The sequence below is a fragment of the Balaenoptera ricei genome, chromosome 17 (assembly GCF_028023285.1).
Source record: "Balaenoptera ricei isolate mBalRic1 chromosome 17, mBalRic1.hap2, whole genome shotgun sequence".
In the NCBI taxonomy this organism is placed as follows: Eukaryota; Metazoa; Chordata; class Mammalia; order Artiodactyla; family Balaenopteridae; genus Balaenoptera; species Balaenoptera ricei.
In genome coordinates, this window is record NC_082655.1 from 80,514,058 (window position 1) to 80,658,236 (window position 144,179).

The 144,179-nt window shown below is 44.8% G+C and overlaps 1 protein-coding gene and 1 long non-coding RNA gene across 2 annotated transcripts; one reads left to right on the forward strand and one right to left on the reverse strand.

The window, feature by feature from the left end:
- Positions 1-8,059: 8,059 nt before the first annotated feature.
- On the forward strand, positions 8,060-71,993 carry ST18 (ST18 C2H2C-type zinc finger transcription factor). Its single transcript, XM_059901733.1, has 20 exons — positions 8,060-8,327; positions 10,527-10,529; positions 14,747-15,125; positions 15,210-15,541; positions 21,782-21,916; positions 23,486-23,576; positions 24,582-24,686; positions 26,902-27,095; positions 29,255-29,466; positions 41,285-41,530; positions 48,189-48,304; positions 53,440-53,502; positions 54,248-54,316; positions 58,002-58,064; positions 58,166-58,246; positions 59,157-59,378; positions 64,685-64,773; positions 66,787-66,890; positions 69,325-69,468; positions 71,853-71,993. The coding sequence occupies exons 1-20, from the start codon at positions 8,060-8,062 to the stop codon at positions 71,991-71,993; spliced, it is 3,057 nt and encodes a 1,018-aa protein (XP_059757716.1).
- Positions 71,994-139,453: 67,460 nt separating this feature from the next.
- Positions 139,454-140,844, reverse strand: LOC132351549 (uncharacterized). The gene is made up of 2 exons (XR_009498369.1): positions 140,716-140,844; positions 139,454-140,470 (listed from the first exon to the last, which is right to left on the reverse strand). It is a non-coding gene; the product is annotated as an uncharacterized LOC132351549 (long non-coding RNA).
- Positions 140,845-144,179: the final 3,335 nt, after the last annotated feature.

Consider the following 144,179-nt stretch of genomic DNA (forward strand, 5'->3'; position numbering starts at 1 on the left):
GTCCCCTGGTGGAAGCACTCCCTCAGGGGACCAAGATCTTTAGACCCACGGGGGGTAGATTTGGGGTGTGAGATGTACAGATCCTTCAAGCTGGTCATTGGGAGTCATGGTAAACCAAACCATCCCTAATTCCTGTTAGTTCTTGGGCCCATGTATTCAGACTATGGAGGGCGTGGCATTACATAATGATCATCAAGCGTGCATATTGGCCCCAAAGAAGGCACGCCCTCTTGGCAGGGTATCTCCTTCAAGCCAGCATCTCAGCTATGCCTTCGAGCGGTTGTTCTATCACTCCATCAGGACTGCAGTTTCCAGGATGTGCAATATGTGATACCCACGGTGTATCCAATTATTCTCTTCCCATGGTCGTCTTCCTAACTGGGTCTCTTGGTCCGTGAGACGTATGAGAATTCTCGTTGATAGAACATTCAGATAGCAGTACTGTCTGAGGCTCTGAAGATGGGCCAGGCAAATCCATACCCAGAATATGTGTTAATTCCAGTCAAGTTGAATTGCTGCCCCTTCCACAGTGAAAAGTCCAGCGGCTGGTTGGCCTTCTCAAGAGATGGTGTCGTGTTGGGAGGTTGGCATTTATCTCTTCTGCTGACAGATTGGACAATGGGCTGCGAGAGCAGCTAAATCCGTCTTAGTGGGAGCCCTGCTGTGGGGCCTGTCCTGTCCCTCCATCCCTGCCATGATGTCTCCTCCACTATCAACTCCAGTGTAGGAAAGCCGAAGGCAGAGGCTAGCTGACTTCTCCTGACTAGGCCACTCTGTCTGGTTGGTGGTTGAATGCTTTTTCCTGGGTATGTGCTCTCTGGTGGGTGTCATCATGCAAGGAAAGACCTTCTCATCTCATACTAACTCTCACAGGTCCACCGGCAGGCGTCTTCCTTAGATCCCCTCGACCCTGATCTTCTAGGTAAACCATTCATGTCCTTGTCCCTGCTTGACCTTATGACTTAGTAGGTCTAATAGAAAGCAGTTCCTGATGGTCAGCTCTGGCCTCCCGGTCAGGGATTCTATCTCTAGAAAGTAGTAGTGTAGTTCTTTGCTGCAAATGGCGTGGCCTTGCTTCAGAAACCTGTGTCTCTGTGTTGCGATCCTTCCATGAGATCTTGCCGCAAACTCTGTGAGCATCTTTGCCTTTGACCACAGATGCCTACAGACATACCATAGGCTCTGCCAGCTTTTATGTCCCACCAGCGAGGCTGTCCTCAGTGCAGCCGGGACCCGCTCTGCAGCCCTGTCAAAGCTGGCCACCTTCCTTGTCACCCAAGCACGAATCAGCGCGGTAGTCCCGAGGGTGCAATATGCGGTCCCCAGAACCTAATCAGGCAATCTGGCATTGTGCCTCCTTCTCAGTGGTGGGAAGAGTAGATGCAAAACTTTGTCCTTTATTATCACTGGGGACACCTGAAATGCCCCAGGCCACTGAGCCCTCGAAGTGTCACTGATATGATGTGCCCCTGAATCTTTGTCTGTTTATCTTCTACCCTCTGGGGCACAGATGTCTTCCCAGAGCTTCTAAAATACTTGCCACTTCCTGCTTATCTGTTCTCATCAACACGATGTCATCAACCTCATCTACCCACGTGGTGATTTGTGGGACGCACGGATCATCCAGGCCCCTTCAGACTGTATTACGGCGGAGGGCAGCCGAATTGGCACACACCTCAGCAGGACTGTGGATCTGCCCTCTTTTCTATGTTACTGGAATGCTAACACTCCTGGTTTCGCTCTCTGATGGAGATGGAAAAGGATGTAATTGCCGTGTCAGTGACTGCAAAGCACGTAGTTGAGTCTCTGTTAATCTGCAAAGCAAAGATCCCATGTTTCGGTCTAGCAACTGCAGTTAGAACTATTATTTGTCTGGGTTTGTGGCTGCCCGCTGTTAACCCCAGCATCAGTCTTACTAGGGTCTGCACTGGTGAATTTCAGGGAGAAATTGTAGGGACCACCAGCCATGCATCCTCTAAGTTTTAAGGGAGGCACTAATCATTGTCCTTTCTTCTAGAATAAGATGTTTGGGTTTGCTGTTTTGATGATGGGAAGGAGAAGTTTTAGAGGATTCCACTTATAATTCCACTTTGTCAACAAGCGAGTTATGTTTTTGCATTTACCTGGAGAAGAAAGAGCCTGAGCGCCTCTTCATTTGGGTATCAGTTCTTTTGCGATGTGCCTGCCATGTCTTTGCCCACTTTTTAAATTGATTCTCATTTTCTTATTTATTTGGAAGAATTCTTTCTCTTATTGGCCTTTTAATAACTGTTTTGAAGACTGTAACACACCTATAGAAGCAAGTACTTATCATAAGAGTAGAGCTCAGTGAATCTTTACGACCTGAACAAGCTCATGTAAACAGATCAAGAAACAGAATATTGATAGAAAGCTCTCCTTACTGGCTGGTATCTTTTGACGAATAAAGGTTCTTAAGATTAAGGTGTTCTAATTTATCAGTCTTTTCCTTTAAATTAGTGCTTTTTGTAAACTGCTTAAGAAGTCTTTGCCAAGGTCATGAAGGTATCTTCTCACATTTTTTTCTAGAAGTTTTATTGTTTTCCAGTGCATGGTTTAAATCCATAATCCTTTGGGAATTGTTTGCTGTATATACCATCAAGTAGAATCAAGCCTTTTTTTTTTTTCAGATAAATATCCAATTGACCCAATGCCAGTCACTGAAGAAAGAACCCTTTCCCCAATGACACCTTTGCCATAAATTGACCATATATGTGTGAGTCTATTTCTGGACCCAGTAGATGGAACATCTACTCTGTTCCTTTGCTCTATTTTTGTATGTTTGCACCAGAAACACCTATCTCAAGTACTAAGCGTGGCTTATGATAAACTTTTACATCCAAGATGCTTTTTGCTATTCTTGGTCCTTTACATTCCCATTCAAACTTTAGAGTTAACTTGTTCATTGCTAAAAAAAAAAAAAAAAAAAAAAAAAATTCTTCATGGGATTTTGTTTGGGATTGCATTAAATCTAGTAGATAAATTTGGGGAGAATTGAAATCTTGCAGTACTGAGTCTTTTATTCCATGAACATTTTTTATTTCTTCATTTATTAAGATCGTCTTTAATTTTCTCAAAATGTTATTTGTTTTGTATAAGTTTTACATGTCTTGCGTTAGACTTATTCCTCAGTATTTGGTATTTCTATGCATCATAAATGGTTTTATTTTAAAATTTTTTCTAATGTTTTTATCACTGGTTTATAGAAGTTCAAATCATTTTTAATAGTGACTTCACTTAAGTTACTTCCTTATTTTAATATTTTATCTGTAGATTCTTTGGGGTTTTTCTCAAATACAGTCATGTCTCTGAAAATAATAATGGTATAATTTTTTTTCTTTTTCAATCATCATACCTTTGTTTTTTCCTGCCAGTCTTTTTAATTCAAATTCATACTTCCTGGTCCCTTCCCATGAGTCTGTGGTATTTTGCCTAATTAGAAGAAATCAGTAGGAATACCCACTATGAATTTTCCATGGAAATGTTGGAGCATGTAAATAGTTTCCTTAGACTCAGGGATTTATAACTTCCATTTGTTTTTCTGTTTTATTCTTTTGGGGGGATCTACCCAAAATGTATCTATTGCTGAACCTACATTTTTTAAATTAATTTTTATCGGAGTATAGTTGATTTACAATGTTGTGTTAGTTTCTGCTGTACAGCAAAGTGATTCAGTTATATGTGTGCATATATCCACTCTTTTTTAGATTCTATTCCCATATATGAACCTACATTTTTAATTGTGTTACACATCTTTTGGTAACTTGCATTGAGGATTTATTACTGTGGAAAGTGGAAAATAAGCTGGAAAATTGTTCTAGAGTCCAGTGTTCATTATACAGATTTGGGGGGATTCACAGTTCCCCACTTTATTGTACTCTCTCCCGAAACCTGAAAGGTCAGTGAATTTGACTTCTAAACAGACCTCCAGCAATGAGACTATCATTAGTGTTATTGACTGTTGTTTTCCTCTATCACCTTTTGAATAAAATTTCAGCCATATGTTGTCATCAAAGGGAGTACCGTTTCCAATTAGAATTCGAGTTTCTAAATGGAAGCATTTTTCAAATAGGTAACCAAAAATTTCAGGTAAAACTACAGATCCTTTAAAGATGTTTTAATAAAATCAAAACTGCAGATATGAAATATGGCGCTGAAAGGTATTTGGCTCATTGGTAACGTCCCCTGGAGGACTCTGAATGTTTAAAGCAACAGTTTGATTGAATAGAACAATAAATGCAGGGCTGAGTGTGCTTTTTCCCTTTCTTTCTCATCTACTAGAAAAATATAGATAATAGAGCTCATTTATTTCCTTAACATTTCAGAGCTCCACAGACGGGAAAACACAACCCAGTGGACATTATTTCTGGCAACCTTGAGAAGATATGTTAGCATTTTGTGGCATTTCTTTCAGTGACATGTAAAGCCTGGCTTTCCCTCATTGCAGTGTCACAGTGAAGTGTCACAATAAAGCCAAAATAGTGTGCCCTCAGGGAAAACGCGGGAAAGGGACCATTTTCCATGCACACACAAAGGGTGATATTTATTATAAAGCCTTCCATTTTAGCTCCAAGTGCTGCCTGGGCCATAGCTACTTTGCAGTGGAGAAATGCACAGAAAGGGAGATTTCAAGCAAATGTTATGTATAAATCTAATGTAATTTATGTGAATACAAATACCATGTTTAAAAGTAGAATGCTTTTATGGACACACAAGCTTGGAGAGTCTGTGCAGGTGGTGCTCAGCCTGGTTTTGATGGAGTCCAAGGTGCAGAGAGTCAGAACCAGGAGTCCGAACAGCCCTGTCTTGACCTATTTTTGTCACTCGCAGCACAGATGTCACCTTCTTTACCTACGACACGTGATAACATGGGAATTATTATCCCCCTTTGTTGGCTAAGGAATTTAGTGTTCCAAAAGGTTCAATTATTCATTACAGATGACACAGCCAATATTATTCAGGGAATTTCATACACAGTGTCAAATACAATAACTTATTTGAAGCTAAATTTGTTTTTTTGTTTTTTTCCATTTTTTTAATTTAATTTTTTTTTATACAGCAGATTCTTATTAGTCATCTATTTTATACATATTAGTGTATACATGTACTTTCGATAAAACCTCAACATCCTTTTCGTCCTTCCACAAGTTATTATTTGGACCCAGATACTGAACTTGATTTTTCCTATCATTAATGTCTTCTCGTCACGTTCGTTCTACTGCCCCCGACTGTGGACATGTCGGGGGGCAGGGCGGTGTCTTAGCCACGTTTTGCAGCATTTTTCTTTGCTGCAGCTCGGCCTCATCTCCCGATCTAATGAGTGTCCCGAATCATTGGGAACAGCCCTGTGGTAGGCAGGTTCCTCCGGCTGGAGCGGTGGCTGGTTTATTCGGGTCCTACTCCACCCGGTTGTCAAAGGCAGATGGAAACTACCCAGGTTCCTTGTTCTGATTCGGCAACACGTAGGAGAGCATGAGCTTTGGGGACCAGCAGACCAGAGTCAAATATCAGCCCCACCAATTACGGGTCACGTGATTTGGGGAATGTTCCTTGTCTTTCTATGTAAACTTGGATAATAATATTAGCAAGACGAAATCTGTAAGGATCTTACCGGAAGTACACGTTCAGCCTCATCCATCACCCCAGCCACCAAAGAAAGGAATGGCGTTTGTCTGACCGACCAAGCCCACCAGCCCGGGACTCTTTGATCAGTGTTTCCTGGCGCTGACAAAGCTTTGTTTGAATAGACTTTCTCAGCCTTCTTCCCAGTGCCCATGCTAGGCTAACATGAGCGTTTAGAATCCACCTTCTTCCCCCGCTTTAATAGCTGCGTGTCATTTGCCAGGAGCCTCTCCTTTTCCCTAAATCTTCCTGCTTCGGGATGATGGTTAGCGGCCTCGCTTGTGGTATCCCCTGAGCATCCTGGATGGAGACTCACTGGATTTAGAAGACTTTGGTTTACGGGCCTTGAACTCTCTGCACATTCCTGGGAACTTTGCCCTCCTGCCCCACCCCCTTCAGAGGTCTTTCCCCCGGACAGAGCAGGCTCCTGCACGGGGTGGGGGGGGGGGGGGTGTCTGCTGCTCTGCACGTTGCTGCCCTGACACGGGACGCGCGTGCTGTAGACCGTTCTCTTTGACAGGCCGGGCCCGGGCCGTGCAGGCCTGCCCTTTCCAGTGTCCTCACAGAGGCACGCGCGCTCCTGCTCACCCGCTGAGATGCTCTGCCGCTCCATCGCCTGTGCATGGTCACTTTATTTATTTTTTTTAAAGATATTTTGGATGTGGACCATTTTTTAAAGTCTTCATGGAATTTGTGACAATATTGCTTCTGTTTTATGTTTTGGTTTTTTGGCCGCGAGGCATGTGGGAGCTTAGCTCCCCGACCAGGCATCGAACCCGCACCCCCTGCGTTGGAAGGAGAAGTCTTAACCACTCGCCAGGGAAGTCTCCATGGTCCCTTTAAATTTGGGCTCATCAGAGAAATTTTGCCAAAGCACGTTAGTTTATTTAGGAAACTCACTGTTCTCTTCCTTACCGGGATAATCTTCAGTTCTCAGTGTTTAATCTTTTGTGAGAGATTTCTAACCCTCTCGGATTATCTCTCCTTCCGGAATCTCTTTCTTCCCCAGAAGGAAGAGCACTTTTTTTTCTTCTGAAGTTTTAAAATCTACTCTTCTTATTATTATTTTTTTTTAATGCTATTCTTCTCTGCTTACATTCTTTTTATGTATGTATGTATGTATGTATGGCTTTGTTGGGTCTTCGTTTCTGTGCGAGGACTTTCTCTAGTTGTGGCAAGCGGGGGCCACTCTTCATCGCGGTGCGCGGGCCTCTCACTATCGTGGCCTCTCGTTGCCGAGCACAGGCCCCAGACGCGCAGGCTCAGTAATTGTGGCTCACGGTCCGAGTTGCTCCGCGGCATGTGGGATCCTCCCAGACCAGGGCTCGAACCCGCGTCCCCTGCATTGGCAGGCAGATTCCCAACCACTGCGCCACCAGGGAAGCCCCAAAAATCTACTCTTCTAAATTCAAGAATTCATGTGTGATGCTAATCAAATAATTTTCACGAATGGGCCACCATTGGTGTTTCTCTGCCTTGATGCTTCAAAACAATTTAAGGCCTTGTCTTAGTAATAATGCTGAATATTCAGTCTTCTTTTAGCGATGGAGTAATATCTCATTACTCTGAGTCCAGATTCTCTGCTCCGGATCTTTTTATCTTAAGTTTGCATTTTTCTTCAAAGAGCGTTTAATAAATACATGTCAGAGACTCACTGTTGGCTAAACCCTCTGGTCTTCCTGGGTCTTGCCAAGAGAATTGTTTGTCTTAACTTCAGCACATAGAGTGAGCTGCGTTAATGCCAAGTGAGCTATATGTAGGAAATCTCTTTTGAAAGGGCCATCCTCAGGAGGACTTCCAAATAAAACTGTACGAGAACAGGAGGAAGGATAAACTGTGGTCCGTGTTTGTGAAACCCAATCTTATTTCTCCTCCTTTTATTTGTTTGTTCTGTGTGCCAAATGGGTAAGAACCAAACGGCAGAGTGCCGTAAGCATCTTTCCACTTCTTTCTGGGACTGGAAATGGGCTGATCAGATGTTCACAGCTTGTCCCCCGCTTAATGCCCTGTCTTTCAAGTCAAAGCCCGGGATATGGCATCTCAAGGTTGACATGCAACTGTGGCAGAGATAAGCAGTTTCAGTAGCAAACAACTATCTGAAAAACCTTGTGATTTATCCATACTGGACACGTTTTCTTGTAGCTGGTGGTATATTTTTCACATTAGCTCTTTCTTGGGATTAACAAACCAGTGCAAATCTTGTTTCATCCCTCCCTGGGTATTTAGTGTAGTGCCAGGCAAAGCACAGATTAACGTATGCTTACTCAGGATTAAGGATTTTTTTTTTTTTTTAGCTCTTCTGATCGGCGGTAAAATAGAATCTACACAGTTCAGTGAATTCAGCGGATGGGCTGTTTGCATTAATGCCGACAACTAACCCCAAACCTTGGGTCCCAGGTTTCTTTGGTCGTGCTTGGTGATGGTCGAAGGGCAGACAGCTGTGAACTCTTTCACCATGTTCTTAATCTGTCTCCGTTACTGCAGCGCTGCTCACGACTGCTCCACGGCCAAGAAGAGGAGAGCCGGGGAGCAGGCTTTGGGGGTGCCGGTCAACAAGAGAAAGTCCCTGCTCATGAAGCCCCGACACTACAGCCCCAGCCAGGACTGCGAGGAGGGACGGGCTGAGCGGACGGCGGACGCCTTGGGGCAGGACGGCCCCCCGGAGACCCACCGTCACCCCGGCGCAGGTAGCGAGGAGGAGTGGCCCCAGCTTGACTTCCTCCCCGCACACAGAGCCAGGCCCACCTTAGGGGAACATGCCGTTTGTATGGTGGGAAAAGCAAATCACAGCGTGAGAGCAAAACCAGACATTGGTTTCCCTCAGCATCCGCTAGTGAGGACAGGTTTTCCTTCCAAAACTCTGGGGAGTCTAAGCCCAAGCCACAGGGCACAGAACATCCTTGCCCCCAGGCACGGGTTTGGACTGGGCCTCTTTCCGAAGAAAATAAAAGCGACTAAGCCCCAAAGTTGAAGAGGACCTTGACTCCCTAATGGGGTGGATGTCTAGTCCCTGAAAGATAAAACCCCTGCAAAATAAGCTTTAAGATATTCCTGATATGACGTATGAGACGCAGTCTCTTTTTTGAAATTTTATTTTGTTAATTTTTTACGGAAGTACGGTTGATTTACAATATTATATTTGTTTCAGGTGTAGAGCATAGTGATTCAGTATTTTTACAGATTATACACCATTAAAAGTTATGACACGATAATGGGTATAGTTCCCTGTGCTGTACGGTATATCCTTGTTGCTTATCTGTTTTACACATAATAGTTTGTGCCTCTTAATCCCCTGCCCCTAATTTTTTTTTGAAATTTTAGGATGTGCTTCTCCGCAGTTCGCGGTCACCCCCACTAGACCCTGGCTGTCCCAGTGCCTCCAGGACCTGGGCCATCACAGACCACTTTGTGCATGAGGCTAAAATCGAAGGACATGCAAAATGTCTCAAAAGTTTATTTTAGAAAATACATGGAAATCTAAAGCTTGACCTTTTAGGAAATGAAACTAGATGTGTGTATGTTCTATTACATACACATTTTTTTCTGAATGTGAGTTTTTAAGGAATCAAAATATACAAAATAAGTTGTTACTTGAAAAGAAGTATAAATTATACAAACCAAAGGCAACGAGCTTCTTAGATCATAAATATCTATTGCATATAGAATGGTAGTAATTGCAGTAGGTGTTAATAGAAAAGATATAAAAGCATATTGACTGAGTGAGCACAGATCTCAGATCACAATCATCAGCTCTCCAGTAATCTCGGCTTACAAGTAATTGGAGATTCTGTAGTTAAAACAGTTGTATTCTGATTTGCTAGTGTTTGGCTGAATTTTCTGGCTTTTGTGTATTTAACATATGGCTTAAAGCCTCATGGCTCATCTGTAAATTATAATCATCCTTGACTTTTTTTGTTTGTTTCCTTGAGCTGGTCAGTTTTTTGTTGTTGTTGTTGATTCACGAAAATTGTAGGTTGAATCTAGTACTAGGGAAAGTCCTTGAGTCAGTATGGTTAGGTATATATAATTCATCTCGCTGACATTAATTCACCAAGTATTTAAGAAAATGGGTATCTTTTACACCAACACATTTTGCAGGCACCCTGAGGACCAGGACTGTACCTGCCCACCAGCTTCCCACCTTCTTTTGTAGCTGAATGATCATTGTAGATGCTTGATAGTAACCAGGAAAATATACTGTCAAATATTCTCAGTTAAATATTCACTTATAAGCACTGATGGACTTCTATCTGCAGCTTCACAAATGTTCACTCTTTAGTATTAGAGCCACTGCTAATCATAATGAATATGCTAAAATTACAGCCGTAATGGCCATTATTTTTGAATTCTTAATATATTCCAAGCATATAAATCATATCACTTAATCCACCCAACATTGATGTGAGTGTGTATTATTATGGCCACAATTTTACAAATGAGACCATTGAGGACAAAGGGATTTAATGCTAAAGGTAACGCAGCTTGTAGGTGTTGGAAAGAAGATAATTAGGAAACAATTGAAGGACAAGCAAAATAACTATTTCCCAGCTAACCGTGCTCCATAATCCAATCCTTCCCATGCTCTGACCACCTTTGGAAGGCAAGTTGGGCAAAGTCCCTACGACGTCAAATCACGAAGTCACATTTCCAGAAATGACAGGTCACAGATGCTTCTCTCCCTGGTCGAGAGAGGAAAAGTCTAAGCTGCCTTCAGCCCTCTGAGCAAGTGGCCCCCAGCCCCCGGAAGGCAAGAGAGCTGAGTTTGCGCCCAAGCCCAGCATAAGGGCTTTCAACTACCATCTCGGTCACTCCAGGTGCCCCAAGGTCTTCACCTGACCAGGTGTGTGCCCAATTTTGTCTTCAGCAGGCGGTTCAAGTAATGAGAGAGGGTTAGGCTCACGAAGGCTGAGGTCACGAGCTTGAATCCCTTTAATGGCAAAATTGTGCCCCATGCCCTCCCCTGGCTGTCTTTCAAAGAGCTGCAGGTGGGCGTTAAGGATGATAGAAGAAATTTTGGACAAAACCATGCAGATGCACATTTTTCACTGCGGCAAACAGAAGATGACCTTGCAGGGCCCTCTCAGGAGGCAGGACAGACTCGTGTGTTCCCAGTGCAGACGAGGGAAAGAAGCGGGGTGAGCCGGTGTGTGAGGTCCTCCCGGGTTGTGAGCACGTGATCGTGATTCCAGGAAACCCATCACACCTGTGGAGGCTCTGGGAGCTGGGATGATACTTTGAATATCTTATCTCTCAACAAACAGCAAATAAGGGATAAGCCACTCCCATTTTAAAACTTTGAAAGACGAATTCATTTTTTAGGGCTTTTATTCCCAGCAAAATTGACATACTCAGGAGGCCTGGAAAACTAATTTACCTGTAAAAGTCACTTAGATAGTTACAGAAACAGAACTAAAATCTGAAATCCAGTTGTACTAAAGGAATCAAACTCAAAACATGTGATTTTCAGAGGATTTCTTTTGTTTAAGTTGTTTTGATGCAGAACAGTTGATACCTATGGAGAATCCGCTAGCAGGTAACTTCAGGATTGCCAGACCCCTCAGAGGAGAGACTTTGGTTTAAAGCAAATCAACGCATGTGAGCTTTTACATATCAGGCCGAAAGAAAGTTTATTTATTTATTTTTTTGCTCTGTAAGGAAAGTGTTGTCCTGCTCCAGCCCCAGAAGTGCACCTGAGGAATTTTCTACCCTATGTTGTTGTGAGATGCACTTTGTTAGTGTTTGTTTGTTGTTGTGTTTGCCTTTACGTGTTTTTCTTTATACTTTAAGGATTGTTGTTTTTCGTTACAAGTTACCTGACAAGTGTATTCTGGTATTTTCCTATAAATTCACTCTTGAAAGTATCCAAATGTGGGAAAATAGTAGGCACCTGGCCGTGGGTCTGGATCTCAGTCCCCCACTGGCTGGTGGTGTGAACTTGAGCAAGCCCTTGGCTCTTTAGGACCCTGGTTTCCCGCCTGTAACCGGGAGTCGAAAGTACTTTTCTTGTAGTTGTTGTGAAGATTAAATGAAATGAGTAACTGAACACCATGCCAGGAACATACCAGTTCATTGTCTTAGCATGTCACAGGGTCATCCGGTCATTGGGACATCAGATCATCCTCGTTTTAAAGATGAGGACCCAGGACTCGGGAGACATCGGCCTGCCCGAGGCCATACAGGCAGGTGGTGCTGGGCCAACCACACGACCCCAGTCTCTGGACCTCAGACCCGGGAGGTCTCCCTCCACGCCGTGCACGGACCCTCCCATCCCCAAGGCAGTTGGTGAGCATAGCAAGTGTGACGTGGATGATGGTGAACTTGGCTGAGTCCTCTTTACACTTGGGCTGTGACCTTCCACAGCGGGCGTGGTCACCCTTACTCTGAATGAAAAACGGGCCGCACCTTATCTGGGTGGACGCTCCCATGTCTCCTCTGCCATTGCTGACTCTACCGTAGTAACAGGGAAGAGAGAAGGAGCCATCCTTCACCGCATACCTGTTGGGTGGCACCTGCTTTCCTGTGAGGGTGAGGCTCAGAAAGGGTGAGGAACCCATCGGAGTTGGCACAGAGACACACGCCAGGCCCGGAATCAAACGAGGTCCCTAACGCAGGGCTCTTTGGGTTATGTCAGTGGCAAAAGCACAAAAGAGACCACCGGGCCACCCCAGAAAACAAAAACACACAAGCACAGAAAAAGTAGGCAGCCTGTTACAAAGCTGGGGGGAAGGGGCACCCCGTCGCAGATCTGTCTGCTCAAAAGCAAGCTCAACTTCTCTCTTTGTGACGATGACAGTGATGGCAGAGGGGGGTGGGCGCGTGGGAAGTTGGTCTGCAGGTTTGCAGAGCACCCCTGGAAACCCCGCGGGCGACACATGAAGGCACCTCTACCAGCAGGGCTCCTCTCTTTCTGAAGAATAATTAATAAATATTTTCTTTTAGCATATAACCAACAGTTGAACCAAACAATTATGTAAACTGGAAATGACCCAAAACGCTCGCCTTGGCAGCGGCTCGGTGACACGCATCGTCGGGCACACGTGCATTGCTGTCACCCCCGCCTCTCTGGTGATCTGCACTTAATAGGAATATTTTAAACTATGTAGCTAAGCAACAGAGGTAATTGTTGCTTTCTAGAGCTTTTGTTAGCACTCTCACACAGCCCAAATATGCATAATTAGGTATAATGTCTATAAATCATTATTGTACACATGTGGGTAGTTAAGTGGAGTTGAGAGAATAGTTCAATGAATTGAGCATATTCACTGAAAATGCTTTTTATTTGTTTTCTGTAGTTCATAATATTCTAAAATTATCATAACCCTTTACACTTTCTCTTAACAGCCAACTGTGATATTGAGAAAAACTTCATTTGCATTTTAGACTATGTTTAATATATTATTTAAACCTGGAGTTCCTCTGATATGAATTCAGGAGAGGATACACCATCCTCTCAAATATTATGTGCTGGTTTCGCCAGCCTCTTTTCTAGGAAGTAAAATGTTAAATTTTTCAGTTTATGTTGAATAGATCCCAACAAAAGACTGCACTCTATAATCAGCATTATTTAAAGGGGCTAGTGTTGTGACTGAATTCTTCCCTTCATCCAAAAATGCTTTTAGTTACTATGGCAATATTTACTTGATCCTGGCAGTCCAGTGTTGATTTAGGGAGATAATTACCAGAAAGGAAGATGATGGAGATGCATTTTTGAGTGTCCTTGTCAGACATAATGTTTATAAAAAATTAAACGAGACCCAAAAAAGGCACATTGTCTTCTGCACAGACACCCTCTCCCACAGCCCTTCCACAGGATGGCTGTGCGTTTCTTTCCTCCCAAGATGTTTATTAACGCAGAATGCACTTCACCTGGTGTCTTTAACAGTCTTTAAGGGGGCTTATTATTTTGTGTTCCCATCCGCCACCCTGCCTTTAGAAACACAGAAATAGTCCTGCTTCTTCTTCTTCTTTTTTTTTTTTTTTTTTTTGTCTTAGTGACTGCCAGGGACCACTGCCTGATTATCTGGTGCATTTCACAGCCTGGCGATCGCTGGGCACCGAGCTCCCTGGACCCCGCCATGTGCGCGGCCAGGGCTGGGGCACTGGCGAATCTGCACCTCAGGTGGTGTGTTTGCACCGGGACAGGCTTGGGGAAGATGACTGTACATATAAATATATACACACACACAATCTGTCACCCCGACTGGGCCACTGCCAAGAGGGAAGGGGGTGACATGGACAGCTGCTCTGGGCCGGTGGACACCCCATGGACAGACTGGCGCTTGGGGGGTGGGCGCTCTCCTCAGTCCCAGGCCTTCTTGACCATCAGGACTGAGAACAGCTGGTTAGCATTCAGCATCCTCCAACCGTCCCCACTCCTGACTCATCTCCTTTTTACACAAGTGCATGCAGGTACCAGGCCAGAAACTGAGCTACTGTTGAAGATATTATTCCATCGTGTTCATTCTCCCATTTACTTGTGTTTCCCTCGGCATGGCGTCTTCGTGTGACAATTACAACAGTGATCAGGGAGTCTTGAGAACCTCAGGCTTCTTTAGTTACCATCTTGTGTAGATGTGTTGTGTATTTTAGCTAACATTCCATAAAATCTGAAAGTATGTTTGGGACTCTACGGAGGCAGAGAAAATCAACCAAATAAGCTTTGAAAATATATTGCCACGCTAGCAGAGAAATTCGATGAATACTTCCTTTTTATAATGTATAGTAGGACATATGTTTAATTTTCTTCCGGTTGACTGAGATTTGCAAACATAAGAGGTACAGTAACACGAATTTCACATTCAGGACTCTGTGATGGTTGAGTATTTATTTCAGTAACTAGACGAGCTTAGCTCTGACATGCTGAAAATTAGAATAGCTCGTCTCTTTGAAGGCAATTCTCAGAATATTAAGGTCTGAGTTTTGTTTTGTTTTGTCAAGAGGGTATATATTTTTCTACCCAATGTTTATATAATTGATGGAGCCCACATATTCACATATTGCATGTATTATATATGTATATGTCTATCTATTTATCTATCACTGTAATTTCCTTAAAATACTTTTTGTTCTTGTTTTTCAAATACTGGCTTTCTTTTTTCCCTACAAGAAATCATGATAAAACCCATGGAAGAGAAGCTTCATTCAACTGCACAAGAAAATTCCGATGGGAAGGAAGACAGATACGGCCTTTATCAAGAGCTCGTGGTCAAATCGCTAATGCATTTGGGGAAATTTGAAAAAAATGCATCTGTTCAGACCATAAGTGAGAACTTAAATGACAGTGGCATCCAGTCTCTAAAAGCAGAGGGGGATGAAGTGGATGAGTGCTTTATGGTTCATTCCGATGATGGAAAAGACAAAATCGATGATTCGCAGCTGCGGTTCTGCTCCTCCGACGACAATGAAAGTAACTCTGAAAGTGCAGAGAATGGTTGGGACAGCGACTCCAACTTCTCAGAAGAAACCAAACCTCAGAGCGTCCCAAAGTATGTTCTAGTGGATGATAGGAAAGACCTATTGGAAGTTCCTGAAATAAAAATTGAAGGTGACAAGTTTATCTCTTGCGAAAGCACATGTGATTCGGAAACAGAAAGGAGAGACCCACAGAACGCTGCCGTGGGCCCGTCAGATGGCCCAGCCCAGCCCTCGTTCCCCGGGAGTAAGGAGGAGGACCGCAGCCACGGGTGTCCGGCCGCGGGGGTGGAGGAAGCCGCTGCCCCGGAGAAAGCCAAGGGGAACTTGAGTTTGCTGGAGCAGGCGATCGTCCTGCAGGCTGAGCGAGGCTGTGTTTTCCACAGCACCTACAAGGAGCTAGACAGGTTTCTGCTGGAGCATCTCTCGGGGGAGAGGAGGCAAACCAAAGTCACTGACGTGGGCGGAAGACAAGTCTTTACCAATAAACGTAAGACACCGTTTTGCTTCTGTTTTATTTAAAATTGCTTTAGAGTTGGGTGGGGGGAAATGAGTAAGATTTGATTTCTTCTCCCAGATAGCTTTTTGACAGCACAATTTAAAAACCTAATTTATATTTGAAAATTAACAAATTTTTTTTCCTACTCTCTAGATTGTTCTCAGATTAAAGCTTGGTCGGTTTGTAGGGTTTTAACTCACACAAAAAAAGACCATTGCCTGTGTTTCTTTCTTTTTTTTTTTTTTTAATTTATTTATTTATTTATTTTTGGCTGTGCTGGGTCTTGGTAGCTGCGTGTGGGCTTTTTTCCAGTTGCAGCATTGCGGTGAGTGGGCTTCTCATTGTGGTGGCTTCTCTTGTTGCGGAGCACGGGCTTTAGGCACGCGGGCTTCAGTCGTTGTGGCTCGCGGGCTCTAGAGCACAGGCTCAGTAGTTGTGGCGCATGGGCTTAGCTGCTCCGCAGCATGTGGGATCTTCCTGGACCAGGGCTCGAGCCCGTGTCCCCTGTGTTGGCAGGCAGGTTCTTAACCACTGCGCCACCAGGGAAGCCCAACCTGTGTTTCTTTTAATATGACTGCTTTTAAAAAATATATCGTACTTGTTAAAAAGTACTATATTGGGTATGTTAGAAGTACATTTGTATTTACTGGATTTTAAATCATTTTATGAATCAAATCAATTCCAGAAATTTAATTTTTCTTTCCCACCCTCTTTCTGGGATCATCTGACTGCTTTTGAGCTTCAAAATAGTGTCAAGCTACTTGTAAGCCAGGCAGGATGCTCTGATCCCTTAGGACAAGACTGGATGTTAATGCCTTTATAAGCCTGTGCTTTTACAAGCTCTCTAACTGAGGGTCCACAAACATCTGGACCAAACTTGGATGAGACAGTCAATGTGCTCGGAGGAGACCTGAAAACTGATCCTCAGACTTTGGGTAAACTGTGTTCCGTGTGCCCATAAAGATGCCCCCCACCACTGGGTCTTGCACCAGGTGGGCCTGGTGATGAGGCTTCCAGTTACGTAGAGTTTCCCAAGGGGTGGTCTTTGGCTTGTTAAGATGAGTATTTCCAGGATCCCATCAGACTTACTGCTTCAGAACTTGCTTTTTTTTTTAATTTTTTTAATTTAATTTTTATTTTATATTAGAGTAGATTGATTTACAATGTAGTGTTAGTTTCAGGCATACAGCAAAGTGGTTCAGGTATACATATACCTATATCCATTCTTTTCCAAATTCTTTTCCCATATAGGTTATTACAGAATATTGAGTAGAGTTCCCTGTGCTATACAGCAGGACCTTGTTGCTTATCTATTTCATATATGGTAGTGTGTACATGTTAATCCTGAACTCCTAATTTATCCCTCCCCCCCTTCCCCCTTTGGTAACTGTAAGTTTGTTTTTGAAGTCTGCAAGTCTGTTTCTGTTTTGTAAATAAGTTCATTTGTATCATTTTTTTAGATCCCACATATAAGTGATATTATATGATATTTGTCTTTCTCTGACTTACTTCACTTGGTATAATAATCTCCAGGTCCATCCATGTTGCTACAAATGGCATTATTTCGTCCTTTTTTATGGCTGAGTAATATTCCATTGTATATAATAGTACCACATCTTCTTTATCCATTCCTCTGTCAATGGACATTTAAGTTGTTTCCATGTCTTGGCTATTGTGAATAGTGCTGAAATGAACATTGGGGTGCATGTATCTTTTCAAATTATGGTTTTCTCTGGATATATGCCCAGGAGTGGGATTGCTGGATCATATGATAGCCCTATTTTTAGTTTTTTAAGGAACTTCCATACTGTTCTCCATAGTGACTGCACCTGTTTACATTACCACCCACAGTGTAGGAGGGTTCCCTTTTCTCCACACCTTCTCCAGTGTTTATTGTTTGTAGATTTTTTGATGGTGGCCATTCTGACTGGTGTGAGGTGATACCTCATTATAGTTTTGATTTGCATTTCTCTAATAATTAGCAATGTTGAGCATCTTTTCACGTGCATAACTTGCTTGTTTTTAAAAGCAAGTTCCTGAGGTGATTCTTGGGCGCCCTAAAATCTGAGAACCACAGAATTCGGGGAGGAGGATCTTAGAGATAATCAAGGTCATGGACCTAAAGCGCTGACAAGAATAATGCGCTAGTGTGGTTAGATGTCCTGATTGCTGAGATTTATCCAGAAATCAATTGTGTATTTTAAGTCCATTTTAATACTCCCCTACAGTCTTGTCAAATACTGTCTTGCAGCTCAGAGTTGAGAAAAAAAGAATAAAATAATGTCATTTAGTGAAGAGTAAGATAATAGTTCTGTGCAAACATACTGTAAGGGCTGGGATGGAGACAGCATATTAAGGACTAGTATGTGGTCTGGGGCAGCAGGATGTGTTAGCAGCTCTGAGCGCTCCACTCACACCCAACTTGTGGAACTTTCCTGTGTGGGTTTTTTTTTTTTTTTAATACATATTCATTTATAGCATCTTTTTAATTATTATTTATTTATTTATTTATGGCTGTGTTGGGTCTTTGTTTCTGTGCGAGGGCTTTCTCTAGTTGTGACAAGCAGGGGCCACTCTTCATCGCGGTGCGCGGGCCTCTCACCATCGCGGCCTCTCTTGTTGCGGAGCACAGGCTCCAGACGCGCAGGCTCAGTAATTGTGGCTCACGGGCCTCGTTGCTCCGCGGCATGTGGGATCTTCCCAGACCAGGGCTCAAACCCGTGTTCCCTGCATTGGCAGGCAGACTCTCAACCACTGAGTCACCAGGGAAGCCCTTTTTTTTTTTTTTTTAATGAACTACAAAATCAGAAAAAAAAAGATGAAATTTACTTCAAATTCCAAAACCCCATCATTTCCAATATACTATATTTCATCCATTCTAAGATGCACAGTTTTCCCATCTTATCATCTCTGTGAAATTAGAAACATGTCCCGTTATTCAGTTTTCAATCGTTTTTCCTTCCTTACTAGCACACAAAATGATGTTTCATCTCGCAACTGATAGTATCTTCAGCCAATGAAATCCAGTCTTTGGAGACACTAATTATTTGTGCCATAGCTTAAAACACTTGACGATACTTTGGTCACTTTTATAGAACTTTGAAAATGGTTTTTTGTTTACAAAAATTAACAAGGCAATAGAGTGTGCACGGTGGAGACTTAGAGAATCGCTAACGGGACTGGATGAGTCCACAGTGTAGCCTGTGTGTAGGGCGAGGTCCTGCCTTGGGGTGTAAAGTCCACGCAGGAACTGTAGGAAGTTTAGGAACTTTAGACCAGGAAGAAACAGGCAAAACAGTGCAGCCGACTGCAGGGGCCTCCAGGCTTCATGCAGAGGATGTCCAGGTTCACGCTCCTGCGCCCGTCCCTGGTGTGGGAGCGTAAGAGGAGCTTTTTTCTCTTGTGAGTATTCCATGCTCCTAAGTAAGCACTAATCCCCGTGCACCTTGGGCGTGTGACTTTGCTCTCAGGGAGAGAACACTAGGATTTCAAAATACCGTTTCACCCAAGCCTTCCGATGAGTCGGCAATTCTAACAGTACCAAGTTTTGCTATCCTGTTGCCACCCAGCAATAGGGAGACTTTGGGTCCCCCTAGTCTAACTAGAGTCGCCATATAATTTATCCTACAGCCTACGACACTTTCGGGGTGAAGGGGAGCCGTGGGAACAATCCCACGAGTCCATCAGGTATGAATAGGACAGTCCCAGGCAAACCAGGACGTCAGGTCACCAGAGTATAAGGTCATTTTCATGAAGCAGCATCCAGCAAAGAAAATTGAAGAGGAAGAGCCAGGCCCGAGAGCTCCCCCAGAGCCGCAGCTCCAGCTCGTGTCAGGCACAGGCGCCGGCCCCGGAGAGCATCGTGGGGCATCTTTGCTCCTCGCATTGGAGGGGCTGGCAGGCACAGCGCAGGACGGGCAGTCAGCAGCCCACACCTGGTCAGGTGCCAGCCTGCCTTATCTCCCACACCCTCCCTGGCTTCCCGCAGACAGTGTGGCCAAACCGCTCACTGTGGTTTAGAAATGCGGCCCCACCTGGACCAGATCCAAGGGAGGAAGCCCATCAAAATTCACACCCCCTCTCCTGCTTCCCGATTCTTTCCAAGTCGCTCTCCCAGGGTGTCAGCACCCAGCCCCTCCCAATTCCATGTTAATCAAACATCGGGGATTTTTTTGTTCCCAATTGAATAGAAATTTATTTTTTCATACATCATAAGAAGTAGTTCTGGTCAAAATTCTATTCAACTGATCTGTATTTCTCGCTATATCCTTCTTTTTTTAAATTAATTTGTGTTGGAGTATGGCTGCTTTACAATGTTGTGTTAGTTTCTGCCGTTCCGCAAAGTGAAGCACTGGGGACTTTGAGTAGCATTCTACACACATTAGGTGCCCAAACGGACTTGAAATTCGGCACCCTTTTTGGACTAAGTAAAAAATGCCCCCGCAAAATCATACAGCATGTCAGAGCCCTTCGTATGCACCTTTGTCTCTTACAGCAGAGAGTGTGGTCTCCACCTCGTGGCGTTAAATCCTGTCTCAGGACACACGCAGGCCAGCTGCTCGGGTCCTTCCCTTCCCACCCAAGACGCGCATCCCCTCCCTGCTGCCCCCGCCCGCCCTGGCTGCGCGCTAGCGTGGAGGGTCCTTGGCTCCTCCGCCTTGGCTGGAACCACGTCCCCAGATAATTGCCTTGCGTACCACCTGCGGTACCCACCTGCCCAGTCCGGCGGCCGGGGTGGCGTGGCGACTCGGGGGCACGTGTGCCCCCCGCAGTCTTCCGCCCTGGGGACGCCTGTCGCATCCGGCAGCGCTGCCCCGCTCTCGGTGCCACGTTTTGAGCCGGAGCACACGGGCCCTCGTCGTCCTCGCAGCCGGGACCCTGCCCCGGCCGTACCCATCGCCGGTAGCTTTCTTGCGGCAGGATGGCACAGACTGTTCATTTTCGCTCTCAGCGCCGTGTGTTGGTGACGGCTGATACTTCGCGTCGGGGGAAGCCTGCCGCCTGCCGGCCTCCACCCCTCGCTGGGCCTCTCTCTGAGGCCGCCTTGCCCGCTCTGGTCCCGGTTCCTCTAGACGCCCCGAATGTGAGGGGCAGGCTGGCCCCAACGCCTGACGTTGTCGCTCCGCGCACGAGTTGGGGGGGCAGTTTCGGCTCTAAGAATGCGTTTCTGTTTTGAGCTTATCTACCCTCTCAGTCACGAATATGAGAATATTCATGTTCGTCCTCGCTTATTTTATGTATTTATAGATCCCTCTATCTAAGCCAGCGGTGCGTGTGCCGGAAAACCGAGACCCCGAGCTGTGTTCAGCCGCCCCGTCTCGGCGCCCCGGCAGCATGGGTTGCAAGGTGCCCCTTTCCTCTGCGGCGGCAGCTGCCCCGCCAGCCCGTGTTCCTGGCAGCGCCCGGCAGGCCCCTCACGGCGGTCCCCCCCCCCCCCCCCGTGTGCTGCCATCCTCTGTAAGTCTCCTGCAAGAACGCCTTCTTGCCAGGCCTCTTCCTGCTGCCTCTGTCTTCCACTTGTGCACTAGGAGTGAAACCAACAGCTTCTCCTCTGCAGCTACTGCGCGTTGAGCCAGAGCTTCAAACCGCGGGGCTCTGGGCATCTTGGGCGCTCACAGCGCTGCCCGCTGGCCGGGCGTGGCGCGAGATGGCCTTCCGGACGCCTGTGCTCGCTCTTACTGGGGCAGCCTCCCCACGTGGCTAGGAACAGCTGCTCAAACCCGGAGCTCCGGGGCCCCTGGGCCTGCCGCCAGGACCCACTGGACCGCCCAGACGGGCCCTCCTCAGATGCGGCGGCTTCTTCACTGCGTGATTTTTGAATCTTGCTTTTTCCAGATTCCTTCAATAGGAGATAGTTTGGGTTTAAATAAATGCTTTCCTTTTTCCTTTTCTTTTTTTTTTTCCTTTTCCAGAACCTATTCCTCCTCTGGTGTAGGGCTGACGTTTCATAATGAGGCTCCAACTATGATCTGTGACATGACAACTTAAAACCGTCGCTGTGTTTCAACACTCCCTTGCCCTGTGTCAGCCTCTGCTTAAGAAACCAAGAAAATTGAACACATTCTTTCTGCTTCCGCAGGTCTTAGCTGAGGGTCTTCTTCAAGGCGATGTGAGAAGAACGCTTACGATCAGAAGCTTGCGCTGAGCGAGAAGGTTGTCTGCAAGGCCGCTCGGCTGAAGGGGAGGGAAGGGGAATAACCAGATGTCTCTCTCGATTTACTTCCTCTGTAGATTCACCGAGGCCTGAAAAGAGGGAGACCAAGTGCCCCATCCCCGGGTGCGACGGCACGGGGCACGTGACAGGACTGTACCCTCACCACCGCAGCCTTTCGGGGTGCCCTCACAAAGTGCGGGTTCCCCTGGAAAGTGAGTACCGCCCGGCCCTGAAAGAAGTCCACCGAGTTGCCCACTTCCTCCTCCAGTTTGGAGTCAGATACGGAAATACCAAGTTTTCTCCCTCCACGTCAAGACAATTTCCATCTAGCTGGGTGTTTAAAACAGAGCGTAGTAATAGGAAACTTGGGGTACAGTGAGGCCAGTAGATCAGGAGATGCTGACACTGAAAACCTAATTCGCTACCCACAGTTCCCAAGAGGAGGGGGCACCTCAGGCCAGGCAGGGCCCCCGGGGGGGCACCAGGGCCAGCGGCGGGGAGGGGTGAATTGGGAGCAAGAGGCCTTTTGAGCTTTCGTGGGAGGGAGCGGAGTGAGCTGGCCTCAGACTGGCCAGCTGGAGTTCTTCCAGTGGGCTCTGGGCCTCGGGCGCTGGCTCTGGTTGTCTGGGACCCGGCCCTGGGGGTTAGGGCAGGTGTAGAGTGTCCTGAAGTGTGAGAGTCAGACAGAGGAGAAGGTCAGGTGTGGGCTCCAATTGGTTGGTTTGCATTTGAAAAGTATTTATTCTCTCGAAGAATTAGGGAGCCCTGGGAGGGGCCATCTCTCCAGGGTCAGCAAGACCCTGATGTCAAAGCATCAGGATCTGCAGAAAATACGGGGCCTGGTTAATGCCCTGTGTCACCACGGTCCTTTCTCACCTGCATCCTCAGTGCATCCCCTAAACTCAGGACGTGCACCACCAGTGTCCCCCACCTCCCGTCTGCAGGCAGGGACACCTGGTGTCTGAGATGTCACCCCGGACGTCCTGCAGCTGCTGAGGGCCCCGAGTGAGAGCAGACCTCGTTGGTCTCTCCACTCACAGCCCCACCGTGAGCGCAGAAACTGGAGGGAAAGGAGAGGCCAGGGCTGCTCCTAAGTTTTGAAATAGCTACACGTTCCGTCCTCCACTTTTGAGCCTGCTTATTGCAACTCCTCTTGGGCCACACAACCCACAGTGATGGGAGCGTCTCAGTGTCACCCTTCTCAAAGGCACGGTCCTGCAAAGCACTGAATCTAGTCAGTTCCGCCCGGTCCTGCCCACACGGGTCACCTGAGTGTCCACTCAGCCGTGCGCTTTCACCAGTCAGCCGTGCGCTTTCACCAGCCACCCGTGGCAGTGGGGTGGGGATTGGGCGGCGACCCACAAAGAGCCAAAATAACAGCTCTTAGGAAATAAAGGAGACTATGTTCACACAGTGGGGGAAAGACAGAGAGAACTGTTTGGCAAATAATGCCCTCCGTCCACTCCCCCAAGGAAAAGCACATCAATATGAAAGGAAGGTTATGAGCTTCTCAGTTTCAGTTACATATCAGCAGAGAACGGCTCATTTAAGTCTAGTCTTAACCATACGTGAAGTTTAGAGAAACTGATTTAAACAGGCTTGCTGAATTTAATGTTTGAAGTTGTCAAGGACTCGTTTACTTCAACCCGAAGATCTATAGGGAGGGAGCGTGGTGGATGATGTAACTGAATTCCTTTGAATGCAAAGTTGAGACAGTCTGTTGGTGTGTGATGTATTGATGATAAATTGCTCTTTTCTTTTATGTGCTATTTTGTGCTTAGTTCTTGCCATGCATGAAAATGTGCTCAAGTGCCCCACCCCGGGATGCACAGGACGAGGGCATGTGAACAGCAACCGCAACACGCACAGGAGGTAATTGGGATGAGACTCGAGAGGAACTTTCCACCAAGAAAACAAGGAACTTGCCGTGTGTTATCAAAATTGCTGGATCAGCATCAAATATGTTAGCACTTGACATAGGTGACAAGTATTCTCAAGGCGTGCAGAGTGAAAAATAAAAAATACCTCATTATTTACTCCCCTATAAATTTTCATTGAGCAGCCAAGTATGCCAACAAAAAATGTCATATTTGAAGACCGGGGGTAGATACTTACATAGCAATACACAGAGAGCCTGGTCTCTGCTGTGAACCTTCCCTGCCCCAGAGCTGTTTGACCTTGGAAAGAGTGGCTTAGGGGTTATCTTGAATCCCATCCAATACACATTAAAACAGTACCCAAGAGCTTCAGATTACTGAAGGTAAACATCATTTCATTTCATTGAGATTTATTTCACTGAGATCGCAACTAACTTAAAACCACATACGTGCATTTATATACAAATATATTGCATATATACAAATATTTTTGGTGAAAATGCTTATCGTTTAATGTGTTTCATGTATAGATTATGTGGTCATGAGATACTAGTTGACTCATAAGCATATTGCCAGAAAACTTACATTCTGTGCTCTCCATTTAAACTGAGATGTAAAATTAAGTCCCTAACCTTTTGCAAAAGACCCTAAGCTATCATAGAATTATCGTGCTAACATCTATAGTTGGACAATTGCAGTTGGATGAGCGCATTCTACTTAAAATATCATGAAGTCTCAATAATTTAGTTATTCCTCCCTTACATAATATTTTGATTTTAAAAATGAGTTTGTTTTTTTATCACCTCTGAGATGAGGTTTGGGGACAAACGTTGACACAGTAGTTTGCAAAACCTTTGGGATCTTTTAGGATGAGAACGGTGCTAAGTGAACTATTCATACAACTTAACATTTGGTGCTTGCCAAGGATACTGTGAGGTAGGTGCCAGAGCAAATTACATTATCTTTTTAACTCAGATCCACCTACTTTTTTTTTTAACAGTCTTTCTGGTTGTCCAATTGCTGCAGCTGAAAAATTGGCAATGTCCCAGGACAAAAGTCAGCTTGATTCTGCCAAAACCGGGCAGTGTCCTGACCAGGGTCACAGGTATGATGCTCCCCTGGGGTTCCCGTTACTCCCTGCGTGCCGAGCGCCTACACAGAGGGTCCCTCTCCTCCCAGGTGCCAGCTCACCGTGGGCCACCTTCGTTCCAATGCCCAGCCACCAGTGTCCACTTCAGAGGCTGGGCCAGCTAATCATGCTGTCGCTGAAATGAACTGCTAGACCCTCCAGAAGTTTAACTTGAAATTAGTCTGCATGCAGTGGTCACATAATACGGATGAATCTAAAAAATGTAAAGTCTACGATAACATAGATTAATCAAACTCTGTGTCGCTAAGCACAAGCCCTCCCACTAGTCAGGTAGGGGCCGCCTTATAGTTGATGTAACCTTTCCACCTCATAAGCCCTCATCACCCAAAATATGTGATGCTGTATGGTCGTCCCACCAGATATGCACACAGTTTCTTTAAAACAAAAATTCATTCCAAATTGATAACTATGGATAAAACACCTCCTGTTGGTCCTAGGTCCTTCACAGTCTCTAGTAGTTTGGAGGACCTTACTTACACCTAAATAATAAACTATGGATGAGGACACAGTGTGAGGTGATACACTTATTAATTCAAAAATCATATACATAAGAAAAGTGATTTTGGGATTACAACAGATGACCAGATCTTCATTGTTGTTACTGAGACACTAGAATGAAAAACAGTTATTAGGAACATTTTCAAGATATGGTGTCCCTTAATATTTGCTTCTGTAGATTTAATTAAAAGACTCAAATTGTCATGACTTTGCCGAGGGTCAAAATCACATGAGTGAGGAACATGAATCAAGTGAAGATCATGAATTACTGAATAACGGGTTAAAAATCTTATAACAAGATTCTTGGTTAGTATTACAGTACTGTATTCTCTAGTTTCTCCCTAAGTAGGTTATTTATCAAACATAGAAATAGCATTAAGTTTCATTTTGCTCATTTCTTAAAAGAGAAGTAGTATTTTAGACTAGAACACTGTTGCAATATTAGGGGTATAAACCAAGTTATATATACAATAACAAATTCAACTAATCACTCAAATATTTTGATGTAGCAGCTAAAAAGTTTTTTACCTAATCCAAGAAACATCATCAAAACTTTGACATTCTGATGAGTAAGGTATGTTCTGGTGAAAAACAAAAGAAAAATATTTATTTTTGATATTGCTAAATTCTGAAAGTATATTTATTTGTGTTCTTTTAGCATTAGACCACAGCACGACAGCATTTGTGTTTTCCGTGGCCGGCATTGTTGCTATAGAAATATGATACCCTTGTTTAATCCACACAGTAATTCTAAAGGAATGTTTAAGTCACATTTAGCTTGGGTTAAGATAATTCTATTGAAAAATGTGATAGCTGTTATAATACAGTAATTTTTATTCATATTGAAACAATGGCAATTTAATAGATAAAATTTTGAAATACTATTTAAAATATTACTTAAAGCAGCAAAAACATTCAGTCTGAAGGTGGCGAAAAAGACGAGAAGCCTAAGAAGAAATTCGCAGTTCAGGAATCCGGTTTCTGGTGCCGACACTGCCCCTGTTAGGCGCCAGGGCCCTGCCAGCTGTGCTGAACAGAATATAATGACGTTTCCTCACTAGTTCCAGTCGTGACTTTTCACTGCTACTCTGATGAACGGTCCTGAGCAGCGGGGTGTGCACACCTTATCAGTGCCCTAGTGATGGTTCCATGGCGCTTTTCTCTAAGTAGCTCAGGGTGTGCACACCTTATCAGTGCCCTAGTGATGGTTCCATGGCGCTTTTCTCTAAGTAGCTCAGGGTGTGCACACCTTATCAGTGCCCTAGTGATGGTTCCATGGCGCTTTTCTCTAAGTAGCTCAGGGTGTGCACACCTTATCAGTGCCCTAGTGATGGTTCCATGGCGCTTTTCTCTAAGTAGCTCAGAGTGCTAGCAGACGTCAAATACCTGCTCCTTAAGCATCCCCATAAATGAATGGAGGATGGCACTTTCTCTCTTACTGATGGGAAACTCGGACACACAATGTGCAGCCTCCCCGAGGCCACCCAGGGCCCGAAGTGCTTCCTTGTCCCTCACCCCACCCCATCCTGTGTGACCACAGCTCTTTTCCCTAGTGCGTGGCTCAGTGGGAAACTCCAGGTGTGACACACCTGACCTGCTTTAACTTCTGATGCTGGGATGCTCACCAACAGTGTCGTCCTATTTCTTTTGAGCTCTGCCCCTCTCTCTTCAGGACAAGCTTGGTGAAGCAAATCGAATTCAATTTCCGATCACAAGCCATCATCTCTCCCAGAGCTACGGTGTCAAAAGAGCAAGAGAAATTTGGAAAAGTACCTTTCGATTATGCCAGTTTCGATGCCCAGGTTTTTGGTAAACATCCCCTCGTACAAACAGGTCAAGGCCGAAAAACACCACCATTTCCTGAATGTAAGCTTCAAATTCTAATACTTATTCCCAAAAAAATGCATCTTGTGTATGTGCATGTTGGGTGAGGGGCATGTATTTAAATATGTAATATACTATTTACTACTGGGTGGAGAGAAAATATATTGTACAGTGAAATAAAATAAGGGTAACAATAATAAGTTAATCAGTACTACTGATCTTGCATGAAGTTACACTGAGTATGGTAAATAGTGGATTAATTATTCTACAAATATGGTGCCATTTTTTAATCTAAATACAGTAATTCTAAAGAAATATTTAATTCTCATTTAGCCAGGATTGGAATTAGTACATTGAAAACTGCAATAGCTATTATAATACAGTAATTTTGATTCATATTAAAATTATGAAAATTTAATAGGTAAAAATATGGAAATACTACTTACATCAGCAAAAGTGTTCAAATTGAAGGTGGGAGAAAAAGTGAAAAGTCTAAGAAGAAACTCACAATTCAGAAATCAAGGTTTTACTAGGAAAAAAAAAAAACACATGTGGCTTTGGAGATGTTCATCCACAAATTTAAGAATTAGTGCAGAAACATTTAAAACGTGTCCATTCTCTAATGCTAACACAAAGACACTATAACACATAAAACTTGGTGTTTTTACTAACAGTTTCTTCAAGTTGTTTAGAGTCCTTGAATATTCTAATGAAAAGGTGAGAAAGTAAATGTTGGGAATAAACCCAGGAATGATTTCTGCCAAGCAAAATAATCCCCCAGTTGGAGTCCTCCATAGACCGTGAATTTTTTTACAACGTTGTGCAAATCCCTGGAATCCCTTTGATCTCACACGTAGTTAACCCAGATGTAGGGCTCTTAGGAGCACAGGATGCTTCTCCCTTCTGTGTTGTGGTCACCTTTCGTAAAGAACGTGAATGTCGTATAAAACCTAACAGTGGATAAACAGACTTGAAAGGAGTTTGTCCACCAACAAGAAGCACATTAAACTCCAGAAGATAGTTTACCTGTTCTTACTAAAAATAGGGTACAGCCAACATAAGTAACCACTGACAACCTGTTAGACTCAGGAAAGAAGGATATACACACACAATGTTTTGTATCTATCTGTATAAATATAGATACAGATATAGTTCTAGGGTATATACACAAAATATACACACATACATATATGTTGAATTCAGGTGAAACTAATTAATAAGAGTGTTCTATATACTCATGTAATATGGATTTTGGTTTAAAAATGTAGCACATTCAGTGACATTTTCATATTTTTATAACTACAGGAATACCATTTGGTAATGTTTTAAATTATTTCGTGAAAAATAATGATCAGATATTTAAAGTAAACACTACTTACGGTGAAACAGCTATAACTGCCTTTATATTAGCCCACGTTAAATGCTGGGTGTGTTTCCTGGTCCCTGAGTGATGTTTACCAATACCCAGAGTGGAGAGAAACACATTAAATCTCTCAGTAACACCTTGGTACCCACAACGGAACATAAAGCAGCGCTCATTCTCGGTAGCACTGAGAATGGTACCTTTCCGTTGCAGTGCCTTTCCGTCCCCCTTGAAGCTCTTTGCATCCCTCACTCACTGCCCCGCACCGAGCATGAAGATGCCAGCTCAGGAAAGCCTCCGCCACCAACTCCGTTCCCCCGAGTTGGAGGAAGAAAAACTCATGCTGTTTTAAGCACGAAACAAACCTGCACATCCAATAGCAAAACAGTGCAATCCCATGGCTAAGTAAAAACTGTCATTATGAAAACAAATACGCAAGGTCCGTTTTTCTCCCCTGGGATTACTGGGCCGCACGCATACGCCGTTTGTGGACGTACCGGCCTTAAGCCTGTCTCGTCCCTGATGGGTTTTGAAGCTACCCACGCTGCCAGCGCACCTGCCCGCTAACGTGAGTTCTGGAGTTTCTGTCATAAGACGTGGAAATGCAAAAAAGTATTAAGAGAATAGGCATTCTTTCCCCGCAGTCACATCATTTGATCTGTGAACTAATGTGAAAACCATTCTGAATAACCTTCATTTAACGTACCCGGGGAGAATGGAGCGTGTTTTAATTTATTCTTCACGTATTTTCATGCAAGGAAGTTCTATCTTTAAAACAAATCTATCTAATGACTAAATCCATGTACGTGCAATTGCTAATCAAATCTCTCTTCAACAGCGAAGCATTTTTCCAATCCAGGGAAATTTCCTAACCGGCTGCTGAGTGCGGGCATCTGCACACCGAGCCCTGGCCGTGCCAGCTCTCACAGCCACGGTCAGCGCGGCGAAGACACCCACGTAGCGGCAGCTGCTGCCATCCTGAACCTCTCCACCCACTGCAGGGAAGCCGCAGACATCCTCTCCAACAAACCGCAGAGTCTGCCTGCCAAGGTAGGCCGGCCAAGAGCCCGGAGCGGGGGCAGCGACTCACAGTGAAAATCCACTGCCTGCGTGATCCCGGCCACACTCGCCCCCCTGCCCCTGCAGCACGGCCCCCCTTGTCTCGGGAAGAGAACCTGGGCAGGGATGAGTGTGGTGGGAGGAAGGACCTTGGAGGGAGACAGTGGCGCTTTTGCAGGTTGTGCACCAGAGCTGGGGCAGGGGCGCGGTATGGAGCTGGTTGGGGGCAGCTCGATAGATTCCAAACCTCTTTTTGTGTTGGGGACTCTGGCACACGAGGAAGGAGATTGCCACTAGAATCACGCTGAACAACGGAAGCTTTTCACTGCCTTCGAATCAAAGATGGTAGGACGTGTTCCATTACACAGCCCCCTGTAAAACACTGGCAAAATTCATGAAATTTCACTATTGTACATGTGACTGTCGTATAGCGTAAGATGGTCTGAGTTGCTGTAGTTTTCACGAAGGACACATCCTAAAACCTGGATCCGTTAAATCGACAAGACAGGACCCCGGGGGCGTCTTGAGAACTCAGGGCCCAAATTCAAGTCCAAAATCAAATTCTGTGAGGTTTATGGAGACCCCAGCTTTCTGGAGCTCGCGAAATTAATCACATTTCTCTAATAACCTCTCCTCGCCGACTAACGCGGAGAAGTAGACATCTGTGTTTATGATGCCTTGAGGAAAACAAAAAGCAAAGGTCCTTCATGTCTTGCCTTTTGAGGAGGGGGTTGTGATACTCCAAAGTAACAGTGACCCTCAGAGGGAGCGTGAGCTTCCTGCAGTCAGCAGGGACCTGTAACTCCTGCCCACGCGAAGGGCTGGTAAAAGAAGCTATTTTCCTACCTAGACAGCTGAAGCCAGCTGGAGGAGAGCGCCCAGGCTTATCTGGAGAAGAGATGTTACCCTTGCTTTCAGTGGAAGATCGCCCAGGTTAAACTCTAACCCGAAACTCGGCGAGCACAGGCTCTAGCTCTCTTTTGCCTTTAAGCTCAGCCCGTGCCCGGCGTGGTCAGCTGCCACCTGTGCCGTGTGCCAGGCCTTCAGGAGAGCAGGGCGCACGGTGCATCGAGCCTTTGACAGAAGAATCAGAATTAGCTTCTGGACAAATCTCAGCCAAGTAAACCCCAGGAAGAGTTGGTGGCCAAAAACCACTCAAAAACAATTTTTAAACAAATGAGGTTCTTAAACAAAGAAAAACACACTGCCTCAAAAATATAAAGAAAATGCCAAGCTCTCCAAAATCACAGGCAGAAATTATGTACATAAATGAATGATGTAGGGTCCTTTAAAATGTAACTCTGGTTATTTTTTTAAATTCATTTTTAAAAACCTGAATACATTTCTTCTTTTTAAAGGGATATTCTAATATACAGCTTGTTGGAGAAATACTAAACTATCTTCCTTCTTGGTGCTTTATTCTTTGTCTAGGCTGTCCTACAAGAATAAAAGTGCCGATATTATAATGGTTAAAGCTGCTTAAATGACTTGAGTAAATGGTTGTAGAGTGAAGGCTTTCCATCTGCCCAGGTAGATACGTTTTGTTCCTCAGAATTCTGCCTTTAACCTTTATATTCTCCATGTTCTATTAATTGCTGGAGCCAAACAATGAATCAAACAAGGATGACTAAAATTTGAAGGTATTTTCCCTTATCGATACGTGTTCTTCTCTTTTTAAAACACATTTCTGGTCGGAAAAGTGACTGTTAAATCGGCACATTTCGAAAATTCAAACAGCGGACTCGCTGTGTGTATTTGATGCTCCTGCTGGGAGCGTTGCGTGTGCCGGAGTTGCTCTGTGGAGCTGATACGCCTGCCCCGGGCGACAGGCACCCCCTGCGCGTCTCAGCCTCCAAACTGCCAACCAAGCCCTACCTGCAAAGCCAAACCACTGATGATAAGGGTGGAAGAGACAGAACGTGCACCAGTCGGCTTTTAGGAAGAGTTTGTGATGCTGGCAGTTTTAGGAACCTTTTCCCCACGAAAATTGTCTTGTTTGACATCGTGGTTGTTAAAATAGGATGACTGTGGCACCCTACACTGTCACCTGGTACAGAATCCTTCTTCCAGGCCTGCGTTTGCACACAACTGTAACAGTTTGCAGAATTCTATCCTGGTTGGATCCTATTTTCTGAATATAAAAGAGAACCTCATAAATTCCTGAAACCACAAAAGGTAATTATTGTAACAAAAAAAAAAAAAAAAAAGAGAGAAAAAGCCAAAGTAATTAACCCTGAAAAATGGGCTCTGATCAAACAGTGCCCAGTGACAGCCATTTCTTTTTTTTTTTTAAATAGATCTTTACTGGAGTATAACTGCTTCACAATACGGTGTTAGTTTCTGTTGCACAACAAAGCGAATCAGCCATATGCATACACATGTCCACATATCCCCTCCCTCTCGAGCTTCCCTCCCACCCTCCCTGTCCCACCCCTCTAGGTCATTGCAAAGCGCCGAGCTGATCTCCCTGTGCTATGCGGCTGCTTCCCACTAGCTATCTATTTTACATTTGGTAGTGTATATAAGTCCATGTCACTCTCTCACTTCATCCCAGCTTCCCCCTCCCACCCCGTGTCCTCAAGTCCATTCTCTATGTCTGCATCTTTATTCCTGTCCTGCAACTAAGTTCATCAGAACCTTTTTTTTTTTTAGATTCCATATGTATGTGTTAGCATACGGTATTTGTTTTTCTCTTTCTGACTTACTTCACTCTGTATGACAGACTCTAGGTCCATCCACCTCACTACAAATAACTCAATTTCGTTTCTTTTTATGGCCGAGTAATATTCCATTGTATATATGTGCCACATCTTCTTTATTTATTCATCTGTCGATGGACACTTAGGTTGCTTCCATGTCCTGGCTATTGTAAATAGTGCTTCAGTGAACATTCTGGTACATGTCTCTTTCTGAATTATGGTTTTCTCAGGGTATATGCCCAGTAGTGGGATTGCTGGGTCGTATGGTAGTTCTATTTTTAGTTTTTTAAGGAACCTCCATACTGTTTTCCATAGTGGCTGTATCAATTTACATTCCCACCAACGGTGCAGGAGGGTTCCCTTTTCACCACACCCTTTCCAGCATTTACTGTTTCTAGCTTTTTTGAAAATGGCCATTCTGACTGGCGTGAGGTGATACCTCATTGTAGTTTTGATTTGCATTTCTCTAATAATTAGTGATGTTGAGCATCTTTTCTGTGCCTCTTGGCCATCTGTATGTCTTCCTTGGTGAAATGTCTGTTAAGATCTTCCACCCATTTCTTAACTGGATTGTTTGTTTTTTTGATATTGAGCTCCATGAGTGGTTTGTATATTTTGGAGATTAATCCTTTGTCTGTTGTTTCATTTGCAAATATTTTCTCCCATTCTGAGGGTTGTGTTTTTGTCTTGTTTATGGTTTCCTTTGCTGTGCAAAAGCTTTTAAGTTTAATTAAGTCCCATTTGTTTATTTTTGTTTTTATTTCTTTTACTCTAGGAGGTGGGTCAAAAAAGATCTTGCTGTGGTTTATTTCAAAGAGTGTTTTTCCTATGTTTTCCTCTAAAAGTTTTATAGTGTCTGGTCTTACATTTGAGTCTTTAATCCATTTTAGTTTATTTTTGTGTATGGTGTTAGGGAGTGTTTTAATTTCATTCTTTTACATGTAGCTGTCCAGTTTTCCCAGCACCACTTATTGAAGAGGCTGTCTTTTCTCCATTGTATATTCTTGCCTCCTTTATCAAAAATAAGTTAACCATGTGTGTGTAGGTTTATCTCTGGGCTTTCTATCTTGTTCTATTGATCTATATTTCTGTTTTTGTGCCAGTACCATACTGTCCTGATTACTGTAGCTTTGTGGTATAGTTTGGAGTTGGGGAGCCTGATTCCTCCAACTCCGTTTTTCTTTCTCAAGATTGCTTTGGCTATTCTGGGTCTTTTGTGTTTCCATACGAATTGTAAGATCTTTTGTTCTAATTCTGTGAAGAATGCCATTGGTAGTTTGATAAGGATTGCATTGAATCTGTAGATTGCTTTGGGTAGTAGAGTCATTTTCACAATATTGATTCTTCCAATCCAAGAACATGGTATATTTCTCCATTTGTTTATGTCATCTTTGATCTCTTTCATCAGTGTTTTATGGTATTCTGAGTACAAGTCTTTCACTTCCTTAGGCAGGTTTATTCCTAGGTATATTATTCTCTTTGTTGCGGTGGTAAATGGGAGTGTTTCCTTAATTTCTCTTTCTGATTTTTCATTGTTGGTGTATAGGAATGCGAGAGATTTCTGTGCATTAATTTTGTATCCTGCAACCTTACCAAATTCGTTTATTAGTTCTAGTAGTTTTCTGGTGGCATCTTCAGGATTTTCTGTGTATAGTATCATGTCATCAGCAAACAGTGACAGTTTTACTTATTTTCCAATCTGTTTTCCTTTTATTTCTTTTTCTTCTCTGATTGCCATGGCTAGGACTTCCAAAACTATGTTGAATAAGAGTGGCGAGAGTGGACATCCTTGTCTTGTTCCTGATCCTAGTGGAAATACTTTCAGTTTTTCACCATTGAGTATGATGCTTGCTGTGTGTTTGTTATATATGGCCTTTATTATGTTGAGGTAGGTTCCCTCTATGCCCATTTTCTGGTGAGTTTTTATCATAAATGGGTGTTGAATTTTGTCAGAAGCTTTTTCTGCATCTATTGAGATGATCATATGGTTTTTATTCCTTAATTTGTTAATGTGGTGTATCACATTGAATGATTTGCATATATTGAAGAATCTTTGCATCCCTTGGATAAATCCCACTTGATCATGGTGTATGATCCTTTTAATGTGCTGTAGGATTCTGTTTGCTAGTATTTTGTTCAGGATTTTTGCATCTCTGTTCAGCAGTGATATTGGTCTATAATTTTCTTTTTTTGTGATATCTTTTTCTGGTTTTGGTATCAGGGTGATGGTGGCTTTGTAGAATGAATTTGGGAGCGTTTCTCACTCTGCAATCTTTTGCAAGAGTTTGAGAAGGATCAGTGTTAGCTCTTCTCTAAATGTTTGATAGAATTCGCCTGTGAAGCCATGTGACAGCCATTTCTATTGTCTGTGTGGCCCTCTGCTCTGTGCCCTTTGCTTAATGTAGGATTAAGTGTAAACAGTCTTCCCCTCCACATTGAATACTAGCCTGATTCTCTCTCCACCAGGATTTGGTGTTGCCTCCATGGCAGGCTGTTAGTACGTTTGTTTTTTCTAGTCAAAATCCATAGATGTCTTGAGTTCCTAGCTTAGAAAGAAGGGTACACAGCTTTTCCCTACTCTTGACTTCTATAGCAGAGCATAGAAGCATCTTTGATGTCCCAGAGATGTTCTGGCAGGTGGACTCAGCTGTCCCACCTGAAAGGTCTGTAGGTGCTGGGCTGCCCAAGTCATAGGTTAGAGTGCCTCAGAGACCCTGCCTTCAAGGAGCTTACAGTAAGAGAGGGACAAAAGAAGCGGTCATTCCAGGTGGAGAACTGGGTCTTCAGAGGTGATGTTCCTGAGGTTCAGGGGAGGCATGGGTGGCTTGTAGGGAATTTGATCAGAATTTGGACAAGGGATTTATTTTCCTTCTGCCTCCATGTCCTTCCCTTTACCCGATGAGCTTCTCTGAAGTTGCTTAAAGAGCCCAAGAGGAGAACAAATTACAGATCGTGTGCAGGAGCATGACCTTGTCAAAATCAAGCCAAAGGACACTAACCTTGAGATTGCCTTCATCCACTGGTCGGAACTAATACAGATTGTTTTTCATGCTGTGTGCAGACTCACAGCTGACTCCAGGTTTATTGGGAGACCTGAATCCGTGATTTTCAAAATCCCTACTCTTCTGGAAGATAAGGGGGTGGAGGCAGACTTCAAAGATGCAAGAGAACATCTTCTAAAGACAGTGAAGGACGATAGGCACGTTCCGAAGTGTTCTCCTCCTTCCAAAGTTTCTCAGCCTGAGCATCTGCCCACCCAACACTAAAATGCCTCCTTCATGGCTCCTCCCCAGCACTGAGCTGAGATGCCAGGGCTAACACTGCCCAACGCTGCCCAAGCTTGAGTCCAGCACATCCTGAAAGTAGATCTTAGAAGGAATTGTTTATTTGTTAAAATCCAGTCCAGCACGTACCCAGCAGGTCTACGCCACCTAAATCACTTGTGCATGTTTTAAGTATCTCTTTGAGGAATCGAGTCAGGAGGAAAAGTTAGTATAACAATCCTTAATGGAGATTGTCATGGTTACGGGTACTTTTGTCTGAAGGATGAACCCCATCTTGATGCTAGCACGGTCCTTGGTGCTGAGATTTGTATAATGTCCTTTACCTCCATTTGGAATTAATGTGAGTTTGCAGAGCTCACATGGACCACAGCTTCAAACACTCCCCCTTTAGTCTGGAGACGGGTGCTCCCGAGATGAGGGCAGGGCTGAGTAGAAGCGGGCGGCAGGAGGAGCGAGCGGCGGGGGTTTGCCACGTTCCCTAAGACCCGAGCTCCATCCTCCTTCCTCCCCATCTTTCTCCTCCTCTTCCTCCCCTCAGCAGAGGTAGGAATAGGCACACAGTCTATCTTTATCCCGATCGCTGCCGCTTGCCAAGCGCTCTGTTGTTTGTTTTGGTGTTTTCCCCACCTGTTTAGACAAAGTGGCATATGCACAGTGTGCCTTGAAAGAAAACAAAAAATTGACACTTGCTTGAAATGTTTAAAGTTCAAAGTCTGTTTTGTGCTTGAACAAGGCCTAGACACAGCAGGATATCACATCGCCATTCCTGCTGCCTGCTCTCTGAAATAGCCTGGCGGCTCTGGGCGCGGTTAGAATCCAAAAGCAGCCTTTTGCAGTAACTTTAACATGAAGTCAGAGGATGATATAGAATGTGAGTGAAATGTCCTGCGGGACCTGAGTTGGGATCTCAAGGAACCAGCTGACATATATGGGGAAACTGCCTCTTTGCCTCAGTGTAGAACAGCATAGGGAGGTATCTTCGGGTCCAAGAACCTAATCAAATTATTCTTATTATCAGTTGTTGTTTGTTGAACACCTACTATGTGCCAGGCACTGTAAATAAGCACTCTGCCCATAATAATCCTTCCAGAAACTCTGTAAAGCAGATACCATTATCCCATTTTGCAGGTGAAGAAAAGTAGTGTGGAGATGATACTAAATAATTGCTTCCGAGTGGCACAGCTACAGCCATTGGAGCAAAAATTTGAATCCACACGCGTCTAACTTCTGACCTTCCTAAAGAGTTTATCATTCCCTGGTGTACAGACTGCTGACCCACCAAGAGTTTTCACTGTGATTCCAAGTGCCAGACAAAGATTTGGGGGAAATGGTTACGAATTTAACTTTAATTTTATACTTATATCAACCACTTGCTTCTCCTCTGAATTCTGTCATTTATATTGAGTACATTTCACAAGTCTATACTCTTAATAGTTTTAATATTCGATTGCTGTTTAGTAAGAATAAGATGTTTTCAGTTCATTGATTTAGTTTACTTTATTTTATATTTTTGTGGCATGCGGGATCTTAGTTCCCGGACCAGGGATCGAACCCGCACCCCCTGCAGTGGAAGCGCAGAGTCTTAACCACTGGACCGCCAGGGAAGTCTCTCATTTGTTTATTGTTAATACCCTGCCTACTAATTTTTTTTTTTGAGGATAAGCAAGAGGATTTTTTTAATATTAATTTAATTTTTAATTTAATTTTTATTTTATATTAGAGTATAGTTGATTTACAATGTTGTGTTAGTTTACAGGGTACAGCAAAGTGATTCAGTTGTACATACACATATATCCATTCTTTTTCAGATTCTTTTCCCATATAGGTTATTACAGGTTATTGAGTAGAGCGCCCTGCGCTATAAATAGCACAGGATAAATAAGGAGTTTGGGATTAACATATACACACTACTATATATAAAACAGATAATCAACAAGGACCTTCTGTATAGCACAGAGAACTCTACTCAATACCCGGCCTACTTTGAAAACATATTTCAGAGGACTTTCGATACCGACAAGCTACCCCCCCAAGCGAACTCTGTGAAGCACGACCAGAAGAGCGCGAGCGGCGAGTTGGAAGCAGAAACCAGGCTGCGGGCCACCTGTCTTCGCACGTCCTCTTAGCCCAGCCGCAAAGGCAAGGTGGCGCTGACCTCTCTCGTATTAACAGAAAACCTGCCAAATAAGGAAAACAAGGCTATCTTGTCCTATCAATGTCTTGAAAGTTAATGCTTTTCATAATCAGAACTTTTAAGGTAAAACTACAATTTTGCTTTTTTTTACTTCATCACCATCTTTGAATGTAAGATCATTTTTAATTGTTGAAACAATATAATATCATCATTTGCCCGGAAAATATTGGAGGAAAACAGCCATCGGCCTATCCTCTAACTACAAATACAAGAATTTTTGTGTTTTCCCGTTTGCTCTTCTTCGGAAAATGAATTTCTCCCCATTTTCCCTAGCTGTACACATAGCCAGCATGCCAGGCTGTCTCCTGCTTTCAGTGACATAAGTCTTTTCCCTGTTGCAACAAACTTCTCATAATTATCATTTTACTGAGCACATAACATGCCATTTTTTAAAATTTATTTATTTTTATTTTTATTTATCTTTGGCTGCGTTGGGTCTTTGTTGCTGCGCACGGGCTTTCTCTAGTTGTGGCGAGCGGGGGCTACTCTCCGTTGCGGTGCGTGGGCTTCTCATTGCGGTGGCTTCTCTTGTTGTGGAGCACGGGCTCTAGGCGCACGGGCTTCAGTAGTTGTGGCTCGTGGGCTCAGTAGTTGTGGCTCACGGGCTCTAGAGCACAGGCTCAATAGTTGTGGCGCACAGGCTTAGTTGCTCCGCGGCATGTGGGCTCTTCCCGGACCAGGGCTCGTTCCCGTGTCCCCTGCATTGGCAGGCGGATTCTTAACCACTGCGCCACCAGGGAAGCCCTTTTTTTTAATTTATTTATTTTTATTTTTATTTTGTTTTATTTTTGTAACGTGCCATGTAATAGATGCAGCGCAGTATCGTTTCTCTGTTGGCAGACATCTGAGTCACTTCTTATTTTATAGCACAGATAAGACTTATAATGAAAAATTATCTCAACTTTCAGTTGAATAATAATTTATAATTGTATAATTTATATATAACTTATATAACTTAAAATAATAATTTATAGTCTATTTCACTAAAAATGTCCTATATGCACAAAATAAGCTCCTTGAAGTCAAGGACACTGTACGTTTCAGTTTTCTTTTCCCCGTAAATATAGTGGCTTGAAAATATTATGTGCTTTCTCAGTCATTTCATGAATAAAGACATCTGTATTATTACAGGTAGCATCTGTAACTCAAAAGTAGCTGAAATAGATGGTCACTGATGTCGCTCCTAAGTTGGAAAGTGTATGAGTAGTGTTAGACCAGCCTCAAAAAGCTTAAAATTCGAATAATGAAAACAAGGGTCTAAAACAGCCCTTTAAGAAATGAGCGTATTAGGCGTCGGGCTGGGGGTCCGTGTCGGGGTGGAGCTGTTCCCTCCCCCTCCTGCCGCCTCTCCCACCCCGTCCTCAATGTCCTGCCATTTGGAGTTTCAAGCACAGAGAGAAGTGATGTCTGTTGATACTGCTCTGAATAAAATCCATGCAGTAAACGTGTGATCCACCCATCCACGGGCAGAAAGGGGCCCTTCCCTGGGTGCTGTGCGTAATTGTTGAACGCATCTGTGAGCTCACTTAAAGCCCATCTGTACCCGCACGGCCTCCTGCTCCCCCCAGCCCGGTCAGGTGCTCAGAGCGGCCGGCTGGGGCACGGGGTGCAGAAAAGCACCTCTTTTAAACAGTAGGAGTGATTTTTTTTTTTTTCAATCAGCCCATGATTACTCAAGATGTAGGACCATCACAACTCTGAGAATCTCCGATTTTTTAATTTACTCATTGGAAGTTTTTTTTTTTCCTGTAAAAACTGAAATATATATTAGTGTTGTCTTGGAATAGTTGGTATTTTTTCAGCAAGCTCGAATCTGCACTATTTATGGGTTTTGCGCTATAAAACACTGCAGCCCGGTCACGTGACTCCTTTTTCCTAAGCCATCTGTCACAGAGGTCTGGAATTTTATGTGAATGTTGGTTGTGCAGTCTTAACCCAAGTTTTTTATTTTTTTTATGAAAAATGTCAGCAACTACAATATTTAGCATTTTACTTTACATTGGCCATTAAACTTGATAGCTATAGCTCTGTTTCATTGCTATAGTTACGTATCAGGTTTGAAGCCAAAAATTGCTTTGATGTACTCCTGGCAGAATACATTGTATCATGGAGAGAGCACGTAGCACTGATATGGTTAATATCTTGGATTTTTGTAACTAAGGTTTATTAATGCTGGTATAAAAACGTATTTGATATTATACAGATGGCATAAGATGTAGTGGTTACTAAGTTATTATCCCGGATAAGCTGTACTGTGAAATTCAGGGCTTAAAACTATCACAGGAGATTAAACTATTTACTGAAAAGGACAGAAAGATATGACCAAACATCTTAGTACAAATATATTAGAAGTGTATTTACCTCCCACAAATATAATAGAGCATTTCTATCTCATAGGCTGAGAGATTGAGAATAGGAACTTTGCAGGTCAAACAAGCAAACAGAAGAGATGCTTTTATTTTTTAACTCAGGCGGCCACTACGGTGGATCACATCTCAGGGGGAACCGCTGGGGATGGGGTATGGGTGCAGTGTAAATGGGGAGTTAAAATAAACCCCTGGGAAGTAACCGTCAGGGATCTTAGGAGCATATTCAGAGAAGATTTCTGCTTTGCCGGCCAAAAGGAAAAGAGAAGAGACATTGTCCAGAAACTAATTGTGAATTGATGGATGACAGTGACAAAACCGCTCAGGTATTCATTTGACCCACTTGCGAGGGTGACGAGCTCATTCACCCCGGCTTCTGGGAGTTACTGGCTGGCAGTGTTCACGATTCAGGGCCATGCACGCCATCCTCGGGCACGTGAATTGTGGAAGGTCCAGGGCACATGGGGACTTTGCTGGCACTTGAACCTTAAAAAGAAAACGAAGCTTAGCCAAAGGTCTCCTGAAGAGAAACGCCGTGAGGTAGAATTAAAGTCTCATACTGAGTATCTGGAAAAGAATCACCTTTATTCTGGAGTTTCCACTGTAGAACTTAACCCCCGCCGTCCGCCCCGTCCTGTCATGTGACAGCTGGTACCTCCACTCCAGGCCCCCAGGGGAACTTTGCTTTACACTGCCCGCCTCTCCCAACCCGCCCGCCACGAGTTAACCAAGCTTTTCTGGCGCAAGGCACCCAGGGTAAAATGTCACTTTCATACTAATCTAATATAGTTCTCATATTTCCCAGTAAAAAGTCTCTTCCAGCTGGTTATTTGTGCATGTTTTTCACGTTAGATTAATATTGTGATGGGGGAAGAATATTGTGCCTCTTTATAAACTCAAGTGTTAATGCTTCAAAGGATGAATTGGGAGTGATAATTCTGCAAACTAGAAAGGAAGGTTTAAAGCTAAACTTGGGGAAAAAAAAAAAAGAGAAAACAGGTTTAGCCAGTACATTTAGTATTTGGACGATCTTATTTATATTAGGCTTACTTTGTTTAAACCCAGAAACACAAAGCTCACTAATGGGGCTGCTCTGAAAAGTCTGCCTAAGAATTGAACATTAACCAAAGCAAATCAGAAAGCTAGATTTAAAATCAGATATACTTACATAAAAGCTTGCATTTAAAATGATCCCTTAAAAGCCCACATGGCTAGGCTACCACTGCAAACTGCTTAAATGTTTTTCTGTTTCCTATTGTATACCAGGGAGCCGAGATAGAAGTGGATGAAAATGGCACATTGGACTTAAGCATGAAAAAAAACCGAATCCTGGACAAAGCTGCACCCCTAACTTCCACTAACCCTTCTGTTCCAACTGCTTCCTCTTCCCCATTCAAAACCAGCAGCCTGTTGGTCAATGCCGCCTTCTACCAGGCCCTCTGTGATCACGAGGGCTGGGACACGCCTATCAACTATAGCAAAGCTCATGGGAAGACAGAGGAGGAGAAAGAGGTATTGTTTCAATGTCGGCCGATAAGCTTGAGACGGAGCGTGATCGGAGCGTGATCGGAGGGTGTGGTCAGCTTTTTCCTCCCGGATTAATTCTCACACTCCTGTGTAGATAATACGTAATTCTGTACCTTGTTTTTGATTTTGGTAAAACGATGGTTTTAAATTTCAGCAGGAATTTATAAATGAATCCAACGTTTCCCATCCCTTGCCTAAAACAATATGTCATTAGAGTGCGTTGTACCCCCATTACGGCTGAGTAGTGTGCGCTGTGTGAGAGGTGATGTCATCTCTCCCTCGGACACGGCAGCCTGTGAGGAGCAGGGTGCCACTCGACACCAAGCCGCCAGCCTCCGTGTGCTCTGCACCGGATGCCGGAACACGAGAACGAATCGGGGGCAAGGACGCATCTCGTCAGATCCCCTTCCGTGGTTTCGTGGAGGGATGGTGTTGGCATCCCTGTGTGCAGAGGCGTGGTCTGGGGACTGGTCGTGGACGTGGGATGTCTCAGCCATGGCGACTCCAGAGTTGTGGGCTGGGTTATCCTTGGAGGTGGCTTCACCCCTGGAAGCCAGACATTGTGGCCGTGCAGGAATTCATCAGCCCACATCTCACAGTTGGAGCCCCCTGGCTGGGTCTGATTAGCCTTGACTCAGTGTCATTCAGAAGAGCTCATGGCCACACCCTCCACGTTTAGACTCAGTGACGTTGCAGATGTGACCCCAGCTTTACTGTAGGTGATTCTGTTTGTCAGGGAAGTGGTTGGCACTTGCCAGCTGACGTGTTTAAGGAACTGAAATAGACATTTGAAAGTGTGCATCACCACCTTTTTCAGTTGCATGAAGCTCAGAGACTTTGGTGGAGGACTAATTTGATTTAGCATGTGCTTTATTTTTTATTGAAGTATAGTTGATTTACAATATCATGTAAGTTTCAGGTACAGCACAGCGATTCAGTTATACATGTGTGTGTGTGTGTGTGTGTATATGGATTCTTTTTCAGATTCTTTTCCCTTATAGGTTATTGTATAATACTGAGTATAGTTCCTTGTGTGATTTTAACATCTCAGGGCATGAGTCAACGTCAATGGCAGTGATGACAAGATTGGGTTGTTTCCTGTTCCCCTTCTTTCCTTCCCTCCCGCCCATCCTCCCTCCGCACACTTCCACTGTGATCCCCACGTCCAGGCAGTAAGATCGGTCCTGAGGATGCAGCGCCACCTGGCACATGCTTCCTCCACACGTGTGCTCAGTCTGGTAGGAGGACCAACCTGTAACCAAGCTCACAGAGCAGCGAGTAGCTAAGCAGGCAGGCAGAGTAGACGGGAGGGCCGGAGGAGCCCCCAGGACCCAAGGCAGGCTCTGCGTCACCACTGGCCACACCATCATGGGGAGGGTGGGGGGACTGACCACAGCAGCAGCTTCAGGTTGGAGTCTGCCATACAGGGTATAGTCATTGTCATTCTGCTTGGCTTTTAAAAATTCACCCAAGAACCTCCCTGGTGGCGCAGTGGTTAAGGATCCATCTGCCAATGCAGGGGACACGGGTTGGAGCCCTGGTCCAGAAGATCCCACATGCCGCGGAGCAACTAAGCCCGTGCGCCACAACTACTGAGCCTGCGCTCTAGAGCCCACGAGCCACAACTACTGAGCCCACATGCCACAACTACTGAAGCCCGCGCGCCTAGAGCCCATGCTCCGCAACAAGAGAAGCCACAGCAATGAGAAGCCCGTGCGCCACAACGAAGAGTAGCCCCCGCTCGCCGCAACTAGAGAAAGCCCGCGTGCAGCAACGAAGACCCAGTGCAGCCAAAAATAAATAAATTTATTAAAAAAATTCACCCAAGTATTTAGGGATGGTCTTAGTTAATCTATCATAACACTGTTCTAGAAGAACCGTTTCTTAAATCATATACATTTGACCCTAATAAATATAAATTTGACCCTGCAGCATGTAAGAAGCTGCTTCGCCGCAGGTGGTGACTGTGAACCGGTGAGTGTGCATCTCTGCCCTCCTCCACATCCCCGGCTGCTGCAGCTGCGCAAAGTCACAGAAGTTACACCTACACCTGTACGTCATCATACAATCCAGAAATCTGCCGGTATTCGCCTTAGCGATCGCTCGGCACGCAGGTCTGAGATGGAAGTCAGGAGGCGGGGGAGTGGGCTGAGAGCAAGTTTGTTGATTCGGTCCAGTCCGTGCACATCAGCTCCTGAGACGGGGGACGCCCCCCGGTCCACGAGACCCCCCGATTGCCAACCGGGCCTATTCCACTCCCCACAGGGGAACCTAATCCCAGTTACAAGGCCTGGAGGTGGAGGTCCAGTCAAAGGCACGTGGCACGGAGGACGGTCCCTTCCGGATAAGCATAACGGCGTCCCTGTTCTTGGGTGATCCTGCTGGAAGGAAAGCCCCCCATGTTGGGGAGTCTCGGTGCCGTGTGCAGGGGGCTTAGACTTTCTGTCCTCACCCCTGCGAGCCCGCTGTACACAGGCCGAGGTCACCGATGACGAGCAATCTCCTTTCTGTTCACACAGAGTCAGGCGTCCGGTCCAGTTCCGACCAGTAACGGAGCATAGTGGGTTCTTGTTCCCCTTCAGGGTGCTTGTGTCATTTGACTTCGGTTATAAGTTTGTGCAGCGATGTCTACAGGGTACCCCTCGTATTCTGGGACACTCCTGCCACTTGGGGGTCTAGTGAGCACCTCAGGGACCTCCTTGTATGTACTTCTGATCCCTCAGATTGCCAGAAAATTCAGTCTCATGACAAATATTCTCTCTTTATCAAAACGTGTGGATTCATCTGGGCGGCTTTATGGATTCAGCTGGAGTACGCTCCTGTCTAAGGCTTACGGACCTGTGACAGTGCTCAACGTGCCAGCAAAATCATGGGGAAGATGATCTGTTTAGATTAGATTTCTGCTCCTTCCAGAATGGCTTACCTCCTTCGGGTCTGATAGTGTAGACTCAGTGCTACAAATGGCAACCTAAGTACTCTGACGTCTGGAATTGACAAGCTAAGTGGAAATTCAATGTTACTGAGAGCAACAAAGAGGACTTTGGAGACATCTACTGAGTTCTTGGAGTCCAAGTGCTTGCACTAGGTTTGAGTTGACAAAATATGGTTTAAGCCTAATGCCTATTGTCACGGTCTGAACGTGGGTGGTTCATTGCTGGGGCGCTGTCCCCGCAGGGACACACATAAAGGTGCTTCTGAACCCCTGTAACTCCTGGGGCAGTTTCTCACCCTTGTTCTTTGTGCCTTCGTCCGTGCCAAGGTAATTTACCAATAGAGAGTATTTTTCACATTTTGTTCTGAATCCCTAAATGAAAAATGTGATACTCGATAGTTATTATTTTGAAAAAGTAGATTGTATTCAATGTCCTCGTTGGGAAGGTAGCAGAGGGAGGCCACGTTGAGTAAGAATAAAGATTAAAGATCTTTATAAACAGCGTCTCATTATCCTAACAATTCTGAAAAGCAGGATTATTATCAAAGTTTCTAGAGGAGAAAATTGAGGCTTGCCGGGGTAAAGTTGTTGTTCTTTGGTCATATAGAAAATAAGTAATGGGCCTGGGCTTCCCTAAGATGAAGAAAAGGGAGAGGGAGAAAAGGAAAAGAAAAAAGTACACATGAAAATGGAGACAGCTAGGAAATATTGAGAAAAAGCAGGAAGGAAAGAAAAAAAACAATGAAGCAGTGGTACTTGGCCAGGTGTGTGCTGGAGACCACAGTGGTTTTGGTGCTTCTCAGGATGCCAGGACCAGAGCCCCTGAGCCCGGTTACAGGACGTGACCCCACGTGACCACACAAACCAGGGACGGATGGTCCTGGCTGTCGTTCCCGTGAGCTGCAGAGACGCTGCTCGGGGCCCCGGCGGTGCTCTGTGAACGTGGGCTGTTCCCACCTCCTCAGCCCCGCACGTCCCACACGAGACTCACACCCGTACCCACGACCAGAAACAGGGCGATTATTTCCAATTCATTGTTATCTAGTTCATATGCACAACAGTTGCTTAATTTTGGTGGTAATTTTCAGAAAATATTGTCTGTCTCTCTCAGTGAAATAGCCTGTCCAGATGCCCTCTAAATAAAAAATCCTGAATCTGGGAAAAACTTCAAACTATCTCGAAAGGAAAATGCTGAGAAATAACTAGGGCTGTCAGTTTCATTCAACTGTCAGTTCTCCAAAGATTTCAGGGCTTCAAATGTTAAAAGTGCCAGATGCTATTATCTGTTATTCATGTTCCCATTATGTTCTGATCTTTACTGAAATCTATATAAACTTCTATCTGTACATTAAAGGAATTTCATTGCACCCATATACTCTCTAAACACACACATGTATGTATGCCACATTTTCTCTTTATGTCTCCCCAATATAAATTTATTATTTTCAAAATGATACTTTAAATGTTGAAAAAATTCTGACAAATGATGTTGACATATTTTTATGGTGTGCTATTTAGGAGTTTATCCAATATAAAATGCTTCTGTAACAAAATTAAGCATTCTTATAGTGATGGTCACCTGTATTTTAATACCTATGCTCTCTGCAAGCTTCTAGAGGTAGAATGCTGAGAAAAAAAAAGGGAAAAAGACAATTATTTCATAATGCAATCTCATACCCAAGAGTCCATAGTTTTTAAAAGAAGTTACAAAATATTTAAAAGGTCATATCCAATAAAATTATCCTATTGAATCATCACCACATACTACTGTGCTAAGTTAAATACCATATATGCTGCAAGCATGAATTTTGAATGCATTTGAGTCAAATAAGTTAAACTTTCATAGTTGACCATTTCTTTCAAAATCCCTTATTCCCTTGTCTTCCATAATGTGCAGATTCAACAAACAACAGCTAATGACCTTTATGTGTTCATCTGTAAATGTACACGCCTCCTTAGAGATACTTTGCTCTTGTTCATCACAAAGAAAATAATAAAATAGCTCTTTTTCACTTTATGCCATTTTTGTGAAAAATTCAGCATCTGAACAGAAAAACAAAAGCTGTTCCACACTGAGACAAAATTGGATTTATCACTTGTATCTACTTTCAAAAGGCCAAGACGTTTGTAAATTATAGTGGAAAACACCACCCGGGCTGAATCCAGGTAGCTCCAAATGAAATGGAAGGTAGTGCTAATGCTTTGCTTTAGGCATTTACACTGTGAAACGTGAAAAGGATAAGCCTAATTCACTTCTTTTCTATAGATTCCACGGAAGCAGCATTAAAATAGCCCTTCTCTTCTACCTTAGTAGACAACTATCATCAAACACCTATTTCTCTTTATTTTTCAGTGGTGTATTATTATCTGCTACTATTTTCAAACATTAATCAATAATATAAAATAGAATACTCAGTATTAAAAATAAGAAGAAGAAATTAGACCAAACCAGGTTTTATTAATTTGGTCTGAAGATAATGTTACTTGAGGTAGTGTAAACGTATTTACCACTGTGTGGTCCTATGTAAAATAATTGATTGAACTGTTATCCAAGTAATTAATGAAAGAAATTGCATTTGCCTTTATGACTGAGATGAAGGCTTAGAATTTTTCTTTGGTTGGGAAAATCCAGGGATTTTGTTTTTCCATTGATTTTGGGTGTAGACTCAGGATTATTAAAATTGTATTTGCCCTTGCAATTTCATATTCATTTGATTTAAATGAGATTTACCTTGAATAACTCAAAATTGTTTTCTCACCTTAAATGGATCAATACTTTTGAGATTTAGGAGACAGTTTTTTTATATTAGTTTATCTGATTTTAATGTTAAATCCAGAATGTATTATATTTACTGGATATAAACTTAATGATACAAGTAAGCTAATTATGTGACTGAATAAAACCATCATTAGTTTTCTGTAAGATACTATATCAGATGGTAAATAAATGATTTGAAGGGATCAATGAGATTTCCTTATGAAATCAGGATCAGTACTAAGCTTAAAATAAGGCCATGAAAATTAGTGATAATCCAACGAGAAATTCCATCCAATGAGTAAAACCATTATAAAATACCACAACTTAGCAAAAGAGGTAATTTAAGAAAAACAGGAAGTGATGTGAGACTAAAAGCAATTATCCAGAAAAATCAAACTAAATGTTGCCTAGATATTGTGGACTCAGTGATTACATATTTAAACAAACAATTTAAATCTTAATTATTTGCTTATCAGAAAGGACATTCTACTAACCTAAATTTACTTCTTCCTTCTCTGTTTAAAAATTTGTGTGATTCATTTTTTGCAGTGTTTCTTTTGTTTTACCAATGACTGCTGTGTTCATAAAGAACTCTTCCTATGTTCTCTAGGAAATGTTTGCTACACTGTAAAACTTGAAATATATTAAAATATTAACTTATTTACATAGCTCAAGAAATACCTCTGTAGTTATGTTTGCCAAAATGCAAACTTTCTAAAGGTGTGCCCATGAGTTATAATTTCTCATTCTTCACCAAGCATAAATGTCCATAGCAGGTCCAGATCTACCCTTATACTCATTATCTTATTTATTTTGTGTACAAATCCGATGAGGGATGTCATCTAAGTCTTTAAGCCAAAACTCAAATTTGACCCCAATGACTTCAAATACAGTTGTCTTTCCAGAGTTTCCTAATGCCTTGTGTGCTTCTGTATTTTTTTTTTTTTTTTCAGAAAGACCCAGTGAGCTCTCTAGAAAATTTAGAGGAAAAGAAGTTCCCTGGAGAGGCCTCCATACCAAGCCCTAAACCCAAGCTCCACGCAAGAGATCTCAAGAAAGAACTAATCACGTAAGTCATCTGGAATGGTTTACTCTGTGGTTCTAGAACGGAGACGCCAATTTAAAACCTTGAGTAGTAAATAACGCCTTGGCTTATGGAGCTGACTTTGCAAATGTTTTAGGGCAGTTTCAACCAGTTGGTAGTTAAATGTTCTGTATATACCTAGACCTATGCTCAGAACTAAGAGGATTATGAAAAAAAATGTACCTGACATGATCTCAGGCTAAGAGAATTAAAAGTCTAATCGACTGAAAAACAAAACATGTACAACAATTAGAAATGTTTATGTTCTGATCAGAAGATCTTAATCTAACACCCACTGACCTCAGAGGAGCCAAGTCAGGGCTTCAGGGAGTCTACAGACTCACAAAACTTACTGCAGAGTGTTATTTGGGAAGGGGGTTCATGGTTTTCGTCACATTCTCAAGGGGTTCTGTGACTCAGAAGTTGAAAGGACAGGGCAGGAAGTACTAGTCAAGCTGCGGTGGGTTCTGAGACAGGCCCGGTCGTCCGGAGCAGGAGGCCCCAAGCTGAGCCCCAGGACCAGGTGACCTGGAGAGAGAGAGAGAGAGAGCAGGACGAGGGCCCTGAGAAGATGGCCAGGTTTCGTGTGAACAAGCCACAGGGTGTTTGAGCAGAAAAGTGCACTAGGGCTGGGGTATCCTAGGAAGAGCAGTGTGCAGAATTCTTCAGAGGCCGGGTGCGCGTGGGGACCGTCTGGGGTCAGGAAGATCATCTGAAATGTTGACTAGAGATGCAGACGTGAGATCGTGAGGTGTGGCCTGGGAGATGGGGCCTCCAGGGAAGATGTATAAAAGGAAGGAGACAGAGTGCCCGTCCCAGAATTCGAGGGCACACATCCTGCTGGGACCTGACAGGGAAAAAGAAGCCCACAAAGAATAAAGACCTGGGGCCGAGGAGAAGGAGGAGGAGGAGGAAGAGGAAAGTGATGGTCATGGGAGCTGAGAGCTCAGAAAACTCCCACCCGGGCCTTTGATGGTTTCAGATGCCACAGCAAGTTCAAAGAGGTTAAAGCAGAAAAGGCAGGACAAACCCCAGGAGAGTGGGTCTCAGGAATAAGGGAGGCCAGCCAGCGGGGGGACGCGTGGCGGGAACGGGGGGCAGGGGACAGAGCTGGGTGCGAGGGACGTGCCACCAAATGACGCAGGGACATAAACTCGGACTGTGGCCTGAGCCCAGCTCGCACACCCTTATTCCTTCTTCACCCCGAGGATCTCTGACCGGGGGCTGTTGGAGTTTAGAGTGTGGCTCGCACAGCTTGCTTACGGGTGTGAGTTCACCTGGGCCGTCGCCAGGACACAGGCCGTCCTGGCCGCCTTCCTCCTCATCTGCCGGTCACCACTGTGCGGGGGACGTGGAGACATCAGGGTGGACATTGAGGGAGGGGGGGGGACAGGGAGAGGGAGGGCTTTCAGGCAAAGGCAAGGCGGGAACCGTGGCTTTGGGGCATTTATAGCCTCAGCAGATAGCGTAGTCCCGGCGGGGTGGTCGCCGGGAGTGAGTGAGTGACATGCAGGAAAAGCTTTTCCATAGGAAAGTGATTAAACATTCATGTATATTCTTACCCAAGTACATTTAAAGCTGCCAGTTAATGAGAGTTTCTAGCAAAGAGGTACCCTTGCACTTAGGCCCTGGCATCTGTACCCTCTCTTCTGAATCCCCCAGCATAAAAGTACGTTTACCGTTTTCTACTAAACTAGATTAAGCACCCTCTCCTGAGCAGGATGTTCCGCCCACCGATCTCTGCGGGGCCGCCCTCCCCTCCCTCAGCTCTTCCCCCACGTGTCACCCACCCGAGAGGCCGTCCCGGCTGCTGTGGTCCCCCCTCCCAGCCCCGCTGCGCCCGCCCCCTTTCCCAGGAGGGCAGGCTGTTCCTGCCACTGAGGTTGCTGCTTCCACGTCCCCGCGTGGGTCCCTGGTACCACTGCACTGCCACTCGTTTCCCCAGTGACAGGGACACACCTCAGACGCTGCACAGGCCCTGCACACAGAAGCTGTCGATCAGAAGACCCCGGTCCAGCATCAGTCTGTCCTGTCCACACTCGAGTGATTTTTTTTTTTTAACATCTTTATTGGAGTGTAATTGCTTTACAATGCTGTGTTAGTTTCTGCTGTATAACAAAGCGAATCAGCTACATGTATACATATCTCCCCATATCCCCTCCCTCTTACGCCTCTCTCCCACCCTCCCTATCCCACCCCTCTAGGTGGTCACAAAGCACCGAGCTGATCTCCCTGTGCTATGCGGCTGCTTCCCACTAGCCAGCTATTTTACATTTGGTAGTGTATATATGTCCATGCCACTCTCTCACTTCGTCCCAGCTTCCCCTTCCCCCTCCCCGTGTCCTCAAGTCCATTCTCTACATCTGTGTCTTTATTCCTGTCCTGCCCCTAGGTTCTTCAGAACCTCTTTTTTTTTAGACTCCATATATATGTGTGTTAGCATACGGTATTTGTTTTTCTCTTTCTGACTTACTTCACTCTGTATGACAGACTCTAGGTCCATCCACCTCACTACAGATAACTCAATTTCGTTTCTTTTTATGGTCGAGTGATTTTTCAATAAACAGATATGCTGCATTCCTTAAGGATTTCGTGGGCAGACATTGCTGCCTCAGCACGATGTTCTCTTAGGAGGTCAACACTTCCTGATGAGGTGGGGCCCACGTAGCAGAGCTGCACGTCACCAAGCACTGCGCCCTCTGGGAGGTGACCTGGGGCAGCCGTGTCAAGGCTGCCACGGGCCTGCTAGTCAAGTTTCTAAAATCTTTGTCCGGATGTTGTTCATGCCTATTATCTCAGATATCTTCCAAAAGGGCCAATGCTCATCCTTTGAAGGTAGATTTTGGAAATTTCCAGAGTCGTTCCAAGCTAAATGAAATGTAAAAAACTGATAATTAACCTGCATCACCATTTTGGACAGAAAAATGAAGTGTGATTATTTTGTAATGGGCCCTTCTCATTGGTGCAAAGAGAAAGGGCTTCAAAAAGATGGTGAACAATTTTTGGAATATAATCATGAATTCCTAGGAAATTGACTCTCTAGAGGCCTCGTGGTTTTCCACTCATTTCAGCACAGGGGAGCGCTTGGGTGGGTACCATGTACTTCTACACACCTGGGTCACACACTGGTTCTGTAAACGTCTCACTGCTTTACGGTTTCACCCTGTCCTTATTATGCTTTGTTTTATGTTTCTAACAGATAAATGCACCTTAATTGCTTACCAGAAACTGTTTGGCTAAAATAGGACTTTTTGATGTCATTGATCAACATGAATTTGCTTAGAGTTTGAGCGCCACTTACTGAGGGAACTAGCTAGTTTCCTTTCTCTAAGTTGTGATACTTTCATTTGCAAATCTTCCCAGAATATATCACCCAACTGGGATCTGCACATGTTATTGTACAAGATTTCTCATTGAAGATCTGTAAATTAAGCCAGCCGTCAAGATCCAAAACAGGATCTTTTCCCACTACATCGCCCCCTTCAATCTTGGCTTTATTCCTTGACCTCTTTATACCACAAAGCTGAAACAAAATAGCCACTATTTAAATGCACACTTTATCATTATACTTCTTAAGTAATTTATGACTGTCTGGTTTAAAAAATCATTGGCACTTTGCCTCTCCTGGCGGTATTAATAGGAATAATTTAAAAATAGAAATTTAAAGTAGAATAAAATAAATGCAAAGCTATTTTGGCACACCAGGTGGCGATGTATTTCCAAAGTAGGAATTCCCAGGGCACTGTAACCCATCTCTCACGCTCTGAATATTCCAGCTGTGTAATTATCAGAAAAGATTGTTTCTCTGTTTAGCGGGTGAATGGCACTTGCAAGATAACTCAGCTCAGATGTTAGTCGTTGTTCTTTTTTTTCTTTACTCGTTTACATATATTTGTAGCTTCCGCATTTTCCTTCCTGATGTTCCATCTAGGAAAGTGGTGGGCAAAGAGCTGGCTGGCTCAGGTCGGATCAAGCTCTGGAAATCGCGCATCTCTCTGAGAGATGAAGAGGCTCTAACTCTTACGGTTTCTTTAGAGTACCTGAGAATGATTGCAAAGTAACTCACAGGGAAAAAAATACTGAGAAGGTGACATTTCAGAAATCTTGGACGTCATCAGTCTATCCCCAGATGCCCCTTTAAAGAGGCAGACTCTGCATCCCACACGTGGGTGAGCCTTCACGTTAGGCAGGGTGCCGAAAACATCAGAAAGCACGAGTGACGTAGCTGATGTTTCCCCTGATTAGTGGCACCGACACAAAGACCACCGAGTGGGCTGGGGTCAATCCGCTTACCTCACACCAGCAACTTTCAAGCAGCGTCAGAGGGAAATAAATGGCTGAGAAACCAAGGAATCTGTTAACTCTGGCAGCAAAACTGCTCAGGATAACTATCCACTTTCACTATTTTTAAAACACACATAAGATGCACAGAATGTGACCAGCTCCTGAGATAAATGAAGTGCCCGGGACGGACTCCGGTCTTGGGCAGACAGCCCGGAGAGCCCACTGCTTAGGTGGTTAATTCCTGATTGTCTTTGCTGGGTTCAAAACTTTGGATGAAACTGATCACAAGCTTTATTAACTAAACTTCGTAACTATTTCTGTACTATCAGCAACTGTCCCGTCTAAAATGTCAGTTTACATTTCAGCCATATGTAGTATTTTCAAAGATCTTCCTTTTCAGGTGTTTTCTAACATGTTTATGAAGTTACTCTGTTACCTTTTTCTTTAAAAAAAGTCACAAAAATTCCTTTCTGACATCTATGATATAATTGGTACCTTAGAGCGGCTATCATGATAAAGCATAGGTTTTTAATATTCATGTTTTATAACTCATATTTTCAAAGAAATAGAACACCACTGACTGTTGCATCACTGTTCTACATCATCTGAATCAGAGAGCTGATGTGGTGCTGGAAACGAATAACTCAGGATCATGCCAGTTTCCTCTTGTCTCGTCTGCTGGTCCTTATATAATCTGCATCTTTAGTTCATTAGCTTCTGCACGTCCCATATGTGTTAACCGGTCTTGAAAAGAGAAGCTACCTCATACCCAGTCAGACAGAGCAAGTGCATCCGTGAACGCACCTGACCCTGATTCTATGTTTTTATTGACCCAGCTGCCCAACGCCAGGATGCGACGGGAGTGGCCACGTCACGGGCAACTATGCGTCTCATCGCAGGTAGCTCCCCACCTTCTCGCTTAGGCGTTCCTCATCTGTCCTCCTTAAGGACTCACCCTCACCCCCTCTAGAAAGATTTTATCTCGATCGGGAGTTGGAGACTGAGTTAGTTGGGGTTTTGCTTCGTTTCTTTTTTCAGAAATAAAGCTAAGTCTTCAGTCTTTTTGCTTATATTGTAAAGAAAGTGTACTTCTCTGGTCAAAAACGGTTTTCTGATCCTATGATCCACGCTACAACCCAGAAGGTAGAGCTCATGTCGGGCTCGGGTCCTGTCTAGCTTTAGGACTCAAGTGAAGCCCAGGTAGGACAGCAGTGACCCCAGCTGACCTTTTACGCTGCGGGAGGCTTCAGTAAAGGGTTGGAGGGACGGCAGGGCGGAGGCTGTGCTCGGCCCTTCCTCCCACCTGTGTCACCCATGTGATTCGCTCTCCCTCTGGGCAGGACCTTAACCTCTGAGCACCATCCCTCGGGATGCAGAGGGAGGGTCCTCTGGGTCAGTCATCACTGGAGCCGGGGGTCTCGCTGGGCTAAAGCCCCTGGTTTGGTAAATAGCAAACCAGAGTCTGTGACAAGTAGTCAAGGTGCCCAAAGCCCGGTCTGGCTAGAGCAGCGAAGCCGGGTTCAGACTTTTTCCCAAACCCCGTCGGTGGATTGAATGTGTGTTCACCAGCTCAGGCTGCCCCCGAGTCGGGCCTGCGCGTGTCAGCGCGTGTGTCTCTGTTTTTGCTTTCTCCTCCCTCTTCAGTGTTTCTGGATGTCCTTTGGCAGATAAGACTCTGAAATCCCTCATGGCGGCCAACTCTCAGGAACTCAAGTAAGTGTCCGGCCAGGGTGGCCCTAACCAGGGGCAGACGGCACCTAAGTAAATTACGACCACGCGCTCTCTCACCAAAAACTCAAACAACTGAAACCAAATCACTGTAATTTAGTTTAGTTAATGAGCTGGCCTTGGAGGGCTTGTATTTTACGATGTTTTTAAAAGCAATGATGTTGAACACCTACGACACCTTTTCTCTGTTACTTTCAGAACGTGTATACTAATCAGACCTAGGAGGGTACGGCCAGCATTTTCATCTTCTGACTTTAGGAAAACTGCACAGTACTTTACCTTGTGGGCATTTTGAATCATACAACAGCCTTTCACTTTTGGGGGCGACATACAATTCTGGCTCATTTTCACCTTGTCTACAGGATCTCAAAGTCACAGATATGTTGACTTTTGTTGACTGATTTTATTTTTCCTACTATTATCTTCTTTTATCCCAAACTTCTCACTTGTTATTTTCATATGTTGTTATAATACATGTAGACTAATAAAAAGTTATAATCCACTTTTTACCCTTTAAAAATATAATAAGGCATACATTTAGAAAAGATGAAGAATAACATTAAGCAAAATTAACAAAATGCATTTGCACATAATATTTTAGGAAAAATCAGTGTTACTAAGTCTAGTGATAAAATAATATTTGTGTAAATAGAATTAACACTTGGTGTCTAAATTACAGGTAAAATTTCAGAGAATATATCTTCTTAATATTTTGTTAGTATTTCCATTTTCTAACTTGTTTAAAATTTATCTAAAAATTATCCCAAAAAAAGTTTATGAAACAAGATGTGATAGTAAACAGGTATAAAAATTCAGAATTTTAGTACCATGAATAGTAAAAACAACTCTAAAATATACAAAGTGAGTGTACAATTGATTGTGTCAGTGTAGATTCTAGAAATCATTTTATTGGCTACTGTTTTTCTAGATTGAAATGTAAGGATGTGAAGTGGAGACTTATTAGCCGATTGAAAGGAGAGAAGAGCTAGGCATACTCACTCAGTCTTACTCAATTGCTCTGAACTTCTATATTGCCGTATCTTAAAAATAGCTATCAGTTCTCCTAAGTATTTTCTCTAAACGTTATTTCTAGAAAAAAATGTGGAGAATACATTGAAAACATGTAGATTGAGTGGTTCTATAACAATGTTCAGTACTTACCTGCTTTATACAGCCACCTAATAAGTAACATCTTTGTGGGTTTTTCTGTACAAAAAGAAAAGGGGACATTTCATTGACCTCTTGTTTGGATATTCAGGGAGAATTTCAAAACAAGGTTTTTTTGGCATAGACTTTTCCAGAATTGCAATATGCTAGTAAACCACTGTTTTACTAAAAATATTAATAGCATCTGAGCCTTTCCTACAGTATAGAGTACATATTAAATCTCTAAATGTTTGATTAGAGAATCATTGCACGGTTCTCTGGTTAGCTCGAAGAGATGTATGCAGATTTCATATTTCCTTCAAGAAAAGCATTCACTCCCTATGTTCCGCCTCAAGGTTGTATATGAAAGAATTTCTGTGAAAGTTCAGTGGGTTAGAGTTTAAGAAAAGGAATAGTGTTCACATTCTTCTTTGGATTATTATCTTTCTCAAACTCTTGTTTTAGTAGAAATCTGAACCCGGGTGGGCATACAAGTGAAATAATAACAATGACCTTGTCTACAAGAACTTTCAGGAAAACAAACATTTTATGACAGCCTCTGCGTTTTTTTTTTTTTAAATAAATTTATTTATTTATTTATTTTATTTATACTTTTGGCTGAGTTGGGTCTTTGTTGCTGCGCATGGGCTTTCTCTAGTTGCGGCGAGCGGGGGCTACTCTTCGTTGCGGTGTGTGGGCTTCTCATTGCTGTGGCCTCTCTTTGCAGAGCACGGGCTCTAGGCACGCGGGCTTCAGTAGTTGTGGCATGCGGGCTCAGTAGTTGTGGCTCGTGGGCTCTAGAGCGCAGACTCAGTAGTTGTGGCTCGCAGGCTCAGTAGTTGTGGCACAGGGGCTCTAGAGCACAGGCTCGGTAGTTGTGGCTTGCAGGCTCAGTAGTTGTGGCTCATGGGCTCAGTATTGGCTTGCGGGCTCTAGAGCACAGGCTCAGTATTTGTGGCTCACAGGCTCAGTAGTTGCGGTGCCTGGGCTCAGTAGTTGTGGCTCGTGGGCTCTAGAGCGCAGGCCCAGTAGTTGTGGCACACAGGCTTAGTTGCCCCGTGGCACGTGGGATCTTCCCAGACCAGGGATCGAACCCGTGTCCCCTGCATTGGCAGGCAGACTCTTAACCACTGTGCCACCAGGGAAGCCCACCTCTGCGTTTTTATTAGTATCTGGCATTTTTTAAGGCAACAAAAGAGTGAGAATCTCTGTATATTTTTGCATTCAAGTGTATTTTAAACCCTGCTCCTAATTAGCATTCTAAGTAGAATTGGAATCTCCTTCCGCCTTCACTCCCCTGACTCCAAATTTAATGGTTGATTGTCAGTCAGAGTTATTGGTAGAGTTCCCACAAGACCTTTTAAGGTGGACCATGAGGCAGAGAGATCAGGTGCAAATGTCCTAGGTTCTTTGGCAGTTGCATTAATCCACCAGGTCTCTGGCTGTCCCATCCACCACCGTCGTCCATCTGAATGTAAGGGATTATCATGGTGGTGGAGCAAATCAAAGGAAATTAATTACACACAGAAACAATTTGGAAACTCTTTCTTCTTAAGCAAAAGATAAGAACTTTGCATGATGTAGACAGAAGCCCAGCAGTAAGTTGTGGGTCGAATTTCAGATTCCTTCCAAAATAAGGTTTAACAACAGGGACCTATTGTGTAGCACAGGGAACTATACTCAATACTTGTAATAACCCATAAGGGAAAAGAATCTGAAAAATTTTATGTATATATATATATATATATATATGTGTATATATATATATGTATATACATAAATATATATACATAAATATATATATATATATATATATATATATATAAAACTGAATCACTCTGCTATACACCTGAAACTAACACAACATTGGAAATCAACTACACTTCAATTAAAAAAATAAGGTTTAAAAAGAAGGAAAAAAAGAATGCAGGATACCAATGAATACAGTGTCTTCCAAACATTGGACAGTAGTTAACACATCTTAACATTTCCTTTAAAAATGGATTCTTAGGGCTTCGCTGATGGCGCAGTGATTAAGAATCCACCTGCCAGTGCAGGGGACACGGGTTCGAGCCCTGGTCCGGGAAGATCCCACATGCCGCGGGGCAACTAAGCCCGTGCGCCACAACTGCTGAGCTTGCGCTCTAGAGCCCGCAAGGCACAACTACTGAGCCCACGAGCCACAACTACTGAGCCCACGTGCCACAACTACTGAAGCCCGTGTGCCTAGAGCCCGTGCCACCGCAATGAGAAGCCCACGCACCGCAACAAAGAGTAGACCCCGCTCGCCACAACTAGAGAAAGCCCCTGCGTGCAACGAAGACCCAACACAGCCAAAAATAAATAAATTAAAAATAAATAAATGTATTTTAAAAAAAAGGATTCTTAGCCAAAAGCCAGTTCTGTACAAGCAAGAAGAGTCCCACAAATCAGCTCATCCTGTTTGACTGCTTGGCTCTGTGTGATGTGCCGTGACCCCCTAGCCACTTCCACGCGGCCCCAGCTCCGCGCTCGTGTCTTCCAGGTGTCCCACTCCAGGCTGTGACGGTTCGGGGCACGTGACGGGAAACTATGCCTCCCACCGAAGGTAAGACTGACCCCACGGCTGAGATGGAAATCAGAGCGGTGGCAGCCGCGCCCATGAGATCACATGCTTCTGTTTTGTTCTTTGTCGGGTCCGTATTTCAGCCTATCCGGCTGCCCTCGTGCCAGGAAAGGTGGTGTCAAGGTGACCCCTATGAAGGAAGAAAAAGAAGACCCTGAACTCAAGTAAGTGTGACGGCTGAGGCGGCAGCATCAGGGCAGAGGCCACTTGTGGGACAAACGGGGGGACTCCGGTTGGGAGGCAACTGCGTGTCTTGTTCATCACGAGGCCCTGGGAGCAGCACAGAGAGCTCAGGGGCTGCAGAACACCTGCCCCTCCCCAGAGGTGCTCACACGGTTCTCTGATGGTGCAAAGGAAAGAAGGACTTCATCCTTTCCCAGCGGCTTTAAAGGAAAGCAGCCTTGTGGACATGCCCTAGTGTGACACCCATGGCTGCGGGCTCCCCTGAAACTTAAGCCGCAATTTTATCTAAAGTGAATTCCCTCCTCTGAGAAATATGCTTCAGGTCTTGGGTGACAGATGCAGATACAGGTGCAGAAATGTACAGAGGCTTGCTCGACAACGTGCAATATTTAGACATTTGGAAACCAGAACTCCCGATCTCTGAGCCTTGGACTCTGTGATGAGGGGGAGCCAGTTGACATGTTAGACCGTTGGTCTTTGTTTGGAGGCAACGTAACCCGTAACAAAGGGCTTCCCTGGTTGTTTCTGGAGCTGAGAAGTGTGGCCACAAACTTGACTCCACTCCTTCTAAACTGGTGGCAAGTCCCCTGAGCTCTAGAAGTCATTCTCCGCCCCTCTAAAATGGGGTAACAGCGTCTCTGCCCACCAGGTGAGCAGTGAGGGTCTCATGAGATAATGCATGACAGTTGCTTAGCTGGGAGCCTGAGGCCCATCACTACTGCCAGTACTGCTGTCTCCCTGGCTGGAAGGCATCTGGTAGACGCTGTCGTTTCCCCACTTGCCCCCTGTGTGGTCTGCTCTCACCACCACCTTCTCGTTCGCTCGCCTCAGTGCTTCACCTGGCTTATCTCGTCTCTCCCAGCTGCTAACGACCGTGCTGTGTCTCTCCAGATGCCCTGTGATCGGGTGTGACGGCCAAGGTCACATATCAGGTAAATACACATCCCACCGCACGGCTTCTGGCTGTCCCCTGGCCGCCAAGAGACAGAAGGAGAACCCTCTCAATGGGGCCCCCCTCTCCTGGAAGCTGAACAAACAAGAACTTCCCCACTGCCCGCTGCCCGGCTGCAATGGGCTGGGCCACGTGAACAACGTGTTTGTCACCCACAGGAGGTAAGCTTTGCTTCTTAATGTGTGGTTGCCGTGACTGTTTGTCACCTGGATTGTCCGGGGGAGGGGAGAGACCCCCTCAAGGTCATTAATCATAGCACCTTAGATGTCCAAGTAATGAGTCTTGCCAGATAGATATTTGACCAGTTTGAAGGATGGAAAATGTTATTTCCTCTATTTCTGAAATTCACTGCACGATTTTCAACTGCTTTTGAAACTGTGCTTGTGTTTTTTTTATTCTAAGGTATTGCTTGTGCTGCTTTTTTTAATGGTTCTGTCAGTGGTTCACTTCAGTTCTAAGTGGTGATAGCTACTCACTGTTGTGTGATCGTAAACGTTCACTTTACGTGTTTATGTCACGCCCTTCCGCTCGTGAACTGGCCCCATTTCAGACCAAATGGTAGTTCTTTTGCAGCTGGGAAGCTGTGAGTCATCCCCAGCGGCCAGAAAGAAAAGGACACAGCGGTTACTAAGTACACAGAGGACAAGAGAGATTTAGAAAACCCTTTCTAGCTTCACAAGGACTCAGTCCCTTCATCATTGAGTGGCATGTATTTCAACCAGGCTCTTTGTCGGGAGCACTGATCTTAGACCAGGCTTTTGTCCACATTCTACATCAAGGAGAGGAGCTAGCAGAATTCCCTGGCGGTCCAGTGGTTAGGACTCCACTCTTTCACTGCCAAGGGTGCAGATTCGATCCCTGGTCAGGGAACTAAGATCCCACAAGCCAAGCGGCATGGCCAAAAAAAAAACAAAAATAAGGAGCGGAGCTAGAAGGTTCACTGCACACATCTCTGGTCGTGGGGCCGTGGTGCACGATGCAGATTCAAGATCTAACAAAGCTTTGTGAGTCCTGACGCTCTGCTTATGGGCAGGATGCCAACAGAGCAAAGCTGGTTCCGTTTTCGAGGTGCACGTCGACGGTGTCAGGAAATGAAGTTTTCCAAGAGCCACACCTGCTTACGGAGAAAACCCCATCTCTTTAGGTGGTTTATTTTTTGATGGTTCTCGGATGCCTGATCTCGTTCACAATAGTGCACGTTGTTTTCTCTGGGTCTGTACCATCGTTTCCTGTTCAGGAAGGACAGTCACAAATCAAGTGAGCCTCGTAGCCGCACAGCAGCGGTGCTTTCTCACCACGGACCCTGTAACATCCTTGCTGACATCGATAATGAAATATTAATGCTGGGCTGTGGCGAGTGCATCCCTCAGTTAGAACAACAGATTTCTCTTGAAAAATCCGGGAGTGGTTTTACATGATGACGCCAGGCCTGGTGAGGATGTGGGGCCGCAGGGACCCTCAGAGCTGTAAGTGGAAGAGGAATTGGTAGAACCATGTCAGGAAGCTGATGCCTCAGATGTAAGCGAGCAGGTGGGGGTGCCCTCCTGTACAGCCGCCGGGCGGCCAGGCTCAGTCCCAGAGGCTCTCCTGCACCCGGAGATGGAGATGGACGTGTGCCAGGAGGTCGGCTTCCCGGCTCCAGGCTGGGGACCGCCTGCCCGCCGCCTCGGCCCCTGCAGCGCAGGGCACAGGAGTGGTTCCACCTGCAGGGCCTCGGATCCGTGTGGATGTAAAGGCACCGCGGGCGGATTTGGAGCAGGTGCTGAGTGGGGCAGAGTGCTGAGGGATACGTGTGGTGTGATTCTGTCCCACAAAGTGAAAAACCATGTAGCAAAATCACGTTTTAAAAAACTAGGTAATTTTTCATCTGCAATTGGAGTTAATGGCTGTCTCTGGGGGACAGGAGACAGCAATTGCTACGGGGCAGGTGAAGCTTCAAAGTGCGTTCTGTGTTTGAAGGTAAATTCAAGGTGTGCCCCTCAAGGGAATTCTTTCAACTGCAAATACACGTTGTATGTATCTGTGTACATACTATTTATTTCATAATAAGAAAAGGAAATTACGAGTTCAAAAATATAGGCTGCAGTATTAATGCAGAGATATTATTTTCTAGGAGAAGAAGAACAGTTAAGAATTTAGACAAATGAATAATTCAGATTTCACTGTTTTTCACTCTTGCTACTCAAAGGATTTAAGAGCCTAAATTTAACCTAGGGTATTCTCTTTGGGGTGGAATGCTTTTCTTTACTATGTGTAGGATTTAAACAAATAAGATAATAAAATGCCTGGCTTATTGACTGGTACATAGTAGGTGTTCAGCACAGACTATTTCCTTTCCCTTTTGTACAATTATATTAATATATGTGTAGCTATGCAATAGTTCATTAAAGTAGGAATGACACGCCGGAATCACACGTACTGACCTATGACACACCTTTATCTGTCCTGTTCTCGACACTGACGTCCTGAGTTGTTCTGTTCTCTTTCCTGTCCCTGCCAAAGGCCAACTGCTATTCCAGGCTGCTCTGTCCCAGCAGACAGCCTGTTCCAAGTTCCTCACGTGGCTTATCCCTTTAAACCCTTACAAACCCTGTAAGCTACAGGGACTGCGGTGACCCTCAGTTGACAGAAGAATCAGAGCACAGGGAAGTTCAGGGATTGCCCCGCTCCTGCACAGCTCACAACATCGGGACCCCAGAGACCCTCTCCCGAGCTGGGTACCAGCCCATCCCCGGTGTTTCCTGGATCCTCCCGACCACCAGGCACCCAGGCGGACTTTCCTCAGCCGTCCTCTCAAGCAAGTTCTGTAACTTTTCCCATTTAAGATTCAGCAAACTGGGAATAATTACAAAACTTACCTTAGAGGATGGCTGAGAACAATTACCTGTGCATTACATCAGCATTTTGTTTACATACTAATTACTTTAAAACCTTTCTTTAAGACTTCATGTTACAGACTTCCACTTTGAAAGAATAGCAACTGAGAAGACAAATGATATTATATTAAATACACATCATTATGGATGTTTGCAGCTTTAAAACCAGAAGTCCTGTGACTAATAGAACTCATTTAGTGCCACACCATAACTGTAATTTTATTGAGGTTTACTAATATATTATAAATAGTGATGTCTACCACACAGATTTGTCACCTGCCGTTTTACTGTAACAGGGCCGATGAAGATATAGTTTTAAATTGCCTTCCCCTGGGGCTTCCCTGGTGGCGCAGTGGTTAAGAATCCGCCTGCCAATGCAGGGGACACGGGTTCGAGCCCTGGTCCGGGAAGATCCCACATGCCGCGGAGCAACTAAACCCGTGCGCCACAACTACCGAGCCTGCGCTCTAGAGCCTGCAAGCCACAACTACTGAGCCCGCGAGCCACAACTACTGAAGCCCACGTGCCTAGAGCCCATGCTCCGCAACAAGAGAAGCCACCGTAATGAGAAGCCTGCGCACTGCAATGAAGAGTAGCCCCCGCTCGCCGCAACTAGAGAAAGCCCACGCACAGCAACGAAGACCCAATGCAGCCAAAACTATATATATATGAATAAATTTAAAAATATAAATTTTAAAAAACAATTTTTTTTAAATCTTTAAAAAAAAAAAATTGCCTTTCCCTGCCTTCATAGAATTGTGAATTTGGTCCAGACCGTATAAAGCATGTTTCTCCTGCCTTACAATACGGAGCCCGAACCCCAAAGGTGATGCCCAGCCAACCTCCCCATTTTCCTGAGCGGCGAGACTGAGCTTTGTGGAGGTGTGGCATCCTCAAAAGGAAAAGGGACATTAAAAATACTTTCTTGCCCCAGTTTTCTTAAATTTAGGATTTGTTGTATATCCTGGAAGATATAACCACATTGGGAGGTACAAAACATCCAGTGGGATTTTTTAGACCAAAGCCTCCCTCCCGTCACTTAACTGTACTTGGTTCTAACGTGCATGGTTGTGGAGTTTCACTAGCATTCCACACGGCTGTCCTCCCCGGACGCTCACCCTGTGTTGTGTGAACAGTGCAGACCCTTGACGGGAGAGACAGACGTTCTTGGGAGGTATTAACATCTTGTTACAAACCTCCTTTTAAAATCCAGTTTACCAGCCAAACATTACTCCTGTTTGTGAACACTTGTCGGAACACAATATGTGACAGAAAACAAGACAGACTTGTACAAAGTTTCCAGGAAAAAAAAAAAAAGAAGATAATGTAGCTTATAAAAGCCACTCTTTACAGTGAACAGCTTCCAAAATAGAAAAATCAGGTTCAAAGTTCAGTTTGTGCTTTTCCATTATTTTCTTTCCCTGTGTAAAATATTTCATCATTTATCAAATCTTGGCAAACCACAGAGCCTTCCTTTTATATGTAATATTACATATCTATTATTGTTTTATTTCATATAATCTTAATATAGAACAATTTTAAATTCTTAAAAAAAATATTCATTCTGCAAACATTTATTAAGGGCTTTGTTGCAGAAATATTCTCCTTTCACTCTGCCAAGTGTTCCAGTCTTTGGATGGAAAATGGTTGTTTCATGCATGAATTGTAACGAAATTTCTCTGAGAAAAAATATTTTCAATGGCTAATTATAATTTTTAACTTTATTTAAAAATGGTATCTCCAAAAATATAACCAAATGACAAAAGAATTAAGGGCTGCATAGAGCGGCAAAATCATCTCATCGTGTACTACAGGAAACAAGTATCGTTCAATGTTGTCATTATCATTCTGGTGTAATTTAAACAAAACAGACGACATTATAGGAAGGAAGCAGGGCTGAAGGGTGTGGCTTTTCAGGAAAAGCATATAAAGAGCCTGCAGGGCAACGCACTGCCTGGGCAGTGAGGGTGCTTAAATACACCTACAGCCCTGCCTTTTCTCTTCCTTTCAGGTACAGATTTTTTAATGAAAAATGTTGTTTTAAAAGTTAAAGAATAAACTAGAAACTTTCCCCTACCCAAACTGAATTTGCCATGAAGAGGGGGTCGGGGGGGAGGGATATTATTTGGGACTTGTATCAATTTGAGTCATTCTGTAAAGATCAGATGACAGTGTGTATAAAGACAGGAAGAAGTAGATTTATTATTCATGGCATTTTTGACTAATCTGGAACAAATCTTATGCAAAATATATGCATACAGTTTTACATTTACAGTGAATAAAGTAACCACTACTAAAAACAGGCCCTTACATGAATGCAAGAGAGTAACATTTTAACAAAATTAATTGATAATTATCAACAGTAGCTATTTGTATTTTGATTTAAGAAAAAAGCACAAAACATTTTACATTATTTGAGGGCCTTTTGCTTTTGTTTTAATAGATATTGTTACTTTCTGCACAGAGACTGCAGATTGTAATGTAATGAGTAAGCAGGCAAAGACTTAAAGAGTAAGTAGTGAGTACAAAAGTTTAATTTTTGTAAGAAATAATACGTGTTTCACACATCGGTGTAATTTCTCTTTTCACAGCTTATCTGGATGTCCTCTCAACGCACAAGCCATCAAGAAGGGCAAGGTCTCTGAAGAACTAATGACCATCAAGGTCAAAGCATCTGGAGGTAAGAGGGCAGGGTGGGGCAGCGATCCCCGAGGTCTGGAGCCTGGTCGCCGGCGGGTCCTGTGTCCAAACCATCTTCCGTGTGGGAAGTGCGATTTGACTAGGCAAGAAGGAGGCTTTCCTCAAATTTGAACTAAACTATAACTTTCTCTAAAGAACAATCTCTTTGGGTTTTTTCCTTACCTTTCAATAAGGATCTCCAGCAGAGAAAGTCAAGCAATGAGACTTCGATGCATTAGGGTACACTGGCTGAACTTTTGTGCTTCAGTCCTGAAAATGATAGTTTTTTTGTGTGAGCCTGCGTGTGTGTGTGTGTGTGTGTGTGTGTGTGTGTGTGTGTGTGTTCCTGGTATAAGCCCTCTATCAAATTTCAAGTTTTGGGCACCTATGTTTGAATCCTTAAATTCTGCTCTACCCTCAGAATGGTATTTTTATGGAGAATCCACATGGTTTACTTTAGCATCTCTATTTCTCTACATGCCTTCCTAGTGTCAACCCCCGACCACAGTTAATATACACAGTGTCTGAGCTGAGGTCTATATTGGCTCTTCCTGTGTCCCTCTGATTCTTGAGTACTTTTCTTGAGTTCTCACCAGCACTATGTCAGGCGTGTGTTGTTTCCTTCGAAGATCATCCTGACGCATCCGGGAAACAAAGGCAGAACAATTACTTTGCTTTGGGGATTTTATCTGATGGCATCTTTAGCACATGGGTAGAACCAAGCCAGAGACTGTGACCTGTTGCTACTTTATTTCTCTGAAAGCATCACTCCATCTTTTAAATCCGTGCGTGACTCTTAAAACAAGTGGCTTGTTTCCACGTTGTGCTTCCATGAAGAATATACCACATGCATCTTACACATCCTGCTATTGTAGGTTTGTCTCAGGTGTGTGCCTAGGAACGGAGTTGCTGGGCCATGGAGCATGTGAGGTCCACCTTCAGTAGGTGATGAACTGTGTTCCAGAGCAGTGACCCAGGAAAGCACCAGAGCCTAGAGCTGTTTCACACAGATTGTCCGTTCTCCCCATCCTGCTCCCATGCGTTGGTCTCATTAAATCTAAATGCTGGCATTCACATTTCTCCCGCTGAATTGTCATCTCTTGGTTTAGAGTCATCATTCTGGACTGTTGAAATGGCCTTAAATCCTGCTTCTGGCGTCCTGAATATGAGCTACTATTCCCAGCTTTTTAAAATCTTTAGAATGTATTCATATCCCTTCTATAAAAGAATGATGGGAAAATAACTCCCATGCATTGAGAACCTGTTGTATGTTCAACACTTTATGTTTTATTGCGTTAATTCTCACCATGTTTTACTGAAGCACAAGGACGTGAAGTAAGTGACCCAAGTTCGGGAACAAGAGCCAGGCAGCATTCAGACTCCAAAGCCACACTCTCCCCCGACGGCATTTGCTCCTGATCCTATTCCAAGGAGAAGCCAAGCTGTGTGTCCCTGGGCTCGAGCCCACCTGCCGGGACCCCCTCCGCCTCTGATAATGGCTCATGAGATCCCATGCGTTTGGTCGTTAATCAGCACATTCCAAGTCTTCCTGTCCTGGTAGCATCGTACAGGAGAGAATGCCCGGGCTTTGGATCTCAGGCAGGCTCTGCCCCTTTCTTTGGCCCCGGGGCAGGTGATGCGGCCCCGTCGGGGGTCACGGTGGCCTCCTTTAGCCTCTGTGAAGTTCTGGCCTTTGTGGGGGGAAGGAAGGGTGATGACACCTGCCCCACAGGGCCCAGCCAAGTTCAAAGGAGAAGTTACTTGTGAACCTGTCCAGCAGCAGACCCGGAACACAGCAGACCTACATTAAACGCTGGGGCATTTCTTACTAAGGAAGTAAATCCTGCAACTCTTTGAACCCACTTTTTTAGAATCTTGGATATGGGTAAAAATTCAACGTTTCAAATTAAAGTCTCATTTTCACTTAGCAAACCACAAATTCAATGTAAAAGGGCTCAGATTTGTCTCAGTCTCTTATTTTCTGTTTGAACTAAAAGAGTCTGACTTTTTACAGGTATAGAGAGTGATGAAGAAATCAGGCATTTGGATGAAGAAATAAAGGAACTCAATGAGTCCAACCTTAAAATTGAAGCAGATATGATGAAACTCCAGACGCAGGTAAAAAAAAAAGGAAGAAGGAAGGGAGGAAGGAAGGAAGGAGTGGGGGAAGGGATGGAGGAAAGGAGAAGGAAGGAGAGCAATGAGTTATCTTTAGGCAATCATAATCCTAAATGGAGGGAACACATTGAACTATTAAACCCTATGATAAGAAACAAACTTATCGGACTTCCCTGGTGGCGCAGTGGTTAATAATCCGCCTGCCAATGCAGGGGACACGGGTTCGAGCCCTGGTCTGGGAAGATCCCACATGCCGCGGAGCAACTAAGCCTGTGCACCACAACTACTGAGCCCACGTGCCACAACTACTGAAGCCCTCATGCCTAGAGCCCGTGTTCTGCAACAAGAGAAGCCACCACAATGAGAAGCCCACGCACCACAACGAAGAGTAGCCCCTGCTCGCTGCAACTAGAGAAAGCCCACACGCAGCAACGAAGACCCAACGCAGCCAAAAATAAATAAATAAAATAAAATAAATTTTAAGAAAAACAAAAAACATACGGATCTTTTGCAATGAACACAGAGTGTGTCTCCTGTACACGATCCTTGTGAAGGCTTGAATACATGGATCACCCTGGGCGATCACTGGTTTGGAAGCTGTAGGCCAAACTGCTCACATTTTTGCCTTTGGTGCACCAAAGGCTTTATCAGCAAGTAAGATGATCATCCTATAATTGCAGAGCCTCTAGAGTATGTGGTGCTTTAGAAAAACCGTCATGAGAAGATATGGGAGGCCTTAGTTTTATTGGAAATTCAAGTAAAACAGTGCAACTTTTTAATTTTTCTAGAACACCTCTGAATGAGTCAGTCTTTGATAGAAATGGATCTTTTCCCAGATTTTCCTGACATTCTTTATTGAAAAGTCAAACAATTTCTCAATTCTGCATTCTCCTGGGTCATGTCTGCCCCAGCCCCTGATTAAATTTACCCACAGGGAAATTAAAAGTTAAGTCCAGGATTCGTTTTTGTCTTTGTTTGTTTGTTTGTTTGTTTTTTGGCCATGCCCCAAGGCTTGCGGGATCTTAGCTCCCCGACCAGAGATCGAACCCGGGCCCCAGCAATGAGAGTGCCGAGTCCTAACCACTGGACCACCAGGGAACTCCCCAGTCCAGGATTTTTAAAAACATTCATAATAACTCTGTTGCAATAAATCAGAAGGAAAAGAATGAGACAAAGTTAAGTTGAAGTGTCTTTCTCCCTTTTCTCCTTTCCTGAGACGTGGGGTTTGGGCCACCGAGGTCACTGACACTCAGAAGTCTTCACTCACAGGGGCCTAAGACAGAAGCTTTTAGTCCCCCTGAAAAGCAGGTTTCTGCGTGACCAGTGTCGTAATCTTCCATTAATAGCAATCCAGGCTACAAAGAGAGCATCATGCGTGGTTTTCCCAATCATGAGAACGTGTCTTGAGAACCATTAGTGAAGAAAGCAAAGGCCTTTGCCCTCATGGAGCTTACAGTCTAGAAGGGGAGGTAAACAGTAACAAAAAACCATAAGCGATAAATTGCATCGCACGAGGGGAGGGCATGGGGAGAAACAGCCAGGGTTCGAGGCAGAGAGGAGAGCCGGGCTTAGCCACAGGAAGAAGGAAACATTTGGCAAGACTTGAGGAGCTGAGGGCATTAGCCAAACAGGAAGGGGGAGGAGTGTTTCCAACAGTAGAAACAGCCAATGCAAAACCCCTAACCCTTGAGAAGGGCCAGCGTCTTGAGAAATAGGAGAGTGAGTGTGGCTACAGGTCAGTGAGCTGGGGGTTATAGGAGGTGAGTCCCCAGGGGACACACAGGGCTTCCCAGGCTCTTTTTAAGACGTTGGTTTTTATTCTGAATGAACGCAGAACCGTTACGGGGTTTAGAGCCGAGGGTTAACGTGATCATGTTTGACCTACGATCTGCCTGACATTTGAAGAGACCCGCGTGGGTAGGTGGGGTGAAGACGGGTCAGCAAGAGATTGGGTGGTGCCCAGCCGGGTGCGGGGCCGCCCCTGAGAGGGGGTCCCAGTCCCCACGGTGGCTGGACCTGGGGAGCAGCGGTGCAGGTGGGCGCCGTCTCCATCCTGGGCCTCTGCAGGGGGAGCCCAGTGGACGTGAAGGGCGAGAGGAAGTGCCGTCAGGGACGCCGCCCAGGCCTGCACAGCGAGCAAGCGGCCGTCAGCTGGGAAGTAGGGGGCTGCGCGGGCGGCAGGTTTGGGGAAATAGCGAAGGTTTGCCCTTGAAGTCCACCTTACAGCCACGTGGAGGTGTGGATCTGCAGCCGGGGAGAATCTGGGCTGAAGAGAGACGCGCTTGGGACCGTGGTTCCAGCCCTCAGAGCGATGGGGGGCGGCAGGGCTGCTGCTTTGTGAGGACCATGGCCATGCCTGGTCAGCACCGGACTCCGCTGAAGCCCGGCCCTTCCAAACTCTGCTTCCCACGTTCCCACGTTCTTTCCATTTCAGATCACGTCTATGGAGAGCAACTTAAAGACGATAGAGGAGGAAAACAAGCTGATAGAACAGAGCAACGAGAGCCTGCTGAAGGACCTGGCGGGCCTGAGCCAAGCCCTCATTTCCAGCCTCGCAGACATCCAGCTCCCACAGGTGGTGAGTCCGAGGCCGCGCGGCTCCGTCCCAGGGCTCCCCTTGCTGGCGAGCCGTCACCCAGGGCTCCGAGGGGACAAGCCGCCCACACTTCATCCCTGGGAACGTGATGGGTATTTATGTTTACCCTATGTCACGACCAAGGGCTTCTGATACCGCAGGAGTCATTCAAAGATGAGGAGGGTTTATTTGAAACTAGGTTTATAATGTAAATGAAAATTGGATGCCAAAGTTCCCGCTCTCAGAATTTGTTTCCAGATGGAAAGCTTGCTAACGTGGCTTACACAATCTGAGACCCATGCTTTCTTTCTTTTTTTTTTTTAACATCTTTATTGGAGTATAATGGCTTTACAATGGTGTGTTAGTTTCTGCTGCATAACAAAGTGAATCAGTTATACGTATACATATATCCCCATATCTCCTCCCTCTTGCAGCTCCCTCCCACCCTCCCTATCCCACCCCTCTAGGTGGTCACAAAGCACCGAGCTGATCTCCCTGTGCTACGCGGCTGCTTCCCACTAGCTATCTATTTTACATTTGGTAGTGTATATATGTCCATGCCACTCTCTCGCTTCGTCCCAGCTTACCCTTCCCCCTCCCCGTGTCCTCAAGTCCATTCTCTACGTCTGCGTCTTTACCTAAGTGTGAAGAACATACTTAAGTTCTCCTCATATAGAATAAAAAGCACAAGAGTGAGCAAGGCATCCTATTTCCAAAACCTAAACATATGCTTGAGGCATTGCAACTATTTAAAATTCATAGAAAATTGGTTTCCTTTACATTTTCATAAATATAATAAACACTTGGAAGAGGGCTGCATTGTTAAATGCTTTTCATTTCCTCAGTACAGGCATGTTTAGAACAAGTTTTCTAAAGCTGCAAATTTTATATACAGAAGGGTTTGAAAAAGCAGCAATTTAATAAAGAAATAAGATTGGTTTTCCTGAAAGCAAGAAATCTCTCAATTTGTCCAACTTCCCAGCATGGAGCCCTCATCTTCACCAATTCCAGATATGTCACCTGACAATAAGAAAAAAAACCAATATTTTTTTTAAAGAATCAATAATGTAATAAAAAAGAACCCAAAGGAAAATAAATGATTACTTTATGGCCAGTATTAACGTAATTATTGAATATTATTGTCATATTATTTCTTAACATTTCTCTAACTCATACTTCAAATTTGTATTCTGTAATATTTCTTTCTTCAGTGGTGCCATAAAAATCACTGTTACCGTGCAAGATAAGTTGTACTTTGTATAGTTACATACAAGGCACTCTCGCGGTGATTTGGGGGCAGGTCCCACTAAATGTTCACAATTTATTTCGAGCACTGGTCTCCCATCTTATGGCGGAGGGAATGGAGGCTCTGAGCCTTACGCAATTTGATGGAGGTTCCAAAGCCAGCACAAGCGAGGTGGCCTTTATCACTCACAAGCGAGGTGGCCTTTATCACTCTGCCATCCGGGTCCTCGTCCAGCTAGAAACTCGGGACACGGCAAAGGCAGAAACGACAAGGGAACGGAAAGCAGTGTCAGGCAGCTGGTGGAGTCAGTGCTTGGCCGGGCAGAATGAGATCAGCTTCACGCTGAGAAAGCCGAGCTCTTCAGCAGCAGCAATCACAGTAACGCCCTTTATTCCTTTGCACTGAGACCTTTCACAAGCCCCTTCTTCCAGGCCTCTTGTGCAGTAGGTAAGGCACGTTTCCGAAAAGCTGGGAAATGCGGGCCCAAGAAGTGGCGGAGCGGCAGTCCCCCGGCCGCTCGTTCCTTCCACTCGGGCAGTTGCCACGTCGCGAGGGCTGCTCGGTTTGAGCCACCACGTTAGGGACAGGAGGGGCCACACGCAAGCGAAGAGGACGAGGTGAACAGACCGGACCCTGTGAATCCCGTGTTCCACCTGGAAAGACAGGGGAAGAGCCCAGCCCTGACCTCGAGGGGGAAATGGACAAAGGAGTCTGAGGATGAAAGAGGACGGTTCCCGCCAGACAGCTGGGGGCACCTCGTCCCGCCTCACAGCCCTGAAACCCCGGCCCAGGGCTGCCAGGGGAAGCTTCTGGGCGAGCAAAGCCCTCCTCCGGCCTGGCCCACACCCCCCTTCTGCAGACGAGGTCTCCGTGCTGAGCACGTGCCTGTGAGGGAGGCCGAGAGCCCCTCTCGGGAGAAGGGTGCAGCTGGGAAGGGCCCAGCCCGGCGGCGAGCCCTCCACCTGGTGTGGCTCCAAGCTGACCCCAAACTGCGGGCGGTCGCGCTCACCCCATCAACTGAGTGAAGAGCCAGCAGCCGCCTGCCTCCCTGCGTCCCTCCCGGTGCCCCCCGTGGACTTACTCCCCTTTTCCCGGCAGCCTGGGTCACGTGCCTGATGCCATGTGTTCTGTCCTCCTTCAGGGGCCCATCAGCGAGCAGAATTTCGAAGCGTACGTCAACACGCTCACGGACATGTACAGCGATCTGGAGCGGGGCTATTCGCCCGAATGCAAGGCTCTGCTGGAGAGCATCACGCAGGCGGTGAGGGGTATCCACGTGTAGGAGCCCAGCGCCACGGGCCGCGGGACTCGCCGCCAGCAGCCGCGTGTACAGATCTGGAGGGCGCCCCCCCCCCCCGGCCGCTAAGGCAGGCAGGTGCCCTACTGTATCTACAATTGCAACATTGCACTAATTCTTTCCCCCCAGCTAACGTGAAAAGGAAAGAAAAACTATGATAGACTCTTTGGATGAAAAGCAATGCAGTCAAATATTAGATCTTATTTATTTTCATATGCTTTTCTTTTATTTCTTCATTGCACTCTTTTGGGTTTTTTTTGTACAGTATATGTAAAATAAACGTGACATTTTTATATTTTATTTATTTCTAATCAAAGAGTTTTTTTATCTTTTAATTGCATTTTGAAGTCTGCCATATTTTTACAAGTGTGTTTATTAATTTATTTTCCAATAGAATTTAAATAGAAATGCTATTCTCAAATCACGTATCTTGCTGGGTTTAAAGGAGAAGACAAAAAAGAATGAAGGAAATCCTTGTCTAAGGACTGCACTGTGGTCCAGTTTGATTTTTATTGCACAGTTCTACCCCAACCCCCCGTACCACCTTCACTGGCTTTGTGTTTATAAACAGGCTTAGGTAACATGCGCAGAAGGGACAGCAAGATAAAAGGTACCCACTCGTGGGATGTGCGCCCTCACAGAAGCACAGTAGACTGGAAAACAGCCTGTTCCGAATTTGTTAGCAATAATTAAATATAGCAATCAGCAAAGTATTCGACTTGGCTGTACGGTTTCAATTCATGTGAATTATTTATTTGAAATGAAACAAGCTTTTTTAGTGATGCAGGTCTGTCCATTTGTTTTTCAAGTCACACCAGATAGTTGGCAGCTCTGACCCTGAGATGAGAAATAAGACTTGATGTGACCAGCCAGGCTTTCCTGCCACACGTTGGCACAATATACAAGGGACAATATTGATGTAGATTTGTACTTAGCAAATGTAAACGCATCCAAATGGAAAACTGTGTAGATACCATATCCCCTGAAATAGCATTTATCTTACTGGGTTGACTGGGAAGAAATGGAGAATATAATCACACATGCAAAAATGGTACCCAGATCCGAGTCATTGCTTCAAACACTGGCGACATTGTCTCAGCCTCCTTAGGCAGCCAGCCAGCTTTCAATTTGCCAGAAGTCTTTCTGCAGAACGACAAGTGCTACAAAGCACACACACTCGCAACCCACAGACAGACACACTCACAGACACGAAATTGAGCCCACAATCTCGCATTTCTGGGTGGATCAGAGTTTAGTAGTTGCTATAGGAAAGGCAATGTCTATTTCAGGGATTGTAAAGTAGTTAAGCATTGTTTCAAAAGTTTTTTTATATTTATTTTTTTTAAGAAAAAGGTATAGACAACCAGCTAAACTGCCTTTTTGCTGTGCACACACCCCGGGTGTGCTACGTGCCTCTGTGTAAATGGGCTTGATTTCTGTGCTGTAACGAAGTGTTTATTTTTCTTAGCCTCCTGGGTGTGTAGACCGAATGCGATGGCGCTCGCAGGCTTGATGTTTTCCACTGTTATTACTGTTACTGCACAAACTACAGCACCGTCCACCGTGATTTCACCCCATGACACTGGTCATTGTTCCGTATTAAGTGGGGCTTATCTTTGGTTTGAGGTTCGTTTGAACCCTGACTCTTAGTCTAGTGAAAATGAGATGTCTGTGCTTAGGTAGGAACGGTGGGTATTTAAAAATCAACTTTAAAAAAAAAAAAGAGCTACCATGTGTGCTGTCTATTATAAACGGGACACCAAACAGAATTTTCTATTAAAGTTATGTACTTGCAAACATTTTGCTATACAGTCCTTGATAGATGCACACAGATGAGTTCACTTATTACAAAGACAAAAGTTTAATTTGCTAAATATTTTAACAAGTTTGTTATATATTTTATTTAATTTAAAAGAAACCTCTTACCGACCTATGTATTTATTATTATAATTTACTGTGACTTCAGGTTCATTGATTTGTGTTTGCGTAGTTTGAACAGGACGTTTCTGTGAAGGATATTTGTATTTATTTGCCTCCTTTGTACTTGATCTGTTTTGTAATGTGCACTGAATTTTTTTTTCCTTTCCACTATGTTAATGATCGATACTGTAAATTGGGTCTTTTGTAAACAACAAAAAGGCAATGATGTATGCATTTTTTTAATTTGAAGTAGTTTGTACACTGTTTCTTCAAACAATTAATATTTCTTACATCAAAGCAACCAACTGTGTTCAGTGCTGTACATTTGGTGTATGGTAGGAAATAAAAATTGATAAGAGTTTCGCTGTGGTCTTTCTTGAGCTCCTAGAGACGCTTGGGGCCATCCCATGGTAAGCACTGTGCCCTCCCCCCAAGGAGCTCAGCGTGGGGAGTGCACACCTGAGCCTGTGAGCTGCTCTGATGCTCTGGGGTCTATCTACCAGTCTGCTTGGCTTATTTTTTCACCCCAAGTGGACAGGACTTTTGCCAGTTGGTAGCTGCCCCAGCCTGGGGTTCAGTAAATACACATGCAAACCAGCAGATGCCTCTGAGATCAGGAAACCTTTGCTTGCACCAGCAGGAAATTCACCTGCATCTAGTGAGCAGTAAGATAGAGGCCCCACCCTCCTGATGCTGACATCACTTTGGGTGCTGAGTATATACGTGCATTCCTGTAAGCCAGTTGAACACAGATTCAAGGAAAATAATCAATTGTGTTTTTTTAATATTTATTTATTTATTTGGTTGTGCTGGGTCTTAGTTGCAGAAGGCGGGCTCCTTAGTTGTGGCTCGCCAGTTCCTTAGTTGTGGCCTGCGAACTCTTAGTTGCGGCTTGCATGTGGGATCTAGTTCCCTGACCAGGGATGGAACCTGGGCCCCCTGCATCGGGAGTGCGGAGTCTTATCCCCTGCACCACCAGGGAAGCCCCGGAAGATAATCAATTCTTGACAGCGCCTGTTTGGCTTGTATGTTTTTCCCATCTCATGTCAAACAGCTTAATTTAATTTTCCAGTTTCTGCCCAGTTTTACACATCTCTAGGCCTGGTTGCCCTTTATACTCAATGTGGTAAAAAAAAAAGAAAGAAAAAATTCATGTCATCATTGTGATAAAGCAAACTTGACTGAAGGGGAGTCTGGGTCCCCAGAGGAAAGCCAGGGTACTTGGGTAGACCTCTGAGTCACAGGGTTTGGTGCACAGGGGTTAATGCACAGTATATATAGCTTGCTTTTTTTTAAGTATTTGTTTATTTATTTATTTATGGCTGTGTTGGGTCTCCGTTTCTGTGCGAGGGCTTTCTCTAGTTGCGGCAAGTGGGGGCCGCTCTTCATCGCGGTGCGCGGGCCTCTCACCATCGCGGCCTCTCCCGTTGCGGAGCACAGGCTCCAGACGCGCAGGCTCAGTAGTTGTGGCTCACGGGCTTAGTTGCTCCACGGCATGTGGGATCTTCCCAGACCAGGGCCCAAACCCGTGTGCCCTGCACTGGCAGGCAGACTCTCAACCACTGCGCCACCAGGGAAGCCCATATAGCTTGGTTTTAATCACCAAGTGTATGTGTGTAAGATGTGCCTATGATCCATCCTGTAACTGGATCACGGGTCGCAAGTCTGCTCAGCGGTTCTTAGCGCCCCTCCTTGCAGAGAAGGCGCGTCTCGCCCTGCCTGGGATTTTACATCAGCGAGCAATGCCTGCATCCCTGTCACTCGACGTGGCGGAAGAGGAGAACTGGTCCTACGGAATTACGAAGAGAACAGTAAGAGTCCTATGTTCATACGACAGATGTTTTATCAGAAGGCGTGTGTGCCAGGCCCACCCCCATGTGGGTTCAGCCTGGTGGGGGAGGGGAAATGAGCAATAGGTACACAGGCTCCCGCGGAAACTGTGTGCAGGGTACCACCTGCCTCTGACTTCCTGGGAAAAGGGCTGGTTACAGATGAGCTGGCAAGTCGGGAGAAAGGCCTTGCACAGCGCGAACGGCACCTTCAGAAGAGGACGGTGAGACAGTCATCCACCGAGCAGGTAATTAAAATATCCGAAAGTTAGTGAGAAGTGAGGCGAAAAGCCCAGGTAGGTAGGAAAGGGAGTCAAATTATAAACATCCAAGGTAAAGAACTGTAATTTCCACACGCAGACTCCAGAATACCAAAGAAAGATCTAAAACCAAAGAATGACAAGATCAGGTTTCCACTAGAGACAATTTATTCCATCAATTCAAACAATTACTATTTCTTACCTGAAGGCAACAAAATTGTGTTCAGTGCTGTACCTCTGATATTTGGTAGGAAATAAAAATTGATAATGAGTTTTGCTGTGATCAGTTTCAGGCTGCTGTATGGAAACCCTTGTCACCAGCCCACAAAAGGCCCTAGAGCCTTAGACACAGAAGTAAAACACTTCTACTGGAACCACGTTCTGAGTGAAAAGAAGAGGGTAAATGATTCCTTGATTTGCCTCCCTAGAAAAAGTTTTAAAAATTAACTTGCCATGGTGCATAAATATTTTACTAATCTTCTTAAAATTCATGTTTTCTACATCTCTTTCCACACATTACGTCCATTTTATTGTGGTTTGGGAATAGTACCCTGCTATTTCCTCTCTTTATTTAGCAGCTAATTACAAAGCAAGCAGATTGAATTGGCTAATCGCTGTCTGCGCTGTCAGACCCCATCAACGATGCCTGGACGCTTCAGCTCCTGAAATCCTCAAACACGTTGATGTCGTAAATATCATACCAGTGATACTGATGAAGAAACGGCTGCTCAGAAAAGTTAGTAAGTTGCCCAACACCAGAAAACTGGGAAAAGGCACAGCCAGATTGGAACACTTTCCACTAGTTTTAAGATCTAACCCATGGGGATCTGTCTACTCACCTGTTAGATGCTGTCTCACCTGGAAGAAAGAAAACAAGAATTAGTCAAGATTAAGATATCTGTTATGGGAAGGAAATCCACAAAAGAGGGGATATATGTATACATATAGCTAATTCACTTTGCTGTGCAGTAGAAACTAACACAACATTGTAAAGCAAATATACTCCAATAAAAATTAAAAAAAAAAAAAAGATATCTGTTGATCCTCACTCATTTCTATTAGGTCTAAAACTAAGAATGGAATTTTAGGGCCAGCTATAGTAAATACTGCTGTGCAGCTTTCCAAAGTTGAATGTAAAAAAAATATATATTTGTTGGGCCCAGACACGTGGAATATCCCTAAATCTTGAGGTGACAACAGTGCATCCTGGTGTCCTGAGCTCCTGAATCGCTTCTCTTAGCTTCCCAGACACAACACGACGGAGTGTTTCCATCAGCATCGTGAGACTTGGAGAGTGAAGAATTTGCCTGACACCCCAGCGATAAGTCCAAGGTCAGGATTCAACCCGGTTCTGACCCCCTGAGAAGCTCCTGTCCCTTCTGCAGGCCACCAGCACCGTCTAGCCAACCCCCAACTCCCCGGCCAACATCCCAACCTGCCTCAGATTACAGCCTGCGGGCAGGAGGGGCCAGTTCAATCACCAGTCTGGATACAGCTGTTCAAAGAAGCATCACTTTCACATTTTAGCCACGTCGTTATGATGTGTTTTTCTTGTACAGGCGCGTCATGCACATGTGACGCCCTAATCATCGATTTGACAAACTGGGATTGAAAATCTTGATAACGGGTCACCACTGCCCCCAAAATAAGGAAAACATAAAGAACTCATTTTTTGTTGTTGTTTTTCAGGCAAAACAACATAATTATCGTGTTGGGTCATAAGCTGCTTTGTGTGTGCTTGACAGTTTTGCATTGGCCTCTGACAAGTAAAAAGACACTTTGTATCGACCTTTACCAGTTATTAAATATGTAAAAACATAAAGAGACTGTAAATTTCCCTGCTCTTAAGAAACAGCTGCTGTTTCAGAGTTTTCCCCTCAAATATGTATTATCACATATAAATGCAGTCATTTTCCTTCTGTGACTGATTACCTAATTCAGTTTGGAATGAAATCCGGGATTGGGGGAAAGGGCTAGATATTGTAGATGTTCTGAAGTAAGAATGGAACTCTGGGGACAGGACACTAACAATGCTTTTAAAGGATCAAACTTCTAGCCACTGGAAATCATTGTGAACATTTCTCCCCAAGACTAGGGTCCTTGAATTCCAAAAATAAGGCCCGAGGCCCGGAGGACCAGCAGCTTCCACGACCACCACTGGCTGTGCTGGGCTCTGACGCACCTGGACCACCGGTGTCTCCCTGACATGCCTTTGCCACTCCGGGAAATCCTTGCCCAGGAAGGAAAAGTTTAAATATCTTCAGTACTTGTTCAGCAGCTTCTCAGCAATACACGTATCCGCTCGGGAAGGACTCAGCGTGCTCTCGCTGGAGACACCCTTCCAGGACAACGGACACCCCGAAATGACCATTAACTCTTGGAGATGCGCCCTGCCGGAAGCATCTCTTCCAAACCTGCATGTGGGGAAGCCCCCAGGGGCCAATCACACCCTCACAGGCAGAGCCCTCCTCAAACCACGCAACTGTCAGGGTTACATTAACCAAGCTTTGTGCCGTCTGTGGGTGCAGCATTCGACAGACCCAAGGAGTTCCTGTGTAGCCACGAGTTACACCTACAGCTCCCGTCTTTCGGTGAGTGGATAAATCGGTGGCTCTATCCGACTCATCAGAAATCTAAAAGCTTAACTCCGAACCTTGCCGACAACCCTCTTGGGCACTTCCGTGAACATAAAGAAAACCAAATGCTTGTGCCCTCCCCACATGCCCTTTGTCTCCCAAGAATCACCTGGATCCGTGGCAAAAACGTAAATAATGAGCAGAAGCAGGGGAGGGAGAAGGAAAGGAGGGAGGGAGGGGAAGAGAGAAACAAGGATAGGAAAATGATCCATCCCTCGTATCATATGGTTTTTTGTTTTTGTTTTTTTAAATTATTTATTTATTTATTTATATTTATTTTTGGCTGTGTTGGGTCTTCGTTTCTGTGCGAGGGCTTTCTCTAGTTGTGGCAAGTGGGGGCCACTCTTCATCGCGGTGTGCAGGCCTCTCACTGTCGTGGCCTCTCTTGTTGCGGAGCACAGGCTCCAGACGTGCAGGCTCAGTAATTGTGGCTCACGGGCCCAGTTGCTCTGCGGCATGTGGGATCTTCCCAGACCAGGGCTCGAACCCGTGTCCCCTGCATTAGCAGGCGGATTCTCAACCACTGCGCCACCAGGGAAGCCCATATCATATGGTTTCTTAAAAGTAAATGAAAACTGCACGGAAATTCCTTATGCGCAACAGCAGAAGCTAATTCCTGGGCCTGGACGAGCCCAGGGCTTGATGGGTTCCCACGGGTCCCGCCAAGCGCCCATGAGGATTTAAAAAGAGGTGTGTGTGCGCGTGTGTGTGTGTGTGACCGCACGCACACGTGTCTGTTTTAACATGTATTCAGTGCTTAATGTTCACCAGGAGTTTCCCAAGTGCCATGAACACCCAATTTAATTCTCACCACAATTCCGAGAGCTATGGATTATTGCACTCATTACACACTTTGAAAAGGAGCCACCCAGCAGCTGAGTCGCGTGAGCTCAGCTGAGGCCGGCCGTCCATGGCACCCCTTTCTAGTCCCCAGAGAACGTGCTTGTCCACACCCGTCCTTCCTGCCCGCCCTCGCCCGCCTGCCCCTTCCGTCTCCCCTCCTCCCCCGTCCTGAGCAGGAGTGGCCCGCATGAGTGCTGGCTGGTGCCACAGGGGGACCTAAAACCAGGCTCGGTATGGTAGCTTGAATAAAATACAGCTTTAAAATTAATTTTCCTTTCGTTGTACTTATTTTCAGTGTAACTGCTAGAAAATGTAAAGTTCACGTGTGGCTCTCACTATTATTTCTCTTGGATGGTGTTATCTGACCATTCCTTCTCGAAGAGGCCTGAGAGTTTTCAAGAAGAAAAGCCAAGAGTGAATTTCTGCAGCTTAGAAATCACAATGCCTTTATTCTCCCTTTTCTGCTTTTTTTAGGGAGAAATTGCCAAATTATGAAAACATCTGAGAACATAAGTTTTACATGTTCAGGTAAAAAAACGAAGTGGCTAATCGCACCATTAAATCTATAACTATGTCAAATATGGTCACATAACCTGGAAATCTACTCATTTTCGTTTTTTAAAAAACAATTACCAATCTACAGAAGCAAATTCTGTTTTAAAAGATCACAGTAATGGTTGGAATAATGTTTTTAGTACATATCTGCGTATGATGCTGAATTAGAAGCTTAGGGAACCGATCCGAAATTAGAGAACCAAAAAATATCGAGTGTATTTCTTTTCTTTTAAGCAAGGGTGATCATTTGTGGGAAAGGAGTCTGAGTTTATTGTTCCCACAGCAGGAGATCATCTGCTCCTGAAGGGGAAGGGGAAGGTGGCTATCGTTTAGGGCAGATCTTTCCGTGGACAAGCCTAGCTGGGTAAGGTTTGGGGTGTAATTGCTTACCGTGGACCCCGGTTAAGAGGGGAGGGTAAATGGATATTGAGGTTGATTGGCCAATATTCATGTAAGTGGATATGGGGGAAGTTCCTGAAACGAACAAGGTGGTGATTTGCAGCTTTATCTTCCTGGCAGCATTTCCCAGACTAGTAAAGCCATGTGCCTAAAGACCCTGCAACAGGAAGGTCGTGTTGATGTATGTGGTAGACTATGGGGGTGGTTTCTGCTCACCAAGGTAAAGTTGCAGCGATCTTACTGTGGACTTAAGGAATCCCAGGGCCCGAGAGCTGACAGGGACGGCCTCAGGAAACGTGTGGGGACCAGGTGGCCAGCGTCAGCACGAGTTCCTTGGTGTGACGACGCAGCGTGTTCTCAGAACGTGGCAGGCACAAGCCAGTTGCCTACCAGTGGCAACGACATCAGCCTGGACACCATGAAAAGGGCCAATGAGAAAGCAGCTGCCACCCCGCCCTCGCCCGTAGCAGATCCACAGGTAAGCCTTGAGTGCGGTGAAATTGACGAGCAGAGGCCTGGGGCAGAACGCACGGGAGGGGCGTCTCACGAAAACCAGAGCTGCCAGTTGCTGAACTGTGTGACCTTAGGACATCTTCCACCACGAGGCAGGCCACCGTATTTCTATTTTACTGAAGGCTCCAAAAAGTTAAATAACTTGTCCCCGATCACCCAGCTGGCGAGTGGAACCGCTAGAATTTACACCCAGGTCTGTCTGATTCCAAACACCACGGTTCTCCTACCTCGCCACACTGAACCTGATCCTTGATGGAGAAAAATCTCAGATCTGGGGGCGGGGAGGGGGCGGGGTGTGAAGTACACGGTGGGGCAAATGTGGGAAGATGCCAAATCTCTTGCAAAGCTGAGCAGAGGGTGAGGGCCTGAGCAAAGGTGACAGAGAAGGAAACTGGGAGGAGACCAAGTTCAAGGAAACATTTCAGAGAGTAGAATCAACTATGCTAAGATCAAGTACATTCCAGAATGCTTTCAGAGACACATACAAGCCAGGAATGGGTTAGGAAGCCATTCCCAGCTATCATCCAAGTTAACATTCAATCTCTCAGTGTTCGAGTGTGAGGCATTTGTCACAGGGATACCTTTGAAGCACTGAAACTAGTAAGAAATGAGAAATCTCAGGATTGTTTCTGCACCCATGTTCAATCCAAATATCCAGAACTTCCTGCCAGAGCCACCGAACAGTTGCTATCATCGTAATGACTTATAATTATGTTAGGGCTTTCTAATTTAATAGAAATAAAGAGTAATTATATTAGACAGATTTGGTTCATCTGAACATAACAGTAAAACCCTAATACAAGTGATAGAAAGGTTTCTCTCTCTCTCTCTCTCTGTCTCTCTCTCTCTTGCTTTCTCTCTTTATTCAAGAAGGTGAATGGCAGGCAGTCCAACGTGGCTCTAGTTTCATCTGTCTTTCTGAACTGTCATCCTATCACTAGCTTGCATCCTCAGGGTCATCACAAGAGCCAGGGTGGCTGCTAGAGCTCCAGCCATCTCACCTGCATCCTAGACTAAAAGAAAGTTGGAGAGAATGACAAAAGAGCAAAAAAGGGACCCACAAAGCTTAGCAGATCCCTTTAACCATCCATCCCATGCACCACATATAACACTTGTACTTTCTTTTTTTTTTTCCTGTTAGCAAATATTTTTATTTATTTTTTTATTGGAGTAAAATTGCTTTACAATGTTGTGTTAGTTTCTGCTGTACAATGAAGTGCATCAGCTCTATGTGTACTTATATCCCCTCCCTCTTGTGAACCCGCTCCCCCGCCCCGATCTAGGTCATCACAGGGCACTGCACAGAGCTCCCTGTGCTATACAACAGGTTCCCACTAGCTATCTGTTTTACACATGGTAGTGTATTTATGTCTGTATTTATTAAACCTAATCTCCCAATGCATTCCACACTCCCCTTTCCCCTCTGTGTCCACATGTCCGTTCTCTACGTCTACATCTCTATTCCTGTCATACAAATAGGTTCATCTGTACCATTTTTCTAGGTCCCACATATATGCATTAATATACGATATTTGTTTTTCTCTTTCTGGTTTACTTCACTCTGTATGACAGACTCTAGGTCCAACCACGTCTCTACAGATGACCCAATTTCATTCCTTTTTACGGCTGAGTAATATTCCATTGTATATATGTACCATATCTTCTTTATCCGTCCATCTATCATTGGACATTTAGGTTGTTTCCATGTCCTGGCTATTGTAAATAGTGCTGCAATGAACTTTGGGGGTACTTACTTTCATTGGCCAGAATTCGTCACGTGGACTTAGCTAACTCTAGACAAAATCTTTTTTATTTTGGATTACAATGTACGTAGCCAAAAATTGGAGTTCAGAGTTCTGTTACTCAGTGGGAACAGAGTGGATGTTGAGGTGCTCATCTCTCATTACCTCTGAGCCCACTTGATGTAGAGTATCACCTGTGACTCATTTATCCAGGGTAGAATTGGGTGAGAGTTCTTCAAATAATAGCATTCCTCTCAATGCAATTTTTAAAATCATTATTTTTAAAATACTTTTTATTTATTATTTTTATAACCTGATAATTCCTTCTTCTTCCTGAAAAATAGAAGTTTGCAATTCTTGGACTCTTCCTTAAAAGGATTGCATATGCCCAAAGTTTATATGCATTTATGGATATGACTGAATTTGAGGGGCCTAAAAAGTGGTTCCTAAAAGACCCCAATCCTAAAATTCCCACAGGTAACCCAGAGCCAGGACTGTCACCCTCTACACTCCACCTTGAAAAATCCTACTTAACAGGCAAATCACTGGGGTTTTTTTTTCACCCAAAGCATGTAAAACTATGATTCATAATAACAAAAACTGTAGGTGAGGTATTTGGTATAGAGCTAATAACATCTGCATCTGTATGAATGCAGTTTTTTTACTTTGCATCTAGGGGTTTTGGCACTAAGTAGGCAGAGCCAGAAAAATATTATCACCTGACTCAAGTTCTATAATGTTATACAGATTTGGAGAAACAAATTGGCCAAGACACAGTTTTTCAAAACCGCTATGCCATAATGGAATGCTAATTTCTCCACTGCAATTACACTTGGATCTGGCCCTACACAATGAGTGAATCAAGTTTTCAATAGCCTTTTTTAGCCTGTTCCTATGACTGAATTATGCACATTTCCCACGATGCTCTTGATTCCAAATTCATTTCCTATCATCATGTGCATCTTTCTCCTGAATGTTCCCTCAGGATTGTGAGGCTGTTTCTGCACTTGATTCCTCCAACACCTGATTTGGTTAGGGCTCAACATGCGTCTGTCACAGAGAGATGCCTTACTCTTTAGTAGAAGGTCTGGTTTACAGGATCTCACTAAAAGGGGGGCCAGTTTACATGGATTTCACAGACCATGACAGCTTTCAACAACTCATTTTAATTTGTTTTTCTTCCACCTCTTTTGCACTCAGGACTCTTTTCCAGTCAAACCTACACAATATTCTATTTGAAGATTAGTCCAACTTATTCTCTGATTGAATTTGGTCAAAAGCTCTGGTCCGTTGATCTATACTCAATTCATCTCCAGCCTCTATTTTGTAGACCCAGAAAATTTTCTCTTAATAATGTCCTTTAATAGCCCCTAAAATATTTGAAGGCTTTTTCTAAAAATACTGTTAATAGGGACTTCCCTGGCGGTCCAGCAGTTAAGACTCCACAGTTCCACGGCAAGGGGGCATGGGTTCATTCCCTGGTAAGGGAAATAAGTCCCACTTGCCACACTGTGTGGCCAAAAAATTAAAACAAACAACAAAACTGGTCATAAAGTCTACATTTTTTTAACTTTGGGAAATCCAAAGAAGTGACCAGAAAAAAAGCATAACGTGCAGTCCTAGTGGGTCACGTCCTGTTTCTCCCAAAGATCCCCGAACAGACATCACCTCCTGTGCATCTTCCTTAGGGCATCCTCTCAAGCCGGAAGGAAGGGCCCCCTGCCCTCTGCACTGTGCCCCCTGGAACTGTGGGAGAATCCACCCAGGACGGTTGACCCACGAAGCTGTCGAGCAGACGTCACCCCCTCTCTGAGAGGCGGCAGGATAGAGAGGAGGAGGTGATGGGCTCCAGGAAGCTGTCTCAGCAGCTGTCCGGAGCTGAGTCCACTTGGGATGTGCTCCAGCCGCACGAGCCCGCCGGCTCCGGCAGGTCCGTGCAGAACTCTAAACGTGGTTTGGCGTCGTAATGCTGGGGACAGAAACCTGGACTCTGTTACACCGAGTCTCCATTTCTCCCGCGTCACAGCCCTTATCCCAGCTCCGCCCTGCAGCTCAGGGATGCCCGACACTCCCAGTGACGCCTGGGACAGTCACACCCCAGCTTCAAAGAAAATTCCCGAAGCTACAGGTAGAAACCACCCCAAAAGGGCGCGGGTTCCGGAGAGAAGTCGATGAAACTGTGAAAGGGAAAGTGAGGACCCGGAGAAGACCACCAGCCACTGCAACAAAGAAGGTTGAACTTCAGCTCAGGGGCAAAGTAGGGCTTCAAACGTGAAGTCCAAGGTGGAGCTAAACTTGATTTGCTTTCATTTTTAGGAAATTATTTTCTATAATAATTCTGCCGGAATCAAGATTTCAGAGACTTGAAGTCACAGGCTCGTGAGTCGGGGGCAGTTGTCCCTAACGAGGGCGGGACGGCCTGCAGCTCCAGCTCCGTTACCCCCGAGCTGGGTGATCTTGGGGACCTTTGTAACCTTCCTTGGCCTCCGTTTCGTCCACTCTCTCGGGCCTGGGTTTGCTCTGATTCAGTATTTGTTGCCTTCCTTCCTAGGAATAAAAGGGCCAGTCTCCTGCAGAAATCCTCTCAAGAGCTCAGAGTTACTGCCATGAGCCTGGGGCCCACACTGGACCCCTCTGGCTGCTGGGCTTTGACAGAGGGTGGGGCTAAGAGCCTCTACTCTGTCCACCCGCCAGCGCGATCTCAGCACCTTCACTGCGGACGCAGGCCAGGGGCCGCCAGCAGCATCCAAGGAGGAAGAGGCGAGGTCCCAGGAAGGAGGCGTTGAGGTGGAAATTGCATGGGGGAGATTTAGTGGGAGGCGCCCTTAGGATCAGGCCCTGTGGAAGCAGGACGGGGCGGAGGGAGGGGCTGAGCAGTGCTGCAGTCGCTGCAGAGACCTCAGCCAAGCCTCAGGGGGGCTCTGAGGCTGGCACGCCCCTGCAGAGCTGGTCCACTTTGGAGCAAGGGGTCTGGGCCTTCAAGACCCGCCTCGAACCCACAGATGAGTCCTGAGACCTAGCAGCCTGTGGGGTGTGGCCTGGCCCAGGGGGCTTCCTCCAGGAAGGGCACCCCCCTCCCAGAAGCTGGGGAAGGGGTGTTGGTGCTTCGGCCCGGGTGCACCCGCCAGGCCCTCCCTTCCAGGCAGTAATATCTGAGCTGGGACTTGAAGGATGGACAGAATCATGGAAAAGAGATGGGAGATGGACCCCTGCGCGAAGGAAACAGCAGGAAAAGAGGAAGAAAGCACACGAAGCGCAGGATGGGGCTGGGGGCCAGATAGTGAATGGTCAGATTTGACTGGTGCAGAAGGTAACACAGGGGAAGCACCTGGAGAAAAGGTACGGTAACAAGAGTGAGGCAATGAGAGCAGGACGGAGGAAAACTCAGAACGGGGAGAGTCTGGGGTCTGCAGGAAGTGGTCCCAGCACATCCGTGACACTCGGGAAATGGGGTCCAAGGAGCTAATGGTGTTTAACCTGCAAGGTCTGTTTAACTTAACCGTCTTTCACAAGACAAAACATTAGCTCTGGGCAGCATTTCTTATTAAGTATTGTAATGTCTTCAAGTTCTAGCTTCTGAATCATTTGGGTATTAGAGGAAATTGCAAACCAACTCTCTACCCCATAAGCTATAGGCATTCCAGCACCTTCTCCAATACGTATGAGGATCCCCAGAGGGACCGTGTTCTGCTGGCCTCTCTCTCTACGAATTCCTGCTTGCACGGATCCGGGTGACCCCGCAGAGCCCTCGCAGCTGTGGCCCTGGTCCACGTGGCTCCGTCCCACTGTGCACCTCAGCCATGACTCCAGAGACATTACTGAGCTCACCTGAGATCACACAGTTCCCGAATCAAAGCCGGGTCCTCTTGCCCCCAGGCCTGTCCCCTCTTCCTTCATAGCAAAGATTCAAGGGTAGGACGTGGCTGGGGAAGTGGGCTGGGCTGGGGGGAGATAATCCTGGTACATGTAAGGATCTTACTGAGCTTTAATGTGGAACAAAGCTCTTTTTAAAAAAATTTTATTGAAGTATGGTTGATTCACAATGTTGTGTTAATTTCTGCTGGACAGCAAAGCGATCAGTTACACACACACACACACACACACACACACACACACACACACACATATATATATTCTTTTTAACATTCTTTTCCATTATCGTTTATCACAAGATACTGAATAGAGTTCCCTGTGCTACACAGTAGGCCCTTGCTGTTATTTGCATCTGCTCACCCCAAACTCCCACTCCATCCCTCCCCCAACCTCCTCCCCCTTGGTGACCACAAGTCTGTTCTCTATGTCCGTGAGTCCATTTCTAACATATCTTGTAAAGAAGATACTATATCGTATAAAATATCCTTATTACTAAGGTGTAAGGCAGGCTAGTTATTATAAAAGAATCTCGAGCAAAATCCCTTTCACTGATTCACATTGTCTGTCTTTTTAAAATATATATGAAACTTTGTCTATCTTTATGAGTCGCTTAAACAACAATTGGGTAAGGAATATAGCATTATAAATGCTTACAATTTCGTGACTAATTCATAAACTATTCATTTCGTTTAAAAAGTCAGAGTAATAAACGGATACGATTTCAACTATGTAATTTACAGTAATAGACATATTCTCTTCTGGCTCCGTGGAAAAGCTAGGAGAAATACAAAGCATGTGTTTAATATGCATTGGAAATAGCTCGGCTTTATTATATTTCATGAAGGACACAGGAACAAAGTCTCTGCCACGTTTATTTTGTCTAACCTCTAGTGGAAATAACAGTGATGATGTTGGTTATTATTTAATATTGGGTTGTATTTTTTCTTGCAAATTATTCTCCATTGTCACACAAATACATTAGCAAGTAAACATAGACAAAAGTGCACTGAAAATTAGGAAATACAAAGAAATATTAAAAAGAGATTTTATGAAATGTTAATCTTTAAATGGACACGTTCATCAGCGGCCATTTCCTGGTGGTAGCAAATTCCTTCTCCTCACCTTCTCCCAAATATTTCTCCAATAATTTTCCTAACATAAATGAACACATACATTTGTATTAAAATTTTATCGCTGGAGAGATGAGTGGGAAAATCATATCAGTTAAAGCCTTTCTGATAAACTACTCTGAAGAAAAAAAAAAAAAACGTGTAATTTTATCCAGAAAACATCACTGTAAGTACTCTTGTACTTCCTGCTGCTCTCAGAAAACATGCCAGTTGGAGGTGAATCTTGTTTGTAATTACAGACGCTGGTCTCATCTACCAGAGCAGAATGAAGGGGTGGTGAGTTAAAGCAGGAGACCTACCGTGCAGAGACACGTGTTAAGCTGCATTTCCCGAAACAGTGAGAGCCAGCAAGAAGCAAAGCATCACCCTGAGCCGGAAACGGGTGCCCACAGGGCAGTGCCTGAGGGTGCAGATTCTGGGAAGCCGTGCACCCTAGGCTCGACTGTGCCTCTGGATGGGAAGGCTGCCTTTTCCTAATTCATCCCCTTCAAGGGGCTCCTGTGTCTGTGATTCACTCAAAGGAAGCTGAAGTCCTCGCCATGGCCGCAAAGCAAGTGTGTATAGAGAGCAAAGAGTGGTGAGGACGGCGTCATTGATGGGATGGAGGGGAGGGGTCCACCCAAGAGGTGAGGATGCAGGAGAAGCGCTGGGCAGAGAGCAGTAGCCCAGAATTCAGGGAAGCAGGCGTCTAAGCAGGTAGCACAAGATGAGCAAACAGGTCTTATAAGGCGATAATGGAAACCCATCCTCCCCACGAGGCCACCTGCAGGCACGTGGGACCTTCCCAGAGAACTGGCTCTGCAGTGTCGGGTGCAAGACAGAAGGAAAGGGGACAGGCCACCACGGGAAGGGCAGGTGCGAGGTGTCCTTTTGTTTCGTTTCTCAGGGAAAAGATTTGAACGTGATTATAGGCCGATGGGAAGGAACTGGTTAGAGGCACAGATATTATCTATAAAGAAATGTGCTTAAATAACAGTTCAGAGATCCTTTTTAACCTCTTTCATCTTCTTTCAACTATCTGTATTTTACATCCCCTACCATCACCCTCATAATATTACTTTCCTGTATCAATTAAACTTCTGATCTATTAATTTGTGTTTATTACAATCACTAGTATAAATTCTGGTTAGTAACATCTCATTATGATAATTTTACGCTATTGAAAATATTATTTGAAAATTATAGATGTTACAGGCAACATTAATTCTCTCTTTTTAAATAAAATCCACAGAAGCCACACAGATTTTTTTAAATTCATTGTTCTTGTCAAAAGTATTGTTAAGGTCATCCTGTGAGCCTAGGAAAATCTCTATAGAAACTTTCTGCCTAAAATCATCCAACTGGCCTTACAGAGAAGGGTTCAATTTCAAGCTAATAGGAGAGGATTAGTACAGAGCTAAACATTTAAATCTGTTAGTACCAGCCTTCTCACTCCTAGGTATTGACCCAAGAAAAGTGAAAGCGTTATGTCCATGAAAATTTTTGTACATGAATGTTCATAATAGTTTTATCGTGATAGTCCCAAGTCAGAAACAACCCAAATGTACAGCAACAGGTGAGTGGATAAACAAATTGTGATACATTCATGCAATGGAATATTCCTCCACCATAAAAGGGAGTGAAGCGCTGATACTGGCAACATTATGGTGAGTGAAAGAAGCCAGACAAAAAAGAGGACATTCTGTATGATTCCATTTACACAAAATTCTAGAAAATGAAAACTACTCTAGTGCCAGAAAGTAGATCAGTGTTGTCCAGGATAAAACACACTAGACAATTAAAGATATGATCTCATTTGGCTTATTGCAGTAGGGAGAATGTTTGCTTGGGTTGATTTCTGTAAGAATACAGTTTTTGAGAACATTGAAAGTGCCAGAAGTTACATTTCCTTAATTTCTGGGAATTTTACAAGTATTCAGTTTATATAGGTATAATCAGAGTATTGTTCCTTTGAGATATTTTATAATCTAATTTATTAATACCATCAGGATGTAGGAAAATATTACACACTCACCAGTGTGAGGTAAAAGTCTTTCTGAGTAATAGACATATAAACCTATGACTCAGAGAGAGAAAGCTTACAGCTTCAACTCAAAATTTCATCCATGGGTCCAAGGTAAACACAGGATTAAGAAACTCACTGGTTCATACCAAAGGGCTATTCTCTTCCCAAAGTGTATGAATCCTTAAATGATTTGAGCTCAAAACAGACAAAGCAGACAAACAGAAGAGACTAATATATCAGATTCTTCATGGTCTTTCACCCAAAAGACGCAAGATCTCGACAAACCATCAGTTCATTTAGAGAGATCACCAAATGGGTAGACCATAAAACCAAAAAACGCCAACACCAGAATCAAGTGAGTACACAGAGAGCAGCAGAAACAAATCCTTGCCATCCTACCAGCGTCAAGTTCTGAAGAGTGAGAGCGCAGAACCGGAAGTTAGTTGTGCTGCAGGATCCCCAGATGGACAGTCAGGGGCGGAGGCATCTGAAGGCCTCAGGGAAAAGGAAATAACGTAGGCTCTCTTGTCCCTAATTTAATTGACTGTATAGTTAAAACAATGCTTGGCACACTGGCTATTAATGTTTCATTACTGTTATCGTCCTCAGGAAATGAGAAGTTAAGTTCATCATTTACAGCACCTAAAGTAAAGGCATATTAATAAAGCTTTACTTGGGTCAGCGAGAAATGCACATATGGGCCAAATGGAGGTTTGTTAATCTATCATTAGCTTATTATATTCTTAATATTTTTCTGTGCCTCATTTCTGAAGCGTTTCCCCACAGGTAGCTTATTTGGCCAGACTTGCCACTATAACCTCATTTCTTTAGCAGGTTAGGATAATTTGCAACAAAATATTAATAGAAAATTAATTATGACTTATATAGGTGATAAAATACATTAATGTGGGTGATATATAATTTAAATCCCCAATTCAGAAAAATTCTATTTAATTCCTTAGGACATCATTTGTATATTATTTCGAATTCTTAGTTTATTTCAAGACTCTAGGTTACATAGCCTGGTGAAAACTGTTTTGAACTTTCTTCCAAATTTAAATACTTTCAGAGAACAAGATGATACACACACACATACATAGAGAGCCATGATTACATAGATATAGACGTAGATGATAGATAGATAGATAGATGATAGATTGATAGTTGATTGAAATTCATATCAATCAAAGTAGAAAGGACACTGAATTAAACTCAATTGATCGGATCTGCAACTAACATTGGATAAGCCACTTAATTTCTCTGACCTCCTCCAGCAATAAAATAAGAGATTGGATTAGATGATCTCTTGGGTAACTTCTTCTTCTAAGGACATATTATTAAAATTCTCCCAGTGAAACAATTTCAAGTCCTGCAGTCTTCTTATTGCTACTTTACTGTTCCTTGTATCTCTCTCTAAACCATTTCTTTTTAACACCAGTGCTAGTAATAGAAAATAATCCTCTTAACAGAAGTCATCTGGTCCAGGTACAGTTCATAATGAATAAGTTCGATCAAAATGAAGTTAAGGTTAGAGTTTGCCTTAAATAACATATTGGAATAAACAAAAGAAATTCTATGTCCATCAAGAAAATTGTTCTGGAACCAGTAAACTCACTTAATCTAATAATTCCACATTAATATCATTTTCTTTCTGGGGCTGAGCCACAAGAAAGCTTATTTATGCAAGAACAGATCAAAACATCTTCATTCTAGATTTTCAGACACTTGTCTAAGATGACCTGAGGGAAGTCATTCTAGTAATGACAGATTATAATAGAATATTGAATTCACAGTAGAAAAAAATTGGCAACATGTGTTGAAATTCCTAAAAGGTGGGTATTTTCTAATGTTAGAATGGATAAACTTTAACAAATGGTAAATTTCTTCTGATTGATACCATGAGTAAGAAATTTGGTTTTGTGACATTATTTGTGGAGAGAAAAGTAATATTTGTATTTTAATTCAACTATCATAAGTTTGGTTTTTAAAAGTGCTATGGCTAGATGCCTTTGGTGTTGGTCAAAATTAATTGTCTCAACTCTTTAAGCTAAATATTGATTCTATGAAAACAAACAAGAAGATGGACATTTTGTGACAACAAGAGACTGAGGGGAGTCCAGGATTTTGTATTATTCATTTATCTTGTACCCAAAATACGATTCAACATTTAGATATTGTTTACATTAGTTTCAACCTTCTGCTGGATTCATTTACGCCATCTGCCAGAGAGATTTCTTCTTCTTTTTTTCTTTCACAAGTCCAAACTGGTTCTGAGCCTCACCCTCTTCTGGAGGGCAAATACGGAGGGTGTAACATGTAACCATATGACACCCCCATAATTCCCTCCCCTGGGACAGAAATGATGCGCCATTGTACCACTAATCATCCGTACTTGAGTGATGTTCCAAGGGCAAATCCCTCCCTCGGATCTGATAACATTTAAAAGGTAATACCAAGAAAACATATTTCACTTTTGCAATAGGCACAATGAACACTTCAGAGAAAGTTGTTAACAGACCTTGATGTGATTAATTTAAGGACAATAGGTAACAGTCTCTGTTCCCCCACCGCACGGACTGTTTCCCTGAGAAAGGAAAAGAGTCGTGCCTGTAGAGCGTCTCTGTGATACTTGGTGATGTACAGTTAACCAGCTGATCTTATGGGTGGATTAAAGGATGAAGGGGCTTGTGGAGGGACATCTTTACTCTTGGCCATGCTTTTCTCGTGTTTTCCCACCCGCGAATCTGTGAACAACCATAATTGCCTCTCTGTGGATGTTGCTTTGTTAGTTGGGTTGGTGGTAAGAAGTGTCCCCAGAAGAAAGCTGTGTTTTTCCCTCTAGGATGGAGGCTGACTTGAGACTAGTGGGAGGAGCCACGTGGACCAAACTCCTCCCCCTGGACTCTATCAGTGCCCGGTATGGATATAGCAGGTGTTCATTTAACTCCAGCGTGTGTCCTTGGGTGAACACACACCCTTCTTCACCCTCACTGGTCAGCTTTTTGGCTTTCCTATGTCAGAAGAGACAGGCGTTTTATCTTAGGTGCCTTGTATGTAGACTGAAATCTGCATTAATGGCTATGCAAAGATGCTTAAATAATAGCATTTTTGAAATAAGAAAAAAGAGCAAGTTGTGAGTGAGTCCTTCCTTCCCAGATCTCCGTGGCTGAAGCAGGGAGGACAGTGGTTAGAGCTATGAAAGGAGCAAAGCTACGGACTCCAGGCCACTCTACTCTTCACTCCTGAGGCTATCATGACATCCTCATTCGTCTCCTGTAATAATCTCCTGCTGGGCTCTGTCCCAGTGTTTCTGCCCACCCCCCCCCCAGCTTTCATTCTCCTTCCCCAGGCATCTCCTGGCAGCTCATCTTAGGATCTGCCAAAGACTCGTTCATCCTCCAGAATTCCTTGTCCAGCAGGCCCAGAGCCGACGACCAGGGCTGGAGATCCTTCGCCTGCCGCACTCAGACTTCAGGACTCTGACCCTTAGCGAGTCTCACCTCCTATCTGGTCTGAAATCAAAGAGAGCTTTCCTTCCCGTCATGAATTAAACCCACGCAGCCTCAGCACTTACAGTGTATGTTTAACTTCCCCTGCTTTGTGCTGTCTGCCTAAAACTTTAAAAAAAAAATAAAACACTATACCTTAACATAAAACACCCTAGTATTTAAAATATTTTAAATTTAAAACAGTGAGTTGCACTTATTTCAAATTGGTAAAGATAAAAAAAGAGATAAACTAGTCTAGACAAGGGTTTTTGGAAATAAGCCTTTGTTACACTGCTGTCAGAAGCATAAATTGCTACATTTCTGGAAGAAAATTTGGCAAGATGACCCAAAAATTTTACAAGTGTTACTATCGTGGACCCAGCAATTTTATTTCTAAAAATTAGGCCTAATAAAGATGTGTGCAAAGATGTTAATTGTAGCATTGTTTATGATGAAAATATAGAAATATCTTCATTGTCAAATAAGAGGATGGTTTAGTCACTTATGGCATATTCCTACAGTAGAATTCAATAACCATTAAAAGATAATTTGAATTACACACATTAATCTAGAAAAAAATTTTCCTGATATATGCCTAAGAAGAAAATTGTAAGCTTTAAAACAATGTAAAAATATAACAAAATATTACCAATGGTTATCTTTGGTTAATGAAATTTCTGTTGAAATATATTTATATTTCTTTTCTTCAATATGGACTTTTAAACTTTACTACCATAAACTTATATTTTTATACCTTCCAAGATTAATTTTTTAAATTTTTTATACAATTTTAAAGGTTACTTTCCATTTACAGGTATTACAAAATATTGGCTCTATTCTCCGTGTTATACAATACATCCTTGAGCCTGTCTTACACCCAATAGTTTGTACCTCCCACTGCCCCCCCCGTATTGCCCCTCCCCGCTTCCCTCTCCCCTCTGGTAACCACTAGTTTGTTCTCTATGTCTGTGAGCCTGCTTCTTTCATGCTATATTCACGAGTTTGTTGTATTTTTTAGATTTCACGTGTAAGTGATATCATACAGTATTTGTCTTTCTCTGATGACTTATGTCACTTAGCATAATACCCTCCAAGTCCATCCACGTTGCTGCAAATGGCAAGATTAATTTTTAAAGCTCTCAAGTTGATTCCATTTTTTAAAAGACATCAGGACGGTTAACGTACCTACTCCATAATAATAATGAGTCAAATTATGGGAAAGGCAGATGAACCTCTTCAGAAACAAAAAGAGAGGGCAACCAAGGCATGAATCACTGAAATCTCCAGATAGTTTAAAACTTACTTTCTTACCTTCTCTTTCTAAGCCAACATGCAAATGAGAAAATTGGTTACAAAGTTGAGTTTCAGCAATTCCTCGTGTTCCCAGACAAAACTGGGGGGTTATGGGGAACAACCTAGAGCCAGAGGAATCATATATACCCCCCAAAATAACCCACCAGTTATGCATTGATTGACGTATTGGTTTGGTCAAGTTGGCTATAAGCCCTTGATAACCAACATTCATATTAATCAAAAGGGATTGAGAGGGTCCAGGAGTTCTGCTGGGGCTCAGTTACTGGCGTGGGTTGTTAAGGAGAGAAGTGTAGACACCCTGGGTGCTTCTAGTCACAATATTTTCCACACTGCCTGTCACCTCCATGATGATCACCTCCTGTTGGGCTGTCAACTCTTGTGAGAAAGGACACATCACAGTTCCATACCCCACAAGCCCACTGGCAGCGCACTCTACGTGTTCAGTGAATGAACCAGTGGATCCCGAATGCCCTACAGACGCTCGCCCACCCAGCAAAGCACATCTCCAACCTCCAGTCTCTCTGCTCTGAACCAAGTTGGGCGGGAGCCCCGCCAGCACACATTAGGGGAGCCGGTGGGCATCCTCCCATCATCCTCTCCATCCTCTCACTCGGCCTGTGTGTCCTCATCCAGAAAGAGTGATTCCGTCTGTTCTGTCTCTCCAGGAGCTGCTGGGAGACGTGGCGGCCATCGTCACCGACTGCCGGGGGCCCAGCACCCCTGGTCTCGGGGAATGTCACCTCGCTCCCCCCTCCCCTCTTGCAGCTACAAGAGTCCACCAGCAGCCTCCATGAGCTTACTTGTAACAGAGAAGGGAAAACAAATTGCTTTACCGGTGTTTTAATCCAATTCCACACATTTCTCAGTCCCTGAATGTCTCAACTGGAAGAATTGGTCTGAAAGTCTTCTTCCAGCAATTCTCCAAACTGCCATTTGGTGCCTGGATAATTATTAACACCAATCTAATAATAGGAGAACAGTCTGTTTGTAGAGATTTTCCTGGCAGTGGTTGTGATGGTATTAGTACACTTTGCATCATTAAAAAAAAAAAAAATGTTTCATCCTTTTATGTTATTATCAAGCTGCTAATTTTTTACAGTTAAAAAACTTCAATTTCGTATGGCAAAGACTTTGGGAGAGTCTCTTTTATTCATTCTCATAAGTGAATCCAAATTTTTGTTTAATGATAAAAAAAAATTACGTAGTTTTCCATAGCATTTTACATATCCTTTGTTTCCCTTGGATTTTAGGACTTTCTTTCCTCAATACATTTTGACCCTTTCTTTTTAGGTAAGCAGCATCAAAATGAATTTTTTTTTTCCTGGTTTGAGTGTTGATATATGCATTTTTCCTGTTTTCTGAAATTTTGTTTTATGAATAACATTCAAAAAATTATACACTAGCAATAAATCATAAAAGAGTGAAATAAGTCATTTTAAAAGCAGAGACTATGGTTCATGCTCTTGGTTAAACACAACCTTCCTGAGAGTGTTTTTCTGGCTTTATGCCTTTTTACCGTCCCATCACTTCAGCTGTGGGGAGAGTGTGTGTTTCATAAAGCGACTGTTTCTGTCGTTGGTAATTGTGATCCCTGCCCTCCAGCTCGTCCCCCCAACCCCGTATTGTTATGGCATCACACTCACCCACTACATAATTATAGCTGTCAAACACCTGTTATGTTTTATTCAGAATCCAAAGACATTAAATACCACCTTTTGCTGACGACTTCCACATTTATGCTTCCAGCCCTAATGTAACCCAAACCTTCAGCATCAAATTCAGGTGCATAGCTGATATCTATACTTGAATAGCTACTGGAAGTTCAAACTAAAAATCGCAAACACAGTTCTTACAGATAAGCCCTTAAACAGAATTTCCCACCTCAGTACCTGTGAGCACCTCCCACGTGATTAAACCTAAAAACAAAGGGATCCCATGAACTCCTCCCTACCATTCATTCCCTTCCCCATGTCCAGTGCAGACAAATCCCAAGTTAACCTACTTTTCCTCCTGGCTGGATTACTAACAAGCTTCTATTTTTGACCTCTTCATTTCATTCTGCTCTCAGGAGTCAAAACGATCTTTATAGAACATAAATCAGATCATTTCACTCCCAACCGCAACTTGAAACGCTTCAAAATCTTCCCATTGCAGCTGGAAAAAAAATTAAGTTATTAATGCTTGTTTGTCATGGGTTACCTACATAATATCTTTGTGTCCTACCAGGCACAGGACATGGACATATAGCGGGCAAAGCACCATCTCTACTTCTGATAGCACTGCTGGGGAATGCAGCTCTGGGTGGGAGCCAATGGGGCTGCTGTCACTGCCGCCCTGGATTGGACAGTGGCACCGCTGGACGATCCTGGGCTCCAGGACAGCGCAGGCAGACCTCATCACACGGCCGAGCACAGACGTGACACACACCTTCTGTGGGCAAGTTGATTCCCCAACAAAGACAGAGCCCAGAAGGGCTGTGTCTCCCAGTCCCACCATTCAGGGAACTCACGGGTCCCCTTGGGGTGGAAGGGAGCCAGGAGGCTTCCCTGCGGGACAGCTCCCTGCGCAGGGGCAGAGGAGGGTCCCAGCAAGGCTACGAGACCCTGTGCCCCCTGGCTCCTGCCCTACTGCACCCCAGAGGGCCCTCCACCACACTGCAGCCTCGGGGACCTCCCTTCTCGTCAGCTTGCCTCCTGCCCCCATGTCTCTGCCTTTGCATCTCTAGTCTCAGCACCACGGACAAAAGGAAAATTTATGCTGGAACAACAGATAGCACCCCTAGGACCTCTGACCGGCAAGAAGGTAGTCTAGGTGGTGAGGAAGCAAAACCAAGAAACTACTGATATTACCTGTTATTAGGATCTTACCAAAGTGGGCTGTGAGCGTGTCTAACTTAGGGGTGGTGGGCTTGGCTCTGCGTGTGGGTGGAGAAACGAGTTTGGGGCAGAGGGTGCGGCAGGGAGAGCCGTGCACACCTGCACAGTCCTGCCTCATGACCGCGACTGTCCAGGACCAGAGCTCCAGCCGCGGGGCTGGTCCCTCAGCGGGACCTTCACCTTTAAGCCCTGACGCTAGAATCGCCACGGGCCTCGAGGGGTGGGTCATACCTTCAGCCCGTCTGGCAAAATGAGTGTTGGCAGTGAAGGCGGCTGTGTCCCCTGGTGGCGGAGACAGCCCTCGGGTCACGTCCCCGTGTAAACCTGCCCTGTATCCATGGGAGTGGCCCACAGCGACGCACTTGCTAGACAAACACTGCTGCCGGCAAAGGGGCCCAGCACAGCGGCGCGACCGAGTATTTCTTCCAAGTTGGAAAAGTCTGGGTAAAATCAGTGACAAATGGAGGAAAAGAGAAATAGTAGCTGAGGGTAAAGGAACGCATACGTGAGCTACGGAACAAGGGAAACTCAATATTATGTTTCCTGCCTCCAGGGAGGCTCAGAACAAGGAATTACTTAGAGAAGAGACGTGTGGTTGCCGAGGGGTGGGGGGAGGAATGGACCGGGAGTCTGGGGTGAGCAGACGCAAACTCTCACCTACAGGATGGATACGCACCAAGGCCCCACTGTAGAGCGCAGGGAGCTAGAGTCAGTACCCTGTGGTGAATGGAAATAATGGAAAAGAATATTTACAAATGAATGTATATATGAATAACTGATCACTTTGCTGTACAGCAGGAATTAACACAACATTGTAAATCCACTATACTTCAATTAAAAAAAAAAAAAAAGCAAGGAATGACTTCATCCTTAGTGTGATTTCACCAGACGCCTGAGCGGGTGAAGCCGTGTGTTTCCCGACCACGCCTGCCCTGAGCCCAACGAGGCTGCACAGGAGCCTGCGAACGCAAGTGGCATCGCTGAGACACGTGCCCACCGTACAGCAGGGTGATACACGAGGCCGCTTGCTAATGGTGAATGCGATTCTAGTCGTGTGTCCACAGCTTTGACGCTCATCTTAACGGTATCATCTGGGAAGGAACCTCTGGGAACCACTCTACCTACAGCCGTTGGACCGTGCAGGATACAACTGCCAGCAGCCGGATCTGTGTAACTATAAATGCTGATGACCAAATGCTTAGAAATGTCCCTCGTTATAATGGATAAAACATAGCAGCTGCGGGCCGACACGCAACCGTGTGTGTGCACAAATACACACCAGCCCTTTTTTGTGGATGAAAAGCTATGAAACAAGAGAAAAGGATGATGGGAACTAAGCAGTGGGCGTCACATGGTCCAGAATTCCCTGGGAAGTGGCCGCACCTGAGACAAGGAAGGCTGTGGGTGGCATATTCAGACGAAATCACATCTGGGTGTGACTACAGCTCACCTGACCTGCAGGTGGGGGACCTGGGATTTCGGGGTACAGATCAAGTCTCTAACTGCACCCAGGCCATCAGTTCACAAGGGCAATGACGTGCCTGGTGGATTAAACAACGCTGGCACGCAAGACAGAAAATGGCTTGAGGGGAGATGGTGGCTGGTTTAGGGGTCCCAGGTCAGGGTGAAGTTGCCTTTAAGGAGAAGCAGCATTCACAGGGAGATTTATTAACGAGAAGAAAAAGATTAGAGGGGATTCTCTTCCAGGAAGAGGCACGACCGAAGAGCCACCTGGAAAGAGACTGAGGCTTTAGTGAAGTAGGTCAGGCAGACTCAACACGCATGCTGGCTGCGTAGAGCCCGGGCCCAGCATTGTGGAGGCCGTGCCCTGACCCCCGGGGCCTCCTGACTATTTTAATACAATGGAGGCTGCAGCATCAGTGGGACGGCGGCCTCACTCAAGCTGATGAGGTCCGGGAGGCACCCCTGTGGGAAACCTGCGGACCTGCAAAGCCATGGAAATTCTCAGAGGCCACTTGTAATTAACCTCCATACACTGTGACTGCCTTCGCTCCAAGAGTAAGTCAGAATCAGACATATTCTGTAGCACAGTTGGCAGGGATGGGAGATACTCTGAATGCCACCTGCGTCCTTCCTGTAGAAGGCAGGGGGGCGCATCATGGAAACCAGTCTCAGTAGAAGCCTGTAAGCTAAGACAGGATGATGAGCTTTGCCCCCAACTAACCTGGAGCCCAGAACTAACCAAATCATGGCCAGCTGTAATCATGCCCGTCCATCGTAATATCTGGACAAGGAAAGAATCTGTTGGGAGAACAGAGTGAATACCTCTGTAATTCTTACTGATTTGTTCTGCAGTGAAATTGAATTGCACCGTGACCCTGCTGCACGTGGGGTAACCCTGGCCACACTGATGAAGTCCAGCTCCCTTACGTAAATAGGGAATATGATCGTACTGATTCTGTTCTGGAAGCTTTCAGCTGTGCACTTTTGGGAACCCTGAGCTTCCATGTAGGAAGCCTGCTGGAGAGATCAGGTGGGCAGGCCCCAGGGTACAAGAGTGAGTGAGAGAGAGAGAGAGAGAGAGGAGAGACCCTGTGACTCCACAGAGGAGAGCAGAGGGGCACAGCCCACGAAGAGACCCCAAGACCTAGACATCCCCCCCAGTCCAGGGTGCCCACCAGCGCCCCCTGTTGGAGCCACCTCAGCCGAGGAACCGGAAACAAGTGAAGAGGACACCCTGGAGGGTCCAGCCCCAGGAGACACCACATGGAGCAGGACGAACCTCTGAATCCCTAACCAGAGTCAAGGGACATCAGAAGGTTGTGGTTTTGGAGGCAAAGTTTCGAGGTCGTTTGTTTGGCAGCAATAAGACACTCTTTACCAAACGCTCTCCCAAGCTGCCACGCACTTTGGTTCTGCAGACTGGTTCCTCCTTCTGGTCCAGAATCAAGGTCCAATGTTACTCATTCCTTGGATCAGTCGAGCTCAGGCTTTCAGTCTAAGGACCCGAGTAGGAGTCCAGGTGCCCCAGGCCAGCTTCAAGCTCCCTGTGCTAACGTAGGAATGGGGCTAGTACCGCCTCACTGCCTGGGGATGAGGGTGCCGGAAAACAATAACAGCCACGTGTCTTTGAAACAGCAAAACTGATGCTTCAGTTCTCCTGCCCATGATGGAGACTATTAATTTCTAGATGGAGGGACTCCCGCGCCCCCTGTGCCCTCGGCAGGACCGCAGACACGGTGACAGCATGGTGTGTTCAGGGGGCGTCTGTCATGACTGTAAGGTGTCGCTATCCCGGCCGTGGAATGAGAGGCCTCGGCCCCAAAGGACACCTCTTAGACTTAGATGTGTGTTAAAGTGACTATTTTGAACACCACTGAGAGTACAGGACCTTTAAGCACCACTTTCCCATTTGGCCTGAGCATGAACTTTGCAATTAGACAAACATGGAGTGAATTCCCGGCTTTGCTGATTACTCTCTGTGTGATTTTGGACGTTGCTTAACCTCCCTGCAATCTACTTCCTTCTTCTGTAAAGCGGTAATAAAAAATCCCTGTATCACTATTGATATTACTTTTTTTTGTTGATTAGGTATAAAATTGTGATATTTATCAAGATCCTATTCAATTTTTCTTTTTTTTTAAAGTTTCTAATTTTGATGAACCCAATTTATCTACTTTTTCTTTCGTTTCTTGTGCTTTTTTTTTTTCATATCTAAGAACCTATTGCATAATCCAAGTTCATGATTTACTCCAACATTTTTTTTTTTTTAACTTTTGGGTTTATTTATTTATTTGTGGCTGTGTTGGGTCTTCGTTTCTGTGCGAGGGCTTTCTCTAGTTGCGGCGAGCGGGGGCCACTCTTCATCGCGGTGCGCGGGCCTCTCACTGTCGTGGCCTCTCTTGTTGCGGAGCACAGGCTCCAGACGCACAGGCTCAGTAAATTGTGGCTCACGGGCCTAGTTGTTCCGCGGCATGTGGGATCTTCCCAGACCAGGGCTCGAACCCATGTCCCCTGCATTGGCAGGCAGATTCTCAACCACTGCGCCACCAGGGAAGCCCTATTCAATTTTTCTTTAGTTCTGTCTATAACCTCCATGAAGACAAAATATTTCTAATAAAAATAATTGTACTCAATTAGTGGCACTAAAATTTATGTTCATCTATTCGTTGCAGGGACAGTTTTTGAAAATTTACATAATTCTACAAAGAATGCACCTATTTTCCATTCCCTGAATAGAAGGACTTTTTGTGATGGTTGCTTTTTAATTAATGTTAGAATAAATTCTTATTGCATGAATTAGCCAATAGATGGCAGGACTTCAGAGAAAAATGACGTTCTGCTGTCCCTGTGCAAATACTATCTGCATAACCCAAAAGATAATTAACAAAGATGCCCTAGCTCCAGTTCAGAGTTTTAAATTCAAGCTTGGCTTATTTATATTTTAAGCGTTATGCCATCTTCTTTCAGTCTAATAATAATTTGCATTTTTTGTATAATCAATACAAATACATCCCATTTTATATGAAAGGATGGTGACACGATAGAGATAAGGAAAAGTGCTATTTAAAACACAAGGGAAGATACATAATCCATCTCACAGTAGGTGGCTCTTAGTTTGGGGAAAATGTTTTTGAGGGAAAAGGTAAGTTCCCCAGGGTGAAATCTGGAAGGGCATGGAGAACAAAGAAAGCTGGTTTTTCAGCTTAATAAAATGATGGAGAAACTAGAAGAGAGAAGTCGAGTAGCACCAGGAGAACAGGCAAGCGTGTGACGACTCCATGAGCAGGGCGATCTGGGCTCCACACCTCCCTTTTCCTCACACACACCTGTGAACTCGCCTGTAGAATCGCAGGCCCTGAAGCATCTCGTCCTTTTGCATATTATATAATATCTCCCCCTGGACTTGTGATCTCACATGCATTAACGTGCTCTCAGCCCCGGGTTACATTCTGATGCCTATTTGCTGACTTTTGCAAATGTTCCTCCCCTTTTGCAGAATCTGCCCTCAAGTTCAAATCTACCAACAGCAGCTTGGGTCGGGTTTTGTAAATTAAAATAATTTTCAGGCACACTGGGACATGCATATCCTATATTATCCTGGCACTCTTGGCAAGAGCTCAAAAGTAATTGTACACTACATTAATATTCAACAAGCCCTTTCAAAATGTTTCTGAAGGTGGTGATAAAATTTCAGGGGCTCTTTCCCCCCCAGGCATTTATAAATACCGAACTGGTTTAGTAAAGAGACAATATCAGAAGGTTTCACCATAGACTGCACCTCTTAAGATAATCTCTCAGTACACCACATAGAAATTCCCCAAACTATGGTGTTGGAACAGATGGCACAATCGTACTATTTAGCATTGAGGCCACCCTTGGACTGATCATTCCAATTATGAAATTTAAGTCATGGAGGAGCAGATTTTATTGCCGGTGCCTCTCAGAAGCGTGTTTTCCTGGGTCACACATTTCTCGATGTTCTGTCACACAGTAGGAGAGAGGCATCTGATGACACTCACACCAGACCACTGCCAGAAATGCAGAAACCTAGTTTGAGGACCCTGTAGGTTTGCCTCAGACAGAATCCAAGCCTCCTAGGATAGACTTGCGAAGCCCACCTTCGCACCATCTTTCTTTCACTTGAGAGGCCCCTCTGAATCCAGAGGGCAGAATGAAATAACGAAATCGTGGCGGAATGAAGCCAGAAAGCAACCCCTTGTTTGCTAAAACTGAACAGAATAAACCGTAACGAAGCTTAGAAGCAGTTTAAACTCTGCAGGAGCCATCCCACAAGGGAAGGGACACACTTCACACTGTTGAGGATCTTTGAAAAGAGAGTGATTCAGAAAGAAAGACAAGGGGGACTGAGCCTTTTGAGTAGCTCACCCTCCTGCTTCTCAACCCACAGGAATTGTGTGTGTACTGGGGAGGAAGGGTGGTTTATAAACCCTCCAAAATCCTGGAATACCATCCAATTTTCAGAAAAGTGAGCTAACGGGGGTTGGTTCTTTTGGAGGTTTGCCAGAAAAGACAGAGAAAACCATCTGAAAGTGGAAATGTCTCTCACCACTTCCACCTGGGAAAAAAATGCCAGGATTTGTCTTATTTTGTTTTGGATTTTTTTTAGTGGTAAGAGGAGGGGATGGGATAGTGTTGGCTCAGACTTCTGGAGAAAAATATTGATGAAAAAGGTAATTATCACAGTTATTGTATTAGTCAGCTGCCATAACAAAATACCATAGACTGGGGAACTTAACAACAAAAATGTATTTTCTCACAGTTCTGGAGGCTGGAAGTCCAAGATCAAATGTGGGCAGGTTTGGTTCTGCTGAGGCCTCTCTCCTTGGATGAGATATATATATATATATATATATATATATATATATATATATATGAGAGAGAGAGAGACATCTCCAAGGTAATATACTTTAAAACTATTAGAATGAGCTCAGCAAGACTGTAGGATACAAGACCAATATACAAAAGTCAGTAGTATTTCTATACACCAGCAATGAACAATAAAATTCAGGAAACAATTTTATTTACAGTAACATCAAAAAGAAGAAAATGCTTAGCAATAAATTTAACAAAAAAGTGCAAAATTCTAAAACTACAACTCATCATTAAAAGAAATTAAAGAATAACTAAATAAACAGAGAGACTTCCATATTCATGCGAAGTGTTCCCTCGTCTTCTTTTGGGGGTAGGTAGTCTATGAAGAATTTGTATTAATTTTTTGAACATTCGGTAGAATTCACTAGGAGTTTTTGCCACTCTGCTCATCCACTTCTCAGGCCCCAGGTGGGCTGGAATCAGAGCCTCCCTTCCAATCCCCACGAGCTCCCCAAGTGTTGGCTAACTTGGGAATTTTTTGGTCTTTAGAAAGAGGAGAGGAGCTGAAGACAAAAAGAATGGGCAACTCAAATGGAGACACCAGATTTTCATTTAAGTTGAAGTTCTACAGTAGAGGTTGAAGTGTCTGGTATACAACAGATTCTTAGTAAGTGTGGAATAACACACTTTAAATATTTTTGCATAAATTGAGCAGGGCGGTATATTTAGGGCTCCTCTACCCAAATGTTTCTCACTCTCTGTATTTATTAAGCAGCTACTGTGTTTCCCATCTTAACACTAAGCAGCTACTTTGTTTCCCATCTTAACACTCTTTTGTTTCCAACATTCTAAACCAAACAATTTGCCTTAACCAGTGACTAGTGATGGGCACCTCCTGGCAGTGGCTCTTCTGCTTTTCCCGCTCCGGTCTCAAAGGATTCCCTTTTTTAAATCTCTAAAACCTCACAAGAGCTTCCTGAAGCATTATGAGATTCCCAATCATCAAAAAAACCATTTTGATTCCCTACCTTGAAGGTGTCCAAGTGCATTTTTATCTGGCAACACAAACAGAAGTCACGGGTGCCACAGGGCCAGGCTGGTCCTACGGGATGGCAGGCCCTCTCAGACCTTCTAAGGGCCCCGAGGACAGGCCAGCAGGCTTTCTTCTGCTCATCCAGCCACGGGGACCCACCACACACAGAGGGATGGGGCCGGGGTCATCATCCACAAAAGAAGGAAATTTTAAAATGCTGAGAATACATTTCTTTTCGTTTTATTTTTCTTATTATGCGATATTTCAGACACAGCAAAACATTTTGAAGGTAATTTTATAAACACTCATGTACCCTGAATCCGGCTTAAGAAATTGGACTGTACAGACACATTTTGTTCTTAGGTGTTTGAACATTCATTTCATTTGCTCCCTGGCCTTTATTTTAATTACATGACAAGAAGTCTGTAAAAAAAAAAGCCTGGACAAAAATTAGAATCCAAAGTTCAGGTCACACCCTCGGCTGAAATGTCCTTCCGATTTCTCCTGTGCCTCAGACCAGTGCAAGCCTTCGTGTCATGATTGCTATCAGCTACTCCGTGTTTTAATTTTCACTTGTTCAAAAGCAAGCAACCAAAAACTTGCCCCCTCCCAAATCCCTTTAAAATCAACCCGTACAAAACCTTTATCTCTTGACGTTCACAGGTGATGTACATTAAGAAAAGCTTTTAGGGTATTGTTGCTAATTACCTTTAAAAAATTTTTTAGGCTTCTTTTGTCATTCATTAGCTATTTAGACAATGAATGACTACAACATCTGGTCCTTTTTATGAATTCACATAACATTATAAGATGAATATGGAAAATAGTCACTTCATTTTGGCCACTTTTAGGCTTTCTGAATCAAGAGGTACCCTGGATCTGGCCACCGTCAGTTAGTGGAGAGAGTGTTATTTCAGGATCTGGGCACTCCCCAACATTCCGACTGGAAGCTTGAGTTTGTAGTGTACCCAGTTCTGACTGTAATCTAGTCTGAAGCTGAAATAATCATTCGAGTGTCTGTTAAAACCTCTTGAAAATCGTCCTTGTCAGGAACAATTGCAGAAGTTTGAGCAAAGCGAATTTACACGCCCATTTATGAATACTGGTTGGGTTTATCTTGGAAAATATTTTACTGATTCTGAAAACGCTTTCTGTTTCGTTGTCTAATTTAGTGGATGTATACATCATGTCTATTTGTTAAAGAACTGTGGATGAATCAGTTGTTTTCTTTTAAACCTTGGAATTGACCCAGAATTATGACTGATCCATTACTTTTCTCACAAAATATGACACTTGGTAGGAGAAAAGGATTCAGAGACAGACCTAACACATTTTCTCCTTAGTTTTCTAGAAAAAGAGATTGTGAGTTTGGATCAGATTCACTACTTGTTCACGCAGAACAAAAGTGAAAAATCAAATGTGTGTGTTACTCCATTAGTTTCCTGGGGCAGGTGTAAGAAAACATCATAGCCTGGGTGACTTAAAAACACAAATTGATTTCTTGCAGTTCTGGAGGCTGGAGGTCTGAGGTCAAGGTGTCGGCAGGGCTGGTTTCTCCAGAAGCCTCTCCTGGGCATGTGGACAGCCGTCTTCTCCCCATGTCCTCACGTGGTCTCCCCTCTGTGTGTACCTGTCTGTCGTCTCTGTGTCCTGATCTCCTCTTCCTATAAGGACATCAGTCAGGTTAGATTAGGACCCACCCTAATGACCTCCTTTCACCTTAATCACCTCTTGAAAGACCCTGCCTCCAAATACAGTCCCTTTCTCAGGGATGGGGTTAGGGCTTCAGCACATGTAATTCGGGGACACGATTCAGCCCCTGACGGCTACACAGCACGTCTGCAAAGCTGCTCGTTCACCGGGGGGCAGATGACGGGGTTCCAGGGGCCACTTTCTGGAAGAAGCCCTTGTGTTTGAATTCGAGGGGATGATTTTTATCCTCACTTTCCATTCTGATTAAATGTTAACTACCACAGCTGAATCCAAGGATCTGCTACAATTGACAGAGGAATAAATTACTGGACATTCAGCTGAGAAGAGAATATTCACCTTCCTTCCCTAAGGCTCCAAGCCTGGGCTCGGTGTGTCTCTGGCGTCTCTGAAGCGGCCATGGCCTCCGCCAGGAATGGACCTGCCTCTGCGCGCCAGGAACGTCCCCGCGGCCCCGAGGGAAGGCAGGGAATGTCGTAGCCCAGCCGCGCGCTCGGAGCCGCAGGTAAGAGCCATCCCTGCATCCGGGGCTGGTCCCCCTCGGCCACCTCCGGGCACAGGCTGTGTCCCTTCGGGGAGGTGACCAGGGGCAGCGCCTGCCTTCGCCTTGACGTTGTTTTCTCCAGGAGCCCTCAAATCTGAGTGGAATGATTCCAACCCTTCGTATACATATAAAACGTATATTCTGTCATTTGTATTTTCATGAATGGAGAAAGTGGAATTTTATGCATAATGTATTTAAGAAAATCATATTAGGGACTTCTCTGGTGGTCCAGTGCGTAAGACTCCACATTCCCAGTGCGAGGGGCCTGGGTTCAATCCCGGGTCGGGGAACTAGATCCCGTGTGCCGTAACTGAGACCCAGCACAGCCTAAATAAATAAATATTTTTAAAGAAGAAAGAAAGAAAGGAAGGAAGGAAGGAAGGAAGAAAGAAAGGAAAGAAGGAAGGAAGGAAGGAAGGAAGGACGAAAGGAAGGAGGAAAGAAAGAAAGAAAGAAAGAGGAAGAAAGGAAGAAAGAAAGAAAGGAAGGAAGAAAAAGAAAGGAAGGAAGAAAGGAAGGAAGGAAGGAAGGAAGAAAGAAAAAGAAAGAAAGGAAGGGAAAAAAAGAAAGAGAAAAAGAAAGGAAGGAAGGAAGGAAGGAAGGAAGGAAGAAAGAAAGAAAGAAAGAAAGAAAGGGAAAGAAAGAAAGAAGGAAAATCATGTTATATCCTGGGCCTGGGGAGTTACTGCCATAGAGCCTCCATGGCCTAAGGATTCCTGGGATTTCTTAATGGTTCTTTAGAAAGAGAAGCAAGGAGAGACGTGCGTCACCTTGACGTGGCTGGACTTGGAAGGTCCGGAAGAAAGCGTGGGATGCAAAGGCAGCCTGAGCCCCAGCTGCTACCAGGGTCCCAGAGGAGACTTCCTGGCTGAGGCTGAGAGGAGTGAAAACTGGGCAGGACTATTTTGGGTTTCGCCTTTCTCCCTGGAGATCTGTTTGCGTGCAGGAATTTACAGTGGTCAAATTTGGAGCATTTTTACTTTGCTGGGAGTATTATTAGCTGGCCTGTCCCTTGCATTATGTCTGGAGATCTACACTCGACTGCCCAACTGGGCAGGACGAGGGCTGCAGGTAGAGCAGGAAGGGGCTTGTCGGCTCAGAACAACACGGTCCTGGAGAAAACAGGGTGCATGAATACCTGTGCTGGTGCAGCTGACGTATATCTGGGGGGATATGGGCCAGCGGCACCCAGCTCAGGAAGCCGGAGCAAGGCTGGGGGAGAAAACGTCAGACTTCCGATCTCCTCCACCCAGGGTCCCACCACGAGCCTGTGGTAGAAGATGCAGCCCCCCAGGAACGCTCTCCAGTCCCTGGATACTTCCTAGAAGGACACCCCTGGCCTTTGCCCCCCCTCACTCTCCCAGGGGAGGCGTGGCTTCTCTCACTGGTGAATCCCCAGGGCACTGAACTGTCTGTGGGGCCCCCTTTTCCTCTTCCACAGGAGCAGCTGCCCCGGCCGCGGCCTGCCCTCCCTCGTTCAGTCGACACCGCAGCCTGCAGGTGGGGGGCCTGTAGCTTGGGGGGTGGAGTCCATTCCGGCGGGTGGAGAAGAGGTGGGGGCAGGACGTTGCTGGCCAGACCCCATCCTCATCCATCTCAGCTCCACCCTAGGACAGAGGATAGAAGTCTGACCCCCGTCTGATTTCTGCACCTCCTTCTCCACTGGTTGCAAACTCGGAGAGGGGTCCAAGTGTGCATGATTATCACCACTCAGACCTCAACTGCGGTAACAAAGAGTTCTCCTGGAGATGCCTGGACAGCCTGGGACTTAGACGTTGGTGGCTACAGCTTTCTGGCCCCTGTTTGAAACTCTGCCCCCCCCCCCCGACCTCCCCCGCTAAGATGCCAGGACATATGCTCCAGCGGAGCCGTGCTTTTCACGGGGTGTATCACTGGATCTCAGCTAACAGTCATGCCTGGCTGGGGAGGCGAGGAAAAGCGAAGTCTACACCCGTATGTAATGCTAACCTCGAGTCCCAGCTGCCTGCTCCAAACCCTTTTCACCGCCACAAACCCCAACAAAGAACAGGCAAAGTCCACTTTCTTTAGGACGGTTTCCCTCCTCGCCCTGGTCCCCAGTGTTGTCTCCCCTCTGTGAGCTCCTGGAGTTTTTGGAACTTCGAGAGTGACGTTTGCCATATTCTAACACTGGGTAGTGCTGCTGGCTCAGCCGCTACTGAACTCAAAGCCACACGAAGGCAGGAACACCGTCACGGTCACCGTGTGTCCCCAGGACAGTGACCCCAAAGAGCACTTGCTGCAAGTTGGTCCGGCGAAAGGAGCTTTCCCTCCCGCTGGGAGTGTTTAAAGAGCTCCGCATCACAGCCTTGTACGTCCACCCTGTGGGGAGCTATTCTCTGCCCCCCGGAATTTGTGAACTGCCTTCCAGACGAAAGCGTTTGATTAAAACAGGCCTTGCTGGCCCAAGCCGCCCACCTCACCTGTCAGTCACCGCAAGTGGTGCCAGGCTGTGAGTGAGCCAGGCCCCAGCGGCTTTCGGATTTCAATAAACATCCATACTCATATGTTTAAAGCGGAGGCAAAATCCTTCAAAAGAACTGAAACTGTGTTGAAGTGAGGATGAAGTACGCTGATCTGAGAGCTGGCGCGGCGAGCAGAGTTTCCCAGCTCTTTGATCGTCCCTGAGATGTGCTGAGGGTCTCACAACGGAGAAGAACCACAGAGGTTATGCAGTCAAGATCCCCGCTTCTGGACGTGAGGAAGCGGCCACGTGGGGAGGGTCAGCGACATGATGGACGAGCCCACGGCTGGTCAGTGGTTGAGACGGGTCAGAACATCCATCCTGAGGCTGGGCTGCGAGGGGCCCTGCGTATCGGTGCAGGGACTCGGATAATCCAAACCCGCCTGCTGGCAGAGCCGCTGGTGATCTCTGCACACAAGGTGCCGTGATCCAGGTCATAGGAGGAACGGTCTGCGGTCAGGCTCAAGGCCAGGCAGGAGCAGAAAAGCAGGGGACAGGGAGGCCCCTGGGTGGGGGCAAGGCAATGGAGTGTGTGTTTTAGGGGACGTACTGGGTGGACCAGCTTGAGAGCATTTTACAGAAATCATCTGTTGGGTACATGGCTTCCTAAATACATTAAAGATAGCTAATCCTAGTTATGCTTTGCTATACTTATTTTCCCATGTATCCTGCCAGATCTTCCCTCTGGGCAAGACATAAGAAAATGGTGAAGTTAGAGTTTTTGTCCACAACGAGGAAGATGTGTCCTATGTCCTCCTCTCAGAGGAGGGGAAAAAAAGGCCTGGATGCACAAAATCGATGCAGTCACACCCCAGAATATTATGCAGCGGTGAAAAAGCTGTGTGATGCCGCGCGGTTCCGAGAACTCACGTGTCATTCTGTGAATCATGCGCGGCAGCAGACAGCATCACAGGACCCGCCTGCTCATTCAGAGAACAAACAGGGCAGCCTCAGCACGCTCAGACCTCTGCGGGCCAAGTACAAAGACGCCACGCAGAAGCAGCTCTGGAGGGGCCGGGAACACGCCCTTGTTAGCCTGTATCCATCCACACCGCTCACATTTGTGCCGACAACAATGTGTAGGGACTTCCCTGGTGGTCCAGTGGTACATAATCCGCCTCCCAATGCACGGGACACAGTTGGATCCCTGGTGGGGGAACTAACCAGAGAGAAGCCCGCGTGCCGCAAGGTGCCACACCTAAGACCCAACGCAGCCAAAGGAAAAAAGAAAAGAATGTATATATGTGATAATTTTGTTAAAAGATAAATTTAAAAGCGTGGTTCCCAAACTGATTATTTTTGTCTTGTGGACAAAAAGGAAACCTCTACCAAATTTTCTTGGCTTGTGGAGATGAGCAAAAGCTAAAGCGAGAAAACTTGGGGAAGATGTGGCTTTTTAAAAGTCGAGACGAGCAGGTCCAGGAGTCTGCAGCGGGGTGGGCGGGGCCTGGAGCGCCTGCGCAAGGAGCCTCCAGCTGCTGCCAGCACAAGGCCACCTTCAGAGGCGCTCTGCCTCCAGCTGCTGCCAGCACAAGGCCACCTTCAGAGGGGAGGCTGTCAGCACAAGGCCACCTTCAGAGGCGCTCTGGGTGGACACCCACACGGGCCTGCAGGGCCAGCCAGCGATTCCCAGGTCTGGGTTAGAAGAATTTAGTGCGCAGTCTACGGTTGAATCAATAAGGTCTGTGTTTCTGTTTCTCTTCTTGATTTTCTAGAGTCAAAGCCCTTCCCTTTCATTACTTTGGCTTTAGCAGGTCAAATAAGACAGCCTTTCTATTACAAGCAGACCTTGCAAACTCAAGGAGCAGCTAAAGTGATATTAACATTTTCACCACATCCTTCTTTCCTTTCATTCCTTCTTTGTTTATTTTTTTTAATACATTTGTCATGTTTTTATTTATTTATTTTTTTTATTTTTTAATTTTTGGCTGTGTTGGGTCTTCGTTTCTGTGCGAGGGCTTTCTCTAGTGCGGCAAGCGGGGGCCACTCTTCATCGCGGTGCGCGGGCCTCTCACTATCGCGGCCTCTCTTGTTGCGGAGCACAGGCTCCAGACGCGCAGGCTCAGTAATTGTGGCTCACGGGCCCAGTTGCTCCGCGGCATGTGGGATCTTCCCAGACCAGGGCTCGAACCCGTGTCCCCTGCATTGGCAGGCAGATTCTCAACCACTGCGCCACCAGGGAAGCCCTATTTTTTTTTACTTATCAAAATAATTTGAAGTTTTACTGAATCTATTTTCTTAATTACTTGGGCTCCTAAAAAAAAGTGACATGGCAATTAAATAATTGATTATGTTTAAGATTAACTAAGGCTTGCTGAGGGGACCAAAATTTTATTACCAACAAATTATCCGGAAACTACAGAAAAATCACCAACTACCTTGAAGCTGTGGGAATATTGTTCATATAGATCCTAACAAATGCTGAATGTGCCCCTTTTAAAATGAGAAAATAACCTTCAGCTCCTTTAAAACGTAGAGTTTGGCATTTTACTAAATTTCATAGGGAGAAAATGTAATGAGTCAATAAACCCAATTTGGAGGCTGGTTATTGTCACATAAATTAATTTGCCTGCTAAATGATCAGATTCACATCCACCTTTTCCCCACCATCTGCCTTACAACAAAGTTGGCATTGGACTCCTTTGAGGACAGACTGTAAAAACGTCATTACTTAAAGGCTTATTATCCACTGAGCAATGTTAAACTCCAATTTCCCTGTGCTTGCTGGCTGATCAGGTAAAGAACAGAGTTTGGATTTTTTTTTTCAAACAACGGTATCCACCCACGTTACACCACAGGCATTTCTTCCTCTGGGGTGATCATCCAAAGGAGCGGTGCTGTCGTGTGACCTTGGCCTCCTGCTTGGCAGATCACCCCCGTTTAGCGGGAAGATGGCAGGCCACGTTTCCATCGTGCGATTGTGACTAGTCCCTGCAAGCACTTGCAATCTGTGACATCTTCCCTGACTGTCACACTGAGTGATCCCATGCCATCTCTCTGTGCAATCAGGCACCTGGCGGCCTCTGCCCGCACAGAATGCTGGCCTGGGAGGGTGTGCGGGTTCCAGGTCTTCGCAGGAGCCAAGTTCTAAATATGGCCCTGATGGACTCCCAAGGCCAAGATACTCCTCACCAGGATATTCATACCATCCTTGTTTGATAAGAGAAGAGGAGATACAGTCAGTAGAAAAAGCACAGTAGCTACAAAAGAACGCTTCTATATTTAAAGGTTTTTAAGCTAAGCTATAGCACTCAATGGTAGGTAATTTTTTGTGTGTTTTTATTTTTTGCCTTTTCATCTGTGCTTTTCCCCAACAGTCAAGACAGAATCATAGCCTCCAGCCCATCCTGAGCTGTGTAATTCCTGCTGTTTAAGCTTCACTGTGATGATACGATGTAGATTTCTCGATAGATCACTCCATTTTCTTGAAAGATGTGACAGGTAAATGACGCAGTGGCTCAAATGATGATTGATAATTATATTACTCGAGGAAAGGATATTGGGAATATATTTTGACCTCAGATTTTCACAAATGTATTATTTTTTTTAATTAATTTTGTAAGTGAAATAGGGAGCATTTTCTTTTTTCTTTTTTTAAATTTTATTTATTTATTTTATTTATGGCTGTGTTGGGTCTTCATTTCTGTGCTAGGGCTTTCTCTAGTTGAGGCAAGAGGGGTCCACTCTTCATCGCGGTGCGCGGGCCTCTCACTATCGCGGCCTCTCTTGTTGCGGAGCACAGGCTCCAGACGCGCAGGCTCAGTAATTGTGGCTCACGGGCCCAGTTGCTCCGTGGCATGTGGGATCCTCCCAGACCAGGGCTCGAACCCGTGTCCCCTGCATTGGCAGGCAGATTCTCAACCACTGCGCCACCAGGGAAGCCCCCACAAATGTATTATTAATCCACTAAAAGTTTTGAGAATTTACTCTGTGTTAAACAGGCAAAAACAAATCCAATATAAAGAGAGATGGTCCATTCCCACAGGGCTCCTTGTCTAGACTCTTAACAGGAAATTCAGACAAGTAAACAATAATCCACTACAGTACATGATGCAAAAAAATCTCATGTTAGGTTCTCTAAAGGGACAGAGTAGGGGTGTCATGGGAGGCCTCCCAGTGACAGGGCCAGGGTCCCCAAGCAGGAAGACCCCACAGGCCCTGCAGGAAGGTCCCCAGGGGCCGCCAGCTCTAGTGTGGAACCGAGACACGGGCAGAAATTCAGTTCTCAAAGGTTTCAGATGTCATGAGAAGGATTTTTTTTTTTTAATTTTTTTAAATTTCATTTATTTATTTATTTTTGGCTGTGTTGGGTCTTCGTTTCTGTTCAAGGGCTTTCTCTAGTTGCGGCAAGCGGGGGCCACTCTTCATCGCGGTGCGCGGGCCTCTCACTATCGCGGCCTCTCTTGTTGCAGAGCACAGGCTCCAGACGCGCAGGCTCAGTTGTTGTGGCTCACGGGCCTAGTCGCTCCGTGGCATCTGGGATCTTCCCAGACCAGGGCTCGAACCCGTGTCCCCTGCATCGGCAGGCAGATTCTCAACCACTGCGCCACCAGGGAAGCCCCATGAGAAGGATTTTAGAATTTGCCCCGTTGCAAGCCATTGAAGAATTTTAGGCAGAAGAATCACATGCTCAGGATGAGTTTTAGAAAGCTCGTTTTTCCCGCTAGCATTGCAGCAAATGTCTTGGGGTGGGTGGAATCTGAGTGTGGAGACCAGCCTGGAGGCTATGGGGATTCACATCCAGACAGGAGACAGCAGGAAGAAAAGGGTGGGTGGGTTTAGGATAACGGGTGGGGATGAGTCACAGCCAGGATGCCAGCCATGGGGAAGGGGGCCGTGCTCACGACACCGAGTGGGCTGGATTTCCATCCCCATCTCAAGCTGTGAGCATCCAAAGCCACAAAGACACTGATGGTACCGTTTTCCCGAAGGATGGACAGTGAACTCCATGGGTGAGAGGTAACGAGATCGAGCTCTTCCAGAGGAAAGAAGATGAAGCAGCAGGAAAACAGCGGAAACCTAATCATCAAATAGGATTGATGGATCAGCCATCTGGAGAAGCATTTTAGGAAAACAGAACCCAAAAATGCTAACGGACAGGGGCAAGATTCAATTCTTAAATTAGGGCTAGAAAGCAGCGAAGGCAGATAAAACGTTGAGACCTGCTAAATGTGCCTCCTGCTGGTGGGAGTGGCGGTGGGAGGGGACGGGACAGACCACCAAGGTCAAGGGCACCCAGTAAGGAGACAGGCCCACAGCAGGGGGCACTTGCCCCTCCCAGGGACTGTCCTGGGCTCCCCAAGTGCAGGGTCAGCCCTGACCCGGCAGGATTCCCGCCTCTGGAAGATCTGTTACTCGCTGGGTTTTCTCTACAAGATTCTGAAACATCTGGCTGCTCCGAGGGCTGGGACAGCTTAAGGGGAACTGAACACATGTTAAACGCTGAGAGACAGCCAAGTCCACTTCTAAGCACAGAGGTTTCTGGGCTGACATGAAATCTGTTGGGTTGACTTCAACTGTGGAAACTGTCAGACTCCAGATGTTCACCTTGAGACTTCCATTATCCAGGCATGATCTCGTTCTTCACTCCAAACTGGGCAATTTCCAGATAATCCTTTCACTTAATACCGCATAGACTCAGCTTGAGAGATTCATTTCTAGAAGAAATTAACAATTCAACCACAGTTTTGCTGTAGTAGAATTCAAGAGAATCCTTCCCAAAGTTAACAGCAAACTCCACATTGTGGCATAAGGGAAAGAGTCCCACCCTTCCAAGCAGCTTGAGCAGGGGAGAGTGTTATTAGGAATCCAAAGTATTTTAGAAAATGGAATTACATTTGCAAATTGTCATTTGGATTTGGAAAATAGAACATCTATCCCAAAGATGCTCTGTGAATTATATGCATGATTTGCGCCCACTTTTTTATATATGAAGGTTGCTAGTACTGACACCAGCACCACAGAGCAGTTTACAGACTTTTGATCCTGTGCTTGGCAAAAACTTTTTTGGTCATCTTCATGCCGTGAACGTTAGTGATAATGGTAAAACTCCATCTGAATTAGTTGTCATCTGATTTTTATATTATTCATATACACTCCAATTTTTAATTTAAAAATAAAAAAATATTTCATTTGTTGCTGCTAGTTCAACATGATCAAACTTTTCCAAAACCTGGTGCTAAGTCATATGCTGACTTCATTTAAAATTTGATTCTATTTTAAGTACATTGAAAATTAGGCATATTTATTTCCTCTAGAAAAGAGCTCTCAATGTCAGAACACCTTTTAGTAGTGTGGACTCATTTATAATTTTGGAACAAGGTTAATTATGACTATCTCATGATAACATAGAAAATAGATTTTGCTCAGATTTTTTCTAGATCAAATATTTTGTTTCTCTGTAAGTTGCATTTCTGATTGTGATTTCTGAATTCCTATAAAATTTACTGATCTTCCTTTTTTATATTCTAGCTATTATTATTCCACCTCATTTTGACCTATTAGTTTTCATTCTCTCCCATTTTTTCTATAGAGTCAAACACTGCATGTCTAACATGTCTTTACATATTATACTATTTTTCAATAACAATAAAGTGTTTACTAAAAAGATGTTGGCATAGAATCAATACCGATCGACGGACATCTACGTTTCAATTTTCTTCCTGAAAATTCTAAGTTTAAATACTAGTCAACTCAGAGGAGCTGGCTATTGGAAAAGGACTTGCATTCTTTCAACAGAGCTGAAAAAGTAAAAGCCAGTCAAATGTCAGGGATATATTTAATGCTGAACGGACACACACATCACACACGTGCACGCATGCACCCGCACACACACTCCCATGCACACACACATGCATGCACAAGCACGCACACATGTGCAAACACACAGACGTGGGTCATCAGTTTCCGAAAAGCATGGTGTTAGACACTTTGAAACCCACGGTACTCGTCTTATATCCAGAGACACCAGAAGATCTACACATTCATTATTCAGATCTGCACTAGCAATTCTGAACTGGTGCTATTTACATTGAATTTTGTTAACTCACTTTGATAATAGGATTAAGTAGTTGAATACTGTTTGCTCCCCTCAGAGGCAAGGACGATTCACCATCCACGGCTGTTCCAACCTGAAAAACACACAGTGTTTCCAGGACCCAATGGCCCTGGCCATGTATTTCTTAAAGACTGTGGAGATATCTATTCTCCTGTTCAAAACAGAAGAGACATATTTCAATATATAAATAATATAAAAAGAATATCTAATGAAAAACAACTATTTGATTTTAAGAGACTCTGGAGCTCGTTCTGAAAAGCGCAGAAAGTCAGACGTGGTGACCATTCCAATGCACTTTTCTCTCCATCTTCCCATCACCACTTGTGATAAACATAAATGCGTCGCTTTTCAGGGAAAATTTTCTTAGCTGTTTCTCACAAAATTAATATAGATTACTGTGTAACAATCCCAATGGAGCTTTTTTTTTTCCTCTGGTTGCGCTGCCTGGCACGTGGGATCTTAGCTCCCTGACCAGGGATCGAACCTGCACCCCCTGTAGTGGAAGCACGATGCTTAACCACTGGACCGCCAGGGAAGTCCCCCTAACGGAGCTTTAAAGGAGATAAAATAAACAAGGCTGGGAAAGCACTGACTCTCTGGGTCTGAGATCAGAAAACTTTCCAGATAATTTATGAGTGTCTCGGTAGTTGAGACAATATCCTCCTTCACTGCAGGGCGGTCATACCTGCGGAATCCCAAAGCTAGTTCTGTACATGTGACAGCGAGCCCCAGGGGGTTGGGACATCTCTGACTTTATAGCCTCTGCCCTGCCTTGAAGTAGCTGGCATACAGTTCATACTCAGATATTTGCTGAATGAATTGATGAACCGTTTCCAGCACTAACGTAAGTGCGAGAACTCAAAGACAAGAAAAGCCCGGACAATTAAAAAGGCCGTGAACATCTTCTGTGCATCTCGCCTTCTCTTTAGGTTGAGCCTTGCTTGCGGTTACGGGTAAGGCTGAATATGCATGACCGTAATTCACCAACATGATCACACACAACTCTTCACCCCGCCAGGGGCGCACAGTGCTCAAAGGACCAAAGAGCTCAGTGGGCCTCAGATGCCAGCCCGTCATGCCGGAAGTCTGGGAACTTGGAGGTAACGGGCCCAGGTGTGATTCTGTGGGGTTAAAGGCTAGCAACGCCCGGCTCCAGCAGCTGAAGACACGGCACTGAGCTGTCTCCCTGCCCTGAGGTCCAACACGCAGGACCAGGTACGGGAGGACTTGGGAAATGCACAGGCAGGCGGGTGCCAGGGGGTGTCTGCAGCTGGACAGTCGATATTTCTGAGTCAGAAAATTACACCTGTGCCTCCTGCCAGGTGGGCCCCTAAAGCCGCTTTTGGCTGGACCTTCAAGATTTGAGCTTTCTCCCTCCTGTCTGCACATGGCCTTTCTCAAGGACACCTCACTGCCTTCCTCTAGAGATCGGCCACCGGACTGTCCTGATTTCTCCAGGCCCCTTTCTCTCTGCTGCCTCAGGAAAGAGAAAGGCACTGGTATTTCGGCTTTTACTACTGTGTTACCAAAAGGCAATGAAATGTGGAAAGTGGTGAGCATGGGGGAAGTGTCAGAGGCTCGGGAAGCCCCCGAGAACATCTGGCGTGAGCTCTGTGTGCCCAGCGGGCTCTGAGCCCGGTCCTGTGTCAGCACATCTGCGCGACCACCCGGAGAAAGTCACAACTGGTCCCATTTTCAAAACCAGGAAACCACAGTCTGCAGAGTAGTTATTATGCCCTTACCCGTATCATGACGTAAAATGGCCCAGGCCTTACTTCTCGCTGCATTTTCTTTGACTCCCTTCTGAAAGGTCTGGAAGTTTCTCTACCAGGAAATGACTTCTTCTTTGATTCCTGGATCAAGTCTACTCTCATCAGCTGTTAAAATGGATAACTAATAAGAACCTGCTGTATAAAAAGATTAAAAAATAACAATAAATTAAAAAAAAAAGAACCAGAGCTCCTCAGAGCCCCCTGAGATTCATTTCTGTGGTTTCATTTTCTCTGCCATCACTGGGTAGAACTATTTTCCTCTGACATTTAGTAGCTACATCTCCACTGTCTTTCTCAATTCCAGAGCAATCTTCAGAAGCATCAGAGCAAGCTGATCTTCTGCACTTGCTGTAAGCAGCTATTTTAATCTTGCTGTATATTTGGACTCTTTGCTTTATTGCTCTTTGTCATGGGGAATCAGGTTAGTGGGAGGAGAGGCCTTTAAACCAGAAGCTAATGTTCTTCAGTTTTGAAAAAAAAAAAAAAAAAGTTTGCATTTAAAAAAAAAAATCTTTTTCTCTCTCCCACTCTTTCTCTCTTAATGAAATTCTTTTAAATACGTTGGAACACAAACACTATTCTTTTTATTTTCTAATTTTTCCTCTTTCGTTTTTCATTTTTTACCCTTTTATTTTCATTTCTCCTGGTAGGTCTTCTCTACTCTATCTTCCAAATCTTCAGCCAAGGTTTTAATTTCAATTCTCACATATTCTATTGTACAGAGCTCTTTCTTTCTCCTTCTTTGTGCCTTGCGATATTTTTTTCTTGAATAAAATGTCATCTCTTATTTCTCCAAGGGTTTTTTTTTTGTTTGGTTTTTTAAAAATTTATTTATTTATTTTTATATTTATTTTTGGCTGTGTTGGGTCTTCGTTTCTGTGCGAGGGCTTTCTCCAGTTGCAGCGAGCGGGGCCCACTCCTCGTCGCAGTGTGCGGGCCTCTCACTATCGTGGCCTCTCTTATTGCAGAGCACAGGCTCCAGACGCGCAGGCTCAGTAATTGTGGCTCACGGGCCTAGTTGCTCCGCGGCATGTGGGATCTTCCCAGACCAGGGCTCTAACCCGTGTCCCCTGCATTGGCAGACAGATTCTCAACCACTGTGCCACCAGGGAAGTCCTCTCCAACGGTTTTAAGCATAGTGTTTTTTTTGTTTCATTCTAATATCTTTATTATCATTTTCCAACTGAGTTCATTTTTTTCCTATTTTGTTTCTTTTTCCTTCTTTAATCATTGAGTTTATGACTTACTGCTGGCGATTGTTGGCTGTTAATTCATAACTAAGAATAAGACACTAACCAATCTCTCAGAGCCTCCCCTCAGTGGGCAGGACTTGAAGACGAATCAGCCAGGGAGCTGGGGGCCTCTGGGTCCCTCGTCTCGGCATTTTCCCTGCGGCTGTTGGGTTTCTCCAGAGAAGAGTCCCCATGTCCCAGCTGGAGGGGATGCCAGGCGCCAGTCGGGGGAGGACTGTGGCATCTTGCCATCCACCTGTGGAATTTCTCTCCGTTCTCCTGGTTTCTTCACCCTTTGCCAAGCCTGGTGAGCGTGGGTCCAGGGTGTTTTTCGTTCACTATCTTGAAGAATGGCTCAATGCAAAACGTTCTAGAAAACAAAAAAGGAAACATAATGACCTAACTCCTGAGAATAATTTAAAAGAGACCATGCAACAAACATCTCCACGTGAATCACAGTAAACTCTATTACCTCCCTTGAATTGAAGACCAGATTCCTAAGTTCATTCTCTTCACCTAGAAATAAGGACACGGCTCATCTGTGACACAGGTGCTGTGTGGCCATGACCGTGTGGACTTGCAATCCGGTTCTGTCCACACCGAAGTGAAGGAAAGACTTAGAAAAACCTAAGACCACAATCTTAGCCCATAGTCAGTGTTCAGATACACAGATGCACACTTTAAGGAACAGTTGACTACTTCTTTGAAACACGCACTATGAACACTAAAATATCCCCAGGGTAGATTTTTTGGTAGAAACAGTTTGTTTTTTTAAAGAAATGTCTGTTAAAAGAAAAAGTGAGAGGTATATAAAAATGCCTTACTTTATAGAATGCTTTGTGATTTGAAAAAGCTTTATTTCCGCTTTAAAAAAAAAAAAAACTTGCTGTCACAGCAAGTCTGTATAAAAGGGTATCTTGTCGTCTTAGTATCATCGTTTTACAAATGAGAAAGTCAAGGCAGGTTGGGGGAGCTGGCAGACTGCCCTCAGTGACGGAGGGTCCATCATCCCTGATGATGGTGGGTGGAGGACGGCCACTTGACATTGATTAAGATGATGCTGAGATTAAAATATTTTCCCTTTAATACAAATTTTCTTAAATGTGTTAGCTAGGATTCTCTGGTTATAAGCAACAGGAACCCACTCTGTGCAACAGGGGAAAAGGGACTTCCTTCCAGGCCCTCAGGTGGTTTCCAGGATGGAAGACAAGCTGCTGAACCGGGCTTTGGGCTGATGGGAACCACGGGCAGCTCTGGAGACCTGGGGGCAAGGATGCTTGGGCACCTGGACATCTGGGGACGGAGTCTGGGATGGACGGATGGAGGGCATCTCGTTGTCCCATCAGGTCACCGCTGATGGCACAGGCTGGGGGAAATGCTGGCTCAGAGTCCTAGTGAGACCTAGGCAGTGTGGATGGAGTGGATGGGGGTGTCATGACCTGCGGAGGAACAGACACTGGGCAGGTGGAACGACATCGGTCCTCTCCTCCTGCTTCACAGCTCTGCCTACTCGTGCCGATGCTGAATGCAAGGCAACCCAAGCGAATCTGTGCAAATTCCCAAAGCACCTCGTTCCTAACACGTGGGAAAATAAGGTTTAATAAATGTAGAGTTGGGTAAAATCCCAAAGAACTTGGCATCTCCAAGCCAACAGGAATAACTCTTTTATAATTGTTGCCGTTTTCTTCAAAAGAATATAGCGATCAGAGCTGAATAGAACATCAGGAGCTCTGTGATTAATGGCCTGAATTAGGTTTGATTTTGTATTTAACCAAATCTCCAATGACTGAGGACCTCTGAGTTATAAGTTCTGAGTTTCAAGGATGGAAGCCAGTTGGTTCATCCTGGAAATTATTCTGTACAAGTTAATCAAGGAAATAGAATTTGTGTTTTTGGTTTGTCTCCCTAATCAGAAGTCAAACTGACAATAGGTTATTACAAAAAATGACAAGATGAGGTTTTCCCACCGCTCTAGCTGTACTTCACAGCCCGCTAGAGTTTAATACTTGACATGAATAGAGTAGATCATATATATTTTCATTGTAATCTCTGTCAATTCCTCTGTGTAATCTCTGCTTACATATTGTTTCATACATTCAATAAATATTTGAGAGTTTACCAGATGCCAGCGTCTGTGCTGGGCCTCCTGGGATGAAAAGACACAGGATGAACAGAACCTGAAAGAGGTCGTGGGCTGGCCGGTGAGGATGGAGGGCAATGCACCTGCAGACGGCCTCTTATCACTACAGCGGCCCCCGAGGAAACGCGACTGCCGCCAGGGCACAGAAGGAGCGGGGCACGCGGAGTCTGCAGGGCTGCAGTCCTGGCGTCAGCCCTCCGCCCCACGGCCTGTGCTGCGCTCGTCACACCAGGGTCCTGAGAGGGGCTGGACACCCAGGCAGGGCACACACTCCCACACGTGCTGTGAGACGCCACACACTCGGCCACGGGGCTACAGAGTAGCTGGCGACTCATCCCACCTGGAGAGGTGGCGACCGCTGATTGAGCTCGGAGAATATGTCACACTGTGACGAGCAAAGAAGGGAAGAAAAGACATTTCACCCTGGGCTAAAAGGTTAGCCCAAAGAGCACAGAGACTTGAAATGCACAGAGTTTCCATGGGACGATACACGTGCAGGGGCTCTGCTGAAAGGACCTGAAATGATGCAGTTGACCAGCCGGGGCCAGTCTTCAAGGTCACAAGGGCGTCAGGATTAAGTCGTGTCCCCTGCTTGCTCGCTTGTTTCTCAAGCAGCATCGGGATCAGAGCCGTGCTTTATGAAAACGATATACCCGGCCACGTGGAGAACGGGAGAAGGGGAGAGGCAGGTGAGAAGAGGCGCAGGGAGAGGAGACACTGCAAGTCCGGGACCCGAGACAGACAGAGGGACCCTGGGAGGCCTGTCTGTCTCTGGGGCCTGAGGAAATGGGTGACGGTAAGGCCGTCCATTCCTGGACCATCGGGAACATGGCACAAGGAAAACACAAGTGCTCGTCCTAATTTTGCTTGGTCAATGCACTCAGTGCTCTCAAAGTACTGATGACTGTGGCCGGATGTAGCCATTTGGCAGGAGCCAAACTGGTGTTTCCATTTTCCCAAAGTGGAACATATAGATACATAAGCCTGGAAGGTCTGTGTAGCTATATATAACTATGAATCTACATAGTATAAAAATGTATGTTAGAATAAATTCCTTTAATTCAGAATACAAAGTGAATGCATTCTCAATACTGACAGTAAAAAATATCAATCAAGTACAAAATCTTACATAGTAATGATACAATTAGTATCACAACAGTGATAACCAACAATAATGCACCTAATTTTACAATTTGTTTTCTTTTAATTCTAATTTACAGATGTAATCTTATAGTTTTTAGAAATATATATATATATGTAGATACACACACACATATATATTACCGAATGGTATGTGTATATATACTTTTTTCAGAATCATATTTAATTCAGGGAAAATATAAGACAACCCAGTATCTGACCTAAATCTTAGGATGGACCTAAATGAGAAAGGGATTCTGACAGGAAGATGGGGTCCCTCAGAACCAAGCCCTTCCAGGACGGTGTGAGGGCAGAGGGAGAAGACAGAGGACAGACAGAGCAGAAACCAAGGAAGAAAAGAGAAAATGACAAATGTGAAAAAGATGCATTTTGGAAATATGTCTTTAGGCATCTGCCCTTTCAGAACTATTTTTCCGAAATATGGTTTTCACTTCGTAAGCCGTGTTTTATAAAATTATTCATATGCTGGATACCCCAAATCCGACTCCTGGATACCACGTTGCAATGTGCAGTTGATGCCAGAAACTTAAGATCACGTCGATGGGGCGAAAATATGATGGAAATGTTTAAACATCGCTGATGGTGCTTAAATTGGACTAACACTCTCCATTCACTTGGCATCCAATAGAATCCTTCTCTTCCCACTTTCTGCCAACAAAATCTCAACCCTAAACCCACTAATCTCTAAGAAAAGGTCTGAGGGTGTCTTCTTAGGAAAGTATGTTGACCTCTGTTAAATATAGGTTATAGTTTCCTGTTATGTTTTTTACTGTGTTTTTGAATATGTTAAATATTTAATAATTACTTTTTTAAATGATAAATAGTATAAAGGAATACTTGTAGGAGCAGAATGATATAAACATTTTAGGAGAGTTGTCAGAAGGGGATTCTCATGTTGGTCTGTAACGTCCTACCCCTGGATAGGCAGGATGGGCAAAGAGACGGTCTGTGACAGCACAGCTGGTACAAACCAACTTTCCCTAAATGCCCCTTCACTTCCAGAAAGGAGGATGAGACTTACTAAGTCTTGAGACTTCTAACTGCTGAGATGATTTTCTATTTGTTTGCTTGAATGTGTAGCACTGGGTATCCTGAGTGAGGGGCTTAAAGTTTTACTAAAATAAAGTAATGATTAGGCAAAATACACATTTCTGTTCTATCTCTACAGTATAAAATCAAGTGCCTTGTTAAAGTAGTTTCTTTTTTTTTTCTTATGTTCAAGCTAATACAATCAGGTGCATTAAAGTTTCCAGAGACCCAAGTAAAATTATTAAAAGAGGATATGTTTTATTTTCAAAACTTTGGTTGAATTTTTTATAGGAATAAACATTAAATAAATTGTATGCAAAAATCAGGGTTACTCTATTTCAGGCTCTATCTGTCGTATTCATTAAGATACAGCGCAAGATGCCTTGACAAATTGACCAGCAGAAAGCAGCAGTATTTGAAGCACTTTTATGAAAGATTAGTTCATAGCTTTGAGACTGTTTATTAAATATATAAAAGCACTCTATTGTAAAATAAATTGTCCGCCCAGCTTCCCATGATGGTGCCCCTGAGCCCAAGCCCTGGAGCAGCTCCCCAGCTCCTAGGAGCACTTGCTGAAGTTCTCAGAAGCACAGCCCTGACGTCAGAGTCGCGTGGCACTCACGGACAGGCTGGGTGTCCTCCTGTGGAACCATTCACAGGACACCGACATCAGACAAACCACTCTGAGACCATGACCCATGGGGACAGAAGCAAGACCGCTCTGTCCGATAGAACACCAGCGGTTCAGGCACAAATGACCAAACATCCCCCTCTGCTGGCCAGGACAGGTAATGCGGCTCCTGCGAAGACCCCGGCTTCAGCCCTGCTTCTGTCCTAGAAATAGGGCAAGATGTAGTACGATACCCAGTCGTAGAATCGCCCCTGCTCCCTGACAGCAACAAGCCTTAGCAGAACCCTCTCGTTTGAACCTTCCTCCCAAATTACCTAACAGGAGCCCAAATCCCACAGTCGTTTCCTTCCAGCACCCTCTCCTGAGACGGCCACCCTTCCCCATGGTGTGCCCCCTCCCTGGCTGCAACCGGCAATAACCAACTTCCTCAGCTGGTGTGTTCCTGGTGTGCTCCAGCGGGCTTTGGTGGTTCCCCAATATCCTGTGGCTTTTGCCTTCTGCTATTAAAAACAAAACCTCACAAAACGGCTTCTAATCACTTTTTCGTCTAACTCAATAAATTTTTGTAAACTTTTGAATTGAGTATTGTTGAAGGTGAAGAATACAGACATCACATTTAAAATCTCCACGGTCATCTGTTCAGAACTGCTTTGCCAGGAGTAAGGGATTATTCCCAGCAGGAAGCTAGGTGGTCACAACACTGATTTTTTAACAAACCCAAAGTATGGGGGTTCTCACAAACTAGACCAGCTCACAGAGCTGCAAGGGGTGGTCTTGTCATTACAACGGGCAAACTTCAGGAAGGCTGTTCAGAAAGAATGTCAGTGTTTGTCTAGAAAACCCAATATTGAAGATTATCGTTTATTTTGCTGGGATTTACTTTCTTTTTCTAACAACCAACAAGAGATACTGGTGATTAGGAGGGAGCTTCTGTCTTTATCGTCACGTGTACGAAGGTGCAGTGCTGTGTCTCTGTGCTCTGGTAAATATTCTGCTCTTCTGGGATGCTCTGCACTATTGTTAGGGCCCCTCAAGGTATGGCGCTGAGGCTCACTGTTACACTTACAAACCTATTTTTCAAAGTTTTCTTATTGATAATCTCAATTTTGTGTGGTTTATCGTCAGATCTGATTTTTGTTGCTTTTTGGTTTTTTGCCTTGTCATGTGACTGATAAAGGGCTTGTTTTAGGGGTCAGAGTGACAGCTCTGCAGTTTTGTTATTTTTAGCTTGTGTTTATTTCGGTGCCATTATCTTCAAGTCATGATGTCTTTGCAGGAATCTCTTTGGTCTCTTGTTCATTTTGTGCTGTTGGTTTAGTTAATACCAGATACCGTAATCCGCACGTACGCTGAACGCGGCCCACCCGCGCTGTACCACGTGGCAGATGCTGAAAGCAACGGAGAGACCCTGGGGCTTGTGGGCCGCCCCCTTCCCCCCGCCCCATCCTCTCAGGAGGCCTCACCTGCGCCCAAAAAGTGACCAGACACGTGGACCCCATGAGGACCATGTCTACTGGGACAACCAGGGACCGCCCATCTCGACCAAGCCCAGCACCCTGGGTGGGGACAGTCTGAAGGGGAGGGACTGCACCCCACAGAGGGACCAGCAGGGGTACTGCCCGGCGGGGAGGAAATCGAGTTACTGCCCGTGAAGCAGGTGGGTCAGGCCTGGGGCTGCCCAAGTGCAGGGTTGATGGTAGGAGAGAAGAGAGCAGCTGTGGACACATCGGTAGAATTGAACTGATCTCAGGCCATTCCCAGAACTGTTTGCAGAAACTGAGTTCCTACATGAGGCTAAGTACTTACTTAGCAAGTTATTTATGAAGGAGACGAATGAAATGCAGTCCACCCTTAGACCCAGGTCCCCCCGGACCCTGCCCCCAGGCCCTCCTGCCGTGTCCCCTCCCCTCCTCCAGGTACAAGGGGCTCAGAATTCCGTCCCCAGATGCCTGCGCCCACGTCCAGCCTTGCGCCTCTCTTCCTTGGTCTCTTCTCCAGGGGTGGACTTGGACGCCAGTCTGCAGCCTTAGGCCTGGGGGTTGCTGAGCGGTGGCTTGTTGCCAGGGCCATGGACCCGAGGGTGACAGGAAAAGGGGAAATGCCCCCCATCCTGGGGCAGTACCTGGGCGCAGGGATCTCACAGGGGGCCCTCCGCAGCCCTGAGGCCGAGCGACGGAGCCGCCTCTGCAGAGGAGAGTGAGGGGCCCTGGGCGCCAGAGCCACCAGCCCCAGGTGGGAGCCTCTCTGCCACCTACGAGTGGCTTGTCATCTATAGCTGCGTTGTCCAACACAGGGACCACTAGGCACAGGCGGCCGCTGAGCACTTGGAGAGTGATGGTCCCAGGAGAAAGCGGCTCTAGCTGCAAATACACAGCAGATTCCAAAGCCAGAGCCCCGGAGGAGCACACGCGGCAGCTCACCAACCATTTCATGACAACTCCCTTGACAGCTAGAATATTTTGAAGCTGCTGGTTAAAAGTATATCATTTAAAATGTCACCTGTAAAAAAAAAAAGTCACCTGTTTCCTTTTTTATTATTTAAATGACCTCTCTGGCTGGTGTGAGATTTCTACTGGACACATCACTGACCCAGAGCATAAGGGTGGTGGCCACCTGTCCTGGGGCCCCCAGGAAGGCCTTAAATCGCACCCAGTGTCCTGACAGAATCAAGCCCAGAGGCAGTTGACACCCCTCCCCGGGGCTGTGCGGCGGTTTGATGCTGACAAAAGTCCCAGGGCTGCTGGGACTGGTGCCCGTACATCCTTCCAGCGACATCCGTCCTCCTGTGGCTTCCCACGATGCTCCTCTCCCTTCATTTCCACTTGCATCAGCTTCAAATGCCTCCACAATCAGCCCCAGTGTTACTGCACCTCCTCACTGGGTTAAAGTAGCCCGAAACTAAGAACTGAATCATTAGCATTTAAAATTTCTCACCCAATTTGCCTTTTCTGAACAGCTCTCCTTTTAGAGACTTTATAATATCCTATGGGTCTAAAGAAAGGGTGCTTTTCTTTGAAATGACTAAATGATCTCAATTCAGCATTTTTATTACCTAGCAACTGTATCTTTCAAGTCAAAGAACACTAATTAAATCGAGGCCCTAGTGGTATAATTTTTAATCATTACCTAACTCACCAAGGTATAAGTGTCAAACAAAATACAAAGTTTCATTTATTATGTCATAATTATGTTAATTATACTAACTCACTGTATCAATTTATTAAGACATCATCAAATCCCTAAGATGGCTTAAAACTGAGTATGTAAATGAAAAAGATGAGAATGTACCTAGAAAGGTCGAAATCAAATTTTTTTTTTTGTCATTTTGGCTTAGATTTATATTTTCTAACATGGGGTCTTTTCAGATTATTGATTAAGACTCTATGATTTAAAATGTAAAATAAAGGCTAATCAGTAAAAATCTATCCTGCCGAGAGCTCTAAAGGACATGGGATCAGGTGAATTCAGAGAAAGGGACTGAGCAAGCTTTCTACCTCTAGTTGCGTTTTCCTGTCTAAGCCTGCACCCTGAAGCCCTGGCGACGCACACGCAGCAGCCTCTCCTGCAGGCGGGCAGCAACCCGGTCCCCGCCGGCCTCGCCCTGACCCAGCGGTCACAGAGCGCCCCCAGCAGCTCCAGACCGGACTCGCAGCAGTATCTCTAAAGCTCAGAATGTCTGCACCTTCCTACAGCTGCCTTCTTCCACGAACCCCATCACTGAACGCTTGTTACCGGTGAAGCTCATTGCTGAGATGAAAACAGATGTCCTGGTTTAAAAATGTTAAACCAGGGCTTCCCTGGTGGTGCAGTGGTTGAGAATCTGCCTGCCAATGCAGGGGACACGGGTTCGAGCCCTGGTCTGGGAAGATCCCACATGCCGCGGAGCAGCTGGGCCCGTGAGCCACAACTACTGAGCCTGCGCATCTGGAGCCTGTGCTCCGCAACAAGAGAGGCCACGATAGTGAGAGGCCCGCGCACCGCGATGAAGAGTGGCCCCCGCTCGCCGCAACTAGAGAAAGCCCTTGCACAGAAACAAAGACCCAACACAACCATAAATAAATAAATAAATAAATAAAAATAAATTAAAAAAATAAAAAAACGCAGTTCAAGTACTTTCTTTAAAAAAAAAAAAAGTTAAATTATCAGTGATCTGGATAATAGATTGTTTAAACGTTAAAGAAAAAAAAACTGCCTTACCCTGCTTTGATCCTAATATTTGATGTTTTTGCTACTTCATTTAAGTACCATTTAAGTATGCCAGTGGAGCTTTGAAAGTGAACTGCATTAATTAACTGATATGAATTGGTATAAATATATTATGTGTTATTATTCAGTACTGCATAGTACTTTATGAGACGCAAAGGAAGATCATATCTTAGATTTGAATCCTAGCTCTGCTCCTAATACACTGCATGATCTGAGGCAATTTATTAAATATTCCTGGAATCCTGTATCCATAAGTAGCTAGGATTGTGCTTGGTTACATGTAAAGGAAACCCCAAATGACCATGACTTAAACAAGATAAACATCTATTTCGTTTTCTTATTTATCTATTTATTTATTTATTTATTGGGTCTTCCTTGCTGTGCGTGGCCTTTCTCTAGTTGCGGCAAGCAGGGGCTGCTCTTCGTTGCGGAGCACGGGCTCTAGGCGCGCGGGCTCAGTAGTTGTGGCACATGGGCTCAGTAGTTGTGGCTTGCAGGCTCTAGAGCGCAGGCTCAGTAGTTGTGGTGCACGGGCTTAGCTGCTCCGCTGCATGTGGGATCTTCCCAGACCAGGGCTCGAACCCGTGTGCCCTGCATTGGCAGGCAGATTCTTAACCACTGCACCACCAGGGAAGTCCAAGGTAAACATCTATTTCTATCACACATAAACTCCGCTGTCATTTGAGATCCTCAAAATTTCTTTCTGCTTTTTTATCCTCAAGTTCTGAGTCCTGTGGTTCTTATCTTTAAGATTACCTCAAGGTCCAATATGGTGCCCAGGACTCCAACCATCACCTTCATAGTCCAGGAGACAGGAAGAAGTGTCCACCTTTCTGTTTTTTTGATACTAGTGAACGTTACGTAAATTTTCTCCATTGAAATAACTGGTGTGGTTTCCACTTTGTGACTGTCCCCTGACTGATCCAGTGCAAAATAACTTTGGACTTGAGGGTCTTGGGCAAAAAACCTGGTGCACCACTTCCTGGCTGTATAACTTTGGGTAAATTCATCGATCCAATCTCAATTTCCTCATCTGTAAAAATGAGATGATATTGCCTGAAGCTGTAAGGAGTAAGGGATACAATTCAAGTAGAACAGGCCTATTCATGAAAATCACATCTCAGATGTAAAGAAGTAAAACAATATTCTTCTATTATAGAAAACTCTTTTGGAAGGGCTTCATGGCCCTGTGGCCTTTCTAGAAAGAGAATAAGGTGGGAATGAGTGGAAAGTAATTATTTTCACTACAAACCCCTCTATATGGTTTGAATGTTCTACCGCAGGTGTAGTACTTTCATTTTATTTTTAAAATGGCACAGAGATTTTCTGGGCAGTGGATGATGGGTCATTTTTGCTTTCTTATAATATTTTCTACTAAAAATGAGTAGATGTTGGACTCATGTGGGGAGAGGCACGTTACAAGCTTCACAGTGTTTGCAGATCTGAGCGGGTCTGATGACGTGCCTGGGTCCCCTCCTGCAAGAGCTGGTCCAGTCGCTGGTCCTCTGAAGCCAGGCCGCCTCAGCACCAAGTAGACAGGTGTCCAGTGTGTGAAGAGCAGGGCAATTGCCGGCCTCAGTAATTGTGGCTTTTACTCACACAGGGAATATTGCAGGTTTATGCTAGATGAGGCATGCTCCCAATTTATTATACATTATTCTATGAAGCATTATTCATTTTTCCCTGTTTGTGTGAAAGATAATGTCTTTGGTAGGCTAGAAGCCGGCTATGGCTAGGGAGTTCACCAAAAAGAATTGATTCCAAACCAGGCTTACTGATTATGGTCCTTATTGGAGCAGGGACAGAAAAAGAACTGGTTATATATTAGCAAAACTCAAATTGTGATTTAAAGGCATTAATTTTGTTAACCAAACGTATGCATGTGATTAAAATGCAATATTGCTGTGATTATAATGCAATCAACAAATTATTAAACTGCAATCAAATCGTAAACAAGTCCTATGTGTCTGCCAGAAGTCTCCTCAGCTCATTATTTTAACTCGATCTGTAAACTAGTTTTTAGTAAATAGACTCTTTCCTATTTCTCAGCTGTCACATTTCTTTTTTGCCCTTTTAATTTGTTAACTAAAAGAAAATATCAGAGAGACATTTTAAGGGATGTAGTGTATCTTTCCAAAAATAATTTTTTTTAAGTATACAAATCAGGGTTTATCAGTATTATTGTACAGAATTTGATCTCCTAAAAGGAAAAAGTATATATGTATAAACATCCTTCTCGCTTGTTTACAACACAAAAATGAAGCAACATGTTAAAGAATGATAAGCTTAACCCTACTTTCATGATTGAAAAATTAGTTTTCAAATTAATTTTTAAAAGATTACAGTATCTAAAGGTGCTCAACACCAGCTTGGATATGATTACACTTTTAAAATATTTTAATGCAGGTGATTATTAGATAATAAAATTATAAAATCTCCAAAATGTAGCCATCAAAACATGCATTTTTAAAAAATCATACATGTTAACCACACCCCTAGCTTTCTTTGCTTTGTCCACAGTTTAAAAATACCTTGCTGATTGTCTAATCCTAAACCAGACGAGAAAGAAAGAAACACTCTAAATATCTGGCTCATCTTGTCCCAGGACCTGCCCCTAAAAGGAAACCTAAAATATTTTTCACCAACTATATCCTCATTTTTATTTACGTTAACACTGTCGGGCATATTTAATATGAACAGTCTTCTCCAGGCTCCTTTGGAGTCCTCCAATCTCAGCTTCCAGAAGCTTTGTTCTTCACTGGAAAATTCCTCCTAGAAGCTCTGACTCTAGCTATGGTGTTGTAATATACATGGCAGGGAGGGCCGCCTTCGAAGGTTGAAACACAAAGAGCTCTTTCATTTCGGCAAAATAGAGTCTCAGAATTGTTTTCTTAGACTAGGGTGGGTCCCAGTGGCAATTACGGCATCTGAGGCTTCGTTTCTAGCCTGCTTGAACACGAGCATCGTGGATCTCCAGGCCTGAAGAGCTGGGAGGCATCTTAAAACTGACCTGGGGACTTCCCTGGTGGCGCAGTGGTTAAGAATCTGCCTCCCAATGCAGGGGACACGGGTTCAAGCCCTGGTCCGGGAAGATCCCACGTGCCGCGGAGCAGCTAAGCCCGTGCGCCACAACTACTGAGCCTGCGCTCTAGAGCCCACGAGCCACAACTACTGAGCCTGCTCTCTAGAGCCCACGAGCCACAGCTACTGAGCCCGCGTGCCACAACTACTGAGCCCACGCACCTAGAGCCCATGCTCCGCAACAAGAGAAGCACACTGCAATGAAGAGTAGCCCCCGCTCTCTGCAACTAGAGAAAGCCCTCGTGCAGCAAAGAAGACACAACCACAGCCAAAAAAATAGTTTAAAAAAACAAAAAATAAAAAATAAATTAAAAAACTGAGTTGATTGTTACAGGAATTCCAGTGTCTCCTTTCTCTGTCCTCTCCTTGCAGATAACAATCTACCAAGTTAAAACAAAAAAAGGTAGAATGTAATCTTTTTTCATTCTAATCAGAAACACTCAGAAGTTATATACAAAATCAATGTATAAATATTATTAGTTTATATATAAGACTCAAACACTCAAAAGTTATATATAAACACTCAAACGTTATACATGAAAACAATGTATAAATATTACTAGTTATGCCACACAAATTTTTGTGAATCTGCTTTTCCTACACACTTGCCTTTTAATGCACAATAAAATATTCTGTGGTTTACTTATCCATTCTCTAATTGTTAGACATTTGAATCATTTCTAGTTGTGAGTAATACATTGTGCAACTATCTTTATACAAATTATGTTTTTCTCACCTTTGGACTAAGTAAATTAAATGAATGGTTTAATCCATAAAACCAAAAGTTTTTTTAATCATAATATTAAAAAAAGAACTCACTGAATTTTAAGAACATAATATATAAAACAATAAAAATATTTTGCCAGGCAATGTTCTGACTTACACATATTAACTTTTAATCCTTAAAACAATCAAACAGAGGTGGAAACTGAGCACGGAAGAGTAAAGCGACTTGCCCAAGGTCACACAGAGGACGTATGAAAGAGCGGAATCTCCAGCTCTGGCTGCCTGGCCTCAGAGAACACGCTCGCAGGCACCGTCCTGCACGGCCTCGCCAGCGAGGAAAGCGGGCCTCCAGTAAGCAAGAAGGATGGGACTCAGATAGCGGGCTGAAAACAAAGTGACAGGAAACAAGAAAAAGAAGGAAGAGAGAGAAGGACAAATATCCTACGATACCGCTTATATGCGGAATCTAAAAACGGTACAGATGAACTTATTTACAAAACAGAAATAGAATCACAGATGTAGAAAACAGTCTTATGGTTATCGGGGGGAAGGGGGGAGGGATAAATTGGGAGATGATTGGAATTGACATATACACACTACTGTACAGAAAATATAGATAACTAATAAGGACCTACTCTATTGCACAGGGAACTCTACTCAATACTCTAATAACCATTATGGGAAAAGACTCTTAAAAAGAGTGGATACATACATATATATATATATATATATATATATATATATATATATATATATAACTGATTCACTTTGCTGTACACCTGAAACTAACACAACATTGTAAATCGACTATACTCCAATACAAATTAAAAAAAAAAAAAAGGAAGGAAAGAAGGGAGGCAGGGAAGGAGGAAAAGGAAAAGAAAGGAAGGACAGAAACAGGAAATACACAGCAGCCTTGGGAACCAGGAAGCGGCCATCAGTGCATGAGAGCCGGTGGGGAATCCTGGACGCTGAGGCCATGGCGAGTCCCATCCTGGTAGCAGGTGGGCGGGCAGAGAGCTCTCCCTGCCGCACACACACGTGCACACATGCACACACATAACACATACACTTGCCCACCTGTGCACACACATACATACACTTGCACACCTGTGCACACACATACACTTGCACACCTGTGCGTGCACACGCATGTGCACGTGCACACATGTGTACATGTACACACATACACACACGTGTACACCTGTGCGCACACACACAGGGTGCAGCATCCGTCAGCGGCTGGCCTGGACCAGAGCTTTAAACCTGAAACCTGCCCTGTGCAGAGAGTGAACTCAGGCCTCAGGAAGCCTTCTGGTGGGGAGAAAACACCTAAGACAGAGTGGGTGTGTGTCAGGAACCTCTGGGCCAGCGTCACAAGCATCAACGAGAAAGAAAGGAAGAGGGAGCTTTCGCCCAGGGTGGGAATACCACGCAGCCAGGGAAGGCTGGCTTTGCTTGGTGCTTCGGGCCCTCGGCGTGCCTGCCTGTGACCTGCCCGCGACCCTAACGTGAAGCCTGCCGTCCACACACCTGCCCGCCTTGCTGACCTTCTGAAGCCAGCCCTCGCTCAAGGGAGTGGCCCCTGCAGAGAAACCCACCAGCAACCTGCACGGGGAGGGGAGACCCACCGGATGGCTCAACTGATCCTAAAAAGTCTAAAGGGGTTCAGGAAATAGAAAATAATTTATATTAAATTTTATTTATTTATTTAATTCATTATATATAAATTAAATGTATTTAATTCATATTAAAATTTAAAAATAATTTTTCAGGAGAAAAATTAGCTAAAAAGTTATAGATTTGAGAGAATAATGCATAAAAAGAACAATTTTCTATGGAAAAAAGCACTGAAACAATCATTTAAAAGGTACCCATCATCTGGGGTAATGGATCTGTTCCACATCTTTTTTTTTTAAACACTAGTTAATATTTACTGAGCAGTTTACAATGTTGCAAACATGGTTCTAAGTGTCTTATGTGTATTTACTTATTTAATCCTGACCGGGGAGTTCTTACCCCCATTCCACCCATGAGGAAATGAGATGCCGAGAAGTAAATAACTTGCCAAGTCACAGAGCTGAGAAGTGAAGAAGTCAGGATTCTTTCTTTTTCCCGTGTTTTCCTTTTTTTTTTTTTTGGAGTATAGTTGATTTAAAATGTTGTGTTAGTTTCTGCCGTCCTGTTCCACATCTTAACTGCGGTGACAGCTACCTGCCTGTGTGCTTCAGTCAAAATTCACAGAAATACACCAAAGGAAGAGAGTCCAGCGTGACTGAGCTCAAACGTGGATTTGCTCAGCGGTGACGGGACGTCACCGGGGAGGACGTCTGACGGGGAGGACGAGGAGGGGTGAGGGGAGCCGGGAGTCAGGGCGGCAAGAGCCATGCGGAGCCCCAGGGCGGCTGGTCCCTGTGACCAGGCGGTCGGGCTTTGCTCGCTGCTGTTTATCCTTAGCGAAGTCCAGCAACTCCTCGCACAGAGCCCGGGGGACAGACGGCGCGTGCTCCGGGTAGCTGGACCTCCCAGCAGGCGCTCAGGGCCGGAGGGGCCGCCTGGGTGTCAGTCCCCGGCTGTGCTTGCCCAGGTGGCTCCCTGTGGGGACCAGAAGGGGCTCAGAGGACCTGGCCTGAACCTGGTCTCACAGGGAAACTCTGTCACCACCCAAGCTCCGTGCGTGGGCCTGGTGGGCCCGGGACAGACGTGACCAGCGTGACAGCCAAGGACAGCTCGGGCCGTGGGCTGATGCAACCACATTCCATAGTGGGTTTCGCACTCGGAAACAGCATTACTTGGAGGGCATACTTTTTTCCAGAGGAACAGCAGTGTATTTTTAATAAATTCCCATTAAAAGTTACCCATGAATCTTACAGATGCCCTTCTTCATAGTGCCTGAGCTCTCCTAGCTCTCACGGGCGGTGTGCTCTTGGAAATCTGTCTCATGCGGCTCTAGCTGCTGTAACAAAAACACCATGGATTGGGAGGCTTACGTAAGACACATCTCAGAAGGCTGGGAGCCCAAGGTCCAGGTGTGAAGTTTGCGGCCTGGTGAGAACTCCTCCTGGCTCGGGGACAGCTGCCCCCCACCGTGTGCTCACACAGCAGAGGGAGACAGAGATCAGCCCGGTGTCCTTTCTCTTAAGGGCACGGATCCCATTCAGGGGGGGCCGCCCTCCTGAGCTAGTTGCCTCCAAACGCCCGCGTCACATTGGGGTTGGAGCTTCCGCGTAGGACTCCGGGACACACATTCAGTCCACAGCAGAACCCTGGCACCGTGTGCACATTAGTGAAAAGTGAGATGAAATATTAGATCCCCAACTCCTCATCAGTGCAGGGTGACAAGGAAAGTGCAAACTTGGGTTTGCTTTGGACGCTGCCAAATTAGAATGCTTTCAAACCACGCATGAGATGTGAAGAGTATCAGCGATCCTCTGCTGAATATAATTTTTTAGCGTCTTAAACCTGATTCCTGACCAACTAAAAATAATTAACCCTTATTCCTTTCAGTTTCTGTATTTTGACTCTTTAAAATATCAACCTGAATATTGTATTGTTCCATGGTGCAGAAAATAAGCTACTTTACATATATACTTACATATTTAAGTCTTACCACATAGTATGTAATATCTGATTCTGAATTAAGAGGTTTCTCTCTAAATTCAGTGATGGAGAAAGTCAGCTTCATAAAAATGATTTAGGAAGAGATGGAAATGTTTTGGTTCCATGTTTCAAGAAAGAAAAGTAATGAGTCTCTGGGATCATTAAACTCAGTAAAACGTTCTTCCTCTGCAACTGTATTATTATCATTTGAAATAGTGAAAACATCTTTAAAGCCAATAATACACTACATAGTTTTGGAAAAAATGACTCATTTGGAGAGCGCAAACGTGATTCAGATATTTAGAGCTTCACTCACTACCTAATATGGCTCAGTTCATGAAGAGTGGGTATGTTTGCTGAAGTGGAAAAGCCATGGGGACCCTAACTTGCAGCATTTCAGGCATCTCCCACCTTACCGTGTGGCAGCTCTGGGGTAGCTTTCATTCAGTCGTACATTTACTCACGTCACAAAAATCTGCTGCGCGTTAGATCGGTGAGACCAGGCCTCCGAGACAGTCACGTGGAGGACCTCACCGGCCGGTCCTGGAGTGAGTGGTGACAGCCAGGACAGGGTCCATCCAGAGTGAGTTTAAAATCAACCTGGGTTTTCCCAGGACCCGAAACGGGGGAGTTGATCCCAGGAAATGTGGCCAGTAGATGGGGAGGGAGCGAAGCCAGTAACAGGTGTGTTGTAACATTGCATCTCCCCAGGGGCTCCTGGAGGTGAGCGAGCGGTGCTGGAGTCGGGGGCAGGCTGGGGGCCCCGGCTGGACAGGGTCACAGGGGTGCGCTCCCTGGACTTTACGTGGTTTCAAACACTCTAAGGGAACATGAGACCCTCCTAAAATTTCTTACGTGCCCTGCGGTCTCCCCAGAGATAAACTTCTTTCCTCTCCTGGCCTCCAGCTTTTCCTCCTATCCCTCCGTCTCTGGTTTGGAAGAAGATGAAAGGCTGGAAACAATCTTAAATCATCCGTTTTTTTCTCGAATTTTACTTATCCAATAATTGCTATGCAAGACATCCTTGATGTCACGGGACCACAGAGAGGGGAGTGGCCGCCCCTGCTTGGACAGTGGGATGAGGCTTCTTACAGGTGACAGGGCTTCTTACAGGTGACAAGCTTTCTTACAGGTAAGGCCTACGGGAGGAGGAGTTTGCAGGGTGGGGAACAATGTCACATTGTACAAATATACTTCATAAGTGTTCAGTTTGTCAACTCCGTTTAGGACTGTTCCTTGGGCCATACTTTGAAACCCACCCGAAAAATATTGTGTACTGGACTTTTATGATAGGTACGAGTTCCTCTTCACTTAGTTTTTCAGTGTCGTTCACGCCCCGCGCCCCAAAGTAGACAACTCTTTTGACTGACTGTGGTTTAGTAATATGGCATCTATCCTGGTTTATAAATTAACACTCCAACTGATTTACTCCTCTGGCCACCATCCCTGAAATTCGCAGTCTTGCCACAAGGGGGCAGTGTCTCCTGCTTCGAGTAATCTAATCCCATGCCTTCTTGTGATCCAAACTTCAGTCAAGGATTTTGTACAAATTGTGTGTGTGAATCCAGTGTCTAAGTCCGTTAAAACAACTAAACACAATGTATGTGAAGGGTACATAAAGAGTCTACTTACAAACTAACTCTCCGTGCAAATTTATGTGTGTTTTATGTTTTAAATTTTAATTTGTTATAAACTCATGCTTGTGGAAAAATCGAATTATACAGAAAAGTAAAACTAAATTAGCAATTTATTTCTTTTCTACAGATCAAAGATCGCTACCATAAAAATTTTAGTACGCCTTCTAAAACGTAATTTTACTCATGTAACATGTATAATTTTACATACTTTTTCAGATAACACTATATATATAGAAACATTTCTCAATTTGGTGGATTGGAAGAGCTTCATTAAATTCCTCCAAACATAAACATTTCCCAATTTAGGTTATTTTCAATTTTTCGACATTAATTGTTTAATATATTTGATATTACTCTTTGAATGAGTCACAGTATGAGATCATTGGATGCAATGCATGCTTTTTTTTAAGACTTTTTGATACATTTTGACAAATCATTTTTCTAAATAAGAAAATAAGGTTTTTTTTACTTTTTATAAGCAATTCATACGTGCGAGATACATAGTTTTAGCTTTGCATGCTTCCAATATGCATGAATTTCTGTTTTCATGATTTAGTTAAACAATAGTAGTTCAACTCTGTTACAAAGGTGGTGTGGTAAAGAATTGACCTTACCCCATAAGAGGTCTGGCCTTTGTCCCCAACTCCTGGGAGGGAACCCCTAAACCATTTGAATTTCTGAAGCAATAATAGTATCTTCATTGAGTCCCTCAAATGACACTGACAGTTTATGATAACAAGCTGACGCATGGTGGGTATATGGGCCTCTTTATATTAGCCCAACCTCTGGGGCGGGTGGTGGGCTTGGAGACTGAGTTCAGCCCTTGGGCAATCAATCAATCAGTCAATCAATCATGCCCTGTAATAAAGTCTCAGTAAAATCCCTGACACTGAACCCCGGACAAGCTGCCCTGCTCAGCAATATTCCATGTATCATACATTGATGCCGAGAGGGTTCCACATCCTCAGGTCAATGGAAGCTGTGCGTTTGGAACTTTCCAGAAATATTCGATACATGATAATATATTATAATTAACCAGTCTCCTACAGATGGACAAAAGTACATCTATGGTTCTCTGAACAGTTTTGAAACACAACAGAGCTATGTATTTGTATTGTGCTTTTCAGTTTTCAAAGGGCTTTTACATCCACTGTTTTATTCACCTGACTGAGCAGTGATCTGCCAGGGAGAACAGAGACAAATTCTTAGATTCGCCAGAACCGACTGTTTCTGGTGGGGATCCATCCTGATGGAAACTGAATCAACAGCATATTTTCAACTACATGGCAAATAGCCAGATGCAAAATACCACCCTAGAAAAGGCATCGCCTAAATGAAGTAGCACACTTGGGACTGACTTACCTTAACGAAAACCACCCCCTTGTGGATTTCTAAATTTGTTGAAATAGGCAGAAGTGTAGCACTTTGGGAGATGGACACACATATCTACATAGACGCCACATGCATGCAAAGCTTCCTTCTAAACTGTGATCTTATCTCTCTCTCTAAATGTCTCCACTGCTTTTAATACCAAACTTGTTTAGCTATCATGTCATGGTGCCTTGGCAGAGAGATGGATTTATATTTGGAAAAAGCTCATGTGACAGTCCTGTGATATGGAAATAGCCTCTGTGTCGTCAGAAGAGTCCGCTAGTCCGAAAGCCCATTTAGCAGTTGTAATGATGGGGGAGGGGGAGTATTTTAGCATCTAGCCGCTGTCTGTGAAAACTGACAGTCTGTGTGCCTTCAACGTCTCTATTAACTTTGTTTATGAGTACTAAAAAGTCACTAAAACTTCAAATAATAGGGGAACCAACGGGTACAGTGGAAACAATAGTTGTGTATTCACTAATCATTTGATAACAGGACTTTGTTACCTTGTTGCGATGTGTCCAGTAAAGCAGTGGCTGATCAACTTTGTATGCAAAGCCCTGTGTGTTAGGAAGTCGAATCCTCAAGATGCAGGTTCATCATCATTCCACCTGCAGTTCAGCAAACGCTGAGCACAGAGGGTTCTGGGGGCCGCAGGCCTGCGGAGGGCCTGTCCTTCACTTCCTTCACGTGCTCCCCAAAGGCACATCCTCCGCGTTCGCTCCATGCCTGTCTGATTCCCCGGCCCCCAACCTCCTTACTGCGCTTTATTTTCTTCATAGTGCTATCCGCATGTAAAAATCACAGGAACTTTGCTTACATTTATGTCCCTTTCCTCTTCCCTTTAAACTTCAGAGATCTGTTCACCTCCTCCAGTCCGAGAACAGCACCTGCATGTGGAACGCTCTCAGAACACGTCTGCTGAGCCAACACACAGGAGTTCGCTGCAGGCTATGAATGCGCGATGCTGGAACCTCTCCGGGGCCCCTGGTTACAAGTGAACAAGAAAGTCAGTGGATTCCAAGCCTTCTCCAGGCCGGAGCTTTGGCTGCCCTTCCACCTCCAGGTGGATACTCCCAAGTCTCATCTAGAGGATCTCGCTGGCCCGGTTCAGCCATTCTGAAGCCTGGAGATGTGACATGGTCAGTGGAAAGTCTTGGTTCTAAGACAACGTTGGATCCAAGTTCATCTATCCAAGCTCGGAGAGCACCAGAAAGAGATAAATGTGTGATTGGTAGCAGCTAACACTGCGTGAAGAGAGTGATGGATTCTACCCCCTGGTCATTGCGTGTTATTTTCATTGCTGGGGGGCGAGTGGCGCTTGCTGGTGAAGGGCCCTTCCGCTTTCTTCTGCTCTTCCGGAGCCGCTGCTGGAAGAAATTACACACCGAGCTTACTGGTTTCACTTTAAATTCATGACCGCAAACCTGAACCAGGCCTCCCCGCAGCCCGGACTCCCGCTCTGTGCTTTCCACAAGTTAATGTTCCGCCCCCCAGGTGACCGCTTCACATGATTTTCTCTTTTCTAGTCTACACACACGTGTTTCCGTGAGATGCTAGACCCCAAAAACTAGGCAGCCTCCCCCCATTTCTGCCCCCAAGTCCACACACCTACCCAGGTCTGCCCATCTTTCCCCTTCTGTTACAGGAATAAGAAACGTGTTTCCTTGTTACGGGCTGAATTTCGATTGATGCGCTGAAACCCTAAACGCAGTGCATCAGAATGTGTCTCCTGTGAGCTAAATGTTTGTGTCGCCACCCCACCCCCCGCCGAGTTCACGCTGAAACCTAACCCACTGTGTGACGGTGTTGGGAAGTGGGACCTTTGGGAGATGATTAAGTCATGTCAGGGAGGGGAAATTTCCCCCTCTACCCCTCTTGAGTTCTTGTGGCTGGACTAATAATAAAGTTGACACGGGACAGATGAACAGGAGAAAAAGAAACCAATCTTAATTGTGTGCATGGAGGTTCCAAAGAAATGACACTAAGAAGCGGCCAAGGCAGGCAGCTTTTATACCTTTTAGACAAAGAAACCATACACTGGTGAGGAACTGACAGGACAAAGAAACCTAGGTTTGGGTGCTCAATTAGTAAAGAATCTAAACAGAGTTTGGGCCTGGGGAGTCAACTAAAGGAGTCACAAGATTTGTTCATCCAGCCTTCTTGGCCGAATTCCCTATCTCTGGTGATAAGGACGTCCTTCTACCTCTGCATGCAGGGAGAAGCACCTTTCACAAGGGAGATTTATTTCCTGCTTCAGGGAGACAGAGAGGAGGGTCAGAGTGTCCCTCTTGCGTTGGGTGTTTCTTAAGTAACTTTAATGCAAAAATAACCAATATGCCGTTGAGGCACATTTTGGGGGCGACCCACCCAGGGTCCCCCACAGTCATGAGGGCAGAGCCCACATGAATGAAATTAGTGTCTTTGAAAAGAAACCCAAGAGAGTTCCCTTGCCCCATGTAGGAGGGAACAGGCTCTCACCAGACACCAGATCTGCCGGAGCCTTGACCTTGGACTTCCCAGCTTCCAGAACAATGAGAAATAAATGTTGCTTAAGGGCCCCGAGTCCACGGATTTTTTTCCTCAGATGTATAGGTTTTATTCCCATGGAGATGCTGCCTGTACTTGATTACAGACCCTACAGCATCCGGACCATTCGTCCTCCATATACTCTTGCTCTGACTTTCACATGTGGAGCCAAACATTGGTGGAGCTGTGATTATTTCTTATTTCTGTGACATTAAATGGATAAAAGATTCCATTCACAGGAAGCATGAGCTTCACTCCCTAGATGAGGAAAGTCACAGGTTTTTCATCTCTCCAAGCCAAATTTAGTTTTTCTAACGTCCCCCCCTCGGGGTTGAATGAGGTCCTTGCCTTCCTCACCTTCCAGAACACTGGACATTGCCAACAAGTTCACTGTTCAAGTCCAGGAGTTTGGGAGCTCAAATAATTCTGAGCCAAATTTGAAGACGAGGTCTTTAGCAAAGCCAGCCCCCAGGAAAACTGGGCACTTGTTTCCCTGGGGACCTCCCCACTGCCCGAGTCCCCAGTGGGAACCCCCTCAGACTAGGCTCCTCCAGGCCCCCGTCTGTCACATCTCCACCTGCTGGGAGGTCCAGGTAGAATCTGCTGGGCTCCCCTCTAGGGGCCAATTTTAAAAATAACCTCTGGCTTGGCCAAGTTTTTTTTCAAATGGGATTGAAGGAAGACAAAGTCCTAGTATAGGTGAAAACAGATGGAAAATATCTACATTTCATTTCTTTTGCTGGATATTTAGTAAATTTTTCAAATGGAGAAGCAAATATTTTTCCCAGCATAAACATTTCTTGAAGTATCCTGTTAAAAATGTCCTCCCCCTTTTTAAAATTTTTGTTGTTGTTGTAGTACATCTGAAACTCCTATTATTTTGATGTTGGACCTCCCATAATTATCTTCTAATCCTTGTACCTTTTTCTCGTTTTGCTTCTCTTTATTACTTATTGAATATAATTGACATATAACATTGTAGTTTTAGGTGTACAACATTATGATTTGATACATGGCTATGTTGCGAAATGATGACCACAGTAAGCTTAGTTAATACCCATCACCACACATAGTGACAGATTTTTTTTCTTGTGATGAGAACTTTTAAGATATACTCTCTTAGTAACTTTTTACAGTACAGTATTGTTTACTATAATCACCATGCTGTGCATTACATCCCAGGACTTATTTATCTTATCACTGGAAGTTTGTACCTTTGACTATCTTCACCCGATTCACCCACACCCCACCCCCTTCTGGCAACTATCAGTCTGTTCTCTGCATCTATGAGTTTATTTTTGTTTTGCTCTTTTGTTTTGGTTTGCTTTGGGGGCTGGTTCCACATATATGTTAGTTATATGGCATTTTTGTTATAAACAGTCCAAACAGACTAAGATAGTGATTATATTTGGAGACTGGGTCTTTACAGCGATAATTAAGTTAAAATGAGTCCATTAGGGTGGGTCCTAGTCCAGTGTGGACTGGTGTCCTTATAAGAGAAGGAAATGTGAGCACAGACGTGCGTGCACAGAGGGGAGACCGTGTGAAGACACACGGAGAGGACGGCCACCCACCGACCAAGGAGAGGGGCCCTTCCCTCATGGCCTCAGAAGGAACCCACCCTGGTGGGAATTTTTTTTTTTTTAATATCTTGCTATTTGTTTTCTTTTTTTTTTAATATTTATTTATTTATTTTCTTTATTTTATTTTATTTTTTGGCTGTGTCGGGTCTTAGTTGCAGCATGTGGGATATTTCACTGTGGCGTGTGGGCTTCTCTCTAGTTCTAGCATGCGGGTTTTCTCTCCCTAGTTGTGGCACGTAGGCTCCAGGGCACGTGGGCTCTGTAGGGTGTGGCACTCAGGCTCTCTTGTTGTGGAGCACAAGCTCAGTAGTTGTGGCTCGTGGGCTTAGTTGCCCTGCGGCATGTGGGATCTTAGTTCCCTGACCAGGGATCGAACCAACGTCCCCTGTGTTATAAGGCGGATTCTTTACCACTGGACCACCAGGGAAACCCCACCCTGCTGGGACATTGATCTCAACTTCCAGCCTCCAGAGCTGGGAGAAAATGAATTCCTTTAGTTTAAACGACCCATCCTGCAGAACCTTGTTACAGCAGCCCTGGGAAACTAACGCATTCCTCAGACCAAAGGGCCATCTCTCCAACTGTGGTTGCTGCCCCCCTTGATCTGTCGTCCCTCGTCTTTGCTTTCTGGCATCTACTCTTCCTTCCTCCTGGATTACTCTCCACCCGTGTAGACATCGTCCCTGATCCTGGGTCCAGCCGCCCCTCCGGGTTTTGTGTCTATACACACCATCTTGACCTCTTCATTCACCTTTACTCTGTCAAATCTACCCTCACTCTAGCCTTGGCCGTGCCCAACAGCCCCTCTTGTCGAGGTCACCTGCCAAGGTGGCCTCACTGCCGTCCGTGCTGTTCTTCCGGAGTCTGGGAAGTGCTGGCATGTTCCTTCCACAGCCCTGTGGGGTCAGCGGACTGTCCCCAGGGCTCAGACGAGGAGGTCACGCTTAGATACACCTGCCAGCAGGGC

Coding starts and splice junctions, on each gene's coding strand:
- ST18 (XM_059901733.1), top strand. CDS start 8,060: ATGGTCGAAGGGCAGACAGCTGTGAACTCTTTCACCATGTTCTTAATC. Junction 15,126..15,209: donor AAACCTCAGAGCGTCCCAAA/GTATGTTCTAGT, acceptor CTCTTGCGAAAG/CACATGTGATTCGGAAACAG. Junction 23,577..24,581: donor AACCGCAACACGCACAGGAG/GTAATTGGGATG, acceptor TTTTTTTAACAG/TCTTTCTGGTTGTCCAATTG.